This window comes from Aotus nancymaae, unplaced genomic scaffold (genome assembly GCF_030222135.1).
Source record: "Aotus nancymaae isolate 86718 unplaced genomic scaffold, 86718_ANA_hifiasm-v0.15.2.pri h1tg000007l, whole genome shotgun sequence".
Lineage (NCBI taxonomy): Eukaryota > Metazoa > Chordata > Mammalia > Primates > Aotidae > Aotus > Aotus nancymaae.
Genome location: NW_026988418.1, coordinates 4048948 through 4155581, shown reverse-complemented (window position 1 = coordinate 4155581; position 106634 = coordinate 4048948). Strand labels below are relative to the sequence as shown.

The window sequence follows — 106634 nt, the reverse complement described above, 5'->3', positions numbered from 1 at the left end:
TGGCTCTCTTCCCAGCTGGGGGACTACAAAGGTCCCTTCCCCACCTTGTGAGGAGCCCTCACTACAGGGAGAGTGTCTCATCATTCCCAACTCCAGCTCCAGATTACCTGCTCAAAGGCAGCAGAAAGAGGAAAGAGACTGTGGTTGCAGCCAGAGGGATGGAAGTTAGCTTTCAGGAGGGACTTTCATAGGGCATAGAGGCCTGTTTCTCCTGCAGGCGTATGGGTAATGGAGGGACACAGAACTCTTCCTAAGGGGTGAGAGGGACAGGGAAGACGGTTCCAGAAGGTCACAGCAAATTTACTTGGCATGTGTGTGCACATGGAGGAGTGGAAGGGCCAGAGGAGAAAGTTCAGTTCAGAGAGGACAGGTGGCCACTCTGAGGGTCACCGGGTGGCCTTCCTGCCCCCATCCGGATTGCCAGGACATGACTGGGAGGATGGACTTTCCCCACTGCAGCCTTTAGTGACTAAGACACTTTTCTGAGCAAACAGCTGTCTCAGGCTCCCTCAAATGGCCCCTCTGCTGGAGAAGACTGGACACTGTGATTCCCCACCCTCCTCCTTCCCTCTCTCCCACCTGTTCCCCTGACTCCACCGTCAGCAGTTTCCCTTCCACCCCCAAGCCCTGTCTCTGCCCTGGTAACACTGAGAAAACTTCCCTGCCCTACTGAGGAGATGCACTCACTGACACTCACTCCCACCTGGGCAAGTCCCTTCCCCGCCCTGGGCTTGTTTCCCCATCTGTGCAAGAAATGGGCAGGGCTCCAAGATCTCCTGTAATTCATCACTGTCCCCATCATCCATCAATGGAGCAAGTATTGACTGAGAGAAAGGGTGGGAGGATGAGTGCTGCCATTTGCTGAGCACCATCTGTGTGCCAACCCCAGTCCCTTTTGGGCCAGAGAGCAGCACCTTGCTTAAGACAGCTGAGGCTCAGAGAGGCGCAGGGACTCACCTAAGTCCACACAGCCTATTGGTGACCCCCAGAACTGTCTGTGACCTGTGCTGTCCACTCACTGGCACCTACCTGCCTGCTGGGCACTGGGTGCTGGGAGCTGAGGATAACCACACACGGCCAATCCTTGTTCTCTAGAACTTACTCATGCTAAGGGATGAAACTTCTGGGTCTGAAAGGATGGAGGGCAGGAAGTGGCTAGGACTACGGTCTCTCAGGCTAGGCTCAAGCCCTGTCAGTGACTCCCACTGTGACCCCAGGTCAATCAAGGGCTCAGGTTCCTTTCCTGGAGTGGGAAGTGGGGTGGTTTAAGTCAGTGATTTTTAGAATTTATCAGCAATGGAATCCTTTTTATAGACAAAATCTTACGTACAAAGCTTTGGAGCAGAGGTGCGCTAGTTGAGTTGAGGTGAGGAAGCCTGGGTTCCACCCACTTGCCTCCTAAAATCTCTCTGCCTGCTAGTCACCTGACCCTGGACTTTCTTACAGCTCCAAGGGTTGCTAGAGGTCAGAGGAGGGAGAAGTCTCCACAGGCAATGACAGAGGGAGTTTTCTTGGGGACAGGAGTGGGGAGGATGGGGAGAGATGCAGAGAAGTACAACCAATAATGCCTGCAGCTACCATGAATGAGGCCTGCACTAAATCCTAAGCCTTGTGCAGGACAGTTTTACCTGCATCATCTATTTCAGCATCCCGACAACTTTGTGCGGTAATACTGTTCACAGTCCCATTTTACAGTCAAGAAGACTGAGGCTCAGTCAAGAGACTTGCCTTGTATAGCTCTTAATTCACCCCGGTGCTACTGTAATGTGTGTGTGTGTGTGTGTGTGTGTGTGTGTGTGTGTGTGTTGGGATGGGAGGATGTTACAGAGCATTTGGAAGAGCAAGCTTAGCCAGGGGGGCGCAGGAGGACTTGAATGCCAGGCTGAAGGGTCCAAGTTGGCCTGATAAGAAACAGGGAGCCCAGCCAGGCCCTGAGGCTGGACGTGCTGCAGAGGCTGTGGCTCCCTAGGAGAGAGCCCAGGATGGGTGAAGTGGGAGGCATCAGCACCCAGGGAGATTGGCAGTGCCAGGGACAGAAAGAGCCCTGAACTACACGTCATGGCTGGGCTTCCAGCCCTAGCTCCACCTGTGGACTACTGGGGACCTTGGGCAAGTCACTCCACCTCTTCCCCACCTTCCCTGGCTATCAGGGCTGAATGCAATAATGCATGAGAAACTTAGAGACTATGCAGGGGGCTGCTCTTCAGGTACATGTTGGAGGTGGAGCAGGGAGATGCTTTGGGAACTCCCTGGTCCTAGCAGCTCCTTTCAATCTAGGAAGGCTTCCTAGCAGGGGATTAGAGTGGAGAGTGCTCAGTGAGTGATGGCATCACATTTTTGACCTCTGAGAACCCACCTCTACTGAGGGCAGGAGGAAGCATGAGAGAAGGCCTTCTGCCTTTTCCCTATGCAGCCCAGAAAGGACAAGAGACTTAGCCCATCCAGCAGACGAGAGGTGCTGGAAGGAAGGGCCCAAGGAATTTCTTTTCTCCAAGATCTGGGTGTGCCACTGACCTGCCCCCAGCCTAGACCAAGCAGGCCAGTCAGCTCAGAGCCACAGGAAGTGGGGAGAGAGCAGTGTTGCTGAGCTCAGTGAAAGTGAACCCCCATTCATTGATCCTCAGGGCTGGAGGGGGCCACAGGGAGGAGACACAGAGGGAGAAAGGGGCATGGAAACGAAGGTCCAAGCCCTCCCTTCCTGCAGGGCTCCCCCTCTGCCTTCAGGATTCTTCCTCCTTAACCTCTACCCCTGGAAGACCACGCTGAAGGCAACAGTGCTGTGTTCCTGCTGGTTAACTCCATGTTCTCGGTGAGAACCACTGGAACAGTGGAGTTGGCTGAAAAATGAAAAGGAAGGACTTTTCTGAGTTGCTGAGTGTGCAGTGGAAAAGAACTTCCATGCTCCCCTGGCGGGAGAAACTTGGACAAGGGCTCAGGGAGGGAGAGGATGGGAGTAGGAGGGGCTGAAGACTGAGTAGCAGGAAAGGGGGTTCAGAAAGTGGATGACAACTTGGTAAGGGAGATGGGATTCAGGGAGGAGAATGGGGGCTCCAAAGAGAGGCTACAGACTCAGTGACAGGGATGGGAGGCTCAGAGACCAGGACTCCCAGGTCAAGCTTGCTTAAACACTGTCCTTTTTTCTTTTTTTATATAAATTATTTATACTTTTCTTCTTTTTAAAAATATATCCTTGCAGTAATTAGTAACAATGATTAAACACTTATTAAGTTCCTCCTTTTTGAAATATTAGACGTGCAAAGCAAGATAAATGCTAAATAATTTAAAAAAAATTTTTTTTGAGATCAAGTCTTGCTCTGTCACCCGGGCTGGAATGCAGTGGTGTGATCTTGGCTCACTGCAACCTCTGCCTCCTGGGTTCAAGCCATCCTCTGCCTCAGCCTCTCGAGTAGCTGAGAATACAGGTGTGTACCACCATGCGACTAATTTTTATATTTTTTGTAGAGACAGGGTTTTACCATGTTGGCAAGGCTGGTCTCGAACTCCTGGCCTCAAGTGATCTATCAGCCTTGGCCTCCAAAATTGCTGGGATTATAGGTGTGCGCCACGATGCCCAGCTGATAATCAAAACAAAAAAGTACATATTCAAGCTTCAAAAGCAAGAATGGGGAATTGTGTAAGGGCATAAATGAGAGGTGGCAAGCAGGAATTCAAGGTGTATTTCTGAGGAGGGGTTGGAGGGTGGGAAGTATAGTTGCCAACCTCACCAATGGCAGGGGCAACAGTAGGCTTTCTCTCTGCTTAAAGCTGGGTCTGGGAAAGTGCTGCCTGCCATGAACAGGATTAAAATCTCTGTCTACTAGCTGCCTGGCCCCTGGCTTTAAGCAGAAAGAGGACTCATATGAGTGTGACACCTTAGCCTGTCCACATGGGTTTTGGCTCAGGATCTGATATCCAGGCCATGCAAAAACTTCAAACCAAGATACTGTTATAAGAGCTGATTTGAGGGTGGTGCACGTCCACGTGGCTTAGGCACATACAACTGAGAAATCTTCCCTTAGGGTGGTCTCCATATCCCAGGCCACGGTCAGGAAAATGTGCTGAAAATAATCTGAAGGATAAGTTCCATAATAGAATAGAAGCACCGTATCTTGAGAGATATACCTCTCATGGGAGAATTTATACATAAAGACCTAGAGATAATGAAGCAATCTGAAAGGAAATTTAATACAGTTAAAATCATCAAAAAGATAAAGGAAGAAGTAGCATCTACAAAACAAGAATAGAAAGTTATCAAATAGAAACATGTAGCAGAAATGAACAGATATAGAAATTTTAGAAATGAAAACTAAAGTCACTAACATTTTTTAAAAAGTCAATAAATAGGTTATTAAATGTATCTGAAGAGAAGTAATGAATTAGAAGCTAGAACTGAGGAAATCCTTCAGACTGAAGCACAGAATAAAGAGATTAGACAGATGAAAGAAAAGAGACATAGAAGATTGAATGAGAAACTCTAGAATATGCATTAATGGTTTCAAAAAGAGATACCAGAAAGAGTGACTAAACTTGCCAAAAATAATCCATGAATTTCTAGATTTAAAAGGTCCACAGACTACCTAGTAAGATATCTTAGAAAACAGAACTCTATCTAGACACCTTGTAGTCAAAGTGTAGAATATCAAGAATAAACAGAAATTCTAACAGCCAACAGAGAGAAAAGATGGCTTATCTACAAAGGTCCAATAATTGAGTTGACAGTAAACTTCTCATCAGCAACAACAGATGCCAAGAGACAATGGAATCATATCTTCAGAGTGCTGAGGGCAAATAATTGTGAACCTAGAATTCCATACCTTGCCAAACTGTCACTTAAATTTCAAAATCAAGACATTTGACACACACAAGATCTTAGAAAGCTTCTGTTCCACAGACCTTCCCAGAAAGAGAGAGGAACAGGAGCTTGGGGGAGGGGCTGGGAGTTCACAGAGATGATGGGCACAGCGCAGGGCCAGGACTCTAAAGAGGGGGTGGTGGGGCTGGAGGCTCAGGCACTGGAGGGAGGCCGGACTGTTTCAGACCTCTCCTCAGCACCAGCCAGACTCAGGAGCCCAGCCCAGCCTGGCCCAGCTCAGGTTCTTCCCTACTGATTGCCAGCCTTACTGTCCTGTCCCCTCTTCCTGAGCCATGGCAGTAGAACAACACCCAAGCTGGGGAAGACACCAGCAGCCCGGCTCCGGAGGGGAGGTCAGATGCCACCTCGCTGAGGCCTATAGATGGCTGGAGCTGAGGGACAAAGGCTAGGTCCCTACCCAGGAGTTGGTGGGAAGGGGAGTTCATTCTTTATAGGAAAATCATCATAAATGGAGGTGACCAAACCCATGCGGGCTAGGCCAGCTGGGACAGGAGGCTTCTAGGAGCATCTGGCTCCAGTCAACCAGCTGGTGCCCTTGGGTAATATCTTAACATTTTTGAGCCCCCGTTTCTTGCTTATAAAATAGGGAGAATGCCTACCTAACACGGATGTGAAGGTGAAATGAGAATCCGTGAGTACCAAGCTTTAGACGTATTTTCTTTGCTTTTTTGAGACAGGGTCTCACTGTGTTGCCCAAGCTGGAGTGCAGTGACACAATCTTGGCTCACTGCAACCTCTGCCTCCTGGGCTCAAGTGATCCTCCCTGGCTTAAGCGATCCTCCCTCCTCAGCCTCCCAAGTAGCTGAGATTACAGGCATGTGCCACCACGCCTGGCTAATTTTTGTATTTTTTGTAGAGATGGGGTTTCACCATGTTCCCCAGGCTGGTCTCAAACTCCTGGCTTCAAGTGATCCTCCCACCTCAGTCTCCCAAAGTTCTAGGATTACAGGCATGAGCCACCACACTCGGCCTTAGACATATTTTCCTAGACAGAAATATCTTGAAATGATAATCTCCACTGAACACTCCTGCCTGGCATATTATCAGAGCTCAATAAAAAATTGTTAACAACAAAAAAATGTCACGGTTAGAGCAGATGAGCAGAGGTGGGAATGTGTGCAGTGTCAAGGATGGGTTTGTGTTCACACTCGCTCATCAGTAACTGTTACCCTCTTGGTGCCAGGCTCTGGACTGCGCTCCGGAGGTGCAGAAATGACCCTGGCCTGGAGGACTACCTGTGAGGAAGACAGCCCAAACCAGAAAACACCAACAGAGGGACAGGGCGTTTCTTCAGAGGCTAACTTGGTCTTATGTTTGTCTCTCTCCCCCGTTCCCAACTCAACTCCCGCCCTCAACCCAATCTTCAATATAAGTCCTATGGTAGCAGAGAAGTCAGACTTGTTTTAAGCTGTATTCACAATGTTTAAAACAAAGTCTGACACACAGAAGGTGCCAAAGAAACATCTGCTGAGTGACTGGAGATGAGCTCTAATAATAGAGGCTGTAGAAGTTCGAATGGGAGCACTGAAAAGGTCTTTGTCGACTCTGGCCCAGGAATTAGAAGTTTTCTCAGCAAAGGCCATTTAAATTGGGTCTTGACGGATGTATAGGAGCTCAATAAGTGAAAAAGGAAGTAAAAGGGCATTTCAGGCATTGTAGCTAGCATATTCTGAAAATGTGGAGGTAAGTTCAGAAATCAGTGAGTAATTGGGTGTGACAGAAGCATAGAGTACAGGAGGTGGTGGGAGAGAGGAGAGCAAAAAGAAACAAAGCTGGGGAGATAAGAAGGACCTTGAACCAACTTGAGCTGTCAGAAAGTCCTTATTAAAATCTGACCACCTACCTTGAGGCAATACTCTGCAGAGGGTAGTTTCCAGCCCTCACGGTTATCCTAGGGAGGACCCTCCTTCAAAGGGTGAGAGGGTCTTATCAGGAAGGGGTTAAGAAAGGGGACAGTCATACTCCCACTAGTTCCTAGAATTATCTCCAGTTGGGATGAGGACAGGGCACCTCCCAGAGATGCAGGTGAGGGCTGCATGCTGCCCCCTTGTGGCCTCTGCAGACCTGCGCTGCAAGGAAGCCAGCTAGATCATCCACTCCTGATTCCAGGGGTCTCCAATCTCCAAAGTCATCCTTGTGGAGAGTTATCCCAACCACCAGCTGTCCCCAGACTAGACCCAACTGCTTTATTTATTTCACGTACACTCAGGGCTCAGCCAGTCAGTTCAGGCAGACTGAACAAAAGGGGACAGTTCACATTTCAATAGCCTGGTTCTTTCTTACACATATACACGTCACCTTTCGCCAGAGAGCAACTGTGTATGCACAGGGGATAAGGAGATCAGTGTTTTGGTTTCAATTCCACCCTTAATTCATGGAGTGACCTTGGGCAAGTCACTGCACTTCACTAGCCCTCCCATGGCTCCTCCATCTCTGACACGGGGATCATGATGCCTTTCTGTCTCCCCTGCAGGGTCACTGTGAAGATCATCAGGAGGGAGGACGGATGCTGCAAGTGCTAGGAAAAATGTTTAAAGAGTGCTCCGGATGTAAGGGGATCGTGCTGGGTATTAGATAGGGGCTCTCTTGGGCTGCACCAAAGGGTTTGTTTACACCAGGATGGGCCCTGCTGGCAGGGCAATTTAAAGAGAAAGTGTTCAGCAGGGAAGCTGCTTGCTAATCACAACTGATCGAAACATCTCTAAAACAAGAATAGAAGTCTATGGGGAAATGGGAACTCATTCATTGGCCTGAAACTCCAATCACACTTGGGTTTTCAGGAATGAGCCAAAGAACAAACAAGGTGGGACACAGGGCACCGGGAAATTAAATTGTGGAGCTTCTGCCTTTTCTCCAAGCTCAGGGCCCCTCTGTAAGTTTGCTTTCTCCCTCTTGCATTCCCTGCATGCAGGGCTGGGCACACGGCTATCAGAGAAAACTTGCTGATTGTATGATGTCTCACTAAGACCAAGTTCAGGACAGCTGGAAAGGCCAGAAGACCCCCTTCAGAAAAGAAGTCCAGAGCTAGAATGAAGATAACTAGATATAGAAGGAGGGACTGATTTGGGAGTCAGAAGCATGTGGGAGCTGACCCTCACGCACCGTTATGGGGTCAGACTTACTGACTTCTGATGGTGAACTGTCACCTGCTTTACCTTTTGGATACACAGTATCATGTATCCAAAACCTTAAAGCTAAAAAAATTACTTTTGAAAAAAAAAGTTGTTTTTCTTTTATAATGTGAATCCTTCATCTGGTCTTATCTCTTTTTGCTTTGGTGGCCAGGAAGCTCAGGGTCAAATAATTCTAACAACTACATAGGTCTTTATAACCATGATATTTGTGTTTTTGTTTTCTAGTAATCCTGATTTCCTACTCTCTATTTTTACTAATTCTAATTTGTCCTACTTTATTATTTCATTGTGTTGTTTTCATTGCAATTTTTTCTTATGGGCTGAGAGGTAAGGTATAGTTAAGGAAATTAAATAGATGCTTGCGTATAAGCCACCATCATCAAGACAATCTGCCAATCTAGAGGAAAGGGCAGAGCTGGCCAGACTTGAATCTAGGCAACGTATTTAAGCAGATCCCAGAGATCTCAGGAATCTCCTGGGAGGAAGAAAGATCAGAGGGCAGTAGTTACCTGAAACTACTTGTTGAAACCCAATTCATGTCTTAAAGTGGATATTTGGTGAGAAAATCATAAAAGCATCAGGCTCAGACTTGAAACCATCTAATATAAGCCTTTCCCCAATTACCACCTCACCCACTGAGACAGTCCCAAAGACAAGGGAGTTGTCCATGGTTTTAGGGACTACATTTCCTGGTACCCAGCTCACTGTTCTTCCATCAACAGCAGCTTATTCCAGTTGGTAGGATGGCATGGTGGAGGTAATAAAGATGGCTCATCTCTGGCCTCTGTGGCTAATGAAGAAGTGGAATGTGCTCTCTATTCTCCCTGCTTCGCTTAACAGGAAGCAGGTCTTGGCTGTAGAACTCCTGGCTGACACTGGGCCTGGGCTGCTCTCTGTGGCAGATGTCATGCCATAGCAGGTGAAGGGTATGGCCACAGCAGGCAGCTGAATGCCAGCCTGTGCCAGGCAGGACTGGAAGGATTTACCCCAGGCTTTGTTTGATAGAGCCAGCTTTCTTCATGAGAAAGACCCTCAACCAAGCAGGACACAGCTCAATCTGATACACGGGTGAGAATCTAGTAAGTCCAGCAGGCAGGCATCTCTGAGCAGCAAACAGATTCCGATGAAGTTCACTTTTAAGACTGGCTGAGGTAGGCCAGGCACAGTGGCTCATGCCTGTAATCCCAGTACTTCAGGAGGCTGAGAGGGGAGGATCACTTGAGCCCAGGAGATCAAGACCAGCCAGGGCAATATAGTGAAACCCTGTCTCTACAAATAAAAAATAAAAAAATTAGCTGGGCATGGTGGTAACTGACTATAGTCCCAGCAACTCAGGAGGCTGAGGTGGGAGGACTGCTTGAGCCCAGGAGATTGAGGCTGCAGTGAGCAGTGATCACACCACTGCACTCCAGCCTGGGCAACAGAGCAAGACAAAAAAAAAAAAAAATCGGCTTAGGACCGCAGTTTGAATTAATTAGACACACAGCATGAAGTTCACTTAGCTTTGAACATGCCCTTCTCACAAGGGTGGCCCTCTCTCCCAGATACCCAACCTGAGGGCAAATGAACCTTTCCAAGCAAAGTGGCCCCATGAATGCCCCCAGACACAGAAACCCAGACTCTCAATTATCTAAAATGAGATTTATTGCATTTCATGCAGTTTGAAGTCCATGCAAAGGCGACTAGCACAGTTTTTAATGCATTTAAAAAATAAAGGGGAGGTGGGCAGCAAATGCACGAAGTCCTTAGTCTCCTGGGTCCCTGGGAGAAGAGTGTGGCAATGAACCCACTCATTCTCCATGGGGAATACATCTGTCTCTTAAATGCAAGGAATGTTTCCATGGCTTCTGGATGCAAATACACAGAGCTCTAGGGTAAGAGCAAGGGATGGGGAGAGGACCACTAGCGAAAAAGCAGCTACACATATTCACCTAATTCCATCTGAGGGTAGAACAGAACAACATGGCAAATCTTGGGGGCAGCAGCTGTTCCAAGAGTCAAGAAATACCATACACCCCTGGGAAGATTTGCTCCTAAAAACAAGTGGCGGTAAGAAACCAAAAAAAAAGAAAAAAGGAGAAATATTTCTTCAACCACAGTCTTCAAGAAAATGCCATAAATATGTTATTTAATATTTTAATTTCATAGCATTGGACACATAGCTCAACATATTGAAATACTGATTCCTTGGAGGAAAAAAAATGGAAAAAAAGGAAACAAAAAAGATTGCATCTTTCAGTTGGAGAATCTCGGCCCCCAGGCATGGGGCGTAGTGCACCAGTGTCCTAGCCTGCAGGAGGCGCTGAGGTCGGCCGGGTCCTCTGGGGAGGGAGGCTGTGCCCATCGCCTGGGGCTGTATGGCAAAAATTGTGTTGGGTGTCCTTGGCCTTGCCAGCTTAGGCCCTCAGTCGCCGGTCACCTGGGGGGCCTGCCCGTCGGAGGGCTGGTTGGCTGACTGGATGAACATGGGCTGGGCGAGGTCCTGGCCTGCAGGCATGGTGACTTGCTGGATCTGGTAGAGCTGCTGCGAGGGGTGGAGAGGAGAGAGTGAGGTCACCCCTGGGAGAGGGGCATGCAGCTCCCTATGGGTCTCGAGCTGGTTGGGGGTCCCAGATACCTCAACCACCACCCACTGCAAGGCGTCAGAAGGAGGAGGGGATGTGGAGCTCTGCTGCAGTTGGGAGCAGCAGACACAGGAGGCACCAGCCCGGTGTGAGGGGGGGTGTGTGGTGGGCAGGGAAGAGGTGCAGGGAGTTGAATTTCCTGTGGCTTTCACTTCTCTGGGCTCTGCCTCTCCCGTTAGCTCAGAGACTCGAGCTTGCTGCACGCTGTTCCTCTGTGGCAAACACAAGCAATTCGAACCACTGTACCAGCAGCTTGGAAGTCAGCATTTCCCCATCTCTTGGTAATCCACACTGGCAGGGGCAGTAGGATTACCCCCTCCTCTCCTCCTTTTCTGAGAATATCTGGCTCAGGTAGAAGCTAAACTGAATATGAATTTTCTCCATGGGCCCTGCTAAGGAGGTGGCCTGGTATTAAACACTTACTATAGTCAAGACCCTCCAAGGGTGGAGAAGATACTCACAGCCACTTAGGAGGGTCAGGGCCAACTGACTAGGTTACTCAGGCGCTCCCCCAAAGAAATCAAAGCCAAGACCTCACGGGACCCCTGGTATGTAAGCCTAGCCTGCGGTGCTGGCAGAAGCCAGAGGTGGGTTCTGATGCCAGCTCTTCTCTCTTTTGAGCAGCAGAGGGCATAAGTTTGGGCATGTCATCCTATCATATCCTCAGTGGTCTCTGGGACTATACTGTGAGGGGAAAGCAGAGAGAAAAGGGAAGATTCTCTCCTCGCATGGATTGAAAATTACTGAATTTCGGGCACCCAGAGAGCTCAAGAGGTCACACGTTCCCTGCGTCTCAACAGTCCATGCTATTAAAAAAGCATCATGGGTTAAGGGGGAAAAAAATCTAGTTCTAGAGAGGGAAACAGGAAACTTGCACTCTAGTCCTGGCTCTGCAATGAACAGCTAAGGGAGTGTGGACAAGGCACTTCTCATCTCCAGGGCTCGGTTTACTCATCCGTAAAATGGCAATTGGGGCTACATATCTAAGATTATTTTTAGTTCCCACTAAGTCTATAAAATTAAAGGACAGGTGCCCTGATTTAAATACTGTACTTGTTTTTAACAATTTCTATCCACTGATTGTTAGTAGAGGACAGGAGAGTTGCCCTAACCATCCAAACCCAGATACTACCTGCTACCCTGCCCCCCAGTTCCTTCCCTCTCCCACTGCCCAGGCTGGGTACCCTACCTGTCCATCTGTGAACTGGCTGAACTGCTGCTGTCCTTGCTGGACCTCTGTCTGTGTAATCTGTAAGAATCAAGAGGGCAGAGTTGACATGTCAGCTACAGGGTCTGATCCACCAGCCCACCACCCAGAAGAGGGTCACGAAGATCAAATGAGACAATGCATATAAAGCGCCCAGCAGGTGCTCAATGAGTAGTAAGAAAGCAAAGGCCCCTCCTAATCTCCTAGCACTGATGTGATGGCTACCCCAAGAGTTGGCAGCACAAAGGGACACAGAGAATCCCGAAGCACATAATATATAGTTCCCACACCCATCTCTCTATTGTCTGCCTATTCCCTCAACCACCCACTCATCTCAAGGTCTGAGGCTCAAACAGAAAAAATAGCTCCTAGGTGCTGTGGTTTGGGGCAGAAGTCCTCAGAATCAGTCTTTCAGCCAGTGAAGGCGGAGTGCAAAGTGTTAGACAAAACGGTGAGTGGTCTCTTTCATTCTCGGAAGGTGGGCTCCAAACCAAACCCGTATCACCCAGATCATCTGACTGGAATATGAAACACCCTGGCGAGCAAGTGGCCTTGGCCCCAGCAGTCCTCATGGCAAACCTATGAAGTACTTTTTCCGAGAGAGGCACTGCGCAGCCCTCTGGGCCAAAGGAGGGGAGGAGGAAGGGGGAGGGACGGGGAGTGGAACAAAGACAACATTTATCACATGTACTTAAAATCTTACATGTAGACTGTAAATGGATTTTAGATAAATTTACTGACATGTAGGTGCATGTATAATGACGACTGCTGGGAGCTTGGTAAACTGCTGGTAAACTAGAAAGAAGACTGCGGTGTGCACGCACATGTTTCTATGGAACATCTGACCTGCAGTGTCCTCTGTGTACCATTTCCTGGAATCATCACAGCCAGTCTGCAAGGCAAGGACTGTCCTCTGAAATGTCCTCACCACTGCCAAAAACAAGCCCTGCAAGCCTACCCATGAGGCTACGAGGAACAAGAAAGGGAACAGGTAGAGAAGGCTTCATGATTATTTTTTACTATTGTTCCTTCTTATTTTGGGTCCCTTTCCTTCAAACAGCCTAGAAGCTGCGTGAGGGCACAACCCCACACAAAGTAAGTATTCCAGAAATGTCTGCAGAATAAACAAGTGAGCCTGAGACAAATGGAAAATACTCCTCATAGGTAAGAAGGTTAACTGCTCTGAGGACAGCAGGACTGCCATTCATATTAGCTGAGGTGTCATTTACCTTTAAATTTTATTTACATATTATTAATTTGGCTTCATTCAACAAACATTTACTGAGGGCCTACCAAGTACTAGGTTGTCACAATTACAACCTGTTTTATGGGGATTTTCACTGCCCTCAGCCACCTCTTTCTTGCTTCTCCCCATCCTCTCCCATTTTTTGGCTTTAGTTCTGTTCCCCAAACTGACTTTTTTCTTTTTTCTTTTATTTTAGAGACGGAGTTTCACTCTGTCGCCTAGGCTGGAGAGCAGTGGCACTATCTCGGCTCACTGCAACCTCCACCTCCTGGGTTCAAGTGATTCTTGTGCCTCAGCCTCCTGAATAGTTGGGATTACAGGTATGTACCACAATGTCCACATAATTTTTGTATTTTTAGTAGAGACGGGGTTTCACCATGTTGGCCAGGCTGGTCTCAAACTCCCAACCTCAAGTGATCCACTTGCCTTGGCCTCCCAAAGTGCTGGGATTACAGGCGTAAGCTACCGCGCTCATTCCCAAACTGACTTCTGAGAAACCAAGAAACTTCCTTCTCATTTCCTCCCACTCCCATGCCATTATGTTTTTTGGATCCCAGGGAGGAATCTTACAAGGTTAAAAAGAGGGGCTGGGGGAAGGGTGTGAGTATCAGTTATGAAAAAGCCAAGTCCTTAGGTAAGCCAGGGAGTGGGCACAGAAAGAGCCCTTAATGATCCCAGAGACTATATGGAACTCAGAAGCCTTGCTTTTGGCTCATTCCTCAGATTTTCCCAAATGAGATCTTCAGAGACCTGCTCTACAAACTCAGCTCTGTCACCACTGTCAATAGATACATCACCAGAAATGCAACTGGGCCAGACGGGTCCAGCTCTTAAACGATCGCTGCTTTTTTTGGGTCTGAGACAAAAGAATCCATTAACAATGCCTCCCCTTAACCAGCAGCCCCCGCATCTTGTGTAAATGATGCCCACATCCCTCAATACCCCCAAGCCCAGGGAGGCAGCCCCCTCACCATCTGTGACTCATAGCCATCAATATTGTAGGGCACAAGAGGAGAGGAGAGGGGCAATTTTTCTGGTTAGGGATGCAAGAGGACGTGGAAATAAAACCTAAGCAAGCTTTTCAAAGGGCACAGAAGGTGCTAGAACACAACAGCCACTTGGGTTTAAAGATAGAAACTCAGCCTGACAATCAGGCAGTCTGTCAAACATTTCCCGGGTCTAATGGGTGTGCACACCTATAAGGTTTCTTTCAGGCACCTTCGAGGCTCCCCATGACTTGCATTTCTCTGCCCCTTGAGAACAAGATGGTAAGAGAAAACCCTTTGAATCTGATCTTCCAATTACCACCCATGCCTCTTAGGGTGCAGAAGAGATATGGAGGATGTGGGGGCAGTGCCTCTGGCTGAAGGATGAGGTGACAAGAGAGCTGTGTGCTCAGTGCTCCTTTCCAGTCAGAAGCCATCTGTGCTGGTCTCCAACACAAGCCTGTGTCTCTGGGGCACATACCTGTTGAGCATTGGTGGCAAGTGTCTGGATTTGTCCCTGCACAACTTGGGTGCCTGACACAGGCTGGGCTAAGCGAATATACTGCAACTGGCCGGCGTTCAACTGCACCTAGGGCAGGGGCAGAGACAAAGACACCATAAGACACTGAGTATAATCTCAAACATGCAAACTTTCTATGACCAGAGATGGTGATTGCCCCCTACCCCTTAAGCCCTCCAAAGAAGCCTGCCCTGAACAAAGTCCCCTTTAAACAGAGGTCAACAAGCAAAACCAGAGTATCCACATCCCACAAGTCACACAACACAGCAGAGAGTACGTTCCCTGAACAGACTTCAGAAAAAACTCCCAAAAGATCCTGTCACAAAGGTGAGAACAGCATGGCTGTATGCTCATTATTTGCTAGTTCTTAGCTACGTGATCACAGTTTATCTTAGGAATTTATCTGTCTGACATCGTAAGAATGCCTGTACGTTAAGTGCGGGCCTCTTTCCCTCCCATCTCCCACAATTCCCAATATTGTAAAGAGATCAAGCATCCGCTAGGAGCCCAAAGCAGACAGCCATCGTTCCGCGCCACAGCCCTCGCACTGCCCTGCCCCATGCTGCACATCTTGGAGGCAACAGCTGGCCTGCTTAACCATCTCTGTCCCCAGGAGCCAGGCCGGATGGGGGTCTGTGGGACTTTTAGGATCCTTGGTGATCAGCACAAGCTTCTGGCCAAACACCTCCCAAGGGGAAGTAGAATCAATAAACCTTTCACAGAAAACCCCACCATGGGAAACCAAAGCTACAAAAGTGCCCTTAGAGTCTCTCATGCTTACGATTAAATCTCAGATAATACAATAATACCACATGCTGCATTTAATTGTGTGCTAAAAGCCTTAACTCAGGCTCTTAACGCTCCAGTGTACCATGAAAGTATTAGTGCTTTGAGCTGGGGATGAGAAGAGGAGCAAGGCAGTTACCACGTGACAGAACTGTAGCTCAGCAAAGATAATGGTCAGCAGAGGAGGACTGCAGACATTCACGCCCTTGATTTAGAGGAAATGAAAGGGATTCGGGGAGCATGGATACCTAGGTCTTTCTATCTGGGGGCTCAAGAAACCACCTGCCCTGGCTGCCCAGCCTACCCCTGTTTCAAGGGGGAGCTTCTTGCGGCTAACAGGCAAGTGTTGCCTCTGCTCTGGAGCAAATTTCCCTCTGGCCTTCAAGAACTAACTTCACTACAGGACTCTTCCTTCCATGAGGAAAATGCTAACGGATGAAGCTTCACTCCTGCATGTGGTGTTCAATCAAAATGCTTCTCTGAGACTTCCAGCCTCACAGAATTTGAACTACCAAGAAAAAACTACCTCTGAAGTTCATGGTAGACCATTCCAGAATTGCTCACTTGAGGCAAGACTCAGGGACACACAATCTAAACCCATTAAAAATCTGGTTCAAAGGAGACAGGGCAAGAGTATTATGACCTGCAGTCATTTCTTTCCTGAGAATATGCCAAGAGAAGCTGCTGGGAGGCTGTGGTGCCAACCCTAAATTCCCCACCTAAATCCTATAATGCAGCTTCCTGGCAACAATGTTAAGTTGCTTGTGGGGAGGAAGGCAGCTGGGCGGAGGCTTGGGAAACCTCATCTACAGAGACTGATGGTGGCTAGTCCCAGAAGTCCCCAGAACTCCAGTCAGGGATCACAAGGTGAAAGACTAAAGCCTTGTCCCAGGAGTGAGAGAAGGTATACTGACAGCCACAGGATGTAAAATTTTCTAGCTGGGAATAGCTCTTTGCAGAAACCCAAATGTGATTGAAAAGTTGTGAGCCAAATGGTTCTAAGCAGCTCTTCAACAAAAGCAAGACGCTTTCTTTTAGGCTTAGGTTAAGACATTTGGTGATGATCCGTCCCTCGTTCCTCTATGGCAGGCCAGGTTTGGGGATCCTCATAGCTTTTTTACATTGATTACTGAGAAAATAAGCTCTGGATTTTTGAAAGGGAAATAAAGATTCCTTCCTAAAGCTCATCTGTTGGGAACATTCCAATTAGCTGCCTAAAGAGTCTGGAAATGAAGACTCCTACAGAAGGTGCCTGAACCAGTGAAGATGAAATAGTGACTTCTGCCACAAATCTTCTGGGCTAACGCTCCGTGCCCCAGAGGGTTAAAGTATCTGCCAGGTGGAACTCTTCTCTGCTTAAATGAACTTGTGGTGGTGCCTTTACTTGCAAAAATGAGAACCATTCAACAGTGATCTTGGGGTTGGGGACTGAAACAATGAAGCAAGGCAGAGCCCAGTCACCTGCAATCTATGGGTATTGAGCACACGTGAGAGAGGTGGAGAAAGAGACATACACACTCCACTTTCCTAAGCTTTCTCTTGGTCTATTACTATGTTAACTTCAGATGAAGAACAATTCCTAAACTGATCTAAGGATGCTTTTAGAGTTTTCACAGAGGAAGTGGTTAACCAAGTCTATGTGAGTTTCTATACCTGCCTACATTTCATTTACGACAGAAAGGGCAAAGGGTAGGAAACAGAAGAACGGCTCTGTTCCACTCACTTTCCAGTTTTGGGGGTAAAATGACCAATGTACAGACTGCAAGTGTTAAGACAAAGACATATTTTACAAAAGAAGGAGTACAAGTGAAAAAGCCAACAAATCTAAGAAATGAAATCCCTCAAGGCACACAGGAAGCAGCAGTCCACAGTAAAGGAATGGATAAGTTATATGAAAGCCAAAAATACACTTTGCTGCAGGCTCCACAGGGAACTGACTCATGAATATGCAACAAGTGTATTTATGGCCTTTCCTATACACCTCCCTCTTATCCTCTGCTAATCAAAAGACAGGACTGCCTCACAGGGCCTTTGGGCCTTAGCATGGGCAGTGGTTACAATGATTTCCTGTGTAGGTGGAAAGAGAGAAAACTGAGGAGCTGACCCATTGTGGTGAACCTGAACCTGCATTAAAGGAAAGCAGGGAACAAACACAGTGAAGCAAGTTGTGGTCAGGAACACTGGGTATATAGGTTAAAAACAAAACACACACACACACACATATATATATAAAAGTACGTGGGCCCGGCATGGTGGCTCATGCCTGTAATCACAGCACTTTGGGAGGCCGAGGCTAGCGGATCACCTGAGGTCAGGAGTTTCAGACCAGCCTGGCCAAGACTGAAACTCCGTCTCTACTACAAACAGAAAAACTAGCCAGGCGTGGTGGCATGCGCCTGTAATCCCAGCTAGTAGGAAGCTGAGGCAGGAGAATCGCTTGAACCTGGAAGGCAGAGGTCGCAGTGAACTGAGATCAAATCACTGCACTTCAGCCTGGGTGACAGAGCAAGTCCCGTCTCAAAAAACAAAAACAAAAACCAGTATTGTGCATGTGTTTAAATATATATAGCTTTAAGTATTTCCTTCTACAAAGTCGTGAAGACAGACCTCAGGGCAGGACTCACCGGGATCTGCTGGATCTCTCCTGTGTTAGTGATGATCTGCTGCATCACCTGCATGGTCTGTCCAGTGCCACTCTGGGCCTGCTGGGCTTGACCCTGAGGCTGAGCCTGGACAATCTGCACCTGCTGACCTTCTCCAACCTGCATTGTCACAGGCGTGGTCTGAAAGGAAGAGTTATGAGAATGCTGCGTGAGTTCAGGCTCAGAGCCTACAGGATTACCAAGAGGTTAATAACGAGCAATTTGCCAGGAGCAAACCCTCTCCATGAATGCCTAAACTCATCTCAATATTAGTAATACTCAACCTATAGAGTCCTTTGGATTTAAGAGCATTGCTAAAGTTACTCTCCAAAATGAAAGGAAAGCCAAAAATATTTTTAGACCCATAGTACACAATATTTGCACAGGTCCCAAACATAAATCTCTATGCCCCAAATGCTGCAACTTTTTCACAGCCCTGTTAGTGATGATAAGTCACATACAATACAGAAAAAATTAAAAGCAATCATGACAATTTACTTCAGAAATAGCCAAAGTCAAGTCTGGGGCAGGTGAATTTGGAGGATATCATTAAATGGAAAGAATTAGTATGAATTTATTTAGTTCAGGATCATATGCTCTTTCTTAGGTATATAAGACATTGAGAGGAAAATAAAGCACAGGAGTGCATCTCCAAGGCTGGTCCTAGTGCACACTGGCTCTCACCCCATTCAAGCTGCAGAGCAATTCCTGCCCACACCAACCAGATGGCTGCTCTGGACGACAGTATGCCTTCCCACAGGAGAGCAACCACTGCTAACTCACTGGACATTGTTAAGACACAGACTCTTACCTAAGTCAACCTCAAATTAATAGAATTTAAGAAAGCAAGAACTCTAACTTTCTAAAAATAGCACTCTCGGATTTAAGAAATTTCTGCCCAATGTATGACTTAGCAGATTCTGTTTCTCTCACACACACTCAGTGGCTGTAGTCCTATGAAATGTACTCTTTTAAGAGACGTTAAAGACACAAGCTGCCAAAAGGGTCAATCATTCTTTCAAATCTCAAAATGTTAGTACTAGTTGTGACTTTTAGAGGTTGCCTAGATAAGTGAGCGTATCTGGCTCATCTGGTGATGGTAGTGATGGAGTGGGGGTGGTGGAGCATTTTGAACTACACCTGTACACCCAATCCCTGACTTGAATTCCGTCACTATCTCTCCCCACTCTGAATTAATCACCTCGGTAAAAAGACTATGGAAGTCTCAATGAAACAAACTTCAACTGATGTTGCTATTCTGATGTTCTTAATTCTGACTGCTTAGATTACTGAAAATTACAAGTATGCATCCAGAGTTACAAGGGAAGGGGATGGATGTGTTCTGTGAACAACAGGTGAGATTCAAGGAATTACTAAGGAAATATTACTATAAACTGGAGGAGGGCAGGAAAGAAAGACGGCCGGGTGTTCTAAAAGCACATGCAGTGGGCTAGGCCAACAGAAAACATCTCTTCCATTCTTGTACCACAATTTTCAACTCAGCCTATTCCCAAAACTCCAGAAATGAGTTTCCAATTTATGACAGAAAACACAGGATTCATTTTACCAAAATATTCATTCTTTCCGACTGTTTAATACATACGTATTCTGTCCTACAAAGGATATCTGCACTCAACTTGAAATAGCCGTCACTATTGGTCCAGGGAGGTGTGACACAGCACAAGGCCACCCTGAAGCAGCAGGATGGTGAAAGAACAGCCAGGAAATGCTGGGAACGACCAACTTCACCATCCTCACAAGCCTTATCAGTTCCAAGCTGAGCAGGTCTGGGTTGGCAGACAAGAGGATAGATGAAATTCTTGCTGACTAAAAAGAAATGCATGCTGCCAACTCATCACTGTACTATATCAACCCAATTTTCCCAAGAGGATTTCCAAGGTATTTCTAAATCATTTCAGGAAAATGAGGGCTTGTGTTAGCATGGCAGCTGTCAAATCATGTATGGTGTGCCCTGCTGTCAGGGCACAACAGCCATGAGCTTCTTAGGATGATCAGCCAACCAGAGCCCGCCCTTGGCAGACTCCCTCTAAGTTCACTCTGTAAAGGGATACAGCCTTTGGCAGGTAAAGCTCTCACCACTGCAGAGGCACAAGCATTAGCCAAAGAAGGTCCCTTAGGCATCATGGTGTAGTCGAGGCCTTGAGGCAGTGACTGAGCAGCCATTATCTTTGATCCACTCCTGCCTAGCACAATGTCTGGCATAGAACAGGCATTAATTTTTTGTTATATGGATAAGTAAATGAGCAAGGAATAAATCCTAAAATCATAATTATTATGTTTTTTTTTTTTTGATGGAGTTTCACTCTTGTTGCCCAGGCTGGAGTGCAATGGCACAATCTTGGCTCACCACAACCTCAGCCTTCCAGGTTCAAGTAGTTCTCCTGCCTCATCCTTTTAAGTAGCTGGGATTATAGGTATGTACCACCACACCCAGCCAATTTTGTACTTTTTAATAGAGACAAGCTTTCTCCATGTGGGTCAGGCTGGTCTCGAACTCCCAACCTCAGGTGATCCACCTGCCTCGGCCTCCCAAAGTGCTGGGATTGCAGACATGAGACACTGCGCCTGGCCCTCATGATTACTTATTTTTAGTTTTTTGTTTTTTTTTTTTTGTTATTGTTAATGAGTCTCAATTTTTATTTTGATGACAAAAATCACAAGGAAGGACAAAAATTATCCATGACAAACTAGGAGTGGGAATGGGCTGGGAAACATGGAAGATGGGCACCCAGAGTTCCTAGAATCCCTCCTGGAATCCTAAGTTTCCCTCCCAGGACCCTGCAAAGTACCCTAGGTGCCTCCTGGGACCCTTGCAGGTCCCAAGGAACCCAGTTTAAGAACCAAGGCTTTAGGCCAAGAGCTTCCTTGCACAAGAAGGTGCAGATGTACAGGGATGGTTCAGACAGTGGCCTCAATCTCAGTGGCCTCATCCTCCTCCTCCAGCAGGATGTAGGAAGCATGGCTCTGGCAGGGCCACTGCAGGGGTGAGCCAACAGTTTTGCCATGCAGTCCAGGTTGCCCGTAAAGGCAAACATGTCCTTCTAGCTCATCTCCTCCTCCTTTTCCTCGGTGCCATTGTGGATGTAAACAACATCAAAGAAGAAATATGGGCACTGGAACATTTTCTTCATGGGCTCCATCAAGGAGAACTGGGGCTGGCTGGGCGGATGGCTGCAGACAAGGATGGTGCAGACCACGTATGGCAGGGGAATCATCTGCACGTTCTCTGTGACTGGAAGCTCAGCTTTCTGCTGGATCAGGCTGAAAAGTCCTTCTAGATTGAAGGTTGAACAGGAAACCAGATCATAGAGGCATGTCTCCAGATCATAGAGGTGGCTGCAGAACTCGTGGGGGTTGGAGGTCAGGCCGGATAGCCAGGCCGTGGTGTTGTTCACCACCACTAACGCAAACTTGTGGCTTTTGTTGATCTTGTGTTTTGTCCGCACGAACATCTCGATCATCTGGGAGATGTTGAGGGCATTGGTTTTGGAGCCATTGAATGACTCCAGCTTTAGCAGTGACATTTCCTCTGACAGGTCCAGGCAGATAATCAAATTCTCTGGACGGCTGACCCTTGGTGTTCGAATTTGGGCCTCAAGGCCTGGTGGGGGCACCTACCAGGACTTAGGGCCAGCTCCTGAAGTGTTGGGACTCCCATCATCAGCATTGGCAGCCTCACTCCTCACTGTGGCTGCCCACGTTGGCCGGTCCTCAGCCCCTTCAGGATCGGAGCAAGTGTTCCTCTTTCCTCCTCCTCTTCAGTGGGACTGCTGGGCTCTGCCACTTCCATAGCTCTGTATAGTGTAGCCTGAGCCTCCCTCCAAATCAACCGCCAGCTCTCTAGGAAGCTACCATCTTTTCAGCCAGAAGTTGTGAGTCACACTTAATTTTAATTCTTTGTGTGTTTATTTGTTTTTGAGACAAGGTCTTGCCATGTTGCACAGGCTGGTCTCGAACTCCTAGGCTCACATGACCCTCCTGCTTTGGCCTCCCACAGTGCTGGGATTACAGGTGTGAGCCACCGCACCTGGCCAAATCATAATTATTTAAATATACCTCCCAACTGGGCATGGTGGCTCATGCTTTCATCCCACCACTGTGGGAGGCCAAGGTGGGAGGATGGCTTGAGGCCAGGAGTTTGAGACCAGCCTGTGAAACATGAGACCCTATCACGACAAAAAATTTAAAAATTAGCCAGGTGTGTGGCACATGCCTGAAGTCCCAGTTCCTCGGGAGGCTGAGACAAGAGGATTGCTTGAGCCCAGTAGTTTGAAGCTGCAGCGAGCTACGATTGTGCTACTACACTCCAACCTGGGTGACCAAGTGAGAACCTATTTTTAAAAAAAATCAGTGAATAAATCAATTAATCTAACTCTACCCCATTTTTTTAATTCTAGGCAAATCCAGCTCCTTATTAGAATACACAAGGTTGTCCAGGATGTGTTCACTACCTGTCTTTTCAAACTTGCTTAGATGGTGCCCTATGCCGACTACTTTCCCACAACTCCCTGTACTGTTCCTCACCTCTAAGCTTTTGCTGTGCTGTGCCCTCTACTGGCAATACTATCCTTTCCCGCTTTCTTTCATTAACTTCCACTGTTCCCTAACACTCATTTTATTCTCTTTAGGAACATTATCTGACCACCTCCTTCACGTCCTTCTTAGATTCTCATTCCCTCTCCTATTTCTTTTTTTTTGAGACAGGATCTTGTTCTGCCACCTTGACTGGACTGCAGTGGAACAATCACAGCTCACTGCAGCTTGACTTCCTTGGCTCAAGCAATCCTCCCACCTCAGCCTCTTAAATAGCTGGGACCACAAGTACATGCCACCATGCCTGGCTAATGTTTTGAATCTTCTGTAGAGACCGGGTCTCACCATGTTGCCCAGGTTGGTCTTGAACACATGGGCTCAAGCAATCCTCCTGCCTCGGCCTCCTGAAGTGCTGTAATTACAGACATGAGCCACTACACCCCCACCACCATCTTTTTTTTTTTTTAAATTAAAAGTCTTGCTGTGCTGCCCAGGCTGAAGTGCAGTGGCATGATCCTACCTCACTGTAACCTCAAACTTCTGGGTTCCTCCCACTTTGGCCTCCCAAAGTGTTGGGATTACAGGTGTGAGCCACTGCACCAAGCCAAGGTACTCCTTTTGATGTGCTCCTATAACACCCTGTCCACATTCCCATGTGGTGGTACAACCTTTAAGTATTTGCATCCACAACTAAATTGCGAATTTTTTGAAAATAAGGACTATTTTATTCATGCCTGTATCCCCAATACACAGTGCAGGACTTCCCTCACAGAGGACGCTCAGTGTTGGATGAATTAATAATGATTGACAGAGAATGTGGATTCAGAGCTCATAGTACAGAGTTCTCTGCAGCCTCTCATGATCCCCAACAAACATGAATGCTACTGCTCTCAGCAATACTACTGGGGAGAGAAAGAGTCCTCTGATTACTATCGTAAAAAGAGCAGGTCACTTGACACAAACATGGGACAGAGAAATGATGGGGAGGAGTATGCAACCTGGCAATGACACCTAATCTCTCCCTTTAAGGGCACAAATTCCACTTCTGACATAGTAGGCATGGAGTTCATTTTAGTACCACTACAGAGATCCCACCACTCTTCATAAGGCATTACAGACATGTTTGCCTTCTAAAATTTCTAAGCTAATAGGGATCCTGGAGAACATACTGTCCACTGCTTTCCTCATTTGAACTTTGAGAAAAACAGAATTCAGAGAGATTAGGGTGACATCCCACCCCAGCAACTGAATCTGGGGAAAAGTTCCAGTTTCCAGACTTTAAATGCAGTGCTCTATAATGATCTGACTGCCTCTGCCCTCATCAAACTCTGCCCATCCAAAAACCTAAGGGGCACTGTCTTGCTGGATGGGCATCCTGAGCAGCTCACAGACCTGGCCCTGCTGAGGCTGTGCAATGATGATCTGCCCAGGTTGGATGGTGGTCGTGGAGCTGGTGGTCTGCTGGCCTTGCTGCTGCCCCTGGACTTGGACGGCGGTGGGCTGCTGAGCCAGCGTGAAATAGTACTGGACTGGCTCGGCAGGAGTTACAGACTGGCGCACCTCCTCCTGTTGGGTGGAAAGAGAGACAGGTAAGAGGAAAAGAACAGACTCAGCAGCCGCCACAGTGAATTTCCACTCTTCCCCCAAACAGGCTATGTGCAGTTGCCTGCTGAATGCTGAGCTCTCCACATCTGAAGCCAAAGGAAAGTGGAATTCGAAGAGACCAGTTATGCTAAATCAAACTAAAAATAACAGATCCTATAGGCTTCACAAAACATCCAGCCAATTTTTGAAGTATGAAATAATCACCCATTGCATGATAAGTTGCAAACGGGCAAATAATTACCATTAACTAAAAAACTGCGCACCAGCAGTGCTTGTCAGTAAATGCTGTCAAGGCCTGTGATCTGAGAACAGTGCTAATTGTTAAGTGTTGGGAAGATGCTACCCAAACATCATGCCTCTAAGGCCTGGTCCCAATCTCCCAAACAGGCAGCGTTCTTCTCATTTTAGCCCCACCACTTCAAGAGGCACTGGGCGGAAATTTCAGAATCAGATTTCAGGATCGAGAGCACTGGTAGGCAAGTACCCAGCTTTTCACAGCTTGTTGAAAGCTTTGTGGTCACTGAGGGCATGTCTATCCAGCTCACATCTGGTTCTGGTTGTACTTAGCCACAGAAGCGCAACCCAGGGGGCCTGATGGACAGCTCTCCGCTGGGGTACTGCCTTGGCTGATTAGGGAGGTCGCATTCTGTCCGATCTGCAGAGTGGAGACTGTTTCTTCTTCAGCTGATGTTTTCCATGGCAGAAGGAGTAAACAACCCTCTCCCAGCCACCTTGAGCTCACAGCTGAGAGTGTAGGATGTTTACACACACTACAGCATGGTTACAGCCCACAGGGTCCAGGGTTGGGCAGCCCCTGACCACTGACACAGAACGACGTCTGATCCGGAGTGACCTGTGACACATGGTGCCCCTGCCTGGGACAACAAAAACAATAAAAACACAGAACCACTTGGGCTGTCTGAGTAAAAATATTAGCTAAATTTACTCACATCCTTATTCAGTGAAAAGTTTGCCATGTTCCAGAAAAGAGGAAGACACTTCTTCAACGTACACAGACCCTGTGGACTGCCTCAAACTCCCCAAAGTAGCATTTACAAAGCTAGTATTGACCCCATCCCCACTACGTTAGGTGCCCTGAACTGTGCTTCCACAGTACTGTCCTATAGTATAATTTTTGCACTTGCATGTCAAATTAACTATCTGTTCTGCTAAAATGTAATCACCATGAGGGCAAAGCCTAGCTCTCTTGCTCCCTGCTATCCCCCGCATTCCCAGGTAGGCACTCAATAAGTGCTTGCTGAATGATAAATGGACTTATTTAGACAGGCAGACAGTTAGAGGCAGGAAAATACTTCTCTGAATCCAAGTTGGTGGTATGACAAATTCTCTTGAACGCAACAGCTGTTACCAATAGAAAAAAGTCATCTCTAAACTCTCTTTTGGTACCTCTAGGACTCTGTGGCCATAGGGTATGGGAGCAGGTGGTGTCCCTGTGGAACAGGGCTGGGTATTCTTTGTTTGCCTGATGACTGGGAGCCAGGACACTAAAACGAGGACCACCAATATCTAGCCCTAAGAAACATGAGTCTCTGCATGATCTGGTTACTTGACAGCCATTTACCTAGCTTAGGGAGATAATTGTAACATTTTGGGTTTCTAAGCAAGTCCTTAAACATGAACTGACTTTCTAGGTTAATATATTCTGTGCTTCAGACCCAAACAGTTTTAACCCTCAATATGATTATGCTGAGGCAGAAGGAAAAGGAGATTCCCTTTCATTTTCATCTACGTCTCAATTTCCATGAAGACTTAAAAATGGCAACGTCAACTCCATTTCAACCCCAACTTCTCATCATTATAAATAAAATGTCAGCCTGGAAACGAGGTCTTGGCTGTGGCAAGGCTAAAATACTGATACCCTTTTCAGCCAAGAAACAGAGGCCACCTGCTCTTTGCAAAGCTGTTGAAGTAGGTTCAAGGTACTTATGTTCAAGGTACTTAAGATCTCCCTTCTTATTTTACAAAAAACACAAATCACTGAAATCCAGACCTAATTTGGAAAAGCTCTTGGGTAATGAGAGGGTATACAGGACTAAGAGCCCCAGAACCAGCTGTATAGGACGCTAGACAGCAGGGAGACAGCTGCATTTTCTAGCCCTGACCTGTGATTGTTTAGTCTCTAGTTATCCCCAACTACAGATGATCTAGTAATCAAAAATGACCTTTTGTCAGACAAAAAGCAAAACCTTTAAAAACCCCTTCCAGAAGCCAAAATACCTCTTGCCAAAAGCTGTGACAGCAGGTAAAGAGCTCCTCCTATGCTGCTTACCATATCCTCTCAAATCGTTTATGAACTAGACAGTATCTAGGACTCTTGTGAGTATCAAGTGGAGGCACCTAGGTTTGTGTTGTTAGGACAAGGCACAACTGTTCTCAAATCGCTGGAATGGAAGAAGGCATATCTAAGGCTCTGCTGCATTAAGAAGACTCATTCGGCCAATGGAGGTCAAGCTAGCAAGAAAATGATTATGCTTTGTTTAAAGAAATGGGTGAAAAGATAATGACATTTCAATGGGCAGGAACTTTCAACTCATAGCTTTAGTGGGGCGGAAGTCAGGCCTCAACTACCTCCTACTTTGAAATAGTCTTTACTTGCTTCCCTGAAGAACAAGCAAAACTCCCAAGCATCTTTGAGAAGTCAAGGGCCTTAGATTCACAATTCAGTATTTCTGGCTAGTTCCTTTTCCCAGCAGTGGGAAGTTGGCCCAAGTGGTAGAACAATCCTTTAGTGACTGCATCAATCCAGAATGGGGCACTTGCTCAACTTTAGCAGAGGCCTCCCCAACTAGAGGACTGACTCTTGGAATCTTTCCAGAAGCTGAGACTGACAAACAGTGCCAGAGAAGAGCAGCATCACATCCTAGGGCCATCTCTACAGTGTTGTGCAGCCAGCCCTGACTGGAAAAAAGTACATTTGCTTTAGTGGCAAGAGTGAACTGCTGTTTCCTTCAGAAAGGGTGGGTTTTGGAGAGTAGGCGTTTTAAAGGACTTTAAGAAGTGCCAGCCAATTTGGAGCTTGGGAAAACTTTGTGTCTACAGAGGATTAAAAATGCTATCTTAGAATTCCAAGCCAGCTTTCAGCAATCTCAACCTTTCAAAGGCCAGGCAGCAGCTGTCCCGAATATGATGCCAATCAATGGCTTGAACACCTACAAAGAACTAAATCCAAGCAACAAGAAGCTGTTTCAGCTAGACATACACACTTTAAAAGCAGATGGATCATAGCACTTTGAGTCTGGCTAAGATGTAATAAGGATCTGTGTGACACCCCGAGAGAGCCAGAAGCACTGAGAAATTTGGAGGAACTGGCAGGATGTGACCCTTCTCTCCAGCCAGTGTATTCAGCAGGCAGCCCATAGAAAACAAGGAGTTAGCACAATGAGAGTGAGCAACGCCTGATTTCATCACGGAGCTCACCATCTTGTTTGGAAGGGGGCTTCTGATAGACACAAGGAGATAACAATTTCAACAAGGAAAGCAGGTGTAATACTCTTTGTTCTGAAGGAAGAGAAATGGCCTGAGTTCTTGTGGTTGTGACTTCTGAGAGAGGAGGGAAGGACCTCAAGAGGAGAAATTGAACCTGTGGGCACAAACCTGCAATGTTTCAAAGCCGATGCGCAGCTGGGGACGACCGTGGCAGCCTGCCGCTGTAAACATCCGACTGAAAGCTCCTCTGAACACCTTACAGCTTCCAGTCAAGGATGTTTACAGTAGCAAAGACTGCCCAAAAAGAACGGAGATGCAGTGAGGCACACCCTACTCTAGTAAGGAGGTGACAGGGGGCTTGCTAATCCAAAGGCCCCCATGCAGGGTCAGAATTATAAATGTTCATTAAGATGCCCACTTCTAGACTTTCTCTGACTGGTTATTAATGCAGGCCGGCATGGGGAGAATGGTTGTCACTGAATGACTATTTCTAAGGATAATATATTATGAAATAACTCATTAAAAATACTTAATGTTTTATATAACAAAGAAAGCAGAACAAGGCATAGCTTTGCTCCTGTGAGATTCTGCCACTATTTCCCAGTGTTTCTACTACACCTAGTGAATCATGCAATCTGCATGCCTAAAACAATGAGCTCTACAGGACAGAGATCTATTACAATCACAATTAGGAGCTACATGCACCTAAGGTGTTGAAAAAACAGCTAGTGTGATCTTTGGAGAGGGGCAGACAGAAGAGAGGGGAAGGCAGACATTCACATTCTTGTGATTGATGGGAAAACAGCTCAAGTGGTGGTTCTCAAATCTGGTTGCACATTAAAAGCATCCAGGGAGTTTTAAAAGGTACTCATGCCTGGGCTCCATCATGAGATTCTGATTCAGCTGATGTGGGGTAGAGCCTGGGTACTGATAGTTTTAAAACCCCAACAGGTGATTCTAGTGTGCAGTCAGGGCACTACATAAAGATACAAAGAACCACAATACAGAGGAAGAGAAAACATAGTCCATTCACTCCAAATACCACTGTGCACACAGAGAAGCTGTTTCTTAAAAATCTAAAGTCTATAACTTTCTGGGAATATTCTCCCATCCCAGATGAAGAGCTCTGATAGACTTCCTAAGATATCTTGAAATGAGCTTCACTTTACCATTTGTAACTAAAGTCTTTCATTTTCATTTTGTCTATTTTCATTTAAATACCACTTCAGAGGCACTGAGTTAAAAGTATCCAGAAATGAGTAACAGAAGGAGATGTTAAGAATGAATCTGGACTAGAGACAAAGAGCAAAAGGAACAGCAAATGACTTGTGCTGAGAGGAAAAGGCACGTATCTGACACCAGTATGCAAAGCGCTCTTCAGCAGTAACAGTAATGCGTGCACAGCTCACCTGACGCTTTGGAGGTTTCAGTTCATCTCTTGGAACAATATCGATGAGAAAATCAAACTGATCAAATTTTGTAATTGCCATGGCGATATCATTTCTCTGTAACAAAGAAAAGTGGAGTGAAAAATTAGCCTGGGGAGAAAACTAGTTCACTTGGCTTTATACCCTCCAAATAAGGTAAGATGACTTTTAAGCCAAACTAAACACCCATGGCCAGTTCTATAGCTGAAATAAGCACAGCCAAACTTGTATACTTTAAATGATCAGACTTGGTTGACAACCATCAGCAAAAAAAAGATACATGTAACACACACTCTAAAATGGGATATCTGAGCCTCCAACCACTGCTACTCCTGCGATTTTCAAATTATCATCCTCCAGTACAAACCTAGTAATCTCAATTAGTAGGGTTCTGGTCATTCTGTGGGTTAGCAAGTTAGGTTTATAACCTTTTTAAGGCCCTAAATAATCCCTTTGCTTCACAAGTAGTTACAATCTATTTTAGATTTCTTAGGTCAAATCTTAATTCAATAACTTTCTGCAACATTTTCAAGTCACTGGATCTATATACACTAAGTTCTCATAAGCTATGGTTTTTATTTGGGAATTCAAAACTGCAATGCTTAAACCATATCACTGCAATTTTGAACTCCCAAATAACAACCATAAGTTGTGAGAATTTTGATATTCATAGCTTCTGCTATGAACAGTGGCAGGAGAGGTGAGAGAACACAGGAGTCAGATGGCTAATGATACTGAAACCAAGACCTGCTCTAATGGGGTTTTCTCCCAAGTGTGATACTTCCTTTCTTTGAATAATTAAAAGATTTTTACTAAAATCCAACATATTATGTATAGTTAAGATTTGTGTACTTTACTGAAGATTTTAAAGCCAAAGGAAAAAATATATATATATGAAAAAACACTGAACTCTAGTGAATGATACGCATGTTAAAGTATTTAGGGGAAGCCAGGTGCGGTGATTCATGCCTGTAATCCCAGCACTTTGGGAGGCCGAGGTGAGCAGATTATGAGGTCAAGAGATCAAGACCATCCTGGTTAACATGGTGAAACCCTGTCTCTACTAAAAAAAAATACAAAAATCAGCTGGGCGTGGTGGCACGCACCTGTAGTCCCAGCTACTCGGGAGACTGACGCAGGAGAAATGCTTGAACCCAGGAGGCGGAGGTTGCAGTGAACCAAGACTGCGCCACTGCACTCCAGCCTGGCGCCTGGCGACAGCACAAGACTCTGTCTCAAAAAAAAAACAAAAAGTATTTAGGGGAAAGTAAACTTTACAATGCACTGAAAAACAGATGACTTGAAGGATGGATAGAGGGACAGACAGATACAGGAATAAAGTAAGCATAGTAAAATGTTTATGGTAGAATCTAGGTTGTAAGTATGCAGGTATTCACTGTAAACTTTGCTTATGTTTGAAATTTTTCATAATAAAATGCTGGGGAAAATGTCAACACACTAACAGAAATCCTTAGCAAACTCTATACACCACACATTAAAAGGGACTCATCAGACAAAACAGGAGGGGATGGAAATTTTCTGTTTTTTCCTTCCCATGTATCTGTGATGGCCTCAAGCCACTGAAATGCAAAACTCTAGTCTATCCTTCGTGCCAACCACCAGCTTGAAGATAAACTCTCTCAACTGAAGCAGGGCACATCTTAAGACTGCCAGGATTCATTTAAGATGACTACAACAGTGTCACATTTTTGATGTCACCTACTCAATCGATCTAAATGGCTCAAATGATGGAATAAAGGGGGGAAAAGAAAAATAACAAACACCTCCAACATATAATTAAATGTTCTAGTATGTTTTGGAAACATAAATATACTTAAATTGGCCTTCCCAAAATTTTTATTTTGCTTTTTAAATTCCCTGAGGCAGGAGGATCACTTGAGCCAGGAGTTTTGAGACCAGCCCTGGGCAAACAGTAAGGCCTCCTCATCTCTACAAAAAAAAAAAAAATTTTTTTTTAAAGCCAGATGCGGTGGCACACACCTGTGGTTCTAGCTACTTGGGAGGCAGAGGCGGGAGGATCACTTGAGCCCATGAGGTTGAGGCTGCAGTGAGCTGTGATTGCGCCACTGCACTCCAGCCTGGGCCATGGAGCGAGACCCTGTCTCAAAAAAAAAAAAAGAAATATAGAAAGTTCCTTCTAGCCCTTTCAATATCCTTCCCCACACTCCCCTATATATGGGCAACCACAACTCTGATTTCTACCATCACCACAGGTGGTAATAATGCATTGTATCATGCACTATGTAATTTTTTCCCTCTGGTTCCTTTTGTTAACATAGTACCTTTGAGATTTATCCATGTTGTATGGAGCAATATTTGTTTCTTTTTACTGTTGAGCAGGAATCCATTTCATTAATACCTCAAAATTTGTTTGTATATTCCTATATTGATGGATACTTGAGTTGCTTATAGTTTGGGGGTAGTATAAATAAGGTTAAGAGCATTATTATTTAAGAATGGCCACGGTTCTTCTGGGTACAAACCTAGGAGTGAAATGGCTGGGTTATAGAGTAGGGATATGTTTATTAGAAAGTGCAAAATAGTTTTTCAAAGTGACTTTACCATTTTACATTCTGACCAGCAATATATGAGTTTCAGACACTCCACTTCCTCACCAACTGTGGTATTGTCAGTCTTTTTTATATTAGGTATTCTAGTGGGTGTAAACCAGTATCTCGTTGTGGTTTTAATTTGTATTTCCCTGATGACTAAGGATGTTGCACATCTTCTCATGGGTTTATTGGGCATTTGTTTATCTTCTTTTCTGAAGGTCTGTCCAGGTGTTTTGCCTATTTTATTTTCTAATCTGAACTGATCTTGAAGGGAGCTTTAACTGGCTCTCTCTAGATCCACAGACTAACTTCAAGGCAGCATAAATTTCTTCAACATGCATATCATTTACTGAAATTCAGTATTTTTTGCCTTTTTTTGCTTTAAAACTTTCATATAGTAACGTACACAAATCCTAACTTTATGCTCCATTGACAAGCTGTACTAAAATGCAGGCTTCCCACAGATAAGGATTTTTGTCTGTTTTGTGTATCATTAATCCCCAGAGCCTAGAAAAGTGCCTGGCACATTGTGGGTGTTCAGTAAGTATTTTTAGAATAAATGAATAAACACATGCATTTTCTACTTTGTAGATAAAGAGAGACGAAGAGAAGACAATTTACTTTCTTGGCTTTGTTGTTAAAATACTGCCACTATTTTGTACCTGTTACACCCTTCTTCTTGTATCTGGGAAACTTTTCCTCTAGGAGCTAGGGCTTGGCTATTGAGTGAGAGTTTCCGGAACCAAGGGCTCTGCATACAATATGAATGTTGATTTCCTTGGTTAAAATTAAAATTAAAAAAAAAAAAAAGAAGAAAAAGAAAAAGATTTCCTCAGGAAGGCAACACAAGGAACAAAAAGCCTAATGAAGCTAGTGAGACTGCTGATACTTCCTGGAATTGTCCTTTCCTGGAATCTCTTAAGGCTCCCAACCAGCAACTGTTTACATCTGGAAACAGGTAAATACTCTAACACTTGAGCATCTGTTTACAGTGAGGGGTCACCAACAGAAAGGAGTTCAGTCACTAAGCTGTGAAAATCAGGTCAGAATTAAATTTTTGGTGGAGAAACACAATCATCATGACTGGAAGGTATGTCTGCCTCCCAACAGTGGAGATGCCAATTACATGTCCGACTGATAGAGGGCTAAAGAAGAACAATAATTTTGGTCCAAAGCCACACAGGAGAACAGGCAAAGGCAGCTGCTTACCCCAGTTTTCCCATCTAAGTCTGCAATAATACCTGTAGGGTCCGGCGCTTGTTATCCTCTGTGTGAATCCAGGCTCGAAGAGTCAACTCTGTGATAAAAATCTGGGCTGCCTTGGCAAAGAGTACAGGGGCTTCTGCACTGATCATCTGTAACAGACACAGGCCCTCCCCGTCAATCACCAGTAAGTCATTCAAACCAGTCAGTTTGTCTCTTGCCTCATTGCCTGGCATGACACTATGGGGCAAGGGTCAAAAAATGAGGTGGTATGCTCCAGAGCCCAATGTAAAATAAATCCATGAGTAGGAACAAAGCAGGCAACAAGGGAGCAAGGAGAAAGAATACTTATTAGCACCTACCATGTGCCAAACCTTGTGCAAGGTGCTTTCTTACCCTTACAATAGCCTTTCAAAGAAACCAGGGTTTAAGAACGATGAAGTGATTTTCCCATAGCCATAAAGTCAGTAGGGTTTAGGTTCTAATCTGAGGAGAAACAATATGGGGAAGGAGAATAAGCTTGAAAGCCAATGGACTTGGGTAAAATTGCAGGCTCCCCATCCTTTTGGGCTTTGTTTTGTACATACTGAAAAAGAGGATAACCTTCCAGTTTCATTGTGGGAATCAAATGAGATAATACATGACCCAGCACAGGGCCTGGCACATAGTAAGTGCTCAAGCATATAAACCTCCTTGATATGTCTGACTTCAAAGTTGAAGCTCTTGGTCAAACAAGGTTCTCAACCTTTGGGGAGGTAGTCTGTGCAGGCTACAGCCACAGAAAGGGCTCTGGAGTTAAAGCAGCAGTAGATAAGAAATAAGATCTTGGTCCTATCACTCTGGGTGAGTCACTTAACCTCTTTGTGTCTATTTCCATTGTCTGTAAAATGGAACTGATAATTCTTATTATATCAAATCTCACAGGGCTACTATAAGGAAGAAAGGAGCTAATAAAAGGGAAAATTACTATCAATTGTTAGTTTTCTGTGCAAATACAAAAGACTATTAATTTTGAGTGGTAAAGAGACAGAGTTGCTCTTTCTCTGAGATCTTTAATGGAGATGGACTCCTAGGAATACAGAAATGGCCAAGCCCAAGCATACCCTCTCACAAGTACTACTCATGTAAAATAAACTCACAGATCAAAAGGTTAAGGTAGACACATTATCAAAAATTTCTTAAGAGTTTAGATCAACAAAATATACATTGTAAGATGCTAAGATGATGATACTGTCCTGTTGATTTGATGATACATGTATATATTACACTGTGAAAGGAACTGTGAAATACCAGCTTGGCCTGGTGGTTCATGCCTAATCCTAGCACTTTGGGAGGCTGAGGCTGGAGGACTGCTTGAGCCCAGGAGTTTGTGACTAGCCTGGGCAACATAGTGAAATCCTGTCCCCCACTCCAAAATATATTAAAAATTAGCCAGACATGATGGCACATCTGTAGTCCCAGCTCCTTGGGAGGCTGAGGTGGGAGGATCATTTGGGCCTGGGAGGTAAAGGCTACAGTGAGCCATGATTGTGCCACTGCCCTCCAGCCTGGATGACAGAGTAAGACCCTGTCTCAAAAAGAAATAAAAGGCCAGGCATGGTGGCTCACGTCTGTAATCCCAGCACTTTCGGAGGCCAAGGCCAGCGGATCACCTGAGGTCGGGAGTTTGAGACCAGCCTGGCCAAAATGGTGAAACCCCATCGCTACTAAAAATACAAAAATTAGTTGGATGTGGCAGCAGGTGCCTGTAATCCCAGCTACCCGGGAGGCTGAGGCATGAGAATTACTTGAACCTGGAAGGCAGAGGTTTCAGTGAGCCAAGATTGCACCACCGCACTCCAGCCTGGGTGATAGAGTAAAACACTCCAAAAAAAAAAGAGCTGGGAGGGATCAACTGTTTCAAAACAAAAACAAAAACAAAAACAAACAAAAAAAACCCCCCACAACAATTATTTTTTTCAACATCTAAAACCAGGATATCCTTAATTTTCAGGATGACCCATATAGCAACCAAAACTGTTCAATTTTGGCTCACTTAACAATTTTAAACAGGAACCAAATAACAAACCAACAGACAGTAATTTTTTTGTGTTTTTGTTTAATTAAACTTTGAGCTCTAGAGAAATGAGCAATAACCTACCCATCACATAGCTTCAATAAGAAATAATAAAAATGAATGTGAATTCACCTTCACATCTTCATCCAGTTTCATAATCTTCTTAATACGAGCCAGTGGGAGTTCCTGCACTCGGAAATCTTTCTGAAATGAACAAGAGGTGCATAAATGGTGGGGACAATCAACAATGTGGCATGGCAGGCAGTAGGAAACACTCTGGCTTAGTCCCTCCTGTCAGGAAGTATATTGGGAGAGGAAGTACGGATGAAATGAAGAAAATACAAGCGTCAGATGAAAATTCTTCTTTACTTAAGCCATGCAGGTCTTCCAACAATTAATGGGCTTCAGACAAAAGTGAGGATGGCCTCTAACAGTACCCTCATAAACAGTAGCCCCAAGCAATATGGTTGTTTTGTTTTGTTTGTGTCAGCACAACGTAGAGAGACATTATGAGTGCCTTCTCTTTTTTCCAAGTAAGTTTACCAGTCTGCAATATGCAGATTAAAATGAGACTTCTGTCTCAGGGGTATTCCTCTAAACTGCCAGTTCTTTCTTCCATTCAGTGACCAGTCTGTAACAGCAATGCCAGGGGCACCTGACCACAGTGACCCACAGTTCTTTACAGCTGATAGTGGCCATTTCTGACGTTTGGACTAACCTGACAACAGAAACTGGGGAAGAGAGCTTCTTTCTCATCACAGCAGCAATGGCTTTGTCTCCAAAATTTGTTTCAAGTGGGGGCAGAAGAGCATAGAAAAAGGATGAGGCTGAATTTATCAGCTGCCTTTTAGGAACAGCTGTGCTATTTTTTTTTCTTAACAAACAGGCATGTAAAGAAAAGGGATCTGGGAGACAAAATAAAAAAACAACAAAAAACAGGCCTGGAGTGGGGAAGGACCATATAACTTCATTCTGGATAGAATTTAGCAAAGGGCTTTTTTGACCAGCACTACTCAATAATTTGCAATTTAAGCCCTTTTTGGCTTTATTTTGAAACTACTGGTATTTAAATGCATGCATTGCGTTTAAATGCAATTCTAGGAAAAAAATCAATTTTGAGTTTCAGAGCTGCAATGAAGAGAAAGGTGCAAAGGCAGATATTAGCTAAAATCAGCAAAATCTCTACTGGGACTAGGTGTCAGATGATTGATTCTATAAGTGGTCTGAAATGTGACTCACTAAACCCAATATGCTCACCTGGGAATCTGCATCCTCACATTATGGAAGGAGTAGCTATTATTTGAGATTTGATGTAATTAACAAGCATCAGTGAACTTTCTTTTGCAAGACCAACAGAAAATCTCAAATATATGTCAAAAAAGGTATTTTGAAAAAACATCAACAGTCTTCCCAGAATCTATTTTATGATTGCAGAAAGAAGAGAATGTATTGGGATAAAATGTACACCAAGACATCTAATTTTCCCACACAAACCCAACAGGCTGCTTGGCTACCACTCTGCTCTATAAACTTCAAACACCAATTTTTCATCTTTTCCTTTTCCAAATTAGGTATCAACATTTTCCATGAAGCCTCTACTAAAACTAACCCTGGAGTAACAGAGACTTAGAAGTTCAGTTTGTTAAAATTTCAACAAAAGGAGACAATAAGGCACATTCATTCTATTCTTTTTTCTCCCCTTTGCTCTTTCACTTACTGATTCAAGCAACTCAACTAACAGTAAATGTATGGTACCTACTTCTGCGCAAAAATTACACATGTATGCTGGGCACGGTGGCTTACACCTGTAATCCCAGCACTCTGGAAGGCTGAGTGGGAGAATCGCTTGAGGCCAGGAGTTCAAGACCAGCCTGGTCAACAAAGTGAGACCCCATCACTATTAAACAAAATAAAACAAAAAAAGGAAATAAAGAAAAGATACACATCTACTCCTACCTTTGAAGAGCTTATGGTTTGTCAGAGACAGTCACATGAAAACATTATAGTCCCCTATCTAATACTGGAGGGGAGGGATATAAAATCCCACAGGGACACAAAGAAGGGAACAACCAGCTAGCAATGCGGGGCTGGAGGGAGAGTGAGGGATTGGGAAATGTTCCACAAAGGGGATGACATCTGAACTGTGTCTAAGGGATGCTGAGAATTTGCCTGTTGAAAAAGTATAAGAATGCTATTCAGAGAGAACAACAAAGACAGAAAGATACAAAAAAATCACAGTCTATTTAAGTTTTAAATCTATGACCTGAGTACAGAGGGGAGAAGCAGGAAGGAGGATACTGGGTTGGGGCCAGATCCTAAATATTTTTTTTTTTTAACTTTAATCCCAGAAATCAACCATTGGTCTTCGTTCTTGTGTGGCATATCACAGAAGATGATGTCACTACCGAGAAATGCCAAAGAGAATGCTTGGGATGATCATTCCTTTGGAAAGCCTCCCAGGCTAATACATACAGCACAAGATTGTGTTTAGCTCTCTTGCAAGTGTGCTCTCATTTGGCTTGGTTTTAAATATCATTTCTACAAGAATGTTCCATAATTACTTAACTAAAGCCCAAAGCTGATAAAAAAGACCTCTTTCCCCAAATTGAAAGAGTAATACAGTCTTACTATTTCAATTTCCATTCTTTAATCAAAAGCAACAAAAGTTAAGGATCAAGAGATCACTCCCGCCTTACAGAGATGTAAAATGAGGCAGAAATTTATAATAAGCTCTGCTTTAGTCCCTTTCTCAAAGCTTTTCTTTGTGACAAACTACTTTTTCGTGTTCCTGAAACTTTGAGATCTCAAGGGGCACTGTGTCAAAGTAGATATTGAGGTGTGTGTATGGTTTATCCCTGTTGAAAATCACCCAGTTTTCTATAATCCTATCCTAGCTTTCTAGTTACAGATAAGGATTAAGGCCTTCACAATCAGTAGACTGAGGCCCACGAAACTGACTTTCAATTCATGCTCCCCACTCAGTTATGGCTACCGTAACTGAGGTGAGTAACATTTAACTCCTTAACTCCTTCTCCTGATACTGATCCAAATGTAAGAACAAATGACACATACTTTTTTCCCCCCCTACTTTTGGGAGTTATGTCAGTAAGGCAGAAGAGCAGATTACCTCTCAGAACAGTCTCATGCTCCTGACCACTACCAAAGAACCGCATTAAAAATGCTGCCATCTGAAACTTGAATTTCAAGATGAATTCAAACCTGAATTCACTCAATGAGAGTTTGGAGCCAAAGAAAAGTCAACGAATCTTGGGCTGCACTAAGGAAAATCCAGAGTTTCAAATAATAAAGAGTAACCTTTTCCAGGCCTACTCTGGCAAAGTCAAGATTCTCCACCCTTTGAAAGCAATGATTCTCAATCTTGGCTCCGTGTTAGAATCACCTGAAAAACTTTTGAAAAACAAGATACCTGAGCTGTCCCCTGGAGACCAGCTGAATCAGGAACTCTAGTACAGCAGTCCCCAACCTCAGGAACCAGTTATGTGGAAGACAGTTTTCCCAAAGATGGGCAGGATAGGCATTACAGTCTCATACGGAGTGTGCTACCTAGATCCCTCACATGCGCAGTTCACAATAGGGTTCACACTCCTAGGATAATCTAATGCCGCTGCTGACCTGACATGAGGTGGAGCTCAGGTGGTAATGCTTGCTCCTCACCTCATGCTGTGCAGTCCGGTTCCTAGGTTCCTAACAGGCCATGGACCCATACAAGTCTGTGGCCCGGGAATTGGGGACCCCTGCTCTAGTGGGTAGAGTACTGGCATTATGTTTTTTGAAAACTCCCCTTGTGACTATGATCTAAGTGAGAGTTAAGGACTACTGCTTTACAGCCCTGCTACTCAAAGTGAGGTCTTTAGACCAGCAATGGCATCACCTGGGAACTCAAACACAGAATCCCAGATTCCACTCCTAACCTACTAAATCAGCACCAATATTTTAAGAGGATCCTCTCTCATGTGGTTAATACAGACAATAAAGTTTGAGAAGCACTGCTCTACGGCAAAGGCTCACACAGCACAGGACCTGTTTTGTAACAGTCCCCCAACCTTCACCACCAAGTTCGTTTAAACAGTTATCTGATTTGATTGTAATGTTAGAAATGTCATCACCGAGTCAGGAGGCACTGAGGAATAAAAAGATGAAACTGCCAATTAAAAGAAAGTGACCTAGGCATTAAATTAGTTAATTGAAGGTTGAATGGGATGCAGACAGTAAGTAGAGAATTAGATTTTTCTTCTCCAAATTCAGCATCGTTGCCCACCCACCCCCAACTCACCTCCAAAAAGACAAAGTTAGCTTTCTCTTCCCTACTTTCAAAGAGGCCCAGTGGGGCAAAGTCTGTTATTTATTGTTCCTAGAGCTCTGCTGAGCAGGAATATAGTATTTTACACAATCACTTTGGTGCATAATCATCTTGGTATGGTTTTTAACTAATTTCAATCCCAGCTGAACACCACCTGGATTTATAGACAACTGCAGAGCTTTTAAGTGTCGTAAGAACAAGGTAAAATGAAAGATAAATTGCTTTTACAGGACTCAAACCAAAAGGACTTGAGGCCAGTGTTTCTAACACATCATGAAATACATCAGCTAGCAAACTTCAATTACTTCTTTTTGGAACAATTTGTGTCCCAGTCTGAGATCACAACACCTTATGAATATCATAAGTTTTACTTATGATTGGGTAGTTTAAACACAAGGAATTTTTTTTTTAATCTGTTAGATATTTTCAGGTGTCAACCTAAGTAGCTCTGACATATCTGAAGAAGTCTGGTTTTAAGTACTGTTGAGTTCTAGAAAGGCACAGATTAAATGCTAAAATGTTTGGTCATGTTACACAGGCAGCAGTGCAGTCAGAGAAGCAGATGCCACCACGTGTTATACTCCTGAGCAAAGGGGAAAATAAGAGTCATACAAAGGGAAAAAAATTACCCTGACTTTACTGGATTGCATTCTTACTCAAACATGGAACTGATGTTGCTTTGCACTAAACCTGAAGTGGAGACTAATTTGTTCAAATGTTTATTGTGCATCTACTATATGCCAGACATTGTTCTAAGCACCTGATATAAAAGACATAGCATGGTAGAGGTCTAGGAGTCCCTTTCAAAAGTACATAGGAGGAAAATTTTAGTCAGTCACCAATAGAAGAATGATTAAAGACAACTCCTCTTTACTTTTCTTTCTCTTCATCCACAAAACCTGAATCCTTCAAAGTACTTCTTTTTTAGCTTCTGATAAACAAAACGGAATCCTTCAAAGTACTTCTTTTTTAGCTTCTGATAGACTAGAAGTCTATGTACTAAAATTTGGTCGACAGATCAGCTTTGTTGGCAATCAAACTTGTAAACCAAGTAGGTTACAAATCAATGCCCAGGGTCTTGAAGAGATATTTACACACTCATGTAACACAGCAGCACTTAGCCAAGAGGTGGAAGCAACCCAAATGTCCATAAACAGATGAACAGATAAACAAAATGTGGTATATACATAAAACAGGGTGTGACTCTGCCTTAAAAGGCTAGGAGGAGGCTGAGGCAGGAGAATCACTTGAACCTGGGAGGCGGAGGTTGCAGTGAGCTGAGATAGCGCCACTGCACTCCAGCCTGGGTGACAGAGCGAGACTCCCTCTCAAAAAAAAAAAAAGGATAGGCCAGACACGATGGCTCATGTCTGTAATCCCAGTGCTTTGGAGGGCCAAGGCAGAAAGATTGCTTGAGTCCAGGAATTTGAGACCAGCCTGGGCAATATAGTGAGAACTCCATCTCTCCATAATTTTTTTTTTTGAATTAGCTAGGTGTGGTGGTACACACCTGCAGTCCTAGGTGACTAGGACATATAACAGTCTCTTGAGCCCAAGAGTTCGAGGCTACAATGAGCTATAATCCTGCCACTGCACTCCAGCAATGAACAGCAGAATGAAACCCTATCTCTTTAAAAAAGAAAAAACAAAGACCACACATGGTGGCTCACACCTATAATCCCAGCACGCTGGGAGGCAAGGTGGGAGGATTGCTTGAGCCCAGAAGTTTGAGACTAGCTAGGACAACATAGTGGGACCCTACCTCTACAGAAAAATACAAAAATGAACCAGGTGTGGTGGCGTGCACCTGTAGTCTCAGCTACTCAAGAGGCTGAGGCGGGAAAATCGCTTGAGCCTGAGAGGTCAAGAATGCAGTGAGCCATAATTGTACCACTACACTCCAGCCTGGATGACAGAGTGAGACCTTCTCTCCAAAAAGGGAAAAAGAAAAGAAAAAAATAAAAAAGGAAGGACATCCTGTCACATGCTTCAACAGACATGCTAAGTAAATATGATAAGCCAATCACAAAAAGACAAACGCAGATACTGTTCGACTTACGATGGGGTTACATCCTGATAAAGCCATTCTAAGTTGGAAAGATCCTAAGTTGAAAATGCATTTACTTCACCTAGCCTATCAAACATCATAGCTTAGCCTAGCCCACTTTAATGTGCTCAGAACACTTACAGTAGCCTAAAGTTGGGCAAAATAATCTAACACAAAGTCTATTTTATAGGAAAGTATTGAGTATCTCATAATTCATATATTGAAAGTGAAAAACAGAATGGTTGAATGGGTACTCAAAGTACTGCTGCTACTGAATGCACATCACTTTCTAACCATTCTAAGGTGGAAAAAAACATTAAGTTGAATCATCATAAGTAGGGGACTTTGTATAATATGATTCCACTTCTGTGAGGTATTAAAAATAGTCAAATTCATAGAAAGCAGAATGGTGGTTGTTTAGTCAAAGGAGAATTTCAGTACTGCAAGATGAAAAAATTCTCAAGACATGTTTCACAACAATGTGAATATAATGAACACTTCTGAACTGTACATCTAAAAATGGGTAAGGGGCGAAATTTTACGTGTATTTTTTACTACAACTAAAAAAAAAATCAAAGTCCAACAAAACAGAAAAGTTAAGTGCTGAGCTTAAACCTCCAGAGTTTATCTGGCCACTTGCCTGATCCTGGATTTATGTCTCTCGGCTCAAGCTGTGGCACAGACTTGCTCGATCGGCCCCGTCCCACCACACTCCAGGAGGGCATTCATTTTATACCAGGCTGACCCCAGCACCAAAAGCTGATAAGCTTAATCACGAGATTATCTCCCTAAAATATGAACAAAACACCCCACTTTTGACTTTATAATTTCATTTTTCCTCCCTTATCTTTTATATCTGAGACAGTTTGGATAACTACTACCTAGACTGCAGAAGAGAAACAATGACTTTTCAGTAGAAATCCACTCTGAACCCAGGCCAGTCTGAGAAAGGCCAAGCCAAGTTCAACTGCTGAAAACTCTTCCTATAAACAAACATGACCCAGAGGTATATCCAAAACATGAATTACTTTTTATCCCTGAAGTCAGCGAGCATTTATTATACTATGTTATTTCATTAGTTACTTGTTTATTAGCCTGTCTCATCAGAATATATGTTCCATGAGTGCAATGATCCTGTCTGGTTCATTACTGTATCCACAGTATCTAGAATAGCCTTAGTTGGTGCATAAGTATTTGTTAAGTGAATGAATAAACTGACATTGTAACATCAGAGGTTAAAGGTCACTAACCCTAAGCAATTGCAACATTAATTCTAGATCAGGAAAGAATCCAATGTCTGCTCTGCCAGGATGCTAGTATTTCCAAGGCAGGAATGATACAGCCAACATAGGGAGCTCCTTCAGTATGTGTTAAAATGACACCCTAATGAACGTTCTTCATGAAGGACATGACAACTGTATTATGAAAATATTCCAATTCTAACCTGCCTCACCTTCCACTACCACTCTCATAGCACATACTTCTTCCCTCAGCACCCACTAAATACACAGTAACCTCCATGCACTCTGAATGTCTTTTTCCCTCTAACTTCATAGTTAGAGGAACTGTAACTCTGGGCCTTCGAGTCTTTATGCATGCCCTTGTCATTGCCCAAGATAAACTCTCCCATTCATTCTTCCCATCTGGTGAATGCTTAACTCATATTTTTAAGACACGCCGCCCCCCCAAAAAAAAAGACCCAACAACAATGTTCCTTTTACTTAAAGCCTTCCCTAATGAGTTAGAAAGAAACAAGCACTATGTCCTCTGTGCTCCTTGACTTTTACCCCTTCAGGACTCATCACTGTGCCTGATTCAGTAAGTACTTAATAAATACCTATTGACTAAATGACTCTGGTGGTAATTACTAGATTGTAAGCTCCTCACAGGCCAAGGTTATATTTAATTCTTCTGATTCAGTAGTTCTCAACAGGGGACGATATTTGCCCATGGGGAAATCTGCCAATGTCTGGAGACATTTTTTGGTTGCCACAACTAGGGGAGAGGTGCTACTAGCATCTAGTGAGTAGAGGCTAGGGGTGCTGCTAAACATGCTATTATTATGCCTAAGACAGCCCCTCACAACAAAGAATTATCTGGCCCAAAACGTCAAAAATGCAGCTATTGAGAAACTGATCAAAGTGTATTTTTTAACACCTGGAAAAAGTTCCTGGCTCACAACAGATGTGTTGTTAAATAAACTGCCCAATAGTTTTTACCAAGTTCTAGAAATATGGCAAGGCCACTAAATCAGGCCTAAGAAACTGAGCTACAGCTACTGAAGGAAGATGAGATCTGTTTTTCTACAAGTCCTAAAGGATATGCCTCACATTAAACTACCTCTAAGTCAAAGTATCCACTACACACCCACATGCCTATGGAAGACCACTGAGATATAAAAGACACCCTTGTAGTTAACTCACACGAGGCAAATTATATTTTCATTTTCCTACCCACAGGTCAGGGATGAACTGTGCTTTTGTAAATGTGCTTGAAATTAAAAATGCTTTAGTGTGAGTTTTGGTTAATTTCCCATAGCTCTTTATATGCTTTAAAAGTTTCTAATAAAAGTTTCTCATTCTTTCTCACCACTGTTAAATTCCGAATTTCTTCCATGACCCGAGGCCAGAAGGACTGTAGGCTTTGCTGGGCATCACTGCTGCTAGTACCACCAAATCCTCCTTCTGTGGACATTTCAACAACTGAAAACAAACACATACATAAGACACATTAGGAATAATAAACTCAGATTTTCTGTCCAGATTAGGCATTTGTATCTTTGTGGATGTATCAATCTATTCAATTTTTCAGTTTGATAAGGTATACAATTGTGCTAAGAAGATTTTAACAGAGACTTACATCTTAACAAAAACACTGGGAAGAAAGTTTTTCCTTCTACCTAGCTTATACCATAGAGACTACTGAAGAGCTCCAACTAGAAAATCAAAAGATGCTAGAAATGTAAGCTGAAATCCTAACGTGAATCAAGGGTTTTTAACTTCTTCTGTGTGTGGGGTGAGGAAAAGTACTTTGTTGCCCTAGTCTAGCCCATAATTTTCAATGCCATTCCCTCCAAAGCTTTTTCAAGTACTCATGGCTTCTCATACTCCATGCCACAGCCTTCAGCAAATTTTTGTATTAAAAGTCCTCAGTGATTAATACTGTACAGAAATGTAAACCCAGCGTCTTAAAAAATAAGACCCAAGCTGGGCACAATGGTGCATGCCTGTGGTTCCAGCTACTCAGGAAGCTGAGGCAGGAGGATTGCGTGGGCCCAAGAGTTCAAGACCAGCCTGGGCAACATAGCAAGACTCTGTCTCTTAAAAAAAGAGAGGGAGAGAGAGCGTGTGCCAGGTTTCTTCTTTCGTTTCAGACACTGCGGCCCCATTTCTCTAGGGCTCCTGATGATGATGATTCCTTCTCATCTCAGGCAAATCTGCCTCAAAGGACATGAGCCTAATAACTGAGTAGGAAACATGAAGTCTCTGAAATGAAACTACTTGCCAGTTCTTCCCAGTTCCTTCCTAACCTGAACCGTGTTACGAGAGCCTAACACAGCACACTGGCAACTGGAGGCCTTAAAGACAGTTAAAAAAAACAAAGGAGAGGTCGGGTGCGATGGCTCACACCTGTAATCCCAAAACTTTGGGAGGCTGAGGCGGGTGGATCACCTTAGGTCAAGAGTTCGAGACCAGCCTGACCAATGTGGTGAAACCCTGTCTCTACTAAAAATACAAAAATTAGCTGGGCGTGGTGGCAGATGCCTGTAATCCCAGCTACTTGGGTGGCTGAGACAGAAGAATTGCTTGAACCAGGGAGGCGGAGGTTGCAGTGAGCTGAGACTGGGCCATTCATTGCACTTCAGCCTAGGCGACAGAGTGAGATTCCGTCTCAAAAACAAAAAACAAAGGAGAATTAAAATTAGGATAGAGAAAGAGGGCCAGAACCTGCATTTAGTCAACCGCTTTGTGATGAAGGAGGGAAGATGAATAAGGAGCCCCATGTCAGCTGTAACTGTAGATAACACAGGTTGAGTATCCCTTATCTGAAATTCTGAAATTCCTGGGACCAGAAGTTTTTGGAATTTTGACTTTTTTTTTTTTAGACGGAGTTTCACTCTTGTTGCCCAGGCTGGAGTGGAGTGGCACAATCTCAGCTCACTGCAACCTCCGCCTTCCAAGTTCAAGAGATTCTCCTGCCTCAGCCTCCTAAGTAACTGGAATTACAGGCATTCGCCACCACGCCCGACTTTTTTTGTATTTTTAGTAGAGACAGGGTTTCACCATGTTGGCCAGGCTGGTCTCAGACTCCTGACCTCAGATGATCCAACTACCTTGGCCTCTCAGAGTGCTGGAATTACAGGAGTGAGCCACCGTGCCCGGCCTTTTTTTTTTTGGAATAAGTTTGCACTATACTTAATGGCTGAGCATCCCAAATCTGAAAATCCAAAATCCAAAATGAGCATTTCCTTTGAGCGTCATGTCAGGGCTCAAAGAGTTTTGGATTTCAGATTTTCAGATTAAGGATACTCAACCTGTATTGTAATGTCTTAAGCGCTTATCTGGCAAATATTTAAATGCAAGAACAGTTTAATTAAATACAAAGAATGGAGAAACTTAGTGCTCTCCTAAGACTTTCTATTCTGAGGAATTACTTGAAAAGGTTTAACATGCCAGTGACAAGATGCTGGCAGAGAGCTATGTGAGTCATTAAGAACTAATTCTGAGGGGCTGAAAGAAAAGCACCAAAGCCAGTTGTCACATGACTAGACTTGTTACTTTCCAGGCTCCACGTGGATACACACTGGGCAGAACACTCTATCACAGCAGAATGAAATGAAAGCTGACAACTCTAGGGTTTAGCCTATGGGGATGTCCAATTCACCCTTAAATGTTTACAGGTCTGATTTTTTTCTTCCCTTTTCCTTCTAAAGGAAATGATGAGGGGAAAGAAATGGAAGGAAAACAAGAATACAAGCTTCAAAGCAGATTTCATTCTGGTGTAATGACATTAGTGGGTGATGATGTAATGGGAAAAGGTTTGGAGCCAATTTCTGGTGCTAGAGGCCTATAAACAGCTCTATACAATCAACAGAAATTCTAGTACCTGGGATGCAATATGATCTTGGAGTTTCTGAAGGGGGTTAAAGGGAAGTGTTCAATCACAGTTGAAAATGACTAGATAAAATCTTAAGTCCTAAATAACCAAGTAAGACCCCTGTATTTTCACTTATCATCAATACACATGTCCTACATGGTACTCTGTCAGATGTATTGAGAACAACAACAACAAAAAAATTAAGATAATCTAGAGAAGTTTAGTTATTTATCATTATTAATAGTTTCCTACAAGGTACTCAAGACAATGAAGAGAGTGACTCAATTTAACCTTTTTCAAATGGGGCAAACAAAAATATCTTTCTGGAAATAAAAGTATCAAGAAACTTTAAAGGAATCTAACCTTTTATTGTATGGGTCTCATCTTGGCACAATCTTGTAAGCTTCATCTTGGCACAATCTGCCATGCAAATTGCTAAGGTCAAAGGAGAAAGATGCACAATTGCGAGGATGATATCTCTGTATACTTGCTAATGGATGGGTAGGTTTAGTTGGAGTACAAAGATCTGTACAATTTAAAAGTCTGGTAACAAGTTCTGGCTGTCCTCTGATATCCACCCCCAAAACATTACAAAGGTACACAACTCAAAAAGCAGTTCTCGAACCATCTGTGCAGTTTGCTTTTAAATTTTGAACTATCCCAACTATGGATGTGCAGGCATGATCAGTCCCCAAACATCTGTGTAGTCAACAGATCATGATCTTTGGCTGGCTCAGAGCCACATACTGTGGAAGTGGAATTTAAGTACAAAACAGAAGTTATCAAATTTTTTTTGAACTGAAAATGTATTAAAGGTTAAGTTTTAAACTTAAGAAGTCCATCTACATTAGGAAACCCCAAACAGATAAAGGCAAAAAATACGTCGATAATATCCTTTATATTTTACCGTATCACAGAACTTTAGGACTGAAAAAAAAAAAAGACATAATGAGACATTCAGGTCCACCTCTTTATAAGACGCTCACAGTTTTTCTTCAACCTCTGCCCAACCCCAGGTGATTCTACCTTAAGTGGTCATCCAGCTTACATTTGAGTGCCTCCCACTCTCGTTCCGGGAAACTGGCTTATTGGTAAGACATTATTTCCCATCTTTGGACAGCTCTAACTGTTCTTCTTTACATTAGGTTTTAGAGTTATGGCCTTTATGATTTTTCCACCCAGCAAACTCTTTTTATAAATTCCTGACTTCAAAAGACAAAGGTACTCTTCCTTTGAAGGACACAAGATCTTCTCACAGGGAAAAGAGAAAAAGGTTTGGAGCATGTTTTCCAGCATCTTTGCAGATATTATTAGTAATATCTCTTAGAAGAATATAAATTGTTAACGTAAATTCCTGGAAAAGGTGAGTAGTTTTATTCAAAAGGCTTTCCCTAAAGCAGATCCATTCTTTGAATGAAGCTTTAAAAACACCCTAATAATTAAATATATATATATATAAAGCAGGCCAGGTGCGGTGATTCATGCCTATAATCCCAACACTTTGGGAGGCCAAGGCAGGTTGATCATCCGAGGTCAGGAGTTTGAGACCAGCCTGGCCAACATCGTGAAACCCTGTCTCTACTAAAAATACAAAAATTAGCTAGGTATAGTAGCGCAGCTACTCAGGAGGCTGAGGCAGGAGAATTGCTTGAACCCAGGAGGCAGAGGTTGCAGTGAGCCAAGATTGCGCCACTGCACTCCAGCCTGGGCCACAGAGCGAGATTCTGTCTCAAAAAATAAAAAAAAAAGAAAAAGAAAAATAATTAAACAACCTTAGCTAATCACCACCTCTTATTTTAACGCATTAATTGCAAGTAAATTGATTTTGCTACAGAAGTAGTCCATTTACAACATCTACAAGCCTATGGAAAATGTGCTGGGTTCATCTTCTAGGATAATAAGGGAAAGAGTGTATTTAAAAGTAAGAGGAGGCTGAGTGCTGTGGCTTATGTCTGTAATCTCAACAACTCTGGAGGCTGAGACAGGAGAATCACTTCAGCCCAGTAGTTTGAGACCAGCCTGGGCACCACAGTGATACTCTGTCTCCAAAACAAAAACTTTTTAGGCTGGGGGCTGTAGCTCATGCTTGTAATCCCAGCACTTTGGGAGGCTGAGGTGGTGGATCACTTGAGGTCAGGAGTTAAAGATCAGCCTGGCTAATATGGTAAAATCCCATTTCTATTAAAAATACAATACAAAATAAATTAGCTGGGCGTGGTGGTACATGCTTATAAACCCAGTTACTTGGGAGGCTGAGGCAACAGGATCACTTCAATCTGGGAGGAGGAAGTTGCAGTGAGCCAAGGTAATGCCACTGCACACCAGCCTGGGCAGCAGAGCGAGACTCCATCTCAAAAAAGAAGAAAAAAAAATTTTTTTTAAATAGGCATTGTGGCACATACCTGTAAGTCTTAGCTACTCAGGAGGCTGAGAAAGGTGGATCTCCACACTCTCTGCAAAACCTGTTCCAGGGTTGCCCAGGCTGGAGTGCAGTGGCACGATCTTGGCTCACTGCAGTCTCTACTTCCTGGCCTCAAGCAATCCTCCTACCTCAGCCTCCCAAGTAGCTGGGACTACAGGCACTCAACGCAGCTGCTATCTCTCCAGGAAGTCTTCACTATTTCTTTCTGGAACTGGTCTCTCCTTCTTGGGAGCCTTAAAAAGCCCCTGATCTGCACCTCTTTTTCTGTCCTCACCATATTACCCTGTACAATCATTGTAGGATACCTTGTATGACATACACATCAGTGAGTATATCTTATTTCCCCTCCTGATACACAAACTCCTTGAGGGTAGGATCTGCATATGATTCATCTCTGGATCCCTCACAGTATCTAGCACACAGTCTGATAACTACCCCAACTGGAGGGGCAAGACAGTTGCTGGGTATGGCTTTTCTAAGAAAAAAAGTGAATCCTGGAAAGCTTGACCCTGAAATACTTATTGGAATTGCCTAAAGAACCAGAGGAAATGGTTATACAAGCTATTCCAGTAAGCTTAGAATAAATGAGCTCTGGGATGTTAGAGCAAGGACTACAGTCAGAAATCTACCTGAAACTGACTTACTGAAGTGAATTTAAAATAAAAGAGGATGACAGAAAGGACACACACAAACATCTAAGACAGTCCTGGAAGCTTCAAGGCAGACTTAAAGGCTGGAAATGTGGGTGCATACCATTCCCAAGTGTAAATCTTTTGAAAGTCAGAACCTCTTCAGAAAAGAGACCAGGATAGATTAGCAAAGTCTGAAATATTAATGACAATGGGTAAGTAGGAGGAAGATAAATACCTCTGCCTGGACATCCATTAGCAAGAAGATAAGGAGAAAATCATGCAGAAGTGAGATGATTTAATCAGACCACTCAAGAGTGGGCAATCTAGCTGTTACTCTTATATCCACAGTTACTCTTTATCATTCCTAAAGAGACCTCAGAAGTTTTCAAAACATCTCAAAATCAGAGTGCTCCTCTCTTAAAATTGTCTTGGAAATCTTTCAAGCTCTTGCTCTCAACCAGGTACCATGCCTGCCAAATCTTCCCTTAGTGATATGCCTGGGCATGGAACAACAGGATGTATCAAAATTATCAACCTCATAAATAAAAAGAAATCTAAGGTTTTCTTTAGAAAATCTGGTTTCTGAAACTCAGTACCTTTAGACTTCAGTTCAGCTCTCTATTCCTTGGCATGTACTTCATTCTCTATACTAAACTCTTTCATAATACACACCTAAACCCACGATACGGCCCTTTAAGGTAACTAAAACCAAATAGATGTTGGGAGATAATACCTGAAAACCTAACATCATAACAATTGTTCAAGGGGAAAAGACCACAGGAAGCTCCCCTAAGATGAAACTCAATTCTTGACCAATGCTGCTTCCAATTAAAGCAGAGTAGGTCCTCCCTTAACGTCTTCGATACACTCCTGGAAATTGCAACTTAAGCCAAACATAGAAAAAAAACAATTTTAGCAAAGGCTAATTGATATAAATAAGAGTTAGTTCCTATGGCATATTTCTGGTCACAAAAACATCACCAAACTTCTAAATAAAGATCAAGACACTTCTAATATTAAACACTGAAATAAGTATGAGCTATACATACATTTAAGAAAGATTGAGAAAGATAAAGGCCAGGGCGGGGAGTGGTGGCTCACACCTGTAATCCCAGCACTTTGGGAGGCCAAGGCAGGTGGATCACCTGAGGTTAGGAGGTCGAGACCAGCCTGGACAACATGGTGAAACCCCGTCTCGAAACCCCATCTCTACTAAAAATACAAAAAATTAGCCAGGCATGTGGCGGGCACCTGTTATCCCAGCTACTCGAGAGGCTGAGGCAGGATAATCACTTGAACCCAGGAGGCAGAGGTTGCAGTGAGCCAAGATCGCACCATTACACTCCAGCCTGAGTAACAGAGCAAGACTCCATCTAAAAGAAAAAAAAGCTAAGATGGACCAAGAACCAGGCCTCTTGCATCAAACAGCCAAGCTGTGACTACAAAGAAAAAGTTCTTGAAGGAAATTAAAAGTGCTCCTCCGGTGAACATACAAATGATAAGAAAGCAAACAGCTTTATTGATTGCCAATATGAAGAAAGTTTCAGAGGTCTAGATAGAAGATCAAACCAACCACAACATTCCTTTAAGCCAAAGCCTAATCCAGGGCAATGCCCTAACTCTCCTTAATTCTATGAAGGCCGAGAGAGGTGAGAAGGCTACAGAAGAAAAGTTGAAAGCTAGCAGGGGTTGGTTCATGAGGTTTAAGAAAAGAAGCCATCTCCACAACATAAAAGTATAAGGCAAAACAGCAAGTGCTAACGTAGAAGCTGCAGCAAGTTAATCCTGAATATCTAGCTGGGATAATTGATGCAACTGGCTACATTAAACAATTTCAATGTAGATAAAATGGACTTTTACTGGAAGATGCCATCAAGGATTTTTATAGCTATAGAGGAGAAGCCAATGCATGTGGAAACCAATGGTCATTTACCATTCCAAAAACCCTAGGGTCCTTAAGAATTATACTAAATTTACTCTGCCTGTGCTCTATAAATGGTACAAAGCTGGGATGATAGCACATCTGTTTACAGCATGGTTGACTATTGTTCAGACCTATTGTTCAGAAAAAAAAAAAAAAGATTCCTTTCAAAATATTACTGCTCACTAACAATATACTTGGTCAACATAAACTCTGATGGAGGCTGGGTGCAGTGGCTCACACCTGCAGTCCGAGCACTTTGGGAGGCCAAGGTAGGCAGATCACCTGAGGTCAGGAGTTTGAGACCAGCAACATGGCGAAACCCTGTCTCTACTAAAAATACAAAAAATAGCCAGGCATGGTGGCGGGCACCTGTAATCCCAGCTACTCGGGAGGCTGAGGCAGGAAAAATGCTTGAACCCAGTGAGCCCGATTACACCACTGCACTCCAGCCTGGGCACCAGAGCAAGACTCTGTCTCAAAAAACAAACAAACAAAACAAAAAAAAACATCAATCTCCTTGCACATCTCCATCAGAGTTTTTCTTTTTTATTTTGAGACATTCTTGCTCTGTCACCCAGGCTGGAGTGCACTGGCACCATCTTGGCTCACTGCAACCTCCGCCTCCTGGGTTCAAGCAATTCTCGTGCCTTAGCCTCCCGAGTAACTGGTATGACAGGCACATGCCACCATGCCCAGCTAATTTTTGTAATTTTAGTAGAGACAGCGTTTCACCATGTTGGCCAAGCTGGTCTCAAAATCCTGACCTCAAGTTATCTACACGCTTGAGCCTCCCAAAGTGCTGAGATTACAGGCGTGAGCCACCACGCTGGGCTGAGATTAATATTTTAATACCTACTAACACAATATCCATTCTGCAGCTCATGGATCAAAGAGCAATTTCAACATTCAAGTTGAAATTTCTTATTGAAGAAATACACAGCAGTGGCTCATGCCTGTAATCCCAGCACTCTGGGAGGCAGAGGCAGGTGGATCACCTGATGTCAGTTCGATGCCAGCCTGGCCAAAATGATGAAATCTCATCTCTACTAAAAATACAAAAATTAGCAGGGCTTGGTGGTGCATGCCCACAGTCTCAGCTACTCTGGAGGCTGAGGCATGAGGCTGCAGTGAGCCAAGATCACACCACTGCACTCCAGCCTGGATGACAGAATGAGACTCTGTCTCAAACATAAAAACACTTCATTCATAAGGCTATAGCTGCCATAGACAGGGATTCCTCAGACATATTTGAGTAAAGTAAATTGAAAACCTAGACAGGATTCATCATTTTAAATTCCAATAAGAATATTCAAGGCCAGGTGCAGTGGCTCATGCCTATAAACCCAGCAATTTGGGAGGCCAAGGCGGGAGAATTGCTTTAGCTCAGGAGTTCAAAACCAGCCTGGGCAACATGGCAAAACCCTGTCTCTACAAAGCCAGGCATGGTGGGTGGCACATGCCTACAGTCCGAGCTACTTGGGAGGCTAAGCCTGGGAGGTCAAGGCTGCAGTGAGCTACTGCAGATCATGCTACTGCACTCCAGCCTGGGCAACAGAGACCCTGTCTCAAAAAAAACCAAAACATTTAAAATTCATGGGAAGTGGTCAAAATATAAACATTAAAAGGAGTCTGAAGTTGATTCCAATCCTCCTGGATGATTTGAGGGGTTCGAGGCTTCAGTGTAAGAAGTAACTGTAGACGTGGTAGAAATAGCAAGAGAACTGTAATTAGAAGTGGAGCCTGAAAATGTGACTGAATTGCTGTAGTCTCATGATAAAAGTTAACAGATGAGGAGTTGCTTCTTATGGAAGAGCAAAGAAAGTGGTTTCTTGAAATGGAACCTACTCTCAGTGAAAATGCTATGAATATTAGAATATTATATAAACTTAGTTCATAAAATAGTGGCAGGATCTGAGAGGACAAACTCCAATTTTGAAATAAGTTCTACTCTGGGTAATATGCCATAAAACAGAAAAGTATGCTACAGAGAAATCTTTCATGAAAGGAAGAGCCAACTGAAGCAACAACAAACTTCACTGCTGCCTCATTTTAAGAAATTGGCAGCCGGGCACAGTGGCTCATGCCAGTTATCCCAGCACTTTGGGAGGCCAAGGCACGGGATCACTTGAGTCTAGGAGTTTGAGATCTGAAGACCAGTCTGGGCAACATAGGGAGACCCTGTCTCTACAAAAAATACAAAAATTAGCTGGGCATGGTGGCATGTGTCTGTAGTCCCAGCTACTTGGGAGGCTTAGGTAGGAGGATGGCTTGAAGCTGGGAGACAGAGGTTACAATAAGCCAAGATCATGGCACTGCATTCCACCCTGGGTGACAGAGTGAGACCCTGTCTCAAAAAAAAAAAAAGCTAAAAGCCAGGCAATGTGGCTCACGCCTATAATCCCAGCACTTTGGGAGACCGAGGCGGGTGGATCACCTGAGGTCAGGAGCTCAAGACAAGCCTGGTCAACATGGTGAAACCCCGTCTCTATTAAAAATACAAAAATTAGCTGGGCATGGTGGCGGGCACCTGTAATTCCAGCTACTCGGGAGGCTGAGGCAGAAGAAATCTCTTGAACCCAGGAGGCGGAGGCTGCAGTGAGCTGAGATTGCACCATTGCACTCCAGCTTGGGCAACAAGAGTGAAACTCCATCTCAAAAACAAAACAAAACAAACATACAAAAAAAACGCCACAGAAATTGCCAAAGCTACCCCAACCTTCAGCAGCCACCACCCTAATCAGTCAGCAGCCCTCATCATCAAGACCCTCAAGCAGCAAAAGGTTATGACTTGCTTAAGGTTCAGATGATTATTAGCATTTTTACCAGTAAGGTATTTTAAAATTAAGATATGCACATTTTTTAGACATAATGCTGTTACACACTTAATATACTATAGTATAAACATAACTTCTATTTGCACTGGGAAACCAACAAATTTGTGTGACTCTCTTTATTACGATGTTAGCTTTACTGCAGTGGTCTGGAACCAAACTCACAACTATCTGCAAGATGTACCTGTATTTTGCCCTAGTAGCAGCACTATCACAAGCATTTTATGTTCCAGTACTGCTCAAGTATTTATTGAGGTTAGTTCTAGGTTTCTTCATTTAAATGAGCTAAGGTTTGTAGGATGTTGTATTTTAAATGATGATGAGAGATACAGAGAAAGGAAGAATATTAATAAAAATAAATGGATGGAAGAGGCAAAGAGGGGTTAGGATTTATTTACTAACAGACAATTTGGTTTTTATGTTTATACAGATGGACCTTAGGACTTATGCCATTATCAATCACAATAGGTAAAAAGCATTTCAAGCCTTAAGAAGGCTTATACTCTCCAAAATAAAACCAATCTAAAACTGACAATTTCACAAGGAGAAAAACAGCAGTGATCTGGAAATTAAAAGACCTATGTTTGTGTACTGGCTGCTTGCTGCCTAATAGCTGGTGACCACGGGCCAGTCACTCTATCAAGCCACTCCGGGAATGATGTATACTGAACACATTCCAAAGGGGTCTCTGGTGGTTTGGTGGGGAAGTCATACACTTCACTATTTGAAGATGTAATAGATGAATGAATACTAAGGAAGCCAAGGTGACTAGAGAGAAGAGAAGGTTAAATAGTCTCTATTGAAGCTCATCTAAGGTTTTTATGTAGTCATGCAAGAAAGGAGTAAGTTTAGTGCCTGAAACCTTATTACTTACATTCTAAACCCTTACACAGCTGGGTACCAGCTGGTCATATTTACCGGCAGCCTACTAAATAGTCTTAGTCTTCGCTACTATACTAGAATAAATAACATAGCTCTACTTCCCCAACTCTGATTAATGTTAAGTTTGATGTTTGAGGGTATGTCTGTCATAAGAGGAAGCTGCTTTTCAAAGTGCCTACTGGAAAAACATGCTTCCTAAAAGACTAAGGCTTGGAAGTGTGCACACTGCTCTCCTTCAAGATCTGTTCACAAGGACACACTTTCAAACTAGCAGAACACCCATTTTTCCTTCAAAAACCAATATATTTTTCTATTTGGTATCTAGTACAATATAATCTTTGAAACAGGGGCTAGATCATAATATAGTTGTAGTATAACTAGAAATAAATGAAAGCACAGCAACTGGTATAAACAACGAAAGTGATGGGAAGGCATGAACAGAACATTTGAAAACTTATTTCTGTGGAACAGAAAATGATATGTAACATCACACATTCTTCCTCATCCTTTCATTAACGCTCAAACTTAAACCATCCCTGCAAACATGACAGCAGTAAAACACTATCAGTATTTTGTATGATGGAGAAAAAGGGTCAAGTATTTAGTGAAGTATTCTAAAGCAAGGGTCTAAAAACTACAGCTCACAGGCCAAATCTGGCCTATAGCCTGTTTTTAGAAACAGTTTCACTGGAAGACAGCAACCCTAATTAGTTTATTTTTTATTTTTTCTAGACAAAATCTTACTCTGTCACCCAGGCTGAAGTGCAGTGGCACGATCTCAGCTCCCTGCAACCTTTGCCTCCTGGGTTCAAGTGATTCTCCTGCCTCAGTCTCCTGAGTAGCTGGGATTATAGGCACCCACCATCATGCCCAGCTAATTTTTATATTTTTGTAGAGATGCAGTTTCACCATGTTAACCAGGCTGGTCTTAAACTCCTGACCTCAGGTGATCCACCCACCTCAGCCTCCCAAAAAGTTGGGATTGCAGGCGTGAGCCAATATGCCCAGCCCCTAATTGGTTTATACTGTCTATGGCTGCTCTCATGCTACAACAGTAGAGTCAAAGAGTTACAACAAAAATCATATAGCCACAAAGCCTAAAAGATCTGGCCCTTTAAGGAAAAAGTTTTCAGCAGGGTGTGGCAGCTCAAGCCTCAAATCCCAGCGCTCCGGGAGGCCAAGGTGGCAGGATCGCTTGACCCCAGGAGTTCGAGATCAGACTGGGCAACAGAGTGAGACCCCCATCTCAATAGAAAATAAAAAATTAGCCAGGTGTGGTGGTCCACGCCTGTAGTCCCAGCTACTCAGGAGGCTGAGGCAGGAGGATTGCTTGAGGCTGGGAGGTCAAGTCTGCAGTGAAACATGATTGTGCCACTGTACTCCAGCCTCAGCAGCAGAGCAAGATCCTGTCTCAAGAAAAAAAAAAAAAGAAAGAAAAAGTTTCAGATAATATTCTGACCTTGTTTGTTTGTTTTTGAGATGGAGTCTCGCTCTGTTACTCGGCTGGAGTGCAGTGGCACGATCTCGGCTCACTGCAACCTCCACCTCAGGTTCAAGCGATTCTCCTGCCTCAGTTCCCCAAGTAACTGGGACTACAGGCATGCGCTACTACGCCCAGCTAATTTTTGTATTTTTTAGTAGAGATGGGGTTTCACCATGCTGACCAGGATGGTCTCGATCTCTTGACCTCGTAATCCAACCACCTCAGCCACTCAAAGTGCTGGGATTACAGGTGTGAGCCACTGCGCCTGGCCAATATTCTGACCTTGTTTTAAAACACTGTTAGGTGTTTTATTTACCCCTGATTTACTGATGGGGAAAATGACACCAGAGGTTGAGAAGCTTGTCCTAGATCACAGAACTGTTACTTAGTTCCTCTGCCTCCCTCACCTATTCATCCTCAATTAGAAGCAAGCTGGGCCGGCCCCTCTGCCCCACAGAAGAGACTCTTTGACCCTCCAGCCTAATGAGTAAATAAATCCTTGTAGGAAGAATGGTGAGTAACTGGTTTTTCAGGCCTCTATCCTGAAAAGGAATTGTGACATGAGCTAAAGCCAGAAAGAGTGCCTGTAGCCTAAGTTAGGCCATAGTCTAAAACAAAGCATCATTTTCTTACTGGGTCCCTTCTGAGATTCACAAATAATCTCTTGCCCAGTTTCTGGCAGTATCTTGTGTTTTTGTGTCCAGGAGAGGTAAGAAGTGTGATTCTGAAGAATGTTTCAAAGATGCCAACTTACGGGCTTTAGAGTGCATAAAATACATGCCACATACATCATCCTCAATTGACTCAACTCAGTGTTAAATTTATCAATATCATTCCAATTTTATAGTTAAGGTTAAGGGTTAGGTATCAAGTTACTTGCTTAATATCACAATACAATAAATCATAGAGTCAAAGTGCAAAAGCTTGCCAGGCACGGTGCCTCACACCTGTAATCCCAGCACTTTGGGAGGCTGAGGTGGCCAGATCACAAGGTCAGGAGATCAAGGCCAACCTGGTTAACACAATGAAACCCTGTCTCTACTAAAAATACAAAAAATTAGCTGGGCGTGGTGGCACACACCTGTAGTCCCAGCTACTCGGGAGGCTGAGGCAGGAGAATCGCTTGAACTCAGGAAGCAGAGGTTGCAGTGATCCAGGATTGTGCCACTGCACTCCAGCCTGTTGACAGAGTGAGACTCCATCTCCAAAAAAAAAAAAAAAAAAAAAAAAGCAAAAGCTCTAAAATTCTGTTCTTGATTTATCATAACTTGTTCATTCTCATTTTCTGCACTGTTTTAAGGTATATGTATTTTCAAACTGTTAAGACAAACGAGCAGTCTCAAACTGGATCACTTTCCTTTGCATGTCTCTAGGTGGGTCAGCAGCACCTATGAATACTCAGCTGTGAACAGTTGGGGGCAGTAAAGCACAAGGTAAACACATAAACAACATGTATTGGACCTGGGGGTTCTTGCTCTCTGGCAAACTGTGATCTTGAGCAAATCTCTTAACTTCTTAGAAACTTCTCTGTTCATCTACAGAAACATCCCACAGGGCAGTTGAAACACATAAATGGTAAAACACATGTTAGAAGGCTTCAAAAAATAGTAAGCTTCATACAAATGCCAGATGGCATCATATCATAATGACTGCTCAAAGCTGGACAAGACACCGACTACTGGTCTGAATAGTCCCAGATACAGTACCAACCCTAAAGACCAACTAGCTTCTTTCTCTCTACAATTTAGACTACTTACTTTGTTTTTAACACATTTCTTTAAAAAACCTAGTTTCAGATGCATGGAAATACATATTAAAATAGAGAAAGATGTTCTCCCATCTCTTTTATAAACACAAAATAATTTTTAAAGCCCTTTAAACTATTAAATTTGGAACAAATGTACTAGTTCCAAAGAAGCAAAGAACTCAAGCTGAAAATGACTGGGAATGATCCAAATTTAAATCCCTGGGAGTGTCAATAATCAATAGGGATACTAGGTTTTCCCTCCATACTAATCCAAAAACATTTAAATTCTTAGAATATGTCTCCTTGGGCTAGGAATGGTGGCTCATGCCTGTAATCTCAGCACTTTGGGAGGCCGAAGCAGGAGGGCTGCTTGAGCTCAGGAGTTCAAGATCAACCTGGGAACAGCAAGACTTCGTCTCTACAAAAAAGGAAAAAAAAAAATTAGCCAGTGTGGTGGCACACACCTGTAGCTCCAGCTACTCAGGAGGCTGGGGCAGGAGGATCACTTGAGCCAAGGAGTTGGGAGACTGCAGCTAACCATGATCACACCACTGCACTTCAGCCTGGGCAACAGGGTGAGATCCTGTCTCAAAAAAAATAAACAACAACAACCACCACAACCACCACCACCACCATCTCTTTTGATACCTCAGAATTCCACAAGCTAGGAGTACATGCCTGTTTTGTCTTGTGAAAGGAATCTTGTTTATGTTACAGGGTAGAGGAAACCTGGAGTCCAGGTAGCTCCCAACTCAACCTGGCCCCACCGTCCAAGCAAAAGATACTGTTTTGAGCTCTAAAGAGAGTTCTGCCCACTTTCATCTATATCCAAGGTCCTGAAGTGAACACGAAGGGAACATATTCTGGAAAGTTGGAATTTCTCAGATTATCTCATTGATAAGAAGCTTCCCTTTACAGTACAACTGTAAAGAAATTAAATACTGTATACCCATTCACTAATGAGTGATGACTAAATTTTTTTTCTCCCCAAGAAACCATTCCTGGGACACAAATCTATTTCTCTAATTAGCATATCCACTTGCTTCAGATTTGTGTGACATATTATCTTTTTTGGGAGGCATATTATTTTATAACCTTAAAATTTTTCATGCTCCTATTTTTTCCCCAGTTTGTCTGACATATCATTTTGTTTCTGGCACATCCTCAAGGCAAACATGCTTTGCACACAGTGAGGATTCAATATACATCTACTGAATGAACAAACACAGGCTCCCCAATAATTTTTTTAATTTAAAAAAAGTTTTTCTTTATACAGTGCCTTGCTCTGTTGCCCAAGCTAGAGTGCAGTGACGTGATCATGATTCACTGAAGCCTCAACCTCCTGGATTCAAGCAATCCTCCCCTGTTCAGCCTCCTGAGCAGCGGGGACTAAAGACGCTTGCCACCATACCTGGCTAATTTTTGAAATTTTTTTGTAAAGACAGGGTCTTGCTAACTTGCCCAGGCTGGTCTCAGACTCCTGGGATCAAGTGATCCTCTCACCCTGGTCTGCCAAAGTGCTGGGATTACAGATGTGAGCCACTATGCCTGGACAAGAACTATTTTAAGACCCCAAGTATCCCTGGCCTCATTCTAGGTGCTTTTCTGTGAAATTGACAAATGGGAAAATTCCTTCTTAAGTATCTGTGCTCAGTTGTGCAGTAACCTTTGTGCAGTAATCCAATGGAAGAGCCGCAAGAGTGGGGATGGAGAAAAACGTGTTCTACTTTGGAAAATGCAGCACAAATGTAGACAATTATCTAATCATAGGCTCCACTGAAAAATCGAAGATTGTGCTGGTGAGTTAATACATCTAAAAACCAGGGAGTTGGGGGGATGAGGGAGGCAGAAAATTTTCTGAAATTTTCAGAAAATTAAAAACCTAGAGGGCATTATAAGAATGTCAATATGAGCTTGGCTGTATTGATTTAGCTGTCTAGATTCTGCTCATTCAGACACACTGTGAATTCTTCCCTCTGCTTAGTGTCTTTTAGCATTGATTTAAATGTTTAAAAGAGAAGAAAGAAAGGAAAAGGACATGAAACGAGACAAATCTTCCAAGCCAACCAAACTCTAAATCTCTCACCTTCATGTATACAACTGTCAGGAACTGAGAACATAAAGACTACTTCAAAGAATGCAAAGTGACTGAGATAATTATGCTAATCCCTTACATTTGTACACACTTTACACTTTTTAATGTAGCTTCACATTATTTTATATGTTTCTCACTATAAACACGTAAGATAAACAACACAGGTACAAATATTCCCATCTGATACAGATACTTTATCCAGGTAGACTGAGGAATTTGGCCAAAATCACCAGGACAAGTTGTATGCCACAGCTGAAATTAAAATGTATGTCCTCTGATTCTCAGTTCTGTGCTCTTTCATTAAATCTTCTCCTTTTACTTTAGAATTGATAACAAAAACTACACAGCTGTGAGCCACCATGCCTGGACAAGTACCTAGACAAGTTTCTTAAGAAAACTCAAAACTTAAGAACCTATAGCTTTCCTCAGCCTGGAACACAAATCCACCAAGCCTTTTACCTTTAGTTTTCCTGATCACTCTCCTGGAAAAAGTACTCCAAAAAATCAAGATGCCAGATTCTTACACATTTCTTAAGACAAAGTCTCACTCTGTCACCAGGCTGGAGTACAGTGGCGCAATCTAAGCTCACTGCAACCTCCACCTCCCGGGTTCAAGCGAATTCTCCTGCCTCAGCCCCCCTGCCCTGAGTAGCTGGGACTACAGGCGCGCACTACCACGCCCAGCTAATTTTTATATTTTTAGTAGAGATGGGGTTTCACCATGTTGGCCAGGATGGTCTCAATCTCTTGACCTCGTGATCTGCCCACCTTGGCCTCCCAAAGTGCTGGGATTACAAGCGAGAGCCACCGCACCCGGCCCAGATTCTTACACATTTCAAAGTAGAAAGCTTAAACAAGAAAGCTTAAGGTTTTCAAGCTTGTTAAACTGCAGCTGCATCAAAGGAGTGGGACTAGGTCATCCAGTTACCAACCAACAGAAAGGATCAGGTAGCCTGGTGATGGGAAGTCACTCTATCCTTTCACTATAATTCAGAATAACAGCCTTAGCCCAGCCACTTTATTGGAGATATTTCCATTGCTACCCACTTATAGGAGTAATCACCTGGCTAAAATCTATGAAGTGTTTCAAAATTATAGCTGTAGCTACATTGTGAACATGGTGATAATGTTATCTTAATTATCCAGTCATTCCTCCAAGAAATCAAAATTCCTTTGTTCCACCTCACTAGGGGTAAGCAAGAATTAGAAATCACAGCTAGGAAATCTAAAGCAACTGATTATTTAAGAACACCAGGATTCATCCAAAAATATCAATCTCTGTGGTTCAAGATGAGAACCCCAATTTGGAAGCTACTCAATACATACCACAAAGTGCGCATTCGCATAGCTAAGGAACACCACACAACACCTAATACAATTCTAAGCACATATCTATTTGGAAAAAGTCCTTCAACTACTTATTTGACCTTAGTGAATTTAGAATTCATTAAAGACAATTTCCCAAAACACGAGTAGTGCTCAATTTTAAATTATCTACCTACTTATACTATACTTTGTTCCAAAAAGTGGCTGTGTTCACCTATTTTGACAAACACTTTGAAGGGAATTCAATTTGACTATATATTTGCTCCCTTTATGATTAGCCTGTTAAGTAGCATATAATATGAGATTCAATGATAACTCTGGGAAAGTTCTGTGCCTTTCAGGAGTTCTGTGCTCCTCCAGCAAGTACAGGAAAAAGGGAAGGTAGGAGAAAGAATTAGTCCCTAAGATGGACACAGCTATAGAGTGTTTTTCATAAACAGTAAGAAAGTGCAGTAAAAAGAGCAAAAGCCTTTGTCATTAGGCTCTGCCTTCTATTTTCTCACCCTCACAATGGGGATGATAGTCGTCTGTCCCACTTACACTAGGTAAATACCAAATAAGAGAACGAGTATGAAATCACTAACTATAAAGTACTATGCTTCATATAAGCACTGCATACTATTACACTGCTTAACATCTGGCCAGTGAATTTCCAAGAGGAAAATAATCATGGACTTCAGATTATAAATAACCAGGTAAAATGGCTGGAAATTTACCACTATCTCTAGTGAAAAGTTTCTTATTGCCTTTATTTTAGATTGAGGATAATTACAACATACGTAGCCTAGAAACTAAATATAGGTGTCTTATATTAAAAATTCTGCTAAATCCTACAGATGAGGCTAGTCCCATTCCTGGTAATTAATTGTGTGTGCTGCTCATTGGTGCTATAATGATCATGTGGCTATAAATTACTTGCTCAGCAAATGCTGCCAAATTCCTACATATGTATTTTTGGTCAGCTTCATGCAGTATGCTGCCATTTGAGATTTTACAAAGCTAAAATCAGTAAGATTAACCCCAATGCAACTCAGCAAATAAAATCCAGTCTTTGTACCGAATGGAGATGTGGTGCATGTACTAATCTCAAGGAAATATTTGTACATCTTCAAAGTAAGTGAAGGTCACTAGATTCTAAGGCAGTATTGCTTTGATAAGTAAAATACTTATCACAGCACACAGAGAAAATGTTAATATTAGCTTCTCAAATATTTAACCTATGAGCTGATACTGATGCTCTCATTTAGTTGAACTAGTACTGTGAGGAAGATGTAGGCTCACAATGACACCCTTACCTTGTTGTATATGCCTGGATTAAGGGGAGTTACAGATAGTCTCTATTTTTACTAAACTAACTCAAAAACCAAGCAAGTAACTTTTTGTAGTAAAGAATATTAATTCATACATGGGAACTGCACACTCAGATACTAGGGGCGTGCAACCAATAAAAGCTTAGAGAACACTGACCTAGAGGACTCCACCATGCCATTTCTGGATTTCTCAACTTTAGAATCAGACCTTGTTTGTGCTTCCATCTTTGATATGTAGCATTATTCTTCTGTCGATTCTCTTCCTTGATTCCCTCCTGTTTGTCCCCTAGGTTCAGCTATAATCTCTATGAGCCTAAATTTCAAATATATATTACTAATTTTGATATTTCTCCAAAGCTTCAGCCCTGCATGTACAAGCAGCCTGGCTGGACATCTACAACCGGAAAGCTACTCAGAACTGAAACTCACATGCCCCAAATCAAATCTATCTTTTTTTTTTCCCCCAAACTTGCTTTTCCTAAATTTCTGTTTCTGTCCTCCAGTTACCCAGACTTGAAATCTCAGTATCATTTTGCACTTTTTCTCCTCTGTTCCTCAATTCTAATCAGCTACTAAATGCTATAGCAACAGTGTCCAACAGTGGCCATCTTCTAACCTTTCTTCATTCTACCACTATCTCTGTTCAGACCCTCATCGCCTCCATGTAATAACAATGATGATGATGATGGCCCATGCTCATCAGGGGTCACTGCGTGTCAGGTACAATTCTAAGCCTTTTATGTTACTACCTATTTTAAACCTCCTAATAATTCTGTAAGGGTTGTGAACCTATCATATGAAGTGACTGAGTTACTCAGTTTCTAGTGTCTTCTCAAATTCATTCTATATACAGATGTGTAATAAATCTTATAAAAGCGCAGCTCTCATAACGCCATATCACTCTACTACCCCAGATTTTCAATGGCCACCAATGTCAAGCAGAGACCGTTCAAATTTCTTAGCCTGGCAAACAAGGCCTTTCAACATCTGACCCAACTTAATTCTCCAGACTTCTTTTAGCACTCCTTCCTGTCCTTAACTCATCTCCTTATGCTCTAGAGCAGCTGACCATTTACTTCTCTCTTTAACCCAAGATGTACTTTTTGAATCATAATCTTGCTCTTTTTGCTCCCAATGCCTGGAATGCCCTTGTCCCTACCTCCCTGAGTCCAATACCCAGTTAAACAGTTTCCCTTCATTCCTAAGCCAAGGTCTCCCCTCCTCTGAATTCTGTGTATTTTGCTTGTTCTTTCCATATCAGTTTGTAATACTTGATAAACATCATCAGTCTCAGAGTAAAGTTTTATTTGTATACACTTTTAAAGTCTCCATAAAAAAGACATGCATGCATGGTCAATTAGCAAAAGGAAGTATAAAAAGCATCCAACTTTAGCATTTCCTTGAAGGTAAGAATTATATAGCTTAGGTAGACGAAGAAAATTTCATTTTATCTGGATATTTTCATCCAAGCAGGTGTTCCCTTTAGTTTTTCTATGTAACTGAAACTATGGAAACAGATCAAAATGGTAGTACTTCCAAGAAGAAAGGATAACCAAGTGAATTAGCACTGCTATTTGCTGTGGTTATTTTAGTCTTCTTTCTTTGAACTAAGGAACACAAGGTCACAATGTTATGCTGCTTCAAAGTTAAACATTTACTATGTGTTTTTTTCTTTAGTTCTTCCTTTATACTGGAGTTTACTTTCATTCCTTATCCTTCAATTGCCCTTTTTCACTGCAGGTGCTAGACTGTAATTTAATTTAGAATAAATATTGTAAGCAGAGAAAAACATTCGGTCAATTATTGAATAGCAGGGTCTGGCTCTGGGATCCCAAAGTGAAAGAGAAGAAGAGTGATAATACAAATAGAATCTGACCACATTATAAAGAGGTGGGCCCCAATACTGAAGTAGCAGAAAGAACAGATTAAAAAGAAAACTAGCCAGGCACAGAAGCTCACACCTGTAAATGCCAGTGCTTTGGGAGGCTGAGGTAGAAGGATCCCTTGAGGACAGGATTTCAAGACCAGCCAGAGAAAATAATAAGGTTCCATCTTTACCAAAAAAAAAATTTCTTTTTTTTCTTGAGACAGAGTCTCACTCTGTTGGCCCAGGCTAGAGTGCAGTGGCACTATCTCGGCTCACTGCAACTTCCCAGTTCAAGCAATTCTTGTGCCTCAGCCTCCCGAGTAGCTGGGACTATGCTAGGCTAATTTTTGTGCTTTTTTAGTAGAGGCTGAGTTTCACCATGTTGGCCAGGCTGGTCTAAAACTCGTGACCTCAAGTAATTAGCCCAGCTTGGCCTCCCAATATGCTGGGATTACAGGTGTGATCCACCACACCCAGCCAATAATTTTTTTTAATTAGCCAGGCCTAGTAGCATGCATCTGTAGTCCCACTTACTCAGAGACTGAGGTGGGAGGACTGCTTGAGCCCAGTAGTTTTAGGTTGCAGTGATCTATGATTACACCACTACACTCCAGCCTGGGCGAAAGAGCAAGACCTTGACTCCAAAAAAAGAAAGAAAAGAAAGAAAACTAAACTTCTGAGAAATTCAGACATGAGGTATATTCTATCCAGCTATGTCTATTACAATTTTCAGTCACAGTAAACTTTAAGACTTAAATATTACATCGCTTACATAATTAAAGCCCTCACTCTTTCAATGAACTATAACTTCTATCTAAATATATAACTTTTATCTAAATATATGAAGGTCATCACCTTAAGAAAAATTAAAAATGTTAAAGTACATTATGGTCTATCAAAAAATATAAAGATAAGAACAAAAACCACCCAAACACACACAAACACATACACAAATAATACCACTTTGCTAATAGGAAAGACTAAAGTCAGCATAGTCAAGATATTATTTTGGGTGTTATATAAACAATGATTCCTATTTTAGTCTTGTCAAATGCTTAAAATAACCCTGGAATCTTTGTTTATTAAATACAGGTTAGCTTGCGGACTCACTTTAAGAGCCAGTCCCACACTTGCTTGGCAATAATCTTGTTCTTGAAATGTAGTAAAGAAAAACAAAAACAAAAAATACTAACTGGCATGATGTGTTTGTATACCTTAGTTTACTTCCTCAAAATGCATAAAAGTAACCCAGCTCGCTGGAATACCTCACAGGTGAGCACCATTAGCTTCCTAGCCGGTTCTCAGCTTTCTGAATAAGCAACTGGCTGAGGCAAGATATCTTCAGATCGATCCCAAAGGGACACTAAGTCTGCTGTAGCAGACTTTCTAACCAACCCACTTCAGGTAAAGACTTCTGAACCTCTTCCATGGCCCATTTTCTCTGTTCCTTCTATATCCAAATAGCAAACCTATATAAAAGTGCCAAAAGGAAAAAAACATGAAAAATAAAAAGTAAAAACAACCTAGAGGAATAAAAGAAACATGCAAAAAACTGAGTAGGACTCAAATCTCCAAACTTGTACAGGCCAGTTTCTAAAAAGCTTAAAGACAGATTAGGACACCTGAACTCACTGGGCCTCAATTTCCCCACTTTAAAGAGAACTAGATTAGATCCCTAAGTGATTCCCATCAGCCTAATTTAGGAGTATTCAAACTCTGTATGCATATATTATCAGTAATAAGGATAAGCAAAAATCATTTCATTCATGAAAACAGCCATGATCAGCTTTTAATACACTTTTTGGGTTACTGAAACCCCCACAAAAGTACGTAGCTTCTTTAAAAAAGAGGCCTTTTCTTGTTTTAGGAACAAAAGCCCAAAGTGACCATGATTGCTGTTTTTAAACCTACACATCCCTGGAACTGGAATTTTACTTGGTAAAGCCAGTATCAATTTTGCCAAACCTCACACTGTCTGAATATGATTCTTTCAACGCACAGATAGGAAGCAGACACCAGTGCTGACTGACCATGCCCAAAAGGAAGTGACTTAATAGGACAGGAAATCAAATAGATCACAAAATATCAACCCCACCCCTGGGGGGAGAAGGAAGTCCTAAAAATAAATGACACTAGGCATGCGGACTAGATTAGAAAGAAACCCCCTTGAGTTTCCACCAATTATGTTAGGAAGGTATCTCATAGTAGGTATCAACTGTGTGAAGTTTATGCTAGTGTTTAGATTTTTGATGGGAGATCAATTATCTCTTTTTTTAAAAATGTTCATCCCACAGTTGGGTGCAGCAGCTCAAGCCTGTAATCCCAGCACTTTGAGAGGCCAAGGTGAGAGGATTACTTAAGCCCAGGAGTTTGAGATCAGCCTGGGCAACAAATCAAGACCCAGACTCTATTTAAAATAAAAAAAATCAGTTAGGCACAGTGGCACATGCCTGTAGTCCCAGCTACTCAGGAGGCTGAGGTAGGAGGATTGCTTGAACCCAGGAGATGGAGGTTGCATTGAGTCATGATCGTGACACAGCACTCCAGCCTGGCACACCAGCCTTGGCAACAGAACGAGATCCTATCTGCAACAACAACAACAACAAAGCATTCATCTAACATTTACTTGCTTACTACACTGCAGGCTATAACTATCTCTCATGCTTGAAAACTGAAAGAAAGGATAATCACAAAGCAAACAAAAAAATGGTTCCAGTTTACTTTATAAATACTTGGTATACATACTAAAAATGTAATTTCTGCTTGGTAAACATCTGCAACCACTACAACTTACCTGCATTATAACACAAATCTCATAATGCAAATGGAACTGGCTCCCAGATTTTATTCTGAGACGTTCCTATATCTAACAAGACTTTTTTAAAAATCAGCATACCCATTTCATCTTATTCTGAGAGGCCCTTAAATTTTGACAAAAGGGGTTAAAATTTTCTCACAGAAATCTTGACGAGTAAAGGATTAATGGTCTCAATGTATGCATTAAATAAATAGGGTCATGTCAGCATAAATAGGAATATACAGGTGAAGGCAGTTTGAAAGGAAATGTGTCAGGTTTAAACTAACTCCTTTGTAAAAATATTAAAATACTGGCATTTTTTTTCTTTGATACCATACCTACCTTCATAAACTTTTCATCCCCCACCCAAATAGTCTGAATTAGTAACAACTAATATTATGTAGCTCTTCACAGTTTACAAAGTACTTTGACATATATGATCTCATTCAAGACTCACCACTAAATAAGAAGGCACTACTTTTAGGTCCCATTTTTACATGTGAGGAAGCTAACTGCTAAATGGCTGACTAGCCCAAACCTACAAAGCTGGTGATAAAGGTGACTCTGCCTTGAACACAGACCTCTTGACTTTAAATGGTTTGTACCATGCTGCCTCAAATATTGTGATCAGAGCAAATAAATGTCCACATCTCCAGAACCCATCTAAGCCTCCCCTACTTAACACACAGCCACCGATGCCCTAAATTACAGTTAGCTCTCTAGAAGGTCTTTGCTCTTTCTGGAAGCAAAGTTTTCTTCATTTGTTTAGGAAACATTTATCTGGCTAAAGTGTTAAACACCATTTGACATACACTAGAAAATATCTTAGTCACCAAAGGTCTTGAACAGGCATGCCCATGTGCATTTTTCCAGGTAGTGGGTCAGATTCTCAAAGAGTTTATGATCCAAAAATGGTGAAGAACCTAGGCTAGAGGCAGTGGCTGGGCATCTTTCCAAGAAGCCAAATCCACAAAGTTCTCAAGTTTATGGTTTAAACCTCACACTGTACCACACCTTCACTTTTGCCTCCCCTGCTGCAAGCCTTCTCCTAGGGCCAATAGGGTCAATTCAGTACCTATAGCTGTTTTTTAAATCATATATAAAACCTGGAACAATTGGTAGTATATAAATAATCAATGACTTTTAAAAATAAATTTAAATCAAAATAATTACCTCTTAAAATGTAATCCTTAACACATACTTCTTTTAGGACTTAAATTACCAGAATGAACATTTTATTATAAGCATTCCAATCCCCCAAAAGTTTCATAAATAAAACTACTCTGAACTCCTAAAATACTATCCCCTTCACTAAGAACCCTCTAGATTACAAAGAAGACAAGGTAGCATGCAAGGAATTCTGAATCTGTTAGGCAGTTCACTCAACCATCATACCAAAAGAATTTAGAATTTTTTGCTGGGGGAGGGAAGTAAAAAGAGTGGGAGAAAGAATGAATGCAGCCCCATTGTCTTATTGCCTGAAAACTCCTAATTTGAATCTATAACATATTCCTACTAACCACTCGACTTGAATTTCAGAAGTATAGTCTCTTTCCATCTTTAAATAGAGCTTTTCAGTCCAAATTTGTATAAACAAACTTTGTCCTTCAATCTTCAACTCCTTGGCAGTTTTTCAAGGTCACTTTTGCAAGCAACGACAGAGGCCTGCATCCAGGAACTTTGACTTGCTATATCATTCCAACTCCAAAAGCCCCAAATCTAAATCCTGTCAGTCCTCTCAGGTAAATCCTTTTTTAGAGGGGAAGCTAGAGAAGGCAAATCAGCACCCACGAAACTTCTCCTCTAATAGGGCCTGCTCCTTTTCCCTACCCAGAGGCTGACTGCTGCTGGCTCACGGCTCCACACTGAGTCTGCTGCAGAAATGTTCCAATGACCTTCATTCCGTATTTGCAAATAAAAAGAAAACAAAGAACTGCTTTTTAAAATCAGGTGTATTACAGATCTCAGTATGTGGGACTGAAGATTTCACTGTTCATAAGAACTGGCTGGTTACTGATTAGCAACTTACATTAGCTTTATATCCCTAAAGAGAAATATAAATATATATATATATATATACACACACATACACACACACACACACACATGTCAAGGGCAAAAGACAGGGTGCCTATACTTTTAACTTTCCTATTCACAAACTGCAGGATTTTAAATATTTCATAAGGAAAAATGAAAAGCACTTTGCTCATATCATTTTAAAGAACTAAATTAACACCTGACAAAATGTGTGAAATCTGTGGAAAAAGATTTGCTCTTGTCACTGTCAATATAAGTGAAAATGTTTCTCACCAGCATTCTAAGCTAAAATGTGCATTAAAAACAAAGATTGTTACTATATTAATTAGTACTTATAAGAATCTAGAGCTAGACAGGTAAATCAAGAAAGTTATGGGAAATTTTCACATTGGCATGTGGGCCTTCACCATTAGAACCTGCAGCAGTGCAAATCATATTTTCACACAAATTTCTAACAGCAACAGTGTTGCTTCCATCTCTGAAAACATAGATGTCAACAAAGTGCGTGGAAATAGAAAAACTCTTACAACAACTCAGCTTATTCCATAGGAAAGCTTCAGTGCACTTGAACAAAGGAAAATTATTTGGAAAACAGTTAAGTTTACCCAATGCAAAGAGAAAAGTGCTTTGCTTCTGTGTGCCCCTGAAAAATGATTAGCCTTTCTCCATGTACCTGATCTTGTCGATACCCAACTAGGAAAGAAATCCTAGTTGAAGGACATGCAATATCTAAATACAGCAAGGTATTCTAGGTGCACCAAAAGGTATGCATGGAATGTAAAGTGGCCATTTTCTGAACAGTGCAACTTGTCTACACTCTCTGAGGCTAAACAGTTTCTATCATTTCAACACAAAACAAAGAATTAAACTTACCGGGAACTGCATTAATTTTACATGTAGTTATTAATACCTCCTCGGACTGGGAGAATTTAAGTCACTCCTATCCCTCCCCCCAAAAAGGACGGAGGAAACAAAAGGCAGCAGGAGATGCAGAAACCTGAGTCTGGAATGTCCACTCCAGTGAAAACCCGAACAGCTGTCCTCCCACCCCCCAATAAACTATTCGCCATTTTTCTTTGTCTTTCAGCTGACCCCTGCCTCAGTGAAAAACTCCGAGGCTCCAATGAAGCCCTGCAGCCTCCTTCCACTTTAACAGTCAAAGGCATTCAATCTAGCATGCTATTTGACACCAAACCTTGCCTCCACAGTAGTCCCATTGGCTGAACTGCTTTATCGGCTAAGAACACAAAGCCATGATTGGCTGTTCACGTCATCAGTTACCTCTTTTGTACACTTCCTGTTTTAAAGTTACCTTGAGAAGCAGAACAGGGGTCAGATTCAGACTTCAAACTATGGGGAACTCTAAGGCGTGGAAATGCCCAGCAAATGCACATAGCAGTTGCACTAGGACATCATGTGCTTCTAAAACAGAATACTGAAAATTTATAATTGTTCTTAAAAACAAGCCAAAGGGTTGTTACTGTTCCCACCCACGGGATTTCTTATTGGCTGTCGGAGTTCCATTTAAAAAATTTAAGGTAATTTAACTGCTTCTGATTGGCCATCAAAGACGTCTGTAAGATATTGCTACAGTATCCTATGGCAATAGATCAGAGAAGCAATGTGTACAAGGTCGGAAAGTTGTGACCACCTTCAGTTTTCTGTTGTGCATTAACAGAAGAAGAAAAACAAAACTAGGTACGGCTAATCCAAAGAAAATGCAGCTTCTTTAACACTAACAAAGAGTGATGCCAATGGTCATACGACAGTTTGCAAGATTTCTAAAAGGCATCTGTCATGTTAGTGGCACTTCAAAAGCACAGATTGGTATCAAGGCAAAGCACTTTATTTTAAAACACAACTTAAATAGGAAAATTTTAAGGTAATGTATGAAGTCAGTGGCAGGGACAGTGGCATTTCCAGAAAGTCAACCAGGAACCCAAGAAGGAAATATAATGATAAAGGGGGGGAAATGACAAAGAAGTTAGAAATCAATGAATACAATCATCCCTTGGAATCCATGGGAGATTGGTTCCAGGATACTCCCCAGCCAACCCTCTCATGGATACCAAAATCCGTGGGTGCTCAAGTCCCTAATATAAAATGGCATAGTACTTGCATAAAACCCTTGCACATTCCCATGTATACTTTTTTTTTAAGAGATGGTGTCTCACTATGTTGCTAGGCTGGAATGCAGTGGCTATGCAGGCGTAATCAGGGCACTACAGCCTTGAACTCCTGAACTCAAGCAATCTTCCCACCTCAGCCTCCAAAGTAGGTGAAACCACACATGCATGTCACCTTGCCCAGCTTGTTATATACGTTAAATCATCACTAGGTTACGTATAATACCTAGTAAAATGTAAATGCTATGTATGTAGTTGTTATACTGTATTGCTTAGGGAATAATAACAAGGAAAAAAGTCTGAACATGTTCTGTACAGACACAAATTTTTAAAAAATATTTTTGACCCATGGTTGGTTGAATCCATAGATGCAGAGGGCTGATGATGTATTATTAAAGGCACATTATAATTTGACGGACTAATTTATTTAGGGCAGTCACAGAGTTTGACATCACAGAGGATAAGTTCTTTCTTTCTTTCTTTCTTTTTTTTTTTTTTAAGATAGGCTCTGGCTCTGTCATCCAAGCTGGGGTGTTGCTGGGGTGTAGAAGCACGATCTCAGCTCACTGCAGCCTCTGCCTCCTGGGATCAAGCAATCTTCCCACCTCAGCCTCCTGAGTAGCTAGGACTACAGACGTGTGCTACCACGCCCAGCTAATTTTTGTCTTTTTTTTTTCTTAATTAATAGAGAGGGGCTCTCATCATGTTGCCCAGGCTGGTCTGGAACTCCTGGGCTGAAGGACTCCTCCTGCCCCTGCCTCCCAACGTGCTGGGATTATAGGCATGAACCACTGTGCCTGGCTGAGGACAAATTTTTTTCTCCCTTTTTTTTTTTTTTTTTTGAGATGAGTATCACTCTGTTGCCTAGGCTGGAGTGCAGTGGCGCAATCCTGACTCGCTACAACCTCCACCTCCTGGGTTCAAGAAATCCTACTGAGTAGCTGGGACTACAGGCACCCACCACCACGCCCGGCTAATTTTTGTATTAGTAAAGACAGCGTTTGACCATGTAGGCTGATCTTGAACTCCTGACCTCAAATGGTCCACCCGCCTTGGCCTCCCAAAGTGCTGAGTGCTGGGATTACAGGTGTGAGCCACCGCACCCCAGCCTTCTACCATATCTTCTTGTTTTTTGTTTTTTTTTTTTTTTTTTTTTTTTAAACAGAGTCTTCCTCTATCACCTAGGCTGGAGTGCAGTGGCACAATCTCGGCTCACTGGAACCTCCACCTCCCAAGTTCAAGTGATTCTCCTGCCTCAGCCTCCCAAGTAGCTGAGATTACAGGTGTGCACAACCATGCCCAGCTAATTTTCATAGCTTTAGTAGAGACAAGGTTTCACCATGTTGGCCAGGCTAGTCTCAAACTCCTGACCTCAGGTGATCCGCCCACCTGCCTCAGCCTCCCGAAGGGCCGGGATTACAGGCGTGAGCCACCACGCCCTGTCCCATATTTTTAAGGATAAGCACAGCAGAGTTGATCTCTGAAGAGATATTATTAAGTATTCTTACTTATCTCACTGTGGTTATTGAAAACATTCCAGGGTGCTGAAGTCTACCAGTGGTAGTCAAAGATTTTCTTATGGATTTTGGACCAACTGCTTAGGCTTTTTAAGAGGTAGCTCCTAACATGGTGAAAATCAATTAGTATGTTTTTCTTTTTTTAGCAAAACATTCAAATACAAACACCTTACCATTCATTACCTGAGGCCTTTAACAGTCTTCTTAGATCTGCTTCCTCCCATCAAAGCTAAACATCCTACGACTGAAAAACATAGTTGTTTTGCCAGGTAGATGAGATCTTTTCTAGAAATTCCCTATTTGACCATACATGAGAATTTATCCCTGCAGAGATTTAGTAGGGACCCGAAATAGAAGCAAGGTGGTCTATCCTATCACTTTGCCATATTAACTTCTCTACATACATTCCATTCATTTCCCTTGATGAAATGAAATCATTTCTGAACACCAACTAGTGCCAGGTTCTGGGCTAGGTATATTACAGACTATACCCCTCTAATTCTCACTACAATTACCTGTTACCTGTGAGAAAGCGAAAAAACTAGTCCCTAACCATACCTTTAGATTCAATCTACGGTCCCACCTAGAGTGGTACTCTTTCCACTGCACCACACTGCTTACCAAGACATGGAGCACCTCAGGACACATCCAAGGAAATTCTTAGGTGCCATATATATATATGCGTGTGTGTAGACAGCATAAACCATTATCCAACTTCGACAAATTTAAAAATTAAAAATCTAGGCCAGGTGTGGTGGTTCATGCCTGTAATCCCAGCATTTTGTGAGGCCAAGGAAGGAGGATCACTTGAGCTCGGGCATTTGAGACCGGCCTGGGTAACATAGTAAGACTCCATCTTTTTTATTTCTTTTTTGAGACAAAGTTTCGCTCTTGTTGCCAAGGCTGGAGTATAATGGCGCAATCTCGGCTCACTGCAACCTCCACCTCCCAGGTTCAAGCGATTCTCCCACCTCAGCCTCCCAAGTAGCTGAAACTGGAGGCATGTGCCATCACACCCGGCTAATTTTGTATTTTTGGTAGAGAGGGGGTTTCTCCATGTTGGTCAAGCTGGTCTTGAACTCCCAACCTCAGGTGATCTGCCCGCCTCAGCCTCCCAAAGTGCTGTGATTACAGGTATGAGCCACCACGCCCAGCTGCAAGACCCCATCTTTACAAAAAACACAAAAATTAGCTAGGTGTAATGGCATGTGCCTGTGGTCCGAGTTACTTTGGAAGCTGAGACAGGAGGATCGCTTGAGCCCAGGAGGTCGAGGCTGCAATAAGCCGTGACTATCCCACTGCTGCAGTCCAGCCTGGGTGACAGAGTGAGATTCTATCTCAAATACGTAAACAAATAAATAAATATTAAAATTTAAAATCTGATTAATGTTAAATTTGATCTGCCAGTTACAGACCTAGCTAAAGATTGACAAAATAGTACCCTGTAAGTTGTTACAAATTTTGCTACTAAATTATTAGAAACATTTAACCAGTAACAAACCACATTTATAAGGACATGAAACAACTATAACTAAATAAATCATTAACAAGAGTACACTGTTAAAATTTGAAGGGGTTGTGAGACAATTTCACAATGGCATCCAAATAAAGAGTTTGGTTATGCTAACGAGATGTGTTACAGGTACTTAATTCTTTTCTCAAAAGTTTAGATTACAGATTCTGAATAGCTGTTCCCAGCCTGGGAAGAAAAGGCAGAAGGCCAACAGGCTAGTTGTTGGCCTTACCTGTACTGGAGTTTCTCTTAACCGCAGAAAACCTGAGGGCCAGTCAGCTGACAACGCAAAGAAGCTCATCTGAAGGGTGGGAATGGGAGGCAGAAGAATACGGAGAACACGTTCACAATCTCGCTGATTCTTAATGCCAATATGGCAAAACAACTAAGCACTTGGAAGTCAGGCAGTGTTAGTTTCAAATTCTGACTCTACTTCTTAATTATATGACACTGAACTAACCCTGAGCCTCAGTTTCCTCAACTATAATGTATAGATATCACCATGTATATCAGAGAGCCACTGTAAGGATTAAACAAGCTAATATATGTAAAGCATATTGTACTATGCCTGAATAAGCACTGAAAAAATGGAAAATATTAAATGTCATCCAATTCAACCTCCTTGATTTATAGAAGGTTAAGTTTCAGAGAGGGAGAAGACTTGCTTAAAGCCCTAAAGCTACTTTGAGGAAATACCTCTCTTCTGGATCTAGCACACTCTGCAGTCCTGCAGAAAGCAATTGCTTAGCCATAAAGGACAGTATGGGAAGACTACCAGGTGCCATAAAATTCTCCAGTTTTAATGCTGAAAACCCATGCTTTTCACCACTAATCCCAGCGAACATCTCATCACTATTCCAAAAGCTGGCCCTTCCACTCTGCTTTGGATGTACGAGATTAAACCAGTCATGACCTCTGACACTCGGAAGGTCTTCAGCATTAGTACTTGGCAGTTTGCAAGGAAAACACTTCAACTCCTACTTCTCATCAACACCTACCTTAGAACTCAAGCCACACTGGGAAGAGAACTCAAATTATTCTTGAATTTCCATTTAGCAGCTGAATCCATTCACTTACTATAGCTTTCTCTTCTCCTGCGTGTCATTACTGTGGACTAAGAACCTAATGGAACCTCTAGGATTTCAGCTAACATTCTTCCCTGGTCCTGGATCTCAGCAGCCCTCTACACCAGACAACTGCATCTTCTTACCCTAAAAAACACTCAAATCATAATGAGACAAAACCAGTAACTCTGGTTACACGGTTGAAGCTTCAATACTCTCAAAGAAGGCAAAGTGAGAATTGATGTTCTTGGTTGGGAGACTGATTTTTGAATTACAGCTACCTGCTTACTAGCTGTATGATATTGGCCAAGACACTTAACCATTTCTGAGCTCACTTCCTCATGTGTAAAATGGAGGAAATAACACCAACTCACAGGAGTGCTGAGGCTTAAATAAGTGAAAGCACTCAACATATTATCTGGAATGTGGTAGGTATCCAATTAATATCTAAATATACACTTGCTTATATAGCATGTACACATATTATAATTATTTTTTAACATGCCTTTTTTTTTTTTACATACATTTAACTCTATTTTACAGATGATAACATGCCTCTTTTACCAGAGAAGGGCTTCTTGAAGGCAGCAAGTGTCTTATTTTTATCCACATATATCCACCCCCAAAGCATAAAGATATAAATCAAATCTGATTCTAGCCACGTGTCAGCGAAATAACAGGGAGTAGCAGGGACTCAAGAAAACTGGCAAGTGTGAGTCCCATCTAAAGGAGTGACCATTGCACAGCTCCAGCTGAAAAGGGCCATGTAGGAACTCTGGTTCACTGCAAAAAGAGTTTCTTTCTCTTTTTTTTTTTTTTTTTTTTTTTTTGAGACAGAGTTAGTTGCCCAGGCTGGAGTGCAGTGGCAGAGCTCACTGCAGCCTTGACCTCCTGGGCTCAAGTGATCCTCCTGCCTCAGCCTTCTGAATAAGTAGGACCACAGGCACGTGCTACCATGCCCAGCTAATTTTTATTCTTATTTTTGTAGAGATGGAGTCTCCCTATATTGCCCAGGCTGGTTTCAAACTCCTGGGCTCAAGTGATCCTTCCACCTCAACCTCCCAAAATGCTGGGATTATAGGTGTGGGCCACTGCACCCAGCCCAGATTCTTTAGAAGAAGTAAAAGACAGATCGTTTTAATGTCAAATCTTTCTATTTTAAATTTTGGTTCAAGTTTAAAAAAAATTATAGCCAGGCGCGGTGGCTCACACCTATAATCCCAGCACTTTGGGAGGCCAAGGCGGGCAGATCACGAGGTCAGGAGTTCGAGACCAGCCTGGCCAACGGTGAAACCCTCTCTCTACAAAAAAAAAAATACAAACATTAGCTGGGCATGTTGGCAGGCATGTGTAGTCCCAGCTATTCAGGAGGCTGAGGCAGGAGAATTGCTTGAATCCAAGAGGCGGAGGTTGTGGTGAGCCAAGACTGCATGCACCATTGCACTCCAGCCTGGGCAACAAGAGCAAAACTCCATCTCCAAAAAAAAAAAAAAAATTCTAAGCAAATCAAAGAAAATTGAGGACTGCCAGATTAAAACTTCTGACCCATTATCTTTTACCCAACGTGGTCCTGAACAACTAGTAGCTATTTCTCAAATCAAATCAAATCCACCTTCAAGGTTCAACAAATAAAAATGTGTTTACACATCTTCAAAATAATCTGACAGAAGTTCTGAAGATAATCCCCAAAAAAGGCCCAGAAACATTCTGAGCAAAGACCACATCATTAGAATAAAGGAACACTGCATTGGTCCTCAGTAAATGATTACTCAGTGAATGAAGGAATGAAACAAACTAATAAATGGACCTTGATGAGATGATAAATTCTGAATTATTTGTTTTTTTGAAAATAAGTTATATTCTGCAAAGCATAAATTAAGACCAATGGATGGGAAATCATTCTGCAAGGACTGACTTCAGCTTTCAGAGCTGTCCAAAGATGACACAACTTGCCTTAGAAGCTAGGCATGGGCTGTTTGAACACTTGACAGGGATGTGTAAAGGCAACATGAGAGAGAGCAGTCATGTGCAGCAGCAGCAGCAGTAAAAAAAGCCCAATCTTTGCAGCTAGACAGATTTAGATTTTAATCCCTCCTCACCACTTTTTAGGTGAGTGACCTCATGTTAGTTACTTAACCCCACTGAGGCCAGTTTCCTGCACTAAAACATCCTGCCAGGTTTTAAGGCTTAGGATAATTTCATTTGTTCAATAAATACTTATAAGCATAGCCACTGTGCTAAATAACCTCTGGAAATCCTAAACAAGACACAGTTCCTGTCCTTAAGGAGATTAAAGTCTACTGTAAGAAAGAGGAATGTTAAAATAGACAATCATAATGCTGTACATTAAGAGTTACAACACAGGCAAATGCAAAATGCTACTGGAGGACAAAAGTATGGCACCTAACCCAGGGCTTAAGTAAGTTTTAGGCTGGTCAGAGGAAGCTTCTTGGGAGATTTAAAATCCTGAGAATAAAAGCCAAGATAGACAAAGCAAACTGCATGTGCAAAGGCCTGAAGCTGACAGAAAGCATTACCTTCCTGAAAGGGCTGCAGTTTGGTATAGCAGCAGCCCAGAAGCAAGCAGCTAGTAAAGTTAGAAAGGGAGGCCAGGGGCAGTTATTCATGCCTATAATCCCAGCACTTCGGGTGGTCAACTGAGATCAGGAGCTCTAGACTAACCTGGCCAACATGGTGAAACCCCGTCTCTTACTAAAATGCAAAAATTAGCCAGGCATGGTGGCAGACTACCATGAGAGGCTGAGGCAGGAGAATCACTTGAACCTGGGAGGTAGAGGGTGAGTAAACCAAGATGGTGCCGCTGCACTCCAGCCTGGGCAACAGAGTCAGACTCCCTCTCAAAAGAAAGAAAGGTAAACAGGGTTGGACAAAGGTAAGATACTAGAACTTTATTCTAAGGACAATGATAAGGAACTAGTGAGTCTCAAACATGGGACTGGCACAACCAGTCCCATGTTTAAAGTGTAATTCTAATGGTGCCAGCCCCATGTTTAAGATTCTTTAGCTCCTTACCACTGGATACAGTGTGGAGAATAAGCTGGAGTAGGGGACAGGGTGGGAGGATGCCAGCACACTAGACCACCCACTAATGTGGAAGACAGGATGGTAGAGTTATCTGGTTACTGGAAAATGCAGTAGTGAAGACACTGAGTTCAAGATCAGCCTGGACAATAAAGCAGGACCCTGTCTCTACAAAAATTAAAAAATAAAAAATTAGCCAGGCATGGTGACACACTTGTAGTCTTAGCTATTTGGGAGGCTAAAGCAGGAAGATTTCTTGAGTCTAGGAATTTGGCGTTACAGTGAGCTATGACTGTGCCACTGCGCTTCAGCTTGGGGACACAGTGAGACCCTGTCTCTAAAATAAAAAATAAGCCGGGCGCGGTGGCTCACGCCTATAATCCCAGCACTTTGGGAGGCTACAGCAGGCAGATCACTTGAGGTCTAGGAGTTCAAGACCAGCCTGGCCAACATGGGAAATCCCATCTCTACTAAAAATACAAAAATTAGTCGGTCATGGTGGCATGCGCCTGTAATCCCAGCTACTCAGGAGGCTGAGGCAGAAGAATTGCTTGAACCTGAGAGGCAGAGGTTGCAGTGAGCTGAGATCACGCCACTGAACTCCAGCCTAGGCAACAGAGTGAGACTCCATCTCAAAAAGACCATAAAAAATAAAAAATAAGCCAGGCACAGTGGCTCACACCTACAATCCCAACACTCTGGGAGGCCAAGGTAGGAAGATCACTTGAACCGAAGAATTTGAGACTAGTCTGGGCAACATAGCAAAACCTTGTCACTACTAACAATAAAAAAATTAGCTGGGTAGGCATGGTGCTACATCCCTATAGTCCCAGCTACTCAGGAAGCTGAGGCAGGAGGATCACTTGAACCCAGGAGATCGAGGCTGCATTGAGCTATGGTCACACCACCGCACTCCAGCCTGGGCAACAGAGTGAGACCCCACCTCAAAACAATTAATTAATTAAAATAAAAAATAAAGAAGATTTAAAAAGCAGTAAGACCCAGTGGTTAATAAAGCATGTAGAACAACAGCACTGTGCTATGCCTGATAAATAGCATGTACTCAAAAAAATGGTACCTGCTACTATTATTATTGTTATTGGCAATTGGATTAGATGACCTTTGAAATCACATTCATCCCTAAGTGTCTATGTTACCTTGAAGATGTATCTTGTTTTCAGAAAAATCCTTTCCCACATTACCAAGCTATCTTATGCAAAATGATTCATTTTTTATTCATAGACTATACCAGAACTGCTCAACTGGGCTCCACTACACAACAGTCATAACATGAAACGTTTATTAGGTGTTCTCACAAACAGCAGTCCATGACCAAGTAAGTCTGAGGAACACTGCATAATGCATCTTCCCTCTTGAAGGGTCACAGGCACATAAGCACCAAGGCTCTGAATAATTATTCTGCAATAAAGAAAGGCATTTCACTTTGGCCATGATTTTGTCAAGGATCCTTTTCTCAGCCCCAAAGGACACTGATTAGCACAACACAGAACTAATGTTCAGTGGAACAGCTTGGAAAATGCTGCTCTAAACCAACTTACAAATTTTAGTGGAGTAAAAAGGCTACAGGCAAGTGTATTCTGACAACTTTCCAAAATGGTTAGAGTTTTACACACATTATGGTGTTTTCCTTTTTAACTTAGTACTACTGAAAATGACATTAAATACCAGCATAAATAGCAATCCTTTGCCTCCTAAATGATTGCCAACCAAGCATGCTTGGCTTCTTAAAAGGCCCCAACTTTGTCATTTCATAATGAGCAAATTCTATACTTACCTTCAGGATACAGTAATAATTTTTAAACAGTTTAAAATGACAAGGATGTCAACTGTGCAGATAATATAGACTTTATTAACCCTTTCTCTCTTCCTTTTAAAATGAACAGATCATGCCAATGTCAAAGGGATATATCTTCTTAACACTGGGCAAAGAATCTCACTTCATAGTGATCACTGGACAATTTACAGCTCTGGAGGCCAAGGGTAACAGTAATCAGGGATTGTGAAAACTTCAGTAACTCACATATTTAAGCCAATGACATGATACAAAATATTCTATACTCTTAATATCATTTCCGATGAGTCATCTCATTCCTCTAACTGAAACACTGCTCAAGATCACTATGGTTCATACCCATGAATGTATTTAAGGATAGGATAATTATTGAATCCTATTTATTAAGAATATACTATTGACTTTAAATGAAGGCTATTCAGGCTTCGTGCTGTAATTCCAGCACTTTGGGAGGCTGAAGCAGGTGGATCACCTGAGGTCAGGAGTTCGAGAACAGCCTGGCCAACATGGTGAAACCCTGTCTCTATAAAAAATGCAAAAATTAGCCAGGTGTGGTGGCACACACTTGTAGTCCCAACTACTTGGGAAGCTGAGGCAGGAGAATTCCTTGAACCCAAAAAGCAGAAACTGCAGTAAGCTGAGATCGTGTCACTGCACTCCAGCCTGGGTGACAGAGCAAGACTCTGGTAAATAAATAAACAAATAAAGGGTATTCATTTAAATAGGACACTTTATTTATAGTACCTTGGACACGGATTTTTGTTTGTTTGTTTGTTTGTATTTCTGAAGACGGAATCCCACTGTGTCATCCAGGCTGGAGTGCAGCAGCACGATCTCAGCTCACTGCAACCTCCGCCTCCTGAATTCAAGTGACTCTCGTGCCTCAGCCTCCCAAATAGCTGGGACTACAGGTGCCCGCAACCATGCCTGGCTAATTTTTTATATTTTTAGTAAGCCCACCTCATCTTCTCAAAGTGCTGGGATTACAGGCATAAGCCACCACGACCAGCCAGACATGAGTATTTCAATTTAAACATATTCTACTGGAAACATTCAAATGCAAAGATTAAACTCTAGTACCACTCTCTAAACTACAAGTTTATATAATATAAAGTCCTCACTGTATAAAAGAAAGTAGTGAATTTAGAAGTAATCTATCTGCAGATCTGAAAATACTGAAATGGAAAATACAACCCCAATACTGAAAATGACTACAGGTGCTGTCTCACTGCTATCAGGTACATAATTGCTAAAACATGGAGAAGTGTGGGAAGGGTGCAACAATTCCTGCAACGTGGCAAAATTTTCTGCAGGCAGAGAGATTTTTCCTGAACCATTCCACAATGCTGTTTTCCTGCTTACTTCAAAGAAAATGTTACTCAACTGACTACAAATCACACAAACCAAACTAACAGTCCTACCTCAACTGATAATTTCTACCATGACAAAAATTTTAAATGACTATAATGCAAATCTCTCCCTCTGGTCAGAATGAAAACACTGGTTGTTCTGACTTTAATCATCATTGCTATTTGTCAAATATGAAAAAGTTTTCATTCATTACCACTCAACACTCGGGGATCAACAAAAGAGATCAAGAAACAACCTTTCCCTAAACAAACGATCCTATTACTTTGTGCATTCAGAAGTAAGACTGACCTCACACTGATCCACTGAAAATCAGCTCCTAAACCACAACAGCACAACTAAATTAGTTTAAGTCTTTCATGTCAAGTGGTTGTTCCCCTGTACGGAAATCTTACTGTATATAACAGAGCATACAATTACAAAAGGCCTCCCCCCTGCCCATCAAGGAAGCTATAACTGGCTGAAAGGACAGATTTTATGCTGTTCTAAAATGAAAATGTGTTCTCTCAATTATTAAGGTCCACTAAGTGACAGACATCTGCCACACACTATTATATTCATTTCTCTTAACTACCCTATAAGGTTGGTATTATTGCCGTTATTTTACAGAGGAAGAAACAAGAGCCTGCCCCAGCACACAGACAGGGTAAACGCATTGCAGACAGAATTCTTCCCTGGGTCTGACTCCAGTCAGCAACTAATACTGTCCCCTCCCAAAGGCACTTTTTGGCCAAAGTTTTAAAAATCCATTTCCTCCCACAATTAATCTCCTTATATTATGTTGAGTGCTTTGAGTCTCTGTAGGAAAACACTAAAATGACCTTGTAGCCTTCCTAAATTGTGACAGTGCATGCATGAAAAACTGAATAAACAAAATGAAAAGAGAGACTGTAAGACATCAGATAACTCACAGCCAGTTTCCTCTGAGAACAAGAAACAGAACAGAAAAGAACAACTTACTGGCTAAGAAATGTTCTTCCTGATTGTATGCCTGAGGCCAGGATGAACCTCAAGAAGGTCATCTGTGACCCTAGTAATGTCCTCTGCCATTTTCACTCCCAAGAATGAGATATACTTGTCATTTAAAGTCATCTCTGCCATCAAGTCAATGCTTCTACAGGACAGGCAATGCTAACCAGTGGAATGAGCACCTGTGTAGAAATCCAGTGAACTGGGCAAGATTTGGCTCTGCCTTTGCATAGCCAAGTTACCCTGTCAAGGTCATCTCACTCTTTTAGAGCCTCAGTACAAAGGACACGCCTGAAAGAACTTAAACTCACTTCCTGAGCTAAGATGCCAAGACTTTTTTCTTTTCCCATAATTTTTTTTTTTTTTTTTTTGAGACAGTTTCACTCTTGTCTCCCAGGCTGGAAGGCAGTGGTGCGATCTTGGCTCACTGCAATCTCTCTCTCTCTTCCCCAGTTCAAGTGATTCTCCTTCCTTAGCCTTCCAAGTAGCTGGGATTATAGGCGCCCACAACCGTGCTGGCTAAATTTTTGTATTTTTAGTAGAGACAGGGTTTCGCCATGTTGGGCAGGCTGGTCTCAAACTCCTGACCTGAGGTGATCCACCTGACTCTGCCTCCCAAAGTGCTTGGATTACAGGCATGAGCCACTGTGCCCAGCCTCTTTTCCCAAAATATTCTATGATGTCGACACTGTTTAAGAGCAAGGGCTTCACTTACAAAGAATTAAGAATTACAAATCTATGGCTCACACCTATAATCCCAACACTTTGGGAGGCCAAAGCGGGCAAACCAAATGAGGTCAGGAGTTCAAAACCAGCCTGGCCAACACAGTGAAACCCTGTCTTTACTAAAAATACAAAAAATTAGCCGGAGGTGGTGGCGGGCACCTGTAATCCCAGCTACTCGGGAGGCTGAGGCAGGAGAATTGCTTGAACCCGGGAGGTGGAGGTTGCAGTGAGCCAAGATCGTACCATTGCACTCCAGTCTGGGCGACAGTACCAGACTCTGTCTCAAAAAAAAAAAAAAAAAAAAAAAAGGATTACAAATCTGTGTGTGAATCTGGGCTCTGCTACTTTCAGGCTGTGAGACCTTAAGCAAATTACTTAACTCTTCATTTTCCCCACATGTAAAAATGAGGGTGACTATACTGTCTACCTCATAGTGTATGAGGATAAATGTACATAATACATTTACATCCTAGCTGGTACAATGTAAGCACTCAATAGAAGTAGTAATCATATTATTCTTTTTTTTTTTTTTTTATCATATTATTCTTGCATTTGATGCATGGATCCTTAGTGGCTCAGTACCTTTGAACTAAAAGATGTAAATTTCAAAATTACCTCAAAAACAAACCCTGCATAGCTTGGCCAGGCACAGTGGCTCACACTTATATACCCCGCACTTTGGGAAGCCAAAGGGGGCAGATCACCTGAGGTCAGGAGTTCAAGACCAGTCTGACTAACATGGTGAAACCCAGTCTCTACTAAAAATACAAAAATTAGCTGGGCCGGGCACATTGGCTCACACCTGTAATCCCAGCACTTTGGGAGGCCAAGGCAGGCAGATCACAAGATCAAGAGATTGAGACCATCCTGGCTAACATAGTGAAACCCCATCTCTACTAAAAACACAAAAATTAGCTGGGCGTGGTGGTGCGTGCCTATAGTACCAGCTACTCGGGAGACCGAGGCAGGAGAATTGCTTGAATCTGGGAGGTGGAGATTGCAGATAGCGCCACTGCACTCCAGTCTGGCACCTGGAGACGGAGTGAGGCTCTGTCTCAAAAAAATAAATTAAAAAAAAAATTAGCTGGGTGTGGTGGTACACACCTGTAATCCCAGCTACTCGGGAGGCCAAGGCAGGAGAATTGTTTGAACCCAGGAAGCAGAGGTTGCAGTGAGCCGAGATCACATCACTGCACTCAAGCCTGGGTGACAGAGCAAGACTTTGTCTTCCCCCCCGCAAAAAAAAAAAAAAAAAAAAAAGACGCCCCACATAGCTCCCTAGCATAGAATGGGTTGAGCCCATATATGGTTACAATCCTGTGGTCTGAATCCTCATTTCGCTTTGCCTCCATTTCTCTGAAAAGAAAAAGGGGATAAAAATACCTTGTAAAATATTCTCTAGTACAGTTTTGGGATTTTTATTTTATTTTATTTTATTTGGAGGCTGAGTCTTGCTCTGTCACCCAGGCTGGAATGCAGTGGCACAACCTCAGCTCACTACAACCTGCACCTCCCGAGTTCCAGCGATTCTCCTGCCTCAGCTTCCAAGTAGCTGGGATTACAGGTGACCACCACCATGCCCAGCTAATTTTTGTATTTTTAGTAGAGACAGGGTTTCACCACACGTGCGAGGCTGGTCTTGAACGCCAGACCTCAAGTGCACCCGCCTCAGCCCCCCAATATGCTGGGATTACAGGCATGAGCCACCACGTCCAGCCTCTAGTAGTTTTGACCAAAGACAAAGTGTGTAGTATAAATGAGATAACAGAATTATTTGTCACAGAATTAAATAAGATGACATGGACACAGTCTATAAAGTATAAAGCTTGGTATGATTTCTGCTTATAAGAAGAAGCTGAGGCCAGGCGCAGTGGCTCATGCCTATAATCCCAGCACTTTGGAGGCCAATGCAGGTGGATCACAACAGCAGGAGTTCGAGACTATCCTGGCTAACATGGTGAAACTCTGTCTCTATTAAAAATACAAAAATTAGCTGGATGTGGTGGTGCGTGCCTGTAATTCCAGCTACTCAGGAGGCTGAGGCAGGAGAATTAGTAGAACCCAGGAGGTGGAGGTTGCAGTAAGCCAAGATCGTACCACTGCACTCCAGCCTGGGTGACAGAAAGAGACTCCATCCCCCAAAAAAGATGAAGCTGAGGTTCAAAAGTTTTAAATATAAACTCAGACCTACTGAGATTTCCTGAGAGTTAAAGATTTCTAGAGTGGTCAACTCCAGATGATAACAAGATGGCCATGGGTGTAAGGGGCTAACATGGAATGAAGGTGGCCAACAATGTTGAAGGGCAGGTTGCTCCAGAAATGCCTGCTGAATAATAAAGGTATACATATACACTCATTTTTCTCACTTTGTCTAGCCTTAGTGAAAAAGAAACTAAGTTACAGATCTACATCATTCTTCATATTTGGTTAACTTGATGACCGAGCCAAAGGAGGCTGAAATGACCAATGTACAAAATGCATGGCAAACCCTATTTTCACTTGTAGCTTTGCCTCTATCTTCCACATGAAATGTTACAGCAAATAAAGATGAGGGAGGGATTCAACTAAGCACATCAAGACATAAGGCAATTAATACCTCCAACTCACTGGTCTCCCCTCAAAACCTGATCCAAAGGTTTCCATGCAAAATTGGAACTGCAAATATTTTGTCCCATCCAGTCTTAATTTTACACATTGTTCAGGATAAGCATATCCTAAAATCAATATCCCACAGTCTGAAGAAAGCACTAGGCCTTTGAATAGGTCCTGGTATTTGGAGACACCCTAAGGAACTGGTGATGTTTGGAAAACCTCTCCAGTGAGCTCTTTACACTATGCGCGTGGTAGTTCCTCACTCTTTGGCATAAATTACTTTCGTATACAGAAAGACTATCTGCAATATATTCTGAAACCTGGTTTTAAGGAATGCAGATATTTCAAGTTTCTGTACATATTTTTCCCCATCATCTAGCTGGGTTCAGGAAAAATGCAGCAATTTACTTTGTAAATCTTCCTTTACACAATAGAAACCAAGGGATATGACTGAATACCTAGAACCCATATTCTATATAGTTACAATTCTGTGGTCTGAATACTTAAGCAGCGTAACAAATTCTTACAAATTATAGTTTTCCATTTAATATACTCTCAACACCCAGAAATCAAAGTAGATGATCCACTTGGAAATACAAAATTATCTGAAGTTTGATCAGTCAGGTTTATGCTGATAGCATAATGTAGCAGATAAAATTACAGGCTTTGGCATCAGGCAACCTGGGTTTGAATTCCAGCTCAACCACTTACTGAGTGACACTAGACAAGCTACTTAACCTCTCTGATCCTCAGTTTCCTCATCTGCAATATTGGGATGATAATGCCTACCTACTGGTGTTAAAGTGTGCCCCAAAATACCAATTCTCTTCCTCTACTACTTATCAATTCCCTTCTCCAGAAACTTTAGTTGCATTCACATAAAACTGAATAAATTTGAAAAGCATAGAAGTTTCTTGAATTTGGTATGAAAACAGAAGAGTAACATCTAAAGCTAAAAGGACAACCTAACAAAAACAAGGAAAAACAAATTAGGAAAACACAGAGGTTTAACATAAATGTGTTTCCATGGCCCTCACACATTGGGAGGAGCAAATGCAAAGCAATATAAATAACTATGATTAAGATTCAGTGGAAAAGGAACATATCCCCAACAAGTCGAATGGAACGACTCTGATTGGAATAAAAATTTTGGAATATGAACCATAAAGTGTTGACAAGTCCTGTTCCTTAAGAAGCCATCCATTGGCTTTTTGTTTGTTTGTTTGGAGCTGCTTATTTGAAAAAACAAACAGGCCGAGCATGGTGGCTCACATCTGTAATCCCAGCACTTTGGGATGCCAAGGCAGGTGGATCACCTGAGGTGAGTAGTTCAAGACCAGCCTGGCCAACATGGCGAAACCCTGTCTCTACTAAAAATACCAGAAAAAAAAAAAAAAAAAATTAGCTGGCCGTGGTGGCGGGCACCTGTAATCCCAGCTACTCAGGAGACTGAGGCGGAGAATTGCTTGACCCCGGGAGGCCGAGGTTTCAGTGAGCCAAGATCGCGCCACTGCACTCCAGCCAGGGTGACAGAGCCAGAGACTGTCAAAAAGAAAAGAAAAGAAAAAACAAATAAAACATCAAAGTACACATGGGAGTGAGTGTACTTTTTAGGCACGTATACAAGGAAATAAACCAAGATCCAAAATTTCTGGCTAGCTCCCTTCCCCTTAAAGAGGAATCTAATAGTATTTACTCAACAAATAACTACGAAGTACCTAATATTTGCTAATGTAGCTTTGGAAACTCAGCTATGACTTGTATCCTTCCTAGAGCAGCCGCAAATTTTCTTTTTTTTTGGAGACGCAGTTTCACTCTTGTTGCCCAGGCTGGAGAGGAATGGCTCGATCTCACCGCAATCTCCGCTCCCCACCCACTCGCCCCCAGGTTCAAGGGATCCTCCTGCCTCAGCCTCCCAAGTAGCTGGAACTGCAGACATGCGCCACCACGCCCGTAAAGACTGAGGGGCGGGGGTTCTCCATGTTGGTCAGGCTGGTCTAGAACTCCCCATCTCAGGTGATCCGCCCGCCTCAGCCTCCCAAAGTGCTGGAATTACAGGTATGAGCCACTATGCCCAGCTAGAGCAGCAAATTTCATATACAACATCTCAAAACTAGCTGCATGGTCCTGAGACTCAGTAATCTACAACTGCTCTATTAATACACTCCCCAAGTCTGAAAATGTTCCTTAAAATGCTTCCTACATCAGACTTTCTCACTTTAAATCTGACACTACTTAATGCTATGCTTCCTAGGCTCAGACAGAACACAGCTATCAATAGGATCCCTTTCTCGGTTTACTTGCTCCTCACATCACATCCGAGGTCCGCTGACTGTGGGCTCCAGGGCTCCATCAAAACCTCAGTGTTTAAATGCTTGCACTCTCTACCTTTCATCTATGCCCTTAGCCCTGATGCCTTTTTCCCTATACCATGCACTCACACCGTGGACTTCACGGCCACTTCCAAACTGGGTCACACTGGCACCCCTGGATCTCGAAGATCCTCTTAGCTGGTCACTTGGGTTTCGGTGTTTCCAGGCCTGGAACCCTGAGGGCCTGCACACCCCCATGTTGGGCTATATATGTATCAGGAAAAGCACCTATGAAAGTGAATGTCCCCCATTCCAGGCCATAGCCCAGGCTACCCCCAAAGCACCTGCCAGGCCATCACCCTCTCTTCCCCCTTAAGGCCTCTAGGCGCGCACCCCCGCCGCAACCCCAGGCGTGCTCTGCAGGGGGTCACTGCCCCCGCCGCCCTAGACCAAGACGCGCGCATCCCCGCAGCCTCAGATTCCTTCATCACCCCCTAGGCCGGAGCCGGCGCGACCAATAAGGTGCCAGGTCCGCGGCCTCCCCGCCACCAACCAATCACGAGCGAGCCCCCCCGCCGTCGCCTTCCGCCAATGGGAGAAAGCCCGCGGGCCGGGCCGACGAGGCGCACGGACCCTATGAGCGCGACGGCGGGGACTACAGCGTCGGGGTTGGCGAGAACACAACATGGCGGCGAGCAGGCCGGACCGAGCTACAGCAGCGGCCGCGCGAGGAAGTGAGGTCTCCGGGGGAGGAGGCGGGAAGCGCTGCCCATCCCCCCGCCGCCGCTCCCCTCTCACCTTCCCTTGCACGGAAGCTCCCGCACACTCACACGCCTTTGCTCGGGAGTCCAGGAAGAGCAGGAGCCGCCCCCGCGCTCCTGCAGAGTCGGGCAATGCAGAGGCCCAGGCACGGCGGAAGGAAGGGGAAAGCGTACGTCACGGAGAACGGAGCGCGCCCGAAGCGGGGGCACAAACAAGATGGCGGCCACGCCGTTTGCACGGTCTCCCCTTTTCCCCTCCTCCTCCCTGGGCCTAGACTCTCAGTATCGTGCTGCGCGCAGAAGCTGAGCTGCCTGAAGTCTCGCGAGAATTGGGAAGGGGCGACGACAGAGTGAGGCGGAATGAGATGTGAGAGTTTTGACCCCACCCCCTTTCGGGAGATCTGGAGGCGTTGCCCGGTGACCTCCACTGGGCTTTTTATCTCTGTGACTCTGTTCGGTGCGAGCTTGAATTTTAGGAGATAAGTAGGGATGTGTGCGTGTGCGTGTGCGCTCGAATTTTAGGAAATAAGTAGGGACGTGTGTGTGTATTTCTGTTTTTAATTTGGGGAGAACTGGAGGATGAAGGTCGACTTGGCGTGCCAGATTAAGCATGCTGTTCAGGTAAACAGCTACTGGCGCCTTAAATTCATAAAAGAGAGCATTTGACACCAAACTGTAAAGTGATACCCTCCCGAATAAAGAACAGTACTTAGCAAGAATAGTTCGCTTGTAACTTTAATTCTACATAGACTGTTCTCATTTGAATGCAGATTTTAAAACTTTATCACGCAGTTGAATACCACAGCTACAATGAGCATGGACGTTTTCACTTATCTCTTTCATTTCCATTGGTCCAAAGGCATCAGGATTTTATCCATTTTACAAATGATAAAACTGAAGCTCAAAAAGGTTAAGTAACTTGATCTAAGTAAGGCCCCACAGCTAGTAGCTGTCAAAACCCAATCCAAATAACTTCAAAACCTATCGGTATAGTCATCAAATGTGTTTTGAATGGAATTGCCTACAGTAAGAGTTAGTGCATGAGGTAACAAGCACAGAGAGGAATGACTGCCTCTGCTGATGGTAACCTTGAATTTTGCAAATGACATTGGAGCCTTTCTGACACGTGTTGCATGGGTCCTCAATAAAATCTACGCACTATTGTTACTCACTCCCTGTGGGTTTATAACCCTGGTGATAAAGTAATTGAGAGTAGTGGAATAAATCCTTAACTTAAATTCAGGAAAATTGTTTTCAAATCCAATTTCAATAAATCGCGCTTTAGGCACTCAATAAATATTTGATGAATAAATGAACAAAACATAACTATAAGACACTTGACTTCAGGGAGTCTCAATTTCTTCATCTGTAAAAAGATCTAATTCTTAACTCTTGGTAATGTGGGGAGAGTGAATGAAATAATGTGAGAGTACTTTGTAAATTGCAGTAGTGTTATAAAGAAGTTACTGCAGTAAGCTATGAACATGCCACTGCACTCTAGCCTGGGTGACAGTGCAAGGCCCTGTCTCAGAAAAAAAAAAAAAAGTACTTATAATGACAATGACATTTTCAGACTTCAGAAATGGCATAAAATTATAAACAGGGAGACTCAAGAAAATAGTATGTTGAGATTGTAGAGAGACAAATTAGCTTTCTACAAGTATGTATTGAGCAATTATTGCATATGCTATGCTTACCAAAGAAATGTAAAAATGTGTAGGAAGTGTGATTATTGTTGTAATTAAGTATTGACCGCACTTAGGGGCTGCAGTCCATTTTCTTCCAAGAGCCTGGAAATTGGGTTGTCCTCAGAAATAAATAAAAATCTACGTATTAGGGGAAATTAGCAAGAATGATATTAAATATATTTAACAACAAATAGTGCTCAAGCATTGAACAAGCAGAATTAGAAATCCAGTTAGGGTCCTGGAGGTACAGCAGCTACTTACCAGACAGTACTAGAGTATTTCAGTATTTTAATAATCAATGCTATAACTGATAACAGTCAACTGGTACATATGTGCCTAATGTTAGTCCTTGCTGTAGACTGTATTATCAATAGTATCTGCCCTTCCCTTTCTTTCTTTTTCTTTTTTTTTTTCTTGTTTTTTATATTTGAGACGGAGTTTCGCTCTCGTTACCCAGGCTGGAGTGCAATTGTGCTTCCCTTTCTAAAGTCCTCGCTATCTAGCTTGTCCCTAGGAGATTCGGGTGAAAGACTTCTCCCCCTAATGTCATCAAGTTTGACCTTCTTTTGACCAGTGAAATGTGAGTAGAAATGGCATGAACCACTTCTCAGCAGAAATTTGTGAGCTATCTTATGATTTCACCATATTATCTTTCCTCTGACACAAGAGCAGTATGTCCTAAATAGAGGTACCTCTTCAGCTTTGGTCCCAGAATGAAGATGTGCAGAGCCACAACTGACACACATAACGTGGAATGTCGTGTGGACAATAAATAAATCTTTGTTGTAAGCCACTGAGATTGTTTTCGTTGTTACTGCAGCATAACCTGCTAGCTAAGCAGACTAATGCAGCCATGAAATTAGCTGTCTGTAGGGGTAAACCAAGACCTTTTTTTACAAACATGACCAAAAAACAAAACATACTCTGGGCCATGCACAGTTGCTGATGCCTGTAATCCTAACATTTATGAGGCAGAGGTGGATGGATCATGAGGTCAGGAGATGAAGACCATCCTGGCCAACATGGTGAAACCTCTACTAAAAATACAAAAATTAGCTGGACGTGGTGGCACATGCCTGTAGTCCCAGCTACTTGGGAGGCTGAGACAGGAGAATCACTTGAACCCAGTAGGCAGAGGTTGCAGTGAGCCGAGATCACAACACTGCACTCCAGCCTCGGTGACAGAGTGAGACTTTGTCTTAAAAAACAAAAAAAAACACACTCTGATCCAGGTCGTATGAGAAGAATCTCAAGAAGGCAGATATGATTGTAATTTAATAAATGGAACCTAATCAATATTGTCAGCCATTCTGTACCCTGTTTGGAGAGAGATTCTGTGAACAAAAGGGCTTACTCAGCCATGGCAGCCCAAAACAAGGCAGTCACAAAGGCTAGCACTAACCATTGCCCCTCTAAGCCTCATATCAGTTAAGCCACTGAGCATTAGAATTTCCTTGTCCATCTCATCTCTGTAGTGGATGAGAATATCTCAGACCGCCTCAGCTAAGAAATGCTTCTTTCCCCCCACCCCTAGCCAGGAGTCTCGCTCTGTCACCCAGGCTGGAGTGCAATGGTGCGCTCTCAGCTCACTTCCACCTCCCAGGTTCAAGTGATTCTCCTGCCTCAGCCTCCCAAGTAGCTGGGATTACAGGTGCACGCTACCACACCCAGCTAATTTTTGTATTTTTAAGTAGAGACGGGATTTCACCATGTTGATCAGGCTGATCTCAAACCCCTGACTTCATGAACCACCCACCTCAGCCTCCCAAAGTTCTGGAATTAGAGGCGTGAGCCATCGCACCAGCTAAAAATGCTTCTTAAGATCAACATGCTTTCCTCTATGTTCACCCAGCAAGCGTCTTGGTGATAGGGACAGAATTAAGTGATCTGCCACCTAGAGGAGTCCAGTTCTCTTGATAATTGTATTTTTCATTGCAACTGATCAGTTGGATTCCTCTTTATGTAAAAGTTTCTGTGAGCTTAGCAAATACAAGACACCCCTTCCCTGCCCCCAGGAAATAGTTAAACTCTCTGCTTACTATTAAAATCAGGTTTCTGAGTTTGCAAGGTTAAAGATCAGTTCTGGTATCATGGTAAATTCCTTAAGGTTCTAGCACTGTAACGGGACCTGTCTAGACGGCCAGCTGGACTTCCTTAAGCCACACCCCCTCATTGTGTGCCTTCTTTGACCTAAAAGAAAAGCAGCACTAAAGAGAGGTATAGTTCATGTGCTGCGGGAGTTCAAAAAGAGAGCGCTTACTTCCACTTAATATGAAATAATAGCAGGAGTTTGGGAAAGATTTGCAAGGATGTGAACCTTGAACTGGGTCTTAAAAAATGAATAGAATTAGGGAAGAGCATGCCATGTGTAGGCAGCCACTAGAGCAAATAGAAGAAGTGAGGGATCAGTTGAGGAAGTGCAGAATAAGAGGGAATGGAAGAAGAATCATGTGGAAAGATACATTATAATGGTTAAATTAAGGCTCTTGGGTTTTATTTCTGCTATGGGAAGTGAGTGGTAGAAGTTCTTTGTTTTGCTTTTAAACAGTTTAGCCATCTTTAAGTGTACATTTCAGTGATGTTAAGCCTGTTCACGTTGTGCATCTGTCAGCAGAATTTGTCATTACCCCATACTGAAACTGTATACATTAAGCACTAACACCCTATCCCCTCTTCCCCAGCCTCTGGTAACCACCATTCTACTTTCACCTTTTGGCTACTATAAATGATGCTTTTATGGACATTGATATACAAATATCTGTTGAAGTCCCCGCTTTCGATTATTTGGGATATATGCCCATAAGTGAAATTGCTGGATTATATGGTAATTCTATGTTTAATTGTTTGTTTGTTTGTTTTGAGGAGCCATCATACTGTTTTCCATAGCTTCTGTGTCATTTTACATTCCCAATGGTAGAAGGTTTTACAAAAGATAGTGACATAATCAAAACTATGCTTCAGGGCCGGGCGCGGTGGCTCACGCCTGTAATCCCAGCACTTTGGGAGGTCGAGGCGGGTGGATCACGAGGTCAAGAGATTGAGACCATCCCGGTCAACATGGTGAAACCCCGTCTCTACCAAAAATACAAAAAATTAGCTGGGCACGGTGGCACGTGCCTGTAATCCCAGCTACTCAGGAGGCTGAGGCAGGAGAATTGCCTGAAACCAGGAGGCAGAGGTTGCGGTGAGCCGAGAACACGCCATTGCACTCCAGCCTGGATAATGAGAGCGAAACTCCGTCTCAAAAAAAAAAAACAAAAAAAACTATGCTTCAAAGCAATCTGGAAAAGAGTAAGATGGAATGGAGTTGCAGAATGACCATATGGAGACTTCCACAATAGTTTAGGCAAGATACAATGAGGGTGAGGCCTGATCACATCAGCAGCAATGAGAATGGAGGGAAGAGGATACAAATGCTGAGGTGATATTGCCAAGGAACATTGAAAGGACTTGACCGTTGATTGGCTATTGAGGGGTTGAGGAAGAAGAAAATCAAGGTGTTTAATATGACTCCCATGTACCACACCTGGGAGGATGGTAGTCTCCAGATGAAGAGTCAGGGTATGGAGAATTTATGAGTTCAGGTTTGGATATGTAACATTGTAAGCCATGGGGTGGACATTTGTTGTCTCGCATGCTGAATACCCCTTGCCTTTTCAACTGCTAATGGCACTGTATTTTTTTTTTTTTTTTTTGAGACTGAGTTTCGCTCCTGTTGCCCAGGCTGGAGTGTAGTGGTGCGATCTCGGCTCACTGCAACCTCCGCCTTCCAGGTTCAAGCTATTCTCCTGCCTTAGCCTCCCAAGTAGCTGGGATTACAGGTGCCTGCCCCCACACCCAGCTAATTTTTTGTATTTTCTGTGGAAATGGGGTTCTACTCTGTTGGCCAGGCTGTTCTCGATCTCCTGAACTCAGGTAATCCACCCACCTTGGCCTCCCAAAGTGCTGAGATGATAGGCATGAACCACCATGCCCAGCCTACTTTTTTTTTCTTTATTTAAAGATTGTAGAATGTATCCTTCTTCATCTCTGTATCGGCTAGGCTGGAAAGGTATGTCGACATGAGAATGTACTTTTCAGATCTCTGACTGGGGAAATTGTAATTTACCAACAGTCCAGCTGCTGAAATCCATCCTGAGCTTTGAAATCCATTGTCCTTTACTCCGAGGTGTTCCTTCCCATAGGTTGCTTCTAGCCAGTAACAGCCCAACAGGGATTTTAGGAAAGGACTGTTCATGGGATAAGTGATACTCTTCTGATGGATGGCTTTGACTCAAGGACTCCTCATTAACCTTGCCAAACTTTCTTTAGAACTTCACTGTAGCCTGAGACACTTTCACCTTGAACACCTTCCCTCTGTCCTTCACTCAGGGTCAGGCCTGCATCACTGTGTGATGGCTCTCAGTCTTCCATTTCCTCTCACGGGTGTTTTTCATGATGAATTTATTGCATTTTATTCTGTCTTGGTGTTTGATTTCCTGGGAATCTGAACTAACGTGAGGGGAAAGAGAACTGGATGCTTCCTACCATAGTACATATTCTGTACCCCATTAGCCACAGGAGTAAGAACATGACCCAGTCTGACCAATCAGCGATCTCCCACATCTTGACCCAGTGCCTCCTCATAGCCTCTCAGGGTAATTTGGCTCCCAGACAATTAACCACTTGGTTCACCTCGATGACAGACATAGCTGACCAAATCTAAGCAAGGCCTCATAATTCTGCTGCTTGAGGCCAACTAGTTACAAACATGGAGTCTATGGCTTCTGCAACTTCCGGACCCTGATAAAACACCACCTCACAAATCGTGGGATTTGGCTTCCTGGGCAGCTAATGAAGGGGCCAATGAAGCAACCTAGTAAAGAGGATTTAGCTACCCACAGAGCAAACAATGAATGGGAGACAGGAAGGAGCAGGCTGTAACCATTCTTCCTTCCTTCCTCTAATGGGCTGTTTCAAGATACAATTTCTCCATACAACCTGTCTAGAGAAACATTCTGTATGGCCAGATGGGTGCACCTGTCAAGAGACTAGCTACAGCTCATTGTGAAGTAGCAAACATTTCCTTCCATTGCTTCTCTTCTTTCCCCACTTTCTCTTATTCCTAATTCTTACTACCCCAGGGCTGTGCCTCTCACATAAAGCGTTAGCACTTAATCCCTTCTTCAGGCTTTGTTTTCTTGGAAACCTTGCTAAAACATCACAGTTTTCGAAGAGATGGGCACATCACCCAAACTAAGCTAAGCAAAGCCTTCCTAAAGATTTGAAATATAGATGTAGGAGAGAGGATTTTTCTTCTGGAGATCTTGAGCTATGAGGAACTGAGGGCAGCCATTATTCTTGCTTCGTGGAAAGAGCCTGTCTGAGAATGAAGGCATCACAGAGAAAGGCAGAACTTGGAGAAAGAGAGGGAGACAGAGCCCTGACACATCCTTTGAGCACCTAGAGCCAACTTTCCCCAATATGTGTAACCATTTTGTCATTGCTTTGTCATTCCGAAGACCAGTTTTCCCAATCCATGTCATATAAAACATGGTAACCGACGAGTCCTAGGTTGCCTCCATTCAAAAAATCATCAGGTGACTAGATTCTTAGGCTCAATTCCAAATTTCTGGGAGGAAGAGCTCCTGTTTGAGCTAGCTTTGGCCAGATGTCCACCACTGGACGTTGTGGAGAGGGGGACAGGGTCATACATAAACATGGTTGTATCCACTGTAACTCTATGAATGAAGGTGTGCTGGAGGGTAGGGGATAGAGTAACACTTCTCAGAAAATTAGAAGTAGAGAATTAGACAGACTAAACAATGTCTGTCCACTTCCTGAGAATAAATAAAGGGAAAGAGGGTAAGGAAGTCAGAGGACAGAACCTTTATCTAAACCAACACTATCTAACAGAACTTTCTGCAGTGGCAGAAATGCTTTATGTTTGTGCTGTTCAGTATAGTAGCCACTAGCCACATGTGGCTGTTGAGCATTTGAAAGATGGTTAGTGCAACCAAGAAATTGAAGTTTTAATTTCATTTTATTTAAATTTAAATAGCTACATGTAGTATCTTAGTTTTCTGCTGCTCTAACTAAATACCAAAGACTGGGCAATTTATAAAGAAAGGGACCTTACTTGGTTCATGGTGCTGGAGGCTGGAAAGTCCAAGAGCATATCATCAGCATTTGCTCAACATTTGGTGGGGGCCTTCTTGCCACACCATAACATGGCAGAAGAGATCACATGGTGAGGAAGTATGCATGTGGGACAGAGAGAGGGAGGGGGCAAAACATATCCTTTTATCAGGAGTCTACTCCCTTCATAACTAACCCATTCCCATGCATTAAGCCATTCGTGAGGGCAGAGACCTTGTGACCTCATCACCTCTTAAGTGTTCTACCTCTCAACATTGTTAAAATAGCAGTTAAATTTCAACTTGAGATTTGGAGGGGACATTCAAACCATAGCATGCAGCTAATGAATGCATATTAGACAGCATAGGTCTAGACTATTGGTCCATTTTGGAAAGCAGCATGGAATATTGTCTGTAGCATGTGCTTTGAAGTTCGCCTGAACTGAGTTGAGTCCCCATTCCATTTACTTAACCTCTCTGAGCTGGAGAGGTGAAAGATACAAAGAAAGTTGTATGTAATACCACAAAGAGAGAAAGAGACAAAAGATCTGCAAAAGGTCGGCCGAGTGCAGTGGCTCATGCCTGTAATCCCAGCACATTGGGAGGCTGAGACAGGCAGATCACAAGGTCAGGAGTTCGAGACCAGCCTGGCCTACGTAGTGAAACCCTGTCTCTACTAAAAACACAAAACTTAGCTGGGTGGGCACCTGTAGTGCCAGCTACTCAGGAGGCTGAGGCAAGAGAATCGCTTGAACCCAAGAGGCAGAGGTTGCAGTGAACCAAGATCACACCACTGCACTCCAGCCTGGGTGACAAGAGCAAGACTTCGTCTCAAAAAAAAAAAAAAGATCTACAAAGGGTCAAAGAATCAGTTGGATTTGGCAATTAGGGGACTATGAGTGAATTAAGACAGAGAAGTGTTGAAACTATAATGGTTTAAAATCCAGACCAGCTATCCATCTACCTTTTGTACATCTGCTAAATTCCTTCCCTCTGGAGGGGGATCCCAGGCAGGAAGAAATTCGGAATGCAAAAGTTACCTTATCTCTTAATCCTGGGGGTCACATGGAGAGTGAGAACTCAAAGTGTGTCCTGAAGATAGGGTTCCAAGGACAAGCCAAAAAAAATTGGAATCAGAACCATGGTCAATGATGGGGTGTGAAGGCAAAGATAGGATTGGCTAGACCAAGGAAGCCACAAGGAAATAACTTCTCAAATACATACCTTCATTACATAACACTTACACTGTGGCTAGACTGTGAGTCCTTCAAGGTTGAGGGCTAAATATGTCATGGTAATATCAGCACCTAGTCAGTGCCTGGTACCATAGTAGGTACTTAATTAACAATGGGCACCTAAAAAACAACACTGAATGAATGAATGCAAGTAAGCCAGTTCACTCTCTAGTGCATAGTAGGCATTCCATAATATAATGTTCATTAAGTTATTAGAGGGAGGCCAGACACAGTGGCTCATGCCTGTAATCCCAGCACTTTGGGATGCCGAGGCGTGCAGATGAAACCCCGTCTCTACTAAAAATGCAAAAATTAGCTGGATGGTGTGGTGGGCATCTGTAATCCCAGCTACTTGGGAGGCTGAGGCAGGAGAATCACTAGAACCTGGGAGATGGAGGTTGTAGAGCGCCAAGATGGCGCCACTGCACTCCAGCCTGGGTGACAGAGTGAGACTCCATCTCAAAAAAATAAATAAAATAAAAGGTTATTAGAGGGAGAAAACCTTGTAATGAGAAGGTACCAGGGAATCTTTCTTGACTTGGAAACTGTTTGTCAGGTCCTTGCCTGGCACAGAGGAATTCTTCAATAAGTGATCACTATGGTAATATTATTAGATGGGAGTAAGGTTTTGTGTAAGGCTTGGGGAAGGCCTTGATAATAATGAGAGCTAAAGGTCAGGCACGGTGGCTCACGCCTGTGCTCCCAGCACTTTGGGAGGCCAAGGCAGGCGGATCCCGAGGTCAGGAGATCAAGACTATCTGGGCCAACATGATGAAACCCCATCTCTACTAAAAATACAAAAAAATTAGCTGGGCGTGGCGGTGCATGCCTGTAGTCCCAGCTACTCAGGAGGCTGAGGCAGGAGAATTGCTTGAACCCAGGAGGCGGAGATGCAGTGAGCCAAGATCGCGCCACTGCACTACAGCCTAGGCGACAGTGCGAGACTCTGTCTCAAAAAAAAAAAAGAGAGCTAAAATGTGTTGATCTCATTTAATCCTTAAACCAACTCAATGAGACAGGTTTTATTAGATTAATTTTACAGATGAGAATTTTTTTTTCAGATGAGAAAATTTAAAGAAGACATGTAATCTCTCCAAAGTCACCCAGCTCAGAAATGGCAGAACTGGTGTTGAATCTAAACTTACCCAACTCCAGAGTCCAGGCTCCAAGAGAGATTTGGGAACCAGGGAGCAGAAGGAGGCTCAAGAGATGCGCTTAAGGAAAGCATTTCTGGGGTCAAAATCCACTTCTGATTTTTATTCAGTCACACCAGTCTCCATGCCTTCTCTCTTCTCCTTTCCACACCCACTACTTGCCTTCTTGCTGAGCTTCTCATCCCTTCTACCAAGTTCACCTCTACACGCCAGTTCTGCTTCCTGTCCCATTGAGCCATATCTACTCTGGTTTGACTCAAGGAAGCAGGAGTTGAAATAGAGCCAAAGGAGGAAGTTTCATTTGTTTGTTTGGTTTTGGTTTTAAGATACAGATTTTAGAGCAAGTGAGTAAATGAAATATTCCAGTAGACAGAAGAAATTGACAATGCAAATGAGAGAGATAAGCAGAGGTTAAGTTCTTGGGATCCTAAGCACAGGTCAGGGGAGAGGTTGGCCTCTGATAGGAGCTGGGACACTGTGACTTTCCCTCAGGATAAAGGAAGACCGAGAATATGGGTAAAGAAGCAGAAAAGTTAGTAAAGGTTAGGATGCTTACAATCAAGAGTTACGTTTTACAACAATTGATAATGGCATGGTTAAGGACAATGTGTTTCAAATATGATTGCAGGTCATGAATCATTATCATGAAATTATTTAGAAGTTTGTAACTAGCTTTTTTTTCTTATTTTTATATTTTATTTTAAAAATTGAATGGAGTTGAAAATTTGAATTAATTGTACATAGAAAGGGTACTATGAAAATTACTATGAAACTTTTTTCGTTTCAATTGTATACGTGTGTACTGGCTGCATTGTAAAATCTGTTTCTCCACCAGGCATGGTGGCTCAAGCCTGTAATCCCAGCACTTTGGGAGGCCAAGGTGGGCATATCACTTGAGGTCAGGAGTTCAAGACCAGCCTGGCAAACATGGTGAAATGCCATCTCTATTAAAAATGCAAAAATTAGCTAGGCGTGGTGGCGGCCACCTGTAATTCTAGCTACTTGAGAGGCTGAGGCACAAGAATCACTTGAACCCGGGAGGCAGAGATTGCAGTGAGCTAAGATCACACCACTGCACTCCAGCCTGGGCAACAGAGTGAGACTCTGTCTCAAAAAAAAAAATCTATTTCTTTTTGAGGGTACAGTAAAAAATATTTTTTAAGGCCAGGCACAGTAGTTCACGCCTGTAACCTCAGCACTTTGGGAGGCCAAGGTGGGCAGATCACCTGAAGTCAGGAGTTCGAGACCAGCTTGAGCAACATGGTGAAACCCCGTCTCTACTAAAAATAAAAAATTAGCCAGGTGTGGTGGCGCGCGCCTGTAGTCCCAGCTAGTCGGGAGGCTGAGGCAGAAGAATTGCTTGAACCCAGGAGGCGGAGGCTGCAGTGAGCCGAGATGGCATTCCAGCCTGGGTGACAGAGTGAGACTCTGTCTCAAAAAAAAAAAAAAACCATGAGAGCCGTCTGGGATATGACAATGGGAAAGATGACTGATCCATAGAACTTTTTTCTCTTCCAGAGTTTTCCATGATGCTTGTAAATTGGTCTTGCTTGGTTTTGCTTTGTTGTTGTTGTTCTTGTTGTTTTTGTTTTTGTTGTTTTTTTCTTTTTCTTTTTCTTTCTTTTTTTTTTTTTTGTCCTCCTCCTTCTGGTGTTTATTTTATTTTTTAATGAGACAGGGTCTCACTATGTTGCCCAGGCTAGTCTCAAACTCCTGGGCTCAACTGATCCTCTATCCTCAGCCTTCCAAAGTGCTGGGATTACAGGCATGAGCCACTGCTCCCGACCCTAGTTTTGCTTTGTGATAGATAATTAATACCCAGAGGAGTGTGTGCCTGATCAACTATGCCGGAGCTCTAAGCAGTGGCTACGGCATGTAAGTTACATATGTGCCAAAAAAACAATCTTTTAGTCATCCAGGCTACTTTCTTCTTGGTTTTCATTCCCCTTATTGTCCCAATAGGATTGTCAACAGTTCCCAGGGCCTGCATGTTTCCTCATTTGTGATTAGTAAGGAAAGGGAGTCCATGTGCCAGCCTTCCCAGCAAAAATCCTGAGATTCATTCTGATTTGGACTGGCTTAGTTCATATGACCACCCTGACCCGTCATTCTGGCCGGTGGATTGAGTGCCCTGATTTGGCTCAGCCCTGCTCTACCCAAAGGAGTTAGCTTCCTGGAAATATATGGATTCTGGAAAGGAAACCAGGGCCTATTATTAAATAGAAAGGGGAAAATTGAGAAATAAAGCAAATGACTAGTGCAAATACTATTGAATGTTTCAACTAATGTCCAATACATATGGCCTTTAAGGTACCCACATTAACCGAACAGTTCAATAGTATTTGCACTAGTCATTTGCCTGTTTGCTTTGAGCTCCACTCTATCCTTCCCATGCTAGACCCTGAAAACTACATTTCCCAGACTCCTCTTGCCAGCTGGCTTCCTGTCATATCTGGTCAATGGGAAGTACAGGTGGGAAATTGTGAGCCTGGAGAGGGGATGGTGGGAAGAGAGGTGAAGCCATTGTTCTCTCTGCTTCTGCTGGAGACCCTGGCAGCGGCTTGCCGTCATGGGCTTGGAGACCTTCAGCATTTCTAGCAGTGGTGCTGGTGACTTATTCCCAGGCTCCAGCAGTGTCAGTGGTATGGAGAGGCAGAAGCGGGTAGCTGCAGGCCCCAGTGACCTCTGGCAATTCTGTTAGCAGCATCATTGCAAAAACAGTGCTCCAGTAGTGTCAGCAACAAGCGCACTTTTGGGTCTAGTGACACTTTCCCTTTTGATCCTCCAGGCCTTGGGGTGGTAGAACTTCTTGCATCTATTAATCTCTAGTCTACCCCACTTTACCCATTTTGCTCCTTCAGACTTTCTAACATATTTCTAACCAGTTCTCTGAAACCAATTCCCTCTGTTTGAAATTCCAGTCATTTCTGTTTTCTTGTCTTCACCGGAACTGACACAGTGTTGCCCTGGCCATCAGATGTGCTAACTGCAGTTACTAACTTCCCAGCTGTGCATCTGCAGTTGTTGTGCCGGGTGATACCATAAGAGCTGCCCACTAAGCTTTCAGCTGGGGCACTGAGCAAGGGGTGAGCACTGACTCTGGAGCAAGCACAGGGAAAGCTGCTACTCCCTTCTGCTTCCTCTCCTGCCCCAGCTATTAGAACTGTGTTATGGAGAGCTTACTGCTTGCCTCCCAAGATAACTTGACTCCATGTTATAGCTGAGACGGATGGGCTCTGGAATGACCAGGTAGGAATGCAGTGATGAGCACAGTTGGCAAAGAGGCCCAAAACAGAGGGGCCAGGGAAGGATGTCCTTGCTGCAGAGTAGAGTTTAGGGAAGGAGGATAGGCAGAGACTATTACCTCTGCTTTCTTTTCTTTTTTTTTATTTTGAGATGAAGTCTTGCTCTGTCACCCAAGATAGAGTGCAGTGGTACAATCTCAGCTCACTGCAACCTCCACCTACCAGGTTCAAGTGATTTTCCTGCTTCAGCCTCCCAAGTAACTAGGATTACAGGCGTGCACCATCACACTCAGCTAATTTGTGTATTTTTAGTAGAGACAGGGTTTCACCATGTTGGCCAGGCCAGTCTTGAACTCCTGACCTCAAGTGATCCACCTGCCTTGGCCTCCCAAAGTGTTGGGATTACAGGCATGAGCCACTGCATTTGGCCCTGCTTCCTTGTTTTAGAGATACTGAGAGAGAGAGAGAGAGAGAGAGAGAGAGAGAGAGAGAGAGAGACTGATGGTTCTCAATCTTTTCTGTCTTCCACCAAGAGTTCTGTAAGAAAAACAAGAAAACAGTGTTTTCCAACAATTTATTCTTGCCACTACCCAAGGAACTATAACGAAATCCTTGCATCCAACCTAGCTTACTTCTGTGACCTCCTGGTGCTTTCTGAGCCACTTAGGACAGCTGAGTCTCTGTAGGGGATACACGATTAAGATTATGAATGATCCCTCCAGGCCCCAAAGGGGCATACATGTCAAGAACATGACTTTTCTTCAAGGTCCCTTGCCATGGCTAGCGGTGTTTTGCAAAATAGGGTCAGGCGGGTCCTGAGAAAATGACTGTAAACATTAAGTGTGATGCTTGATTGTAAAACCTTATAGATCCTACTCAGCCATCAACCTGCTCTGTGACCTTGGGCAAGTCACTTAATCAAGTTCAATCTCAATATTTCCACCTGTTTTAGACTGGTGCAGTGGCTCACACCTGTAATCCCAGCACTCTGGGAGGCTGAGGCAGTCAGATCACCTGAAATTAGGAGTCTGAGACCAGCTTGGCCAACATGGTAAAACCCTGTCTCTACTAAAAATAATTTTTAAAAACTTAACTGGGCATGGTGGTGCACACCTGTGATCCCAGCTACTCAGGTGGCTGAGGCAGGAGAATCATTTGAACCTGGGAGGTGGAGGTTGCAGTTAGCCGAGATTGCACCACTGCACTCCAGCCTGGGCAACAGAGTGAGAAGACTCCATCTCAAAAAATAAAAATTTAAAAATTCCACCTGTTTTTGAAAAAGCATAGGAATAATTTTTTTAACATTATTTTAAAATAATTTGTTTTAAGGGGGTAGAGGGAGTGGGAGAAGTGATAGTTATTATCCTCTGCCTCTCCTTTTTGAACATCCTGCCTGAGTTTTTGTATCAAATAAGATGATAAGCGTGAAAATGCTCTGAAAAGTGCAAAACACCATACAAAAGCAAGAGAGTATTATTATCCACATAGTTGTTAGCTTCGGAGGATGAAGAGGCAGGGCCCGGGCTCAGAGCCAAACAGCTGGAAGGCAGGAAATCTTAATACCAAAGAAGGAAACGTATTTTGTTCAAATTCTTCCTGGAGTGGCACTTTTGTTTTTGAGCAGACTTGGCACTGAAATCCTCTGAAATGCTGAAGTGGGTCCAGAAAAGTATTAAGGGGGCAGGTAGGGCATTCAGCAGCTAAAAGACACCGGAGAAACATCAGCCCTGGTTCCTCAGTTCCTTTGTGATCCAACAAAAGATACAATCGAAGGAGGAGTCAAATTGTATCAGCGGGTCTCAGGTTCATAGCCAGGTGTGTGTTGGATCCTCTAACAGGCTCTTTAACCAGCCACCATGCTATTTTGGGAGCCAGGATGTCAGTGGCACTCTGTAACTAATACTGAACTCAGGTGCCAGCAACCTAAAAACCATTCCCTCTACACGGTGTTCAGAAAGAACACTGATCTGGAGAGGACCTTAGAGATAATCTAGTCAGACTGAGGCTCAGATAGGGCAGGGACTTGACAGACTAGCACAGTAGAGTCAGGCTCATTGGGCTGCAGAAGCCTACCTAATTTAGCTCAAGTACAAAGGAGTCTCTTGTACTGAAAGGCAGGAGGAAGGACAGAGGACTAGGGCTCACCATCTCCTCGACCCTCTTCATCACTGGACAGGATTGCTCCTTCCCCCTCTACCTACAGTCAGCCTTCTGCCTTCTCTTAGTCTCTGCTCCTTCTTTTTTAGAGATGGAGTTTCACTCTTGTTGCCCAGGCTGTAGTGCAATGGCACGATCTCGGCTCACTGTAACCTCTGCCTCCCGGGTTCAAGCAATTCTCCTGCTTCAGACTCCTGAGTAGCTGGGATTACAGGCACCTGCCATCATGCCCAGCTAATTTTGCATTTTTAGTAGAGACAGGGTTTCTTCATGTTGATCAGGCTCGTCTCAAACTCCTGAACTCAGTTGCTCTGCCCGCCTTGGCCTTCCAGAGTGCTGGGATTACAGGTGTGAGCCACCGTATCTGGCCAGGTCTCTGCTCCTTATTTGGGCCTGCACATGGCTTTCTTGGCCAAGACCTACTTGTCTCTGACTCTTTTGTGTGTATGTGTGTGTGTGACAGGGTCTTGCTCTGTCACCCAGGCTGTAGTGTAGTGCCAAAATCATAGCTCACTGCAGCCTCCACATCCTGGGCTCAAACAATCTTCCTGCCTTGGGCTCCCAGGTAGCTGGGACTACAGGCATGTGTCACTATGCCTGGCTAATGTTTTGTAGAGACAGGGCTTTGCCATGTTGCCCAGGTTGGTCTTGAATTCCTGGACTCAAGCAATCCACTTGCCTTAGCCTCCCAAAGGGTTGGGATTATAGGCATAAGCCACCACACCCAGCTATCTCTGACTTCTCTACTTCAACTTCCTCTGTCACCTGACAATTTCTTTCCCTTTTCTTTTTTCCTTTTTTCCCCTGAGACAGGGTCTTACTCTGTCACCCAGGCTGGAGTGCAGTGATGTGATCTTGGCTCACTACAATTTCTGCCTCCCAAGCCCAAGTGATCCTCCCACCTTGCCTCCAAAGTAGCTGACAATACAGGCATGTACCACCATGCTTGGCTACTTAAAATTTTTTTTTTTTTTTTACTGAAGTTGGGTGAAGAGATAAAAAAAGAAAAAAATTTTTTTATAGAGATGAAGTCTCACTATGTTGCCCAGGCTGGTCTTGAACTCCTGGGCTTAACTGATCCTCCCACCTTGACCTCCCAAAGTTCTGGGATTTCAGGCGTAAGCCACTGTGCCTGGTCAACAATGTCTTTCTGTTCCTTGGTTCAAGAAAGCTTCAAATTGGCCCATCTTAGATTGTTGTGCTAGGCTGTCTTAGTTCATTTTGTACTGCTATAACAGAATTTCTGAGACTCAGTAATTTATAAAGTATAGATACATATTTCTTACAATTCTAAAGCCTGGTAAGTCTAAGGTTGACGGGTCAACATCTGGCAAGGGCCTTCTTGCTGTGTGTTTCATGGCAGCAGGGGAAGGGCAAGAGAGCAAAACAGCATGCGGAGGGACAGAGAGAGGGGTAGAGAGAAAAAGAGACAGAAGAAAAAATGGGGTTGAACGCATCCTTTTATCAGGAGCCCACTCCCTCAATAACGTCATTAATTTATTCATGACCGAAGAGCCCCCATAAGCTAATCACAT

At 43.1% G+C, this 106634-nt stretch overlaps 1 protein-coding gene and 1 pseudogene across 11 annotated transcripts; both read right to left on the bottom strand.

Annotated features, from left to right (window-relative positions):
• Window positions 1-9633: 9633 nt before the first annotated feature.
• Window positions 9634-99810, bottom strand: NFYC (nuclear transcription factor Y subunit gamma). 11 transcript variants are annotated; one of them, XM_012439074.3, is made up of 11 exons: window positions 70575-72636; window positions 46712-46783; window positions 43841-43953; window positions 35016-35087; window positions 32866-32979; window positions 29034-29129; window positions 23965-24138; window positions 18001-18159; window positions 14552-14659; window positions 11821-11880; window positions 9634-10843 (listed from the first exon to the last, which is right to left on the bottom strand). In XM_012439074.3, the coding sequence occupies exons 2-11, from the start codon at window positions 46773-46775 to the stop codon at window positions 10412-10414; spliced, it is 1392 nt and encodes a 463-aa protein (XP_012294497.1). In that variant the 5' UTR covers window positions 46776-46783; window positions 70575-72636; the 3' UTR covers window positions 9634-10411. The 11 variants fall into 11 exon arrangements, with proteins under 11 accessions (XP_012294497.1, XP_012294502.1, XP_064228296.1 ...); XM_012439079.3 differs by lacking the exons at window positions 46712-46783; window positions 70575-72636 and adding an exon at window positions 99689-99810; XM_064372226.1 differs by lacking the exons at window positions 46712-46783; window positions 70575-72636 and adding an exon at window positions 89574-89832.
• LOC135273388 (BRISC and BRCA1-A complex member 1-like) lies at window positions 18166-23120 on the bottom strand (annotated as a pseudogene).
• Window positions 99811-106634: the final 6824 nt, after the last annotated feature.

What these genes read in the sequence shown, in the direction of transcription:
- NFYC (XM_012439073.3), bottom strand. Translation starts at nt 70,867, where the DNA reads ATGCCTTTGACTGTTAAAGTGGAAGGAGGCTGCAGGGCTTCATTGGAG. An exon ending in GAGAGATCCAGCAGATCCCG is followed by an intron (nt 14,660 to 18,000) that starts GTGAGTCCTGCC and finishes CCCCTGCCCTAG; the next exon opens with GTGCAGTTGAACGCCGGCCA. An exon ending in GCCAGTTCACAGATGGACAG is followed by an intron (nt 10,844 to 11,820) that starts GTAGGGTACCCA and finishes TGTTTGCCACAG; the next exon opens with AGGAACAGCGTGCAGCAAGC.